This window comes from Pezoporus flaviventris, unplaced genomic scaffold (assembly GCF_033815535.1).
Source record: "Pezoporus flaviventris isolate CSIRO_AGI_PZ_B2104156 unplaced genomic scaffold, CSIRO_AGI_Pfla_v1 ptg000011l, whole genome shotgun sequence".
Taxonomy (NCBI): domain Eukaryota; kingdom Metazoa; phylum Chordata; class Aves; order Psittaciformes; family Psittacidae; genus Pezoporus; species Pezoporus flaviventris.
In genome coordinates this window covers 4082-142617 of record NW_026892559.1, presented here as the reverse complement: position 1 = coordinate 142617, position 138536 = coordinate 4082, and the positions used below count along the sequence as shown (strand labels likewise).

At 45.9% G+C, this 138536-nt stretch overlaps 17 protein-coding genes and 1 pseudogene across 20 annotated transcripts; 7 read left to right on the top strand and 11 right to left on the bottom strand.

Moving 5' to 3' along the window:
* The first annotated feature begins 640 nt into the window (after positions 1 to 640).
* On the top strand, positions 641 to 6473 carry HEBP1 (heme binding protein 1). Its single transcript, XM_061450614.1, has 4 exons — positions 641 to 746; positions 903 to 1041; positions 2575 to 2755; positions 4085 to 6473. The coding sequence occupies exons 1-4, from the start codon at positions 669 to 671 to the stop codon at positions 4254 to 4256; spliced, it is 570 nt and encodes a 189-aa protein (XP_061306598.1). The 5' UTR covers positions 641 to 668; the 3' UTR covers positions 4257 to 6473.
* Positions 6474 to 23332: 16859 nt separating this feature from the next.
* LOC133267914 (retinoic acid-induced protein 3-like) lies at positions 23333 to 48398 on the bottom strand. 3 transcript variants are annotated; one of them, XM_061450611.1, is made up of 6 exons: positions 46233 to 48398; positions 42559 to 42670; positions 40919 to 41730; positions 26953 to 27920; positions 25895 to 25947; positions 23333 to 25200 (listed from the first exon to the last, which is right to left on the bottom strand). In XM_061450611.1, exons 4-6 carry the CDS (start codon positions 27872 to 27874, stop codon positions 25108 to 25110), a joined length of 1068 nt encoding a protein of 355 aa, XP_061306595.1. In that variant the 5' UTR covers positions 27875 to 27920; positions 40919 to 41730; positions 42559 to 42670; positions 46233 to 48398; the 3' UTR covers positions 23333 to 25107. The 3 variants fall into 3 exon arrangements, with proteins under 3 accessions (XP_061306595.1, XP_061306596.1, XP_061306597.1); XM_061450612.1 differs by having other exon boundaries at positions 40919 to 42670; positions 46233 to 46945; positions 47636 to 48398; XM_061450613.1 differs by lacking the exons at positions 40919 to 41730; positions 42559 to 42670; positions 46233 to 48398 and adding an exon at positions 30442 to 31223.
* An 859-nt stretch (positions 48399 to 49257) lies between these two features.
* Positions 49258 to 57458, bottom strand: DDX47 (DEAD-box helicase 47). Of its 2 annotated transcripts, none has more exons than XM_061450609.1 (12): positions 57381 to 57458; positions 56742 to 56835; positions 55057 to 55245; positions 54334 to 54405; positions 53705 to 53823; positions 53123 to 53194; positions 52913 to 53029; positions 52605 to 52751; positions 52111 to 52248; positions 50604 to 50674; positions 49948 to 50077; positions 49258 to 49854 (listed from the first exon to the last, which is right to left on the bottom strand). In XM_061450609.1, exons 1-12 carry the CDS (start codon positions 57456 to 57458, stop codon positions 49732 to 49734), a joined length of 1350 nt encoding a protein of 449 aa, XP_061306593.1. In that variant the 3' UTR covers positions 49258 to 49731. The 2 variants fall into 2 exon arrangements, with proteins under 2 accessions (XP_061306593.1, XP_061306594.1); XM_061450610.1 differs by having other exon boundaries at positions 57326 to 57428.
* A 5488-nt stretch (positions 57459 to 62946) lies between these two features.
* Positions 62947 to 67820, bottom strand: APOLD1 (apolipoprotein L domain containing 1). Its single transcript, XM_061450607.1, has 2 exons — positions 67648 to 67820; positions 62947 to 65577 (listed from the first exon to the last, which is right to left on the bottom strand). The coding sequence occupies exon 2, from the start codon at positions 65570 to 65572 to the stop codon at positions 64784 to 64786; it is 789 nt and encodes a 262-aa protein (XP_061306591.1). The 5' UTR covers positions 65573 to 65577; positions 67648 to 67820; the 3' UTR covers positions 62947 to 64783.
* A 24969-nt stretch (positions 67821 to 92789) lies between these two features.
* Positions 92790 to 93464, top strand: LOC133267921 (histone H1.10-like). The gene has a single exon (XM_061450625.1). The coding sequence runs from the start codon at positions 92793 to 92795 to the stop codon at positions 93462 to 93464; it is 672 nt and encodes a 223-aa protein (XP_061306609.1). The 5' UTR covers positions 92790 to 92792.
* A 494-nt stretch (positions 93465 to 93958) lies between these two features.
* Positions 93959 to 94711, bottom strand: LOC133267919 (histone H2A-IV). Its single transcript, XM_061450622.1, has one exon. It carries the CDS (start codon positions 94419 to 94421, stop codon positions 94032 to 94034), a length of 390 nt encoding a protein of 129 aa, XP_061306606.1. The 5' UTR covers positions 94422 to 94711; the 3' UTR covers positions 93959 to 94031.
* An 18-nt stretch (positions 94712 to 94729) lies between these two features.
* LOC133267920 (histone H2B 1/2/3/4/6) lies at positions 94730 to 95219 on the top strand. The gene has a single exon (XM_061450623.1). It carries the CDS (start codon positions 94760 to 94762, stop codon positions 95138 to 95140), a length of 381 nt encoding a protein of 126 aa, XP_061306607.1. The 5' UTR covers positions 94730 to 94759; the 3' UTR covers positions 95141 to 95219.
* A 1395-nt stretch (positions 95220 to 96614) lies between these two features.
* On the bottom strand, positions 96615 to 97095 carry LOC133267908 (histone H3). Its single transcript, XM_061450604.1, has one exon. It carries the CDS (start codon positions 97087 to 97089, stop codon positions 96679 to 96681), a length of 411 nt encoding a protein of 136 aa, XP_061306588.1. The 5' UTR covers positions 97090 to 97095; the 3' UTR covers positions 96615 to 96678.
* A 1336-nt stretch (positions 97096 to 98431) lies between these two features.
* LOC133267907 (histone H2B 1/2/3/4/6) lies at positions 98432 to 98920 on the bottom strand. Its single transcript, XM_061450603.1, has one exon. The coding sequence runs from the start codon at positions 98888 to 98890 to the stop codon at positions 98510 to 98512; it is 381 nt and encodes a 126-aa protein (XP_061306587.1). The 5' UTR covers positions 98891 to 98920; the 3' UTR covers positions 98432 to 98509.
* A 20-nt stretch (positions 98921 to 98940) lies between these two features.
* On the top strand, positions 98941 to 99711 carry LOC133267904 (histone H2A-IV). The gene has a single exon (XM_061450599.1). The coding sequence runs from the start codon at positions 99229 to 99231 to the stop codon at positions 99616 to 99618; it is 390 nt and encodes a 129-aa protein (XP_061306583.1). The 5' UTR covers positions 98941 to 99228; the 3' UTR covers positions 99619 to 99711.
* A 448-nt stretch (positions 99712 to 100159) lies between these two features.
* Positions 100160 to 100947, bottom strand: LOC133267902 (histone H1.11L-like). Its single transcript, XM_061450597.1, has one exon. The coding sequence runs from the start codon at positions 100945 to 100947 to the stop codon at positions 100267 to 100269; it is 681 nt and encodes a 226-aa protein (XP_061306581.1). The 3' UTR covers positions 100160 to 100266.
* Positions 100948 to 114288: 13341 nt separating this feature from the next.
* On the bottom strand, positions 114289 to 114673 carry LOC133267909 (histone H2B 5-like). Its single transcript, XM_061450605.1, has one exon. The coding sequence runs from the start codon at positions 114668 to 114670 to the stop codon at positions 114290 to 114292; it is 381 nt and encodes a 126-aa protein (XP_061306589.1). The 5' UTR covers positions 114671 to 114673; the 3' UTR covers position 114289.
* A 340-nt stretch (positions 114674 to 115013) lies between these two features.
* LOC133267906 (histone H2A-like) lies at positions 115014 to 115488 on the top strand. Its single transcript, XM_061450602.1, has one exon. The coding sequence runs from the start codon at positions 115028 to 115030 to the stop codon at positions 115415 to 115417; it is 390 nt and encodes a 129-aa protein (XP_061306586.1). The 5' UTR covers positions 115014 to 115027; the 3' UTR covers positions 115418 to 115488.
* An 8473-nt stretch (positions 115489 to 123961) lies between these two features.
* Positions 123962 to 124745, bottom strand: LOC133267903 (histone H2B 1/2/3/4/6-like). The gene has a single exon (XM_061450598.1). It carries the CDS (start codon positions 124556 to 124558, stop codon positions 124040 to 124042), a length of 519 nt encoding a protein of 172 aa, XP_061306582.1. The 5' UTR covers positions 124559 to 124745; the 3' UTR covers positions 123962 to 124039.
* Positions 124746 to 127251, top strand: LOC133267901 (histone H2AX-like). The gene is made up of 2 exons (XM_061450596.1): positions 124746 to 125075; positions 126640 to 127251. Exons 1-2 carry the CDS (start codon positions 124776 to 124778, stop codon positions 127084 to 127086), a joined length of 747 nt encoding a protein of 248 aa, XP_061306580.1. The 5' UTR covers positions 124746 to 124775; the 3' UTR covers positions 127087 to 127251.
* An 8231-nt stretch (positions 127252 to 135482) lies between these two features.
* Positions 135483 to 135896, top strand: LOC133267910 (histone H4). The gene has a single exon (XM_061450606.1). It carries the CDS (start codon positions 135498 to 135500, stop codon positions 135807 to 135809), a length of 312 nt encoding a protein of 103 aa, XP_061306590.1. The 5' UTR covers positions 135483 to 135497; the 3' UTR covers positions 135810 to 135896.
* Positions 135897 to 136789: 893 nt separating this feature from the next.
* On the bottom strand, positions 136790 to 137329 carry LOC133267905 (histone H2A type 2-C). Its single transcript, XM_061450600.1, has one exon. It carries the CDS (start codon positions 137298 to 137300, stop codon positions 136911 to 136913), a length of 390 nt encoding a protein of 129 aa, XP_061306584.1. The 5' UTR covers positions 137301 to 137329; the 3' UTR covers positions 136790 to 136910.
* Positions 137330 to 138146: 817 nt separating this feature from the next.
* The window catches only part of LOC133267911 (histone H3-like), a 3172-nt pseudogene continuing 2782 nt past the window's right edge, over positions 138147 to 138536 (bottom strand).

Sequence of the window (138536 nt, the reverse complement as noted above, 5' to 3'; positions counted from 1 at the left end):
GGATCTAAGACCTCCATGCACATAAATATTGCCAGATCTATAAGCCATCTAAGCCCCCTGTTGGGTTTCTTTCCATATACTTCTGGAAAGGCACCCAGCTAGAGTTGTCAACAGAGCTGACTGGTTGGGCTTGCGAACACATGCAGAGGTCAGCAAGAGGGAGAGCAAGTATCAATAGAGGCTTACAAAATCCACCCCCTTACTAAGGCTTTCAACACCCACAGACACGCACAACACTGCCTTAAATTCACCATCTTGAAAGGCAACGACTGTGATCCCTCAGTTCCCTTTATTAAACAAACAAACGCAATGATGTTGCAGTTTCAGGAGAGCTGTGCCCTTCCACGTGACACGACACAGGTCTGTCTGTACTTCTGCCCCCTTGTGCTTTATTTCCCCCAGACCTCCGCTCTCCCCAGGTGAATACCGCCTGCTCCCGCACGTTATTACTCTTCACATATCCCTCCGACCCCCATTACTTTACCCTCGGGGACGCGACCCACTCTCCCAGTCCCCCCGCCGCTGCGACGCAGGCGGTCCTCGGGCTCCCCCTGGGGGCAGTGCGCCGCGCTGCAGGCAGCGGGGAGTCCTCTAGGGCCCTCCCACCTTACCCGGGGCGAGCCGAGCAAGCCTGAGCCAAGTCGAGCCGAGCCGAGGTGAGCGGCACCATGCTGGGCATGATCAAGAACTCCCTGCTGAGCACGGTGGAGGCATGGCCCTACCAAGTGCTGAGGAAGGGGGAGAAGGTAGGTGGCAGGGCGGAGGCCGGAGTGTGCTCCCGCGGGAGGTTTCTCCACCAGCCGGACCGGATAAGACGCTGCGAAGGGGAGCGGGAATCCTCCCGGCATCACTTTCCTTCCAGCCCATCCTGGCAGCTTCTCCATCTCTGACTCTGTCCGCAGGAGCAGCTCAGCTACGAGGAGAGGGCGTGCGAGGGCGGGCGGTTTGCGGTGGTGGAGGTGGTGGGGAAGCCGTTCGATGAAGCCTCAAAGGAAGGAGTGCTCAAGCTCCTCAAGTACGTCGGAGGAACCAATGACAAGGGTGAGAGCTGCTCGCCACCCTGGGCCCTGGCCGATATTTGTAGTTGACCGCCAGTCGCAGAGGTTTGGTGAAAGCTGGATGGCTGGGTAGAGGTGACGGCACCACAGGCCTGCCTGGCTTGTGGCTCCCAGTCTGTGATAGGGATGGCCCCTTTCTGAGAGAAATAAACTTGCCACTGGTTAAAGCATGCCTAGCCAACTCATGCAGTGATTCCACTCTTAACCCGTCCCTGTTTGAGGGTAAAATCTCAAAAATAACTTATTTCAGCAGGAGTAAGCTACCTTGCAGCTGGATAATGTGAGAACAGGCACACAGTGTTACCTGTCACAGCTCCCTGGGTGAGCAGTAGCAGATGAAATCCAAAATATCTGGGGCACTTCAATTCTATGTCGTACCCTTGTAGGCAGTGAAAGAACTTTATGACCTTGATAATTTTATCATATACTCTGGCTATTTTTTTTCATGAAAGGGTAATGAACAATCGGCTTGCTTTTTAACAGTACTTCATGGTGTTTTATGATGGTGCTTCCAGGTAATTGCGTATAATTCTCAATTTACTAAAGTACATGCAACAGTAACCATCTGTAGCAGGAGGAGAAGACCACAGAGTAGTTCTGAAGCATATACATTTGCTTGCACACCTTTCTTGGGCATCTGGTAGAGGCACTTGTATAGTCTGTATGGGAGTAGGAGCTGGATGCTTCTGTAAATGCCATTTCCTCCTGCATGTTTTGAAAAGATGGTGATCATTGTTGCTGTACTAGAAGGGGTGCCTTCTATAACATGTGCTTGCAGAGACAGGTATGCTATCAAAGTGAAATAAATGAGAAAGATGGCTTGATCTCAACAGGTTCTGTAACCCCTGATCCTGAGGTTTGGGGATTCCCTACTGCTAAAAGAAGAGGGAAGAAAAATGTTCTTCAGTGCCTATATGGTGGGCCTCAGCAGTAATTAGCAGAAAAGCAGCATGCTGTTCCTGGAAGGGTGGATAGCATGGACAATTCTGCTGAAAGCCGTAACAGCTCTGTGTTGTGGGCACTGGAACTTGTAGGATGACTGGAAGCATTTAGAAGGGTTTAGGAGAAAGCTTGTGTAACACATTATTGGCTATGGGCTCCCCTGTACATGCAGATGATAGCTATTTAAATACTGATGTAGATTTACATGTATCACTGACCTACCCTGTAACTATAGACCCTGTTGTGTTAGAAGTGATTTGTCAAAAGAACAGTGTGTCTCGGTGGCATGAGCAATATGTTTGAGCGCCACAAAACCAGGACCATTAATAAAAGCCTTCCAGAGGTCACCTGGAGCTCTTATCTCCTAGGATCTTTGTGTAGTCAGTGAAGAAAGAAGTTTGTCCCAAGCAGAAGCCTAATGTGCCTGTTCTGCATGCCCCACAGGATTCCACTCTTGATTGACTATACCAAGAGTTCAGTGGGAGGAGTTTTCCTAAACTAAAATTAGCTTTTGTGAATCACCTGCTAATTCTGAGAACCTAGACTTCTTCAGTAATGTCTGTCTCTCTTTCAGGGATTGGAATGGGCATGACTGCTCCTGTCTCCATCACTGCTTTTCCTGCTGAAGATGGCTCCTTACAGCAGAAAGTGAAGGTCTCTCTGCGGGTCCCACGCCAGTTTCAAGCCAACCCACCTTGTCCTAGCGATGAGAGCATTAAGATTGAAGAGAAAGAGGAGATGACCATTTATTCCATGTAAGGAGTGCATCTTGGGATTTCCAGTCCCAAGTGCTGAGGTCTCTAGCTTGCTCTGAAGAGCAGTGTTGGTTTTACCAGGTGACTTACTGTACAAGGGGTGCATGTGGTAGAAAGAGGTGGAGGTGTCTTTCTAGACTGAAGACAAGTGTTTTATTTCTTATCATTGGTCATGTTGCTCTGATTTGCAGTGTGTGTGGGTTTTTTTCATGGGGAAAACAAGTGTAGAGGTTAGCCATGAAAGGCTTTTTGTTTTACCTGGGGAGATGAAGAGCAGGGGAGGGTGAATATGAAAGTACTGAGTTATTTCTAATCTCTGAAAACTATTGTTTCCCCCACTTTCTGGGATCCAGATGTTTCTTAGTCATCAAGAATGTCCTTTGGTGTGATTCGCATCAAACTAAGGGTGCCAGCTGAAGCCTCATTTAGATGGACTGATTCCAGAGTCCATCATGGAAACAAGCAGTCATTGCATTGCTTCAAATCACCTTTGAATGTCTTCTTCAGCTGTTGACTGACAACCTGCACTCAAACTAGCATCACAATAGCAATAAGCTCATCACCTTGTATTGAACCCCTTGGATGTTCCCCTGCCTCCTGGCTTGAACTGTCAAGCTGAGTGACACTTTGGCTGAGTGTCAACTGTCTGATTCCTTCCTTGCCTGTGACTGCTGCCTGGCCTTTGCTGCCGGTGTGGGCCACTTCTGCAAGAACAGGGTGTTTTGTCGCAAAACTTCACTCTGAGGCAGGGCACTGAGGTGCAGACTGATGTGGAAATAGTTCCTGTTGGTGGGAGGTCAACATAAACCAGATCAATTCCAGCCCACCCCTTCTAAATAACATCGTAGGCTGTAATTTCTAACATATCTCTTCCTACCTCCTCTTTTCCTTGGACTAGTTAGAGTTTGTCTTCCTTTTGTGATCTGTCTTCCAGCAGATGGTTTTCATACCACAGTGAGCACAGTTGTTGACAGCATTGGTGTATTGACTGGGGGTTGAGCAGACTTGGAGATAACCTTGTGTTCTAGGAAGCTGTTCCTCTGATATGGCATTGGTTCAAAGGGCAGGGCCATTCTGCTGACTGATACACGTGGGTGTGTTTGGAGTCTGCCAGTGGGTGACTACACTCTGGCTGTGTAACCCTTGAGACATAGTCTATTACAGAGTGTTCTGGCTCACAAAAAAAAGCACCTGTGGGAGTGCATGGCAGCAGGACCTGGACCAAAAAGTGTGGCTAAATATATTGTGGCTATATACTGTTCTCTCTCTTTTCCTTTCTGTTCTTTGCCAAGACTGCTCATCACGTCTCTGTGTTTGGTTTCTTTGCAGACAATTTGGTGGCTATGCCAAAGAGACGGATTATGTGAACTATGCTGCCAAGCTGAAGTCTGCTCTGGGGAGTGAAGCTGCATACCACCAGGATTTCTACTTCTGCAATGGCTACGACCCCCCTATGAAGCCTTATGGGCGACGCAATGAGGTCTGGTTTGTGAAAGAGTGAGCATCTGGCTCCCCATGGTGCTGACTTACACCCCTAATCTCCCATACCATGTTCCTGTCCTCTTCAAAATAAACCACTAATTTGGCAGAGGCAGAGAACCATCATTCCTTTCCTCCACACCTATGCCTTAGTCTTTCATGAACCAACCATTTTAGAACATTACAGATCCCCAGATGGTCCTGCTCCTTTGTTCCAGATCAGGTCCTCACCCACACAGACTCTCATGATCTCTCTGTGGCTTGCTTTTCTGTACCTCATGCTTCCAGAGTTTAATGCTGAGACAGACAGAAGTATTTAATTAGCAAGACTGGTACCTTACATGAGTTGTGTCCAAGTGCTATGAGTCTCACCTGAGACAGGCAGGAGAGCATGACAAAAGTGCACACAGGGACTTTTTTTATCTTGTTGAACTTGCTGCAGCTGTAAAATGCTGCTTTTATCTGTGCCATTCCAAAAGCAGTCTAAAGGGACATGGGCATTGCTACCAACACAGCACAGTGAAAATAAGCAGCCTTTATATTGACTCATAGCATTCAGGAGAGTAATGCTTCTGTCGTCTGACTAAGAAATGTCATTTAGTGGAAGATCCAGGTTTCTGTTTACAGCTATCTTTCTGCATAAGGTGAGACATTTTGAGGTGAGTTATGTCCTTATATCAGGTAGCAGCTGGACAATGTGACATGGAGACCCCAAGACCATTTCCTCACCTTCCTGTTACTTGTGTGTAACATTTCTTTAAAACTAGCCTACACAAGGGCCAAAACCGACATGTGTGTGTTAATCAAACTGAATTAGAAAAACACAGGCTGTGAAAAAAGCAGGTACCTATTACTTGTGATTTGAGGGTGCATTTGAAGAATGGTGAGCATCTAGTGGAACTACTGTGACATGCACATCTTTAAAAAATCTCTTATTAAATAGTGTTAGTTTCTGAAGGGCTGCTCAGAGCAACTGTCTTCTATAGAGGAGGAGGAAAACCTGTCCTTTAAAACAAGGATTTACATCAATCAATGAGTAACCTTTTGGAAACTTCAAATACAATAGTAAGGGTGGGCCTTGTTTTAGGAAGATGGCAGTGTTTAACTGTTAGGCATCAAACCAGCATTTTAGCTGTTGGCTCTACCAGGGAGGAAGCAGAATGCCCACAGTGGAAACACGCTCACACGCCATGCTGCTGCGAGTGCCTGTGTAATTTGTTACCTCCATTAGAAGAGATATGCTCCTCTGGTGTTTAAGTGCCCCAAAGTTCAGCCCCAAAGTCATTTCCCCCTGGAAAGAGATTTGCCAGATGGCATGCTGAGTTCTGGCTTGTTGATCTGTTTGACACGCCTGCTTTCTGAGAACAAATCCCAGCAGTAAAGGAGAAAACCTGAAGTTCTCATGTGCTTTCCTTTTATCTCTTGCTGAGCCAGAGCTCTGCCTTGGACCTCATGAGAATTTCAGTCACCTGTGTGCAAGAGCAGCTAATCAGGATGAGTAAAAAGAGCAATATTATTTAATTAGAACAAAAATAACCCCAAGCCAAATTAAACAAACAACAGCAACAAAAGACCCCCACACACAAAGAAGCCATTGGAAAACCTACTGACTGTGGTTAGCAGTGCAGGCAAGGAGGAATCAAAAGGGAAATCAAGGCAGACAAAGAGTTAATCTTTTGAAGGAGTTTTTAAGGAGAAAAGGCCCTTCTAAGGCCATCCCTGAATCCAAAAGGACCTGTTTATTTGTATCTGTGTGGTGTGAGGAATGGAGGGACACAGCGCTGCCCAGTTTATGCATTTCCAGGTCCGTTCTGTGTGTAGACTGTGGATACAGTCCCTTCTGGCTACTGGTGGTGAATGTTCTACAGTGATCAAAATCCTAGAATCTCTCAAAATTTCTTCAGGGACATCTCAAATGTTAGGAGGACCAACAACAAACCTGTTATGAACAGCACTGCACATCTCAGCAGCATGTTTTTTTTTTTTTTGTTTCATAACATGCATACACTCTGACCCTACAATGAGACTGATCGCATCTGTAGGCTCTCCAGTGCAGCCCTGCTGCTGGCTGGTTGTGCGCAGTGGGCAGAGTACAGTTTCATAAACAGTGTTAACCAATACCAAAAGCTTATGCAAACCAAATTGCCTTTTCTGTACACATCTGCACACACAAAGATGCCTGTGTTCTGTCTGCATTTTCCAGAGCTTTTAAATAAATAAGAAAATAATAAGATTGTGATTTACAGTTTCTGTGCTAATCATTGACTTCCTGACAACTCAGTGGGAGTTGTTGATTTGAAAATACTTTAGGTTGCCAGTTTATCTTTTTGTTTGGGGTACTAATCATGTTGCAGCATCTATAAATAGTCATGATGCTTTTTCCAATAAATTGCTATTTTAGGTATCCTGATGTGGCCCTGCATTATATGACTGTATGAGATGGGAGTTAATGAAATAATCTCCTTCTTCATTGGTCCCAGCCACTGACAGGCTTTGACTGATGTTTTTGTGTTAATGTAGAAAGTAGGGGGCCTGCTTACCTGAGGAAGATTGTGTGTTCACTTGTGTGTTCCTGTGGCTGGGGTTCACAGACTGTTTTCAGGCAAATACTGATGACTGATTTTCAACGTGACCTACTATCTATAAATGTTAGACGTACTGTCACATTGAGGTCCCTCCAGCTCAGTGCCCTGCTGCCAGTGATGGCCAGTAGTGGCCATCTGAAACAGATTACAGAATCAGTGCAACTGTGGGCTGAGACCACCTCTAAGTATTTCCCTGTCTGTAGTGCAATGTGCCTCAAGGGTTTTTGTTATTGTGCTTTGTGGACCCAGATAGACTTTATCGCATGCATTTGTCCAGTTTCATTTTAGACTTAAAGTAAACTTACTATCTGTGGCATCCTTTCATTCTATGGCAAGGAGTTCCATGCATAGGGAAGAGCAGAAATGCTCTCTGGCTAAGGGTTTCCAGCTGGTTGTCTCTCTGCTTCATAGGCATCTGGGTCAGCCAGCTTTTTGATCCACCTCCCTTACTGCAGGTGCGTGTTTGTTTGGAGAGCCAGACTCCTTGTTGACAAAAGAGGGTTTCCAGCAACCTCTTTGTGCTGGGGCCAGGAGTCAGAGGTACACACTGGATTTTGCCCTGAAGCCAGCATGGTCACAGCCGTTCTGTTACATGCAATTGGCATGTTTTAATATTTTTTAATGTTTTATTGTTTTAGTATCCTAAGCTGATATTAAAACCAACACCATGTCTTTCTCTGCACTCTCCAGTTTGTTATCTGATAATAGTGCAACTGATCACCTAGAAACCTCCTTGCTTCTCTTCTGTGCCTGTGCAGTGCTATTTTCTGTCTTGAGCAAATGCTGAAATGGATCCATTTTGATGCTTTTCTGATGTTACCAGGGCATCATGACATTAACTGTTGTGTGTGGATTTAAGAAGACAGTGCAGGGGAAACTGAAAGGCAGAGTTTTATTCTTGCTTAGGCACCTTAGTGCTATCAGCAGCTGGGTTATGGGGATGTGATGGGTTGTGTAGCAAAAGCTGCATCACTGCTCATGGCCCCTCTCCCATGGCCGCGCTCGGCAGTGAAGTGGAGCATCTCCATGGCTGCGTGCTGGCCTGGATGGTCTCAGCAGGATAATGACCTTGGAATTATCTCTGCCTTCCAGAGACAGGAGTCGCCTTGCTGCTATTTAGCATCTGGGCAGGTCCTCCCAGTGCTATGCAAAGCAACAACGTGTCAGAGGTGTGATGGCCACAGAAAGGGACACATTTAAACAGAGCCAAATTCAAAAGCATAATCTGGATGGGAATTATACACATGCCATGCAGATTTAGCTGTGCTGAATATACCACCTTCCTAGGCTACTCCATTGGTTAGTAACATAATCTGTGAGAGGTTTCCTGCCGGCCTCACGGGTAGCAAACCACATATATATATTTAAGTGTGTATGTGTATAAATATGTATACATGTATATGTATGTGTATATATGTAGTGTATATGTAGGTGCTTCCAAACCCTCTTCTTTGCTCTATTGGTTGGCTTCTACTGTCAGTGAACAACTTGCTAATGCAAACACAGCCACAGGGCAAACATTTGCAAACTGAGGTTTTAAGTCTGCTGGAATGAGAGCTCGGTTAGCTTTGAAAAGAAATACTTTCTTTTGTAGATACATGCCTAAATATATCTTACACTGCATTAAGAAGATGGCAGGCTTTATGAAAGAGCTAATTGGTTAAGCTGTTCATATAAATCTGGCCAAATTTAAAATACTCCAGTCACTTTGAAGGGATAGGTGATTTATGGTGTACAGGGAAGTAACATCATTATTTCCCTATTTTCATCAATCACCATGGCAAAGGGAGCATGAGCATCTATTTTGCTTGTGGTAGCAAATATTCAGCTTTGCAAGGCTTCCCAAAAATGCAACAGAGGAAGAAGATGGTATCTCCTAGCTCACATTGTCCCTCCTGCTGTAATTACAATAATACCTCTTTTACAATAGCACTCTGAGCAGCAGCTCTCTTTCTTCTGTGACAGCATTTCAGCCACACTGAGCTAAAAAAGAAATGTATCTCTTTTAATGGGACCATAAGTAGCTTTGGATGTATAACGTTTCTATAAAACTGCTTGGCAACATGATTTATTGGAGCAGGATCAGTGGTAAAAGTGACTTCTCTGACAGTAATGGATGAAACACTTCCAGTGTAGCTACTCTGTCTCTGCTTGGTGCCTGTGCCGACAGCAGGCTGGTTTTGTCAGCTCATTCATAATCTCTGCTTTGCTCTCAGCAGAATCTGTTGCACAAGACACGTTTCAGCCATGGAGGAAGCTTTTTCCCCTAGTCCTCTGTTGGAGCTGCTGCAGAAGATAGGTCGGTGCAGAGGCTGCTTGATTCCTAAGGTGCTGTCTGTCTAATTCCACATCCAGATGCTATGCCTAGGTGAGAGTTGGGGGCATGCTGCTCCCCTACCTCTAGCTGCTGCCCATCCCCCATTTTCCATGAGGAGAAGCTTGAGTGAATGGGGTGGAAGGAGCTACTCTGTTCTTAGACTGAGAGTGAGAACTTGCTGATCAGCATCCCAAGGTCCTGGGGCAGCCTCAGAAGTATCTTCTGTGCAGTCCTGGTGGGAAAACCGCCTTGAGGAGCATGAAGTTCAGGTGCAGATTTTTCAAATATACAAGTGGAAGTGAAAAGATCTCAATCTTGGAAGATACCACTGGGATATAGGTGTTTTGGTGTCTTTGAGAATATGGGTTCTCATGTGTACAGATCAACTCACTGCCATATACCAAGCATAGGATCAAGCCAGTGCCTCCTGTTTTGCATCCCCTGCAGCCTGGCCTGCAGTGTGGATTTAAAAGTGCCATGGTCCTGTTTCCCCTCTGGGAGGCCATGAAATGATGCAGCTGGACGCTGTAAACTGTGAGGCTCTTGCTAATCCCACTTGCTGTGTGGGACCAAGAAGTAGCAAAGCAGCTCTGGAGCTATGAGGCCATCAAGAGGCAGCTGATGTGGAAAAGCAGTTCCTCAGCCATGCACTGCAACACCCTGACCTGCACTATGACTTGGATGACACTGTGATATTGGGCGTGCAGTGTCACATTGACCTGACACTGGGACTCCTTGTGGTGGGACAGCAGAGCCCATGCCTGTGATATATGGGCAGCTTCACCACCCACCCTGCCTATGCCTGGCCTTGGAAGCTAGGTGGGTTTGGGTCTAAGTGAGGTGTGTGTTACAAGAGTGTCTTCTTCTGCACATACTTTGGTTATCCCAAGAGAAAACAGAGAAGCATTGCCATGGCAACTGTTCTCCCTTTAGTAATTTTCCAGAGTTTTCCAGTCTCATTCAATCTTTTTTATATCCCTACTGTTTATTTTAAGGTCATTTCTAATAGGAGTCCAAAGAAGCAATTGAAGCATCTTCTACCATTAGACAGTAAGTTCAGTCACCTTCCCACATGACTGATGAAGTACAAGATCAACAGAATTGAATGTTGCTTTGAGTAAGAGAGGAGAGGATCTGAAATTTGAAATGCATTGTACTCAGACAAATGAAACAAATGAAACCTTTTACCCAAAGCAAAGCATTGAAATGAAAGGTAGTGTACTGCGTGACAGTTTTGGGCACACTTTCCTGCTGGCATATCTTTCTAGCTGTTTAATCACTGATTGCAGAGATTCTCAATCCTCTTTATGACTCAGCTTTGCAAGGGAACATCTTTCCAAATCAACATGTGCTGGCTCGTTGAAATCTCTTTCATGAGCTGTAGTTTTATTTAGCCAGGGTACTTTGAAGAGAATAGTTACTGCAATGGTGTTTATTTGGGGTAATGTAGAATCATGCTTCTCATTCTCCAATGCTTTGCTTCCACCTTGTGCTGGTTTTGGCTAGGGCAGAGTTAATTTTCCTCACAGTATCTAGTATGGGGCTACGTTTTGGATTTGTGCTGGAAATATTGTTGATAACACTACTGTGTTACTGCTGAGCAGTGCTCACAGAGTCAAGGCCTTTTCTGCATCTCACACCACCCCACAAGCGAGCAGGCTGGGGGTGCACAAGGAGCTGGGGGGGATACCCAGCCAGGACAGCTGACCCCAACTGACCAAGGGATATCCCATACCATATGGTGTCATGCTCAGCATCTAAAGCTGGGGAAGAAGAAGGAAGAGGTGAATGTCTGGAGTGGTGGTGTTTGTCTTCCCAGGTAACCATTACACATGATGGAGCCCTGCTGTCCTGGAGATGGCTGAACACCCGCCAGTGATGGAAAGTGGTGAATGAATTCCTTGTTTTGCTTTGCTTGTGTGTGTGGCTTTTACTTTACCTATTAAACTGTCATTATCTCAACCCACGAGTTGTCTCATTTTTGCTTTTCTGATTCTCTCCCCCCGTCACACCATCACACTGGGGCTGGGGTCACTGAGCAAGCAGCTGTGTGGTGCTTTGTTGCCAGCTGGGGTTAAACCATGACACACCTGCACACTGATACCCATGCATGGGAAACCCAGTCTGGAGGAGAGGAAAAATCCTGTGGAGTTGTAGGAGGAAGGAGGTTGAAGCCCTGGTGCTGTTTCAGGGGAAGGTGGCGTGAGGGTTGGGCAGTGGGACATGGTGTCTTTGATGCCCCATAACTCACTAACTAGCCCTTTGCCTTGGCAGGTGTTGGAAGATGAGACTGCTAAACCCCTTCCAGTAGGGCTTATGCTGTAATCAGTGCAACACAGTTAAACGTAGAAGAGGAACCAGAGAAGTCTATCAGCTTCTCCAGTTCTGCCTTGAGCCAGATGGTGATTTGTCCCTACAGCAGGGGCCAGGGAACAAAGATCTCCTGGAAATCTCCAGCATGATTCTCCTTCCTCTGTGTTGTCATCTGCTTTGCACAAGACCTTGGTATAAGCCTTCATGGAGAGCAGTGCTCTTCCTCTAAGGACATCCTCAGCGCTGCTGCCCAGGAGGGCTGAAATCCTGAGCCACAGGAGCAGCTGAGACTGCTCTGAGCACCTTTCCCTGCCCCAGGGGGTGAAAAGCAGAAATGCTGATTCTATCAGATACTTTGTCTTGGGAACCTGCCCTAAAACCCCCTCCAGATGGGAACCTGCTGATGGAAGCAGTGATGTAAGTTTTAGAGTGCTTGCTTGAGCTGAATGGGTCTGGAGCAAACACAGCTGGAAAACACAGGTACAGCTTCACACACACAGGGTGACTAGAGGTAGTTTTGTTGCTCTGACCATGGGTTGACCCCTGTGTACCTTCATGCCTTACCTCTCCCATCTCCCTGGGTGCGGTGGTAGGGCCCTGTTCCACACTTGGCTCCTCAGATGCATGCTCCAGGTATTGTTTGCATCAGCTTTTTAATGGTTGTACAGGAAATCTCTCTGGATCCCAGAATGAAGTCCACGTCTTGAATCAGGAGAGTTGTTTGACTGGAGACAGCTCTCCATGGAGCTGTTTCTTAACAGGCAGCAGGAGTTCATTTATTTTACATTGCTATAGTACTATTTCTGAACAAGAGAGAAAAATCAAGGTTTTTTTTTGTTTTTTTTTTTCTGTAGCATATGATTTAGTTTTTGGCTTTAAAAAATTAAATGTTTATCTTGAATGGAAGCCCAGAATGCACAGAATGTAGCAAAAATTTCATAGATATGCACAGGGATTTTTGTTTCATCTTTCAAGCTTCTCCTGCTCCTGATGCTAAGACAGTAGCATTTGAAAGCATTTGAAAAGGCTTTGGATGTTTTCCCTTTCCTTGGAAAGAAAGATGTGAAAATAACAATACTGAAGAAACACGGGAGGCAGCTGCTTCCAGATAACTCTACTGAGAGAAACAAGATGCAACCAGACACATCAGAGACATGAGGAAACTGTCCAGCCAGAGAGTTTCCTGGTGACATTAGCTCCCTGTCCTGGGAGACGCAGCGAGGGGATGAATGGGAGCTCCCCAGACAGTCCTGATGTGAAGAGAAACATAATTGTTTTCCAAAACACTTGATCCCATAATCTATGAATCCCTTTATCATAAATAGCCATTCAACAGCCCACTGTTATGACAAACTCTTTTGGAATGAATCCAGCTCCAGAATGATGATAAGCTAAAAATGGTGTCTATTCCCATGGCTATAGACAGAGAGCTGCTACTCAGCAACAAATGTACCACCAAGTGCCATAAAAATAACCCTTTTGGAATTATTCAGTGTTTGGGACTTGTCATTTCACAGGGGTAAAAATGGATCCGTTTTAGCACAAAATATGCATAATATGTATTCACAGCTTTATAAATAGCATTTATAAAATTACGTGTATAATTTTATCTTAAATTGATGCTGAGCAAACAGACAAAACAATCAACAAGAACTTAGCACATAAGTTTTGTTCTGAGGAGAAATCTTGGTTGCTGATAACACATTAGATAACTCTGAGACTTTTGCCTTAGAAATGCAGATGTCAAAAAAGACATTCCTGCCCACTTTTCCCCTTCCCTTTCCCTTTCTTTCTTTAAGACAGCTTTAGGGAAAAAAAAGTTGAAATTACTGCTATTATGGGAAATGTGATGCCTGTAAGCAAAAGAAGCAGCCAAGGCCAAAGTTGACACCTCACACAAATGGAGAGAGGTTTCCAAACGGAGGGCTTTATATCACTTGGGGTCCCTGCTTTTGCAAGTGGAGTCACAAATGTGATGGAAATTCAGTTGCCGAAATGGTGCTCTGAGCCAGAACTGGGGTCAGTAGCAGGGACATAACTTGAATTGGCTCTTAAAGGAGCATTTGGGGACCGTGCTCTTTGGCCTCCTCTTGTTATTCTGCTTCCTTTCATCTCACTTGCCCTTGCAGCACTGATGCAGGGACAAAGCATTTGTACTTCTGGGAGGGAGCAGATACGAATACAAAGGTTTTTCTGCTGCCTTGCCCCAGGCTTTCCTGTTTACCTCCTCCCACGTGGAGCCTGGCTGCAGGCTGAAGATCCTTCTAAATGTGCTGTCACATCACACAGTGTCCAAAGCCCTAGGGAAGGGTAAGAGCTAGGGGTAGGGAACCTGGTCTAGAGGAAGGTGTCCCCCCGTGGCAGGGGGTTGGAATTGAATGAGCTTTGAGGTCCCTTCCAATCCAAACCAGTCTGTGGTTCTATGATTCTATGATAATACAATAGAACTCAATGTGAGGCCTTTTAGAAGAGGACAGTAATTTTGTTTGAGAACAGAACTGGTTTCATTCACTCACACTCACATGTTTGTACTCATAAGCAGCTGGATGCCAGTACCCAAGTGGTAGTTTACTCTGTGTCAGATTGCCACAGCCATCACTGATAGTCCCAGTTGGGAACTACTCTCCAGAGGAGTAACCTGCAGCCCCTCAGGAAGTGCAGAATGGAAAAGTGGATGAGTATGCTGGTGGATGCCAGCGCCACACAACATCATGCCTCAGAGCTGTGTTTGTGTTTGTGGAGTCTCAAGGTAATAATGCCTGAGCAGACATGGTTGTGCTGACCTGACCAGAGGCAATATGGCAGCTTAAATGCAGGATTTAGTGACTGAGAGAGTAGAATAAAATAGGCTTTCTAGAATGGTGCAACAGCACAAGACAACTGAAATTCTGAGATGATTCAAATTGTAATGCTTTTCCTTAAGAATCAGCACTAAAGAAAATCCTTTTTCATGAACTATTTTTCTTTGAGAAGTCTTAGAATGGTACATTAAAAAAATCATATAATTTCACAAAAGCCAATAAATATTTTCTATAGAAAAGTACATCCCTCTTACCATTTTACTGAAATTATCAAACGATTCCTATTCCAATAGCACTAGGGTTCACATTTCTACTTCTTGAGGGGTCAGGGAGGTCTTGGTCAGAGAAATCAAGGGATAGAAAAAACTGTCAGAAATGTGCTTTGATGTTTTCCCACCTCTTGCTTAAGCGAGAAATATTGCCTGTTAATGTGATAAAAAAGAGTGAGGCTAGCAGGAGATTTATGCCCTCCTGGAGATATCGTGTGCTAGCTCTTCTTCAAGTTCTCTCATGCTATTTCCATGGCAACTCCATATAATGATAAATCCCACTGATTTTTTTTTCTTTTATCTGTTACTTTGGACCCAGACAGTGATGGAGCTGAGGCATACATTTCTTTCACACCGTTTGATGCCCATCGACAACTAAAGTAAATAATGTCCTCATTCTTCAGACCTTCAGGAAGTGCAGTTAGTTCACAGAGCTTTCAGGAATTCACCTGCAGAGCTGGACGGAGCTGAGACAGGAAAATCAGTGCTACAGATTCTCAGAGGAAGCTGCAAAAGATGAATGCTCAGTGTTGGCACAAGGTGATAGGATTAGATCCCATTCCTGCTTTTCTCTTTCCCTTGGCTGGGGTACCCTCTGGAGGCTAAGTAGAAGGCCACGGTGTAATGGGAGGATGGATGGTTTGAATGTAGGGAGCTGCATCTCAGCTGTCCCACCCCCAGAGACAGGAAGTCATTCTGCCTGACTGGGAGATTCTCCCTTCCTCACTGCTGTCTGCTCGTGATTGCAGTTCTGGTCCAGCTCACAAGACAAGGACCACAAACTTCTCTCTGCAGCCAGAGAAATCCTTGACAAAATGCCACTAACCCATGACTTCCTCTCTCTTACAAAATCTCTGCGGCAAGCTTCTGCAGGCTGTTTTTACATAGCAGAAGTGGCAGGGATGCCCCTTGTCCTGGGAAACCTGTGCTGGCTTCATCTAGCTAACAGGACAAGGACAGAGCAAATTGTCAGGACCAGGGTGGAGAGTTCACAGAAAGCCTGCAGTCCAGCTGCCAGTGTGGGCTGCACACATCTTCTGCCCTTGGGCTGCAATTCAGTCAGTGCCGGGAAAGACAGGACAGTCTGCATGTGAAGGCCTATCCCAAGCATCCCCTTAACTTGTTTTGGCGTTCCTCATTTTTTCCTACAGAGATTTCCATTCAAGTGATCAATGCCAGCTGAAAGGGCATCCTCCTTTAGGAAGGGACTTTAAACTCCACTGACTTACACTTGATAGTAGTGGACCTTCTGAGTAAGGCTGCTGCTCAGAAGAGCTGTCCTACTCTGTTTAGTCCTCTCTGTCCTGTAAACCAGCTGTTGGTGAGAGGCTTAGGCTATTTTAACTGGTAGGGAGGCTAATTATGCAAGAAATTATTCCGTTCTCTGCATGCAGAGAGGTTTGCAAGGATGGGAGTGTGTCAAGGATCACTGCTACTCTCTTGTGAGAGTGGTCACAGCAAGTGCATGGAGCTCTGGGGAAGATGGCACTGCTCCCACAGGGACCATGTCCAGTGGATGAAATCACTTGGGATTTGTGTTGCCCACTACCTTGGAGGAGTAAGCCAAGAGGGGAGAGACAATCTCTCTGCCCAGCTCCTCACCAATCTGCCTGGCCCCTCTTCCTTCCACCCTTGCAAAGAGATCAGAACAGTTTCAGGTCTGAGATCTTGTGCTGCTCATCTTCACCTCATCAACACCCAATGGCAAGTGTTGAACCTAAGGAGAATGGAAAAGGAGCCAGAAACAGTACTGTGATTAGCCCTTTCTTCCAGGTTAGACAATATACTTGCCAGCTGGGACTGATGTCCATCACTGCCAGGTAATGATAAGCCTGGGTGTGAAGGTGAGCAATCACCTAGGCATGGTGGGAATATTGTGCCCTGAATGTAGGGAACAGGATAACCTCATGAAAAATCTCCTATAGGCCTCCTGGCAATTCAATAGACACTTCAAAATCAAACCAGAGAATCACTAAATACCTCATCTGAGGCTACCAATACAAATTCAAGTGCAGCATCTTGTCCACATGAACCATGATGATCCCATCGATCATAAACTGGGATTGAGGGAGTGGGGTTAAACACAACAGCAAATCTCTGCTAAGAGGGAAGACATAAAGACACATTTCTGAATGCCTTGTATAAAATGTTTCCAAAGTTTATGGTTTTTTATTTCTTAGGATTTTGCTAAGACACAGACCCATAAAAATGATTCTTTCCAGCCGTAGACATCCAGATGCCTCTAAAATGAGAACTAAAGCCAAAGAAACTTTTACATTGATTTTACCAGCAAAAATTTAACTTTTTTGTCCCAGATTCTCACTTCAAATGTATCAGCTTGCTCCTGTTAATTTCAATGTGAGCATTGTATGCACAGTTGGAGGCAGAGCATACCCCAAAAGCTGATTACATTTGAAGAGTGCACTGTGAAAGAGAAATCAGGCGAGAAAGTATCAAGGGTTTCATCTCTTTGGGATCTTGTAAAGGAAAATACAGCTTCTTTCAGAGTTTCCTCATTCATTCAATATAGACAAAGTTGATTCCACTTTTAGAGGTTACCACCAGACAATAAAGACAAATGATATTAGAAAAAAAATATAAAAAAAGCAAGATGCATAATGAAACCTGAATAGACAGGACCTTTCCCTCCTTCCACCCCCCTTGTCTCCAGGATTTGGAAAGAATCACTCATAGCTAGGGCCAGGGCTGGATGCCCTGGTAAATCAGGCTCCAGGACTCCTCCTATGAGATGGAAATTGTGATAGCCACTAAGACATGAAGTACTGATCGGGATGAACTCACTCGAACATTTTGGCTAAGTTAAAAATGATTCATCTTCATTCATTCTGGACAACCCGGCAGAAATGGGACTGTGTGTCCACAGGTGGATGCAGATCTTGTAGTGCCCTTGCCTGATTACTGAAGATCCTGATGTCACAGTAGAACAGAGGAGATTCCAGATTTGGGGTCCTCAAGTGGGACAGGCCTTAGTTCCTCTTTCAGAGAACACACTGAAGCACAGTGAGAGGCAGATACAGTCTCGTCCTAGGGCAGGAATAAGGCAGGCAGGAGGGTGACACTCCACACAGCTGTGGAGGCAGCTCCCAGGTGATTTAAAGCAGCATTATAACTGCTTCACAGTCTTTCCAGCAGCCTACGCTGTGAAGAAGTGAGCTTACCTTGGTTCATCAGATTCCCGTCTCACAACCCAATAGCTTGCCGCACTGCCAGAAACCCACAGATAGGTCTGTCATGCTGGAAAAGCCTTATGCTTTCAACTTGTCTGTAGATCACCCAGTAGAGCTTGGTAGATAAACCCGTACGTTTTCCATCCTTTCTCCTCCCAGTCACACAAATCCTTGCATCAGTGACTACACCTGCTTGTGAGCTGACTTGCACTTCCATTTAATCCTGGCACTGCCGAAGTCTCATCTCACAGAAATCATTTGCCTTTTAAAACCCAGTAGTCTAGATGTACTAAGGGGAATCACAACACAGCCTTGATATATAGTCATGATGATAGTGTCGAGTAAGAAGGAGAAGGGACACAGACAAATCATGTTATCTTCCTGTAGCTCCTTGCAATGTTAGCTACCTGCTGCTTGTCTGTGTAATGAAACTGTGCTGCCCACATCACAGCCAGACATCACCAGCTCTGCCACTGGGGATCTCCTGTCCTGCTGGCTGCAACAGTCCCACTCACGCAGGCCCAGGAGCTTGGTGGCCTCTGTGTGGGAGGTTGGGCAGGATGGGGACTGGATCTGGTGAGCCATAATATGCCTGCAGTGCCAGGCTGCCAGAACCATGCCAGCGTGCCCATTTGCTGCCCTATCCCAGTGACTGTCCATCTCCTTCAGAACTGTGAAGCACCAGGAGCCTGTGGCCCAGGCTCTGAGGCCTGACTGACCCTCTTTGCCCATGCACAGAGCTGGGCAGGAGGCTCTCCAGGCAGCCATTTCTCTCCAGCTGAAGTGCATCCAGTCAGGAAGACATTGGTTGAAATCAAACCAAACTGTGACTAAAATAAATCGAGTTCAGAGACAAGCTCTTTGTATTGCTGTAGAAAACAAGCTGAACTTCACAGTGGAAGAGCTTCCTTTTTTTAGGCTGGAAAGATTTGGGCTGTTTTGGGTTTTTTGTGTCTGTTTTTTTTATTATTATTATTTTTACTTGAACATTCTGAGTCAAATCATTTCATGGGAGCAAAACTGCAAATTTTGCTGAAGTTCAACAAAAAGCCACAAAATATTTTTTTTAAAATGGTTTTAATATTAAATCCTTAATGAGATGCTGGGTTTTCTGTTTTGCTTTTAATTATTATTACAACAAGGAGTCCCAGGCCCCGGGATGGGGGAGACCCCCCGAGCCTGCGGCGGGAGCAGCTCCCCTCAAATCTTCCTCCGTCGGGCTCCGCGGAGCAAGGGCGCCACTTGGCGCCCACTGTCGGAACTGCAGGAGGAGCCGCCTGGAGGGTTTCAATCTTGAGGCGCCGGCTTTTTCCCTCGCACCGACTTTCTCGGCATTGCCTCCGCTTCCCTGAAGGAACCAGAAACCTAAATCCGGCCTCCTCCCTGTTTGTGATGGGGTTGTTTTCACTCCGTCCAGAATTAGCCCAGTGGGATGTAGCCCACTGTTCTGGAGACTGTGGGTACCAGGTGGATGCTGAGAGCATCCCAGACCCTGGGTGCTTCATTGCTTCCTTGGCACCAGTCTCAGGTGGCTGAGGATCATGGTCATCTCCTTCCAAGAAAATAGGCAGTGGGAGAGGATGGTTGGGCATTGCTAAAACCAGAGTGCCTGCAGGAACATTCTCTACTTAGATTATGGAATGGCTCTGGAACGACTAAGAGACACTGAGCAACACCAAGATGCCTAATTTCTGAGATTCAAGTGTTTCTTCAGTCTGGCAAAACCAGTGAAGAGCTGATTTGCAGGGAAATGTGCTTTCTCACAGCACTTAACAAAGAGCAGCACCAAAGTCAAAGATGGTGCTGCTCACAAAAAGGTACCTACCTAGGTCCCTTTCTCACGTTGACTATAGATCTCACCCAAAATTTTCAGCACTTCTTCACACTCCTGCTCCAGCATTTGAGCCTCACTTCTGTCCGTTTTTAGACATGTTGGAGACACAGCATTCTGTTTCACCTCTCGACTAATTCATTAGAGAACAAGATATCCATTTTGCAAGGCACAGCCTTTCTGCTCAAATGCACCTGTTGCTGGTTGGATGGGAGAATCAGCTAAGCCAGGCAGAGCCCTGGCTGACTGCAGAAAGAGATCCAGATGAGATCAGCCTGGCCAGCTGGGAGGGGAGCTCCTGCTCCATGCCTGGCACTTCAGAAAGCCTTTTGCAGAAAAAGACACTCTTATTTAGCACACTGCTTCACTCATCACCATAGCAAAGGCCAAGCAAATACCAGTTTCCCTAGAAACTGTGGGTGTCAGGGCACATTGACTTGAGAGGAGGGAGGGGATCCCACATGGGACAGACCTGGTTGCAGAATGCTGTATGTTGCAGGCAAGGAGAGGGGACAGAACAAGTGCCAGGCACACAGGGATCCGGGGGGTTGGAGTGGAACAGGGACCCCCCAGGAGAGACTCCCACAGCCATTGTCCGGCATTACTCGGTGCATCATCAAAGACTACCTTGGGACAGAGGCATCCAAGTCCCCGTGGTTGCGTGGCTTAGTAAGGGCACAGACTCATTGAGTGCAGCTGCTCACCAGCAGCTCACCAGCCGCAGCCTGGGTGAGATGATGCAGAGCAGCTGGTACCCAAGGGCTGGGCTTGCCACTGCTGAGGCACACCTCATTTTGCATACAGAGTTCCCCAAAAAGTAGGCAAATGCCAGCAGGGGCCTTTGAACTTCCTCTCCAGGGCTCCTACACGCTGTCAGCTTTTAGATCTCATTTGTCTTTAAGACACTACAAAGCCAGTCCCTCCCTGTGGAGTGTGTGTGTTGAGGACAACAGTGTAAGCTAAGCAGCCCACCTGGCCAGGTGGATATGTGTGTGTGTGGGGATGATGCTTTGATGCTGTCACTTGCTCCTCTGGGTATTAGTCCCCTCTAAGTGCTGCTCACAGGCTGTAGTGCAGCTACTTGAGGTGGCTGAAGGATACTTTGCTCCCTTACCTGTACCAGGGCTACGAAAATGGGGGGCGTTTCTGCTCCTCAGGTACCTCTATTTCTGGTCCAGTGTGATGAGATACACTGAAACCTACAATACAGGTTTTTATGGGAGGTGACTCCTGTCACTTGGACTGGATACACCATCTGTACCTTTCTCATAGAACCACGAACGCTTGGGCCAACAGTTGCCATGTCTGAGATTTAGCCTTGTGATTCTGTTCCCTGGGGAAGAGATCCAATTAAAGGGATGCCCTGGTGACAGGAGCCTGCAGAGAGAGGGTGAACAAGGCTGTGCCAGCCTCCCCACCAGTCCCAGTTACTCAGGCAAAGCCTGAGTTACCACTTGACACTGCTCTTTGTTGGATATTGAAATAGAGAGGGGACAGATGAAGCAAAGGGGACATCTGAGGGAGAGATACGGGGTGTCTGCCAGTGACCCATCACGCATATGGAGCAGTCCAGAGGGAATGCGGCTTTTCCAGCACCTGCTTCAGAAAAGGCTGGGGGGTGCAAATGATGCCCCACGCTTACAAGGCGCTTACAAAGTGTCATGGGTTCTGATCCCATGCAGCTGTCTCCTGCCACCCCAGGACACCAGTGCTTGCTTTCTTGGTCCATGGTCAGCCTGCAAGGACCATGACCAAAAGGCATGGGAACGGGGCATGCTCCCCAACACTTCTGCTTCCAGAGACTGAGCAGCAGCAGCCCCACCAGCTGACAGTGTGCTCCCCACTGCTGACAGCTAGTCCCTGGCATCTGCTGCCCCAGCTGAAGGAGGGGGACTCATTTACCACCCCAGTGCCACACACAGCAAGGGCTACATGGCTTGTGGGGAGAGGGTGAATCTCTCCCAGAGAAACACCTTGAAACACCTTGTTTAGGGAGAGTGTTATCAGCACCAGCTGCCAGAAAGAAAGCTTTTTTGGCAAGCCAGGGAGCATCTGGGAGATGAATCCAGCAAAGTCCTTCCCTGGCCCAGGCTGTGGTAGCACTGTGCCCAAAGGGTTTGCTGCATTTTTTGTGCCCACCCTTGGCCAGGCAAGTGAAGCCCTGCAGCCCTGGCACGCCCATGGGATGGTGACCCTGAAAGCCCTAGGTCCAAGTGGTGCCTCTTCTCTTCTTTGCCCTTTTCCCATGACATCCCTGACCTGAAGTTCAGCTGTGTTTATCCCACCTCCTGATAATCCTGGCTGCTTTCATAACCCAGGTGTGCTCTGTGCCAACCCTTTTCCACTGTGTACATTTCTGGGGCTCTGGTCTCCTCAAACAGGGAGAGGAGGAACTAGAAACCAGAGGGCCCTGAAGGCAGTGGACCTATAGCCCCCCCACCAAGGGAGCCCTTTGCAGGAGAGAGAGCAGGGACAGGCCCTTACTGGGCTTACTGGCCTTCCAGGGGGCAGATTTTAATAAAAAACAGCATAAGGATGAGGCAATCTTCCTGCCTCCTCCACTCACTTGATCTTTTTGGGTCCAGCCTGTCTGGCCCCACCAGTTTAGGGTTTACCTGTGACATGTGTTTGTGTGGCTGAGTGGCTGACTGATTCGGTTTAAACTCAGTCTTAAGAAAAGATGAAACTCCAGCTTTCTCAAAAGACTCTCCTGAGGTGTGAGAAACCTGCAGAGCAGCATCATCCCTTTCCTGCCAGCACCAGCTTCCACAGAAAGTTTAAATCAGTGCTCACCCAAAGCTGCCTTGATATTGAACAAGTGCAAAATAACTCTGGGCAGATTGGTATTTGTATCATTACAGAGGTTTAAAAAGAATACTCTAAAAAGCACTGTAAATCCATGGAAGGAGATTTTTGCTCTCTGCTGAACAGCCTGCACAGTAACAACCAAGTAATCAAGAAAATTGCCACGCCCTGGATTGATGGGAGTGCATATGGTGTCCCTCATCCCCCCTACTTTTGCTGCCTCTAGGGCCAAGAGAGTGCATTTGAGAGGCACTTTCTTGTCTGTGGCCATCAGTGAAGGAGTTGGCAAGTGTCTGGGATGTGGAAAATGCACACAGTAAAAGCATGCTATGCTCTCACTTCTCCTGAGGTCCCCTTGCTCCACTGGACTACACAAAAGAAGGGAAGCTGGCTCTGTTCTAACACATTTTCAGCTCCTCCTGGGACATACTCTAGCTACATTTAAGCCATAAGTGGCACTACATCAGCTTGGAAGACTAATTTCTTGAAAGTCTAGTATGGGCTCAAGCACATCCTTCCTACCTTCAGTTTGCAAGCAAACAACTAGCACATGGCTTCACATAACACCTTGCCAATCTGTTTCCCAATGTTACATTAGTATCCTTGAGTTTTCTCTCCCATCCTCTGGCTTATATGCGAGGGACTCTGTAAGTGTGGAGGGGAAAGAAGGAGGAGAGGGTAAGCATCATTTCCACCTCAAATTTACTAGATAAAGGCAAGATGTCCTGTGATGCGTTTCAAACCAATACCTAGGAGGGCTCTTTACATTGCCAAGAGATTCATAAGACCCAAATGTCTCTACATTGCCCTTCATTGCTGGTAGGCAGAGTGGGTAGGGCCCAGCCTGGCCTATTCTAGGCAGCACTGAGCCTGAGGAAAGGGGTTTGCTTGCCAGGAGCATATGGATATGTGGTAGCACATGATACCATGTAAAAACTCATGGGAGAGGAAGCCTCTAAAATGGGAGATTACAGCCTCATACCATCAGGAGTTTTTAAAAAAATTATTACTATTAACATCATCATAATCATTATGATTTTGCTTTGATGTTGTTTCTACTTTGAAATAAAAATATTACATGTCTTCAGAACATTGGAAAGAGAGATCTTTTCCAGCTGAATTAAATACCTACAAGCTCCTTTCCTATTCTTGATTATGCAAGAACCCAGCATGATGCAAGTAAATAAATACTGGAATATAGATGCAGCAGACACAGATACATACAGGATTAAAAGGTCCTGTCTTTCCTCTTGCATTTGCTGCTTGGCTTCATATTTCTTAAACACTTAAAACATCAAATCAGCTTGCTTCATTCAAGAAAAGTAGCACAGAGAAGCTATAACTGTCTTCTGCACGCTCAAGCAGCTGATCTCTTGCCCAGAGCAACCAGCTTTGAAGAAGCCAGCATCTCTGCCATTCTCCCCTGAGCTACAATCTCCCAGGTGACCCACTCCAACCCATGGAGAGCTGTTGCTGCCACTCCACCGGCCATTAGAGGAACCACATTCATGAGAAGAGCACCAGTCTCTTGTAGTCAGGCTCTCTGGCTTTTTATTAATTAAATATTCCATATACAAAGTACTAAATAAATATACAGCTGTGTCAGACACCTGTGTATCATACACACCCACTTGGAAAGCTCTATGCATTTCTATATGAAATATCATGGAAAGCTATTTACCAAATGCAAAGCAGGCTACAGAATGATTCAACTCTGCAGACTCATTGCTCATCACCAGGGTGCAGTCCACACAGCACGTACAGACACACACACAAATGTTCACTCACTCCTGGAACAAGGGCATCCACCTTCCTTAAGCTGGCTGCTTGGGAAATGTTCAGGTTAATGCCACAGACACACTCCGGAGCAAGCAGAGCTCCAAGGTGCATGTGATTAAATGCCACCAGGGTATTGGAAGCAGCTGCACAGAACAGGTTTTGTTTGCAGGGATCCGCAGTCAGGGGTTGTAGGGGTGGGGAAGGAGGATTTGCAGGTTGGACAGGCACCTTGGGGTGCTTGGTCAGGAGCCTGAGTTAGGAGGGTGGCTGATGCTACAGTGCAAATCAGAAAACATATCAAAGTAAATAGGGGTAGATGTTTTCAAGTCTTTAGATTTTCTCTCCCCTCTTCACCCTAGGTGGTCCCCATGTGATGAGGAAGGGGCTGAAAGTGAACATGAAGAATTAAAAAAGAATACACTTCCCAGCCCTCCCTGTCTCTTCCATGCTGCCTGAAGGAAGGCCAGGAAAGGATGGGAGTAGGCAAGAAAGAAATGGTGTATTGATAAGGGTGCTCTCGGTAGTACTGGAGATGTGTTCATGGAGGAGTGGGGCTGATGCTTCTGTTCCTTCCTCTTCTTCCATCACACACAGGGTGCAGGCATACCCACAAGCTATCAAAGCAAGTCCTGGCTGGGGCAGAGATGGTCACAAACGCAGCTAATCAGCTTCCTGCTGCTCTAGCCCTACAGCATTCCTGCTAAAAATAGTCCAGGACAGGCTCTTCCCAGCATGTTCCTTTGTCAGAAGAAATGAGCTCCATACCACAGACAAAAAGAGTGAGCAGGACCAGGATGTGTCTGAAAGCTGTGTGTGAGGAATGAGAGGGGCTTACAAGGTGTGTGGGGAAAAGAGGACCCCTCTTCTCTTTTGCCAGTGTGTGTTGACTCTGTCTCTTTTGCAGGATGACTCACTTGTCACCATGTAGCCCATTCCCCACACCTCTGCTGATGGGCACTTAGCCTTTTTGCTCACTGTGGAACTGCTACATGGGGCCTTTCCCACCGGTGTAGTCATGGTATGGGCTTGTCCGGGCCTTGGCCCGAGGAATGGAGAAATCATTTTTGGGATCAATGGTCTGAAAAGGAAGCACAAAAGTCTTTACTTTTCAAAATTGGAGAGAATTAATAGAATAAAGCTTACAAAAATCGAAAAAAAAAAAACAAAAAATAAAAAAGGAGAGGGAGAAACAGAGCTGAAGGTTTCCTGAGCATGTGATAACTGGGGCTGTGGAAGAGAATCATGGCAGAACAAATCAGTAATGGAGACACGTCACCGGAGGACATGTGGGGACATGATGTGAACTATGCTGTGATCTTATGGAGGACTGTTGAATGGACATGGGGACACACAGGCTGCCCACTCTCGATCTGCACTGCAACTTCCAGTGATTGTTGGTGGGAATTCAGGACATTCAGGGCATGGGTTATGGAAAGGAACGTGACCTAATGAGGAAAGGGTACAGTCTACTGCAGGAACAGTGCTCAGAGAAAGGACTTCTTATGTGATGTCAAATCCAGAAGTACTGAAAACAACAACCTCAGACTTTGCCTCAGGCCCCTCTTGCCTTCCCATGTCCCTGTACATATCAGAGCTCCCTCCCCCTAGCCACAAATACCTCCATGAACACGTTATGGTATCGCCTGGCTAAATGTAAAGCTCCTGTCTACATCCATAAAGCCTACTCTAGGTCCATCTGTCTTCACCCCTTCTCCTTCAGGACATAAACAGTAGCCTACATGTGAAAAAGCTAAAGTGGGGTGTGAACTTACCTTCATCTGAAACTGAGAAGAGTATGGGGAGTAGCTGTTGTCTCCTGTGTTTCCTGAATCACAAGACAAAAGTAGGGGAAAGTTAGTGAGTTAATGTTATATGGTAGCCTGAAAATACCCTGTGAGGGAGACTCACAGGGCCTGTGGCTATGTTAGCTGCTGGTTGAGTCTAATTGAACTATGCAATATGCAGGCGGGAATGGGTTAAAATCTGCAAGTGGGTGACTTGTAAATATTTCCTTATGAAAGCAGGAATGAATGGTATTGTAAATAACTGGACATAGGTGGCCTTGGAGTTTAGACACCTCCTGTTGCCTCACAATTGCTGTCATCATCACCAGTCAAATCCCTCCCATGTGCATGTACAAGACCCCCTCTGTGGTATTCCCTGGGAGAGCACAGCCTTTTTCAGCTGTTCTCTTACAAACCTGGAGGTCTAACTCCAGGGATAAATGTGATCTCAATAGCAGATCCACAGGGAGTGTAGTCACATCTACACATAGATACGGGAAGCCTCAATTGATAAAACATGTTGCTTTGTCCAAGTAGGTATGAGAAATGCCTACAGAGAAATTTCTGTTTTTCATACAGAAAAGTAAGACCTTCTTGCCTCCTTTTTAGATGAAGGGTTCATTTCTAAGTGGATAATGGGAACCATACCAGAATTGGGAATAAATAATCTCCAAGGAATAACCTGGAGATGTCTGAGGAGCTAGAGCATTGCTAAGAGACAACCAAAACCTCAATTTCTATACAAACTTTCCAGATATAACAGAGTCATAAGTACTTATGTCTCAGCCCTGATATGCAGTAAGTCTCCTAGTCAGTCACTCCTACATATCTTTGGCTTTTATATTGGTCTTTACTCTTTTCCCTCTTGTCTGCAGATTAATTTTCACTTCCATTTCTGAAGTTTCACCAATCAGAAACTGTTTCCTACCTCTAAATTATCCATCATCTTCAAAACCTTTCTTGTAGCCCTCCTACACCTTTCAGCTCATTAGTGGTGCATGTGCACATAGGACTGGGGAACAGTGGAGTCATTCACTTCACCATACCTTGCACAAGTTCATCTTGGGTGTAGGCACGGTTGTCCACTCCAGTTGCCTGCTTTATGAACTTGGGTTGGCAGAAGTCGTTTTCTGGAGGGTAGTCCTCCAGCTTCAGAGGGGCAGTGAGGAAACAAATTTCAGGCACGATATACATTATCAGGAAGACCCATCCATTGGACACCAGAGCAATGGCCACAACAGGATCATCCCAGGTTTTTTTGTTTAAGGCTGTGTTGCCTTTTGTGAGCATAGTGATCCACACTACCCAAATGGCAATGGAGAACAGGACAGTGACAAAGATGTGTGCCCCATGCCTCTTCCAGCTTTTGTATGACCCACAGAATGTGAACATGGAAACCAAGAAGGTCAGAGCCATCAAGAAGAGCACGTAGATCAAAAGCATGACAAAGTCTTTGTTAGTCTTCTCCGCAGACATAGTCAGAAAATCCTCTCTCTGGTTTACTAGCATGGTGACCAAATACTCAATACTGATCACAATTTGTACCAGGGCAAAGGAAACAATGAGGAGCAGCAACACCAGCCAGGAGAATGGCTTTCTTCCTCTCACTAGTTTGTTGAGATTGCATGCATGGGCGAGGAGGCACGAGAAGCAAAGAGCAAAGATGACTCCAAATAGGAAGAAGCGAGCAGGGCGAGTCCTTTCATTGAGTTTAATGATGAAGGCAAAAGTGAGACCAAAAACACCAAGTGTGCCTAAGAGAAAGAAGAAATAGACAGAGAGCATGTGCCGCTTGCTGTTGTCTTGGACTTTGCAGATGAGAAAGAAGAGTGAGCAGATGAGGAAAATGGTGACGAGGATGCCAGCTGCAGCCAGTGACTCCAGGACAATCCCCCAGGCCTCCTCCATGTCACAAAGCAGGTAATAGCTTTCATTGATGCTGCCACAACCTCGGGGAGGTGACGTCATCCTCTCGCCTCCTTGGACAAACTCTTCGCAAAATGTTTCCCCAAAGCTGTAGAAGCAGAAAAGACACAGGCTGTCATATCCTAGAATCCTAGAACAGGTTGGGTGGGAAGGGACCTTAAAGATCACCTAGTTCCAACCCCACTGCAGGGACTCCTTCCACTAGGCTAGCTTGCTCAAAGCTCCAGCCAACCTGGCCTTGAACGCTGCCAGGGATGGGGCATCCACAGCCTGGGTGCTGCCAGCAGTGAGGAAGGAGACGCAGGGCAGACTCCCACCTTCACCCCACTAGGAAAGGACACCACAGTGCTAAGGACATGGGGCGGTGGGAGCAAAGCCATCCCTTTGTTTGGCATCAGCTCTCTATCAAGGTCAAGACAAGCCCCTTAGCAGGTAGCAATTCACCTTTCTTGTCCTCTGCACCATGCCTGGGAGTGCGGGGAGCAGGGAGAAGGTGAGCTTTCACAGCTTTTGCTGCCACACAGCACAAAGCCTGAACTGCCTTGTCACTTTTGTGATACAAGGGCAGCTGTTAGTCATAATACAGTTTACACTCTTTTGACAAGTTCAGACAACATATGCACCTTGTGCCAGTGAGGTTCACAGATGAGCAATGCAGAACAGGAAACTCATTACTCTGTTTCTTTCCACTCTTTTGCTTTCCCTGCTTATCTTTGGTTTATGGGTATTAATGAAGGGGAACTTTAACTGCCTTTTACCCTGCAGATAGCTAACCTAGATTCCTCCAGCATAGCTCTTCTCACTCCAAATTAAATAGCAAATGTAGGCCACCAACCATGATCCCCTAAACTCATATTCCTCCTAGCAAAGTAGTAAGAACCATCCCAAAGACCTCAGTCCCCTCCACAGAATATTGCTTTACACTGGCTGGAAACCTGACATGTCAGAGGTAATGCACGAGAAATAACCATCATATTACTTCTTGAGGGGTCCATAAATTAAGGATGGACAAGGTCTTGAATGCACCCAGCACATTCCTGCTGTCTCGTCATGACTAGCTCAGTGCTTTCTGCATAAGCCCGGCTTAAGTCTGTCTTGCAGGAGATAAGAGTGCTGTTTAGATGAGCTCTGCCTATTGCCGAGGGGAATGAAGTTGCCTACTTCCTTGGGAGCCTGAAGCATGTGCAGAAAACACTGCACAAGGACGTTAGGCACTTTCTAGGCACCAAATTGCTCAGTTAAGATCAGGTATCTAAAATCTATCAAAACTGAAGTTTAGATACAATATTGCCATAAAACTTGGGGGAATATAGCCGTAATGACGACCCACACTGGAAAAACAAGGGCTTTCTTTTCTGATATATATAAAGAAAAATAAACCTTGCAAAATTTATTCTTCAGTGCTTGCCATGCCGTTTGCCTTGATTTCCCCCCCTACAGAACAACATACTGCAGTTATGAGGATGATTCTAAAACCCTTCCAAAAGATTTTAGGGAGTATAGGTTGAATCTTCAATAAATGGCAGTTGACCTAATCAGGCGATGAATGAAGGGGAAAAATATCACTTTTTCACTCTCAGATCCACATATGCCTCCATGTGACCTGCTTATAAATGCTGGAATGTTTTCCCAGCTTTTAACCTTGCTGTGTAAAAGGAGATGTGCAGCTCCTCAAAAAGGTGGCTACAATAAAATGCAAAGTATTTAAAAATGTGGGATCTCTGGACTCGTGTGGAGAAAACGGAATTAGTGAATAACACATGCAGGTGTTTACAAAACTCATTGTTCGCAAAATCTGGGGGATAGCTGAAAGATATCTGGATATTTGTGAGTAATAAGTAATGAACCATTCTGAAATCCAGAGAGCAAATACTACAATTTTATCTACAGACATTTACTGTTGATCAGATTAGCTTTGTCTGTTCACAGCTCCATAGACTGGTGCTCACTGTTGGGGCAGGCGGAGAGTCCAGAGAGCCAGGGTGAGACCCTAGGGTAGCACAGAGCACACCCATAGCCCTGGGTCCTGACTGGTGCTTACTGCAAGTGGTACTCGCCACAGCCAATTGCCACAGCCCTTGGAACAAATAGGATGGAAAGGACCTCACTGCCTTGGAGAACTGGACCACTTGTGCTTATTTCTGCTCCCTTTTCTTTTTTTTCCAGTGTAGATGCTCTATGAGGCATGAAGAGTCTCTGCCCGGTCTTCTAGGTGAGTGTTGCGCCCCCCCCCCCCAGAAGCTGAATCTTCTCATCCACCACCTACAGAAGTGTCTGGGATTCCCAAAGGGCTCTGTAGTCAGTGCAAGGGAGCCTGTGCTGTGGTTACTTCACAGTTCACCCCAAATCCCAGCTCTTGCTTTAGGGCTGAGGTCTTCTCCCTCCAGCCCGAGCCTACTCTCTCATTGATACTTGTGTATACACCCACCCAGTCACAAATTTCAAACTGTTTCCCAGGAAAGTCTGCAATAACTTCCCCACCTCCAGAAAGCTTTCTCTGTTGGCTGTGGCATATCATGCCCCTGCCCTCCCACCCTCTGCATGCCGTCCCTCCCCAGCCACAGGAGGCAGCTGTGCCCTGGATCCTGTAGGTCATTGCCTTGAATTACCTTTCTGGGTCCTCCTGGAGAAGGCACCAGGGAGGCTCTGGCTAGAAGAGGCGAGTTCCCTCCAAACCAGTAACACGGTCACCTTCTCTTTTGCAAGCCTGTCCAAGCAGCAGCCCTGTGCTCGCCCTCCTTGGGAGCTTTAACAGCTGGAGGCTGGGGAGGTGTGGCTGAGCACGCCTGTTCCAGTTCCACCGCCTCTCCTCGCAGCAGCAAGGGCTATGAAAATACGGTCCCAGCGCCAGGAAATGAAGTCAGGCCTCCTGACGTCAGCGGGGCACTCACCCCTGCATTGGGGTGGAGATGTTGCCGCTGCCTGTCCCGGCCCTGCGACAGGACTGAATGTTGCTCAGCCAAGCACCTGATAAGGTGCTCCCCTGCCCAACTCCAGGCACCCACGGGTGGGGACTGTAGCTATGAATAGCAGTGCATCCCCTCCCTGCTCCAAGCCTTTTGTCTCTTTACATGCTTTCTTGCCTGATAACTGCTTGCAAGGTGGAAGATGAGGAGATTGTAGGATGCAACTGGGCCCACAGCACCTAGAAGCAGAGTGGTTTCAAGCCCGGCTCCAGACAGTTTACTCGGGGTTCTTGCTGGGCGCTACATTTTGGCACAGGGATGCATCTGCTCCAGTCATCCCTTCCACCTCTGCCAGTGCGAGCCACGTGCACCTTTCCTGAAAAGGACAGTTTGCCTTTGCTGGCGCAGTTCTGTCTGCTCACAAGCACTGAGTCACTTTGTCCAAACTGCTGGCCTCAAAAGTTAATGAACAAAGGTGATGACGAATTCCCCCTTACCCTACATTGTGCCTCTGGCATGACACACCCATCGGCGCAATCCCATCCACAGCCCTGAGTATCTCCAGTATGTTTATGACTACATCTGTTATTTTAAATATTACTCACTGGGAGTATTTTATTATCCTGCTTAAGGAATTGACACCAGGGTCTATCCACACCGAGCACTCGGTCACTACAGACAGCCGCTGAACCTGGAAATCCCTCCCACTCCCTGGAGGTTGTGCTCATTCCCAAAACCAGGGGAGTTTTGACCATGTTTTTTTGCCCATCGTTGTCACATCTGCACGTTAATTTTATTTGTTTGTTCATTTGTTTTAGGGCCCCTGGTTTATTTTTGGGTTCTGCTCCCTTTCGATTGCCACATGTGGAGGTTGCAACAAAACCCATACAAGAGAGCCTTCTCTTGCACACCCCATAAAAGTACATGAGTGCCTGCAGGGATGAGGGCTTACTGAGTGAAAGGCAACACTCAGTGCAGTCACTGCTGGGTGGGCTGTGCTGAGCCCTGGAACAGTTCCTCATGTCCTTCCTGCTTTCATTTCAGTGTAAAATCCTGAGGCTTCTTAGGAAAAGACATGTCAGGTTTCTTTACATGAAATTAATCTGAACTTTAAAGTAGGTCTCCCAGGCTTAGTGAGCCAGCCAAGAAGGAGGCAGTTGTTAAAAATGAGAGGAGGAAAGGAAGGTGAAGAGTTTAGCACCAGCTCAGTGGGACCCAACCTGTCTAGGAAAACATCCCAAGAGGCTTTTAAAGGTCACTAGTCACTGCCGGCCTATTTGCATCTTGTCAGAGCACATTATGGCTTGCCAACTACTTCCCTACATTTACATAGACAGACAAAACCCCATGGAAGGCAGCATGTAAAATTATATCAGGGGAAAAAAAGAAGATAAGAAAAGTAACACTGACATTTTCCAGAATACCTGAGAAATCCTTGAGAGTCAGTCATCAAACACACCCTGTACCTTAAAAAGGTTAATAAATGGGGATACGTTTAAAAAACCCCAACAAACAATAAACCATCCCAAGTGACCAAGCGCTGCTGACTCATGGTAGGTAGCCTGAGAGATGGTGCCCATGGCTCTCATGCTATGCCAAGGAGTGAGAGGAATCACTGGTCTACGTGGACAAGTACAACGGAACAACAGGTGAGAGCATTGCCACCTCAGTTTAAGGATGGGATGCAACTTGCAGATAGGGGCGCCTGAATTTAGATGTCTGATGGTTATTACCTAAATGTAAGGTGAGTGTCTCAGCTCCCAGACAGCCAAAAGTTCAGAAGGGCTGGCCCAGCACATGTGCCAGGTGCCTACTGCTGTGTACATTGAAATGCTCCCAGGTGTGGTTACCTGGATTACCTGGGGCCTCACCTTAATTGCTTAATATGCACACATCAGCATATAAGTGTTATTTGAGATGCCACAGGGCATCCTGCTCAGCTTCCAGGGACCACTCCAAGAGCACATGGGTTTCCTGTACCAGATCTGGCAGTCCTGCGCAGATGGTTTTTATACATTTAGGCATCTCAAATCACCTTTGTAAGAGCAATTTGCGTACTGAATCTCCACTGTTTATTTAGAACTGAGATGCCCAGTTTATATGTAGGTACCTAGATGCAGACATCCGTGATCTGGACTTTATTCTGGTGCAGCAGCATAGACAAGTAGTTCGTTGAAGGTACTGTAGCTTAGTCGCCTGTAACTCAGTCACCAGCACAGGGATGGCACATAGGACACAAGAGTTGTGGGAAACCACCCTTCTGGAGCATCAGTTCACTCTGAATAACACAGGGGATCTCAAATAGTAGGAGGATGGTGGGGGCAATTAAATTGGCTCTTAGGTGTCTACAGAGCAGACTTCATCTCAGGCAGTCATCCAGATTCCCACTGGTGTAAAGACACACTTCCAAGGAAGTTTCAGTTGAACAACAAACCATATCACACCTGAGAAGTATCTGTTTCTCTCCAACAGAGGTGGGGGGAGACAAGATAATGATTTCAGATACAGATATTTACATTTGTCAGCTGGATTGCACAGCAAGACTCCGAAATAATTTCAGCACAATCCAGTGGCAAAATGATGGCAAGCTCCTTTAGGTGGGAGGCTGTTGGTAGCAAAATAGCTTGCTTTGGCCATACTGCAGCCCTGGACAAGGAAGCTGGCTGCTGGTGAATGGGAAGGATTAACGGCTACACCTGACATGGAGAGGCAAGGATGGCAGCAGGGACTGACACCTCCTCTTCCACTCCTTGGCAGCAGAATAAGACAGAGAAGGAGGGCCAGGCTCTCCCTCTGTGTCAGCTCCTCTTCTTACATCTTCTCACAGCTGGTATTGCCTGGCCCTGCTCCCTCCTGGGGTGCCAATGCCCACGGTGCCGTGGGCCAGCCCTGCTTGGGGCTGAGGTGCCAGCAAAGGGCACAGTACTGCAGCCCCTCTCAGCTCAGCCAGGTCTCGGGGAGAGTGCACATCTGGGAGGTTCAGGGACCTAGTTAGTGTCTTTTATTATGCCCAGTAACAAAGCAAGTAGGTGGCTGGGGAGAGATGGTGCTTGGCGCCCTGGAATGCGTCTAAATAATGTGTTTATTTTTGGTCACTGTTATTGGCTGTGTTGTGAATATGCTTGTGCCATTCCTCCTGCTTAGCTACCTGTGCAGTACATTGGGAACACAAAAATAGCCATGCTTTCTTAAAAAAAAATCCCCTTCTGCCAGCACTTATCATAGTCATACTGAACTAACATTACAGCAGCCTCCACCCTGTCCTGCCCCATACATCTACTTTAAAACAGTTCAGGTATAAACATTATGACACCCTTGGAACAGACTGGTACAGAGGTGATGGGTCTTTGGCCCAGGAAGCCAGCTTGGAGCACCTCTGCCTTAGATAAGGAGCTAAGACGAATTCAGGGGATGTCATTACTGCAAAGGGACATGTGGCAGCTCCACATAACACTGGGCTTTCTCCTGGGGATCCTGTCCCTGAATTCACTCTGCTCTGGCTCTGAAAGAGTAATCTAAGGATTACCAAAAATTCCTGTCTGAGAGTTGAATCCTTTTCCTTTGGAAGTGAAAAGTGTAGCACCAAAACAGAAATGTTACCTAAAAGTACTGCAACAGAAACTCATACTGGTGTCCTTCAGAGATGTTACTTGTCTCTGCAGCCCTCGGCTACATGCTGTGCCCCCTGCTATTTTCAGTCTCAGGAACAAAATAAACATTTCTAGTATGTAGCAGTGATAATGCTTTGCTTTGAGTGCTGATCACTGCCTCTTCTCAAAGTTCTCTTCTTTAAATGGTTTTGGCCAGATCCTCTCTATTCCTGGATCCTAAATGCCCAGATTCCTGGTACAGGATGTTCTTTTGCTGTGATGGGGAGAGATTTGCACAAGGAAATGGCAAGGAGACTTCTTGTAATATTGAAATTGGTGCTACTGAGTGTATCTTACAAACAGACACTTTCAAACCTGTAAATTATCTGCCAGAGCATTCCCAGTTGGTGAGAAGACCCTGCTTCAGGAAATGCAATGGAAACAGACTGCCTGATCCTCCACCAGGATGATAATGCTCTGTGGTGCTGCAAACAGGATCACTTCTGTATGCAAACCCAGGTATGGCCAGCCTAGTACTTGGAAACCCAAGGGTAGGGGGTGGCTCCTGGAGCACCTGCTGAAACAGTCTGAGTTCATGCCTTAGACTCCCCCTATCCCTCTGGGGCAGATGTCACACTGTCTTTCATACTCCACAAGTGTGGAAGCCAGAGCAAGAATGAGCAGAAGTAAGTGGAGAGTAGCTCCAAGCACCTGTGGCTGTGATCACTTTGGCTAGGAAGAACCTTTTCACACAACAAAACTGATGCTCTTGCAGGCTGTGAGCAAGTTAAAAAAGAAATAATTACACTTGTCACCTCCTTTAGGACTTTCATCAGTATGCTAATGAACATTTCACTCAGGACAACTGGTGTAGTGTCCTAGAGGTACCCTGAGCAGCTAAGAAGGCTCCAGCCCTCCTTTATGGCGTTAAACTTACTTGCTTTTGTGCTGATGTCTTCCCAAATTAGCAAGTTGTACTGATATGAATGAGTGGGTATTGTGTGTAGACAAGATATTTGGGGAGAAGTGTGTAACTCTCAGGAAACAAGGGATGTGAAAATATACCAATGGTAGGGATGCTGCCTAATACCCCCAGAAAGGAAGACATGCCAAAGGAGATCCAGGAAAACCTGCTTTCTCTCTCCCCAAAAAGGCTAATCCCAAGGCTAGGGAAATGGTTTAGGAGAAAGAGGATGTCTGGCTGCACTTGGGCTGGTGAAGCCTGACAGAGACTCAGCACAACACTCCAGGAGTCACCCTTTACTTTCCTTGTGTGCCAATCCTCATTTTGGTACCCTTGCCTGGCTCCTAATGCTGCTCCCTTCGGTATTCCTTGCCTGCTGTGCCTGGAGTACTTTTCCCTTTGCCACTCCACACCCTGGCATTGAGATGATTGGCTGATTGGCTGAGATGCTCACTGAGGGAGGCTTAGGCCTTCTTTCACACCGGTGGCTGTTGTCAATAGATGTTCTCAGACAACCACCCCTACCTGGCATCTGAGGATAATTTCTCCTGCCAGCATTGCCTTGGATAAGAGACCTTGCAGAGGACTGCTTCCACACAAGAAGCATTCCTGGGAATCAGGTTGCACACAAAAACTCCCTGCTCAGCGATAGAGAAAATTGTGCTTTACTGCTCCTGGATCAAATACCACCACAGCAACACAAGGCAAACCTTGAGCTTCCAGCATAAATCGATCCTGCCTTTCATACTTCAGCAGGAAGAAAAAGCATTCATAGATTTTATTTGTTATCAACAAGCTTCCTGCTGGTACAGATCTGTGTACCCACACAGCCAGCATAGGAGCCAGCAAAAACTCAATATTGTCCATCCTGGTTAAATTATAAAAAATACAATTGTATTAACATGTTTAATCTTAATCAGACACATCCTATTGAGCAATATGGCTGGGCACAAATGTGCTATTCACTCAAGAACCATGGTCTGGAATCAGCAGCAGTTTTGGTTGGTGCTTGCTATCCAACCAAGACTAATCATTAATCAATGCTGTGATTTTTCTTGAAGGAAATGGGTGGCAGGGGAGAAAAATATAAGGAACAATTGTAAGGCAAGGTCAAGTAATTGAATTCGCAGCCTATTGCTCCTGAATATTTTCTTGCTGTTTAAAGCATGTTCCCAGGGCAGACAGTTCTTGGTCTCTGGATGCTACAAATCCCAGTGTCACCTCTTGGAGCTGGAGAACTGCTGAGGAACCACATAGGTCCCTGGGAATCCCAGTCAGGCTTCAGGTAAATGTAACCAAGGAATACGATAACACACAAGTCTTTAGTACTAGCTTGACAGGAATACCTTACTGCAGCCCTAGGAGAAGTTTCTATTCTGTACAGTTACATCTTCTGGGCTGTCAAGTACTTGGTGGCAAAGCTCACCAAAAATGGAAGTGGGGGCTTCTAGCAGCGGTCTGCTTCACTGATATAGCCATTTCCCAGCAGCCATGGCATGTACAGTGTATGGGGCCCTGTGATTTGAAGGAAAATGGTCTGTGTTCCTCTGGGCTTAAGGTGGAGTGCTGTGAGAGCCATATCAGTGCTGACCTGGCAGAAACACCAGTGAGTAATAGTTGCCAGATTATACATATAAATGGTTCATAAAGCCAACACCTCAGTTCTCCTTCCTAGTTCACCCTGGATAACATTTGTTGCTTGACTGTGATTATATATGACCATAAAAATGCCTTTCAGGGCACCTTGAATACTCATAGATACATAGAATAGTATGGGTTAGAAGAGACCTTTAAAGGTCATCTTGTCCAATCCCCTTGTAATGAGCAGGGACATCTCCAACTATATCAGGTTGCCCAGAACCATATCCGGCCTGGCCTTGTATGTCTCCAGGGATGGGGTATCCACCACCTATCTGGGCAACCTGTGCCCAGAGATTTTTGTGAATGTTTTACCACCCTCCATTGGAAATAATTTTTTTTCCTCACATTCAGCCTGAATTTCCCTTCCTTTAGCTTAAAACCATTATCCCTTGTTCTATTGCAACAGGCACTACTAAAAACTCTCTCCCCATCTTTCTTATAGGCCCCTTAAAAGAACTGAAATGCCACAAATAAGGTCTCCCTCAGGCCTTCTCTTCTCCAGGTTGAACAGCCCCAATTCTCTCAGCCTTTCCTCATAGCAGAGGTGTTCCAGCCCCCTGATAATTTTTGCAGTCTTTCTCTGAACCCTTTCCAACAGGTCCGTTTCTTTCCTGTACTGAGGGTGGGATCTCAACCTGGAAACCCCACCTGGAGTAACCATGAATGGAGCCCTAGCTCAGCCCATGCTCCATTCCTTCCTCAGCTCAGTGTGCATGTTTTCCTGCTTTCAGCATGCACAAAACACCTTTTCACTCAAATCCTAAAGACTCCCCTCCTTTTGGAAACCCAGAAACCAGGGGAATTGCTCTGCAGACAGTAGCAGCTTGGAAGCACTTGGTTTCTGGCACAGGGAGGTGGCATACCCTGGGAGCCTGAAGGCCTGGTGCTCCTCAGGCATGCACAGACAGCAGGGGCTTCCAGCCTTGCAAAAGGAGTGCAGGTGGCAGCCTAGGACCCTCATGCTGGCTGAAGGTTATGAAGCTGGCTGGGCAACAGAGCTTGGTATCCTTCATTTAAAAGGCCAGCACATTGCTGGGCACCTTTCTTGCACTTGGCACAAGACAATGCATGCAGGCCCCCTTCCACTGTTTCTTCCATCATTAAGGTTGTACATTATTGTGAGTATGTTCTTCTAATTTTGAGGACAACACAGGCACATCAGTATCCCCAGATACTGCCTCACTAGAGGCCCAGGACTGCAGTTCAGCTCTTCACTCCTCACACCAAAATCCTTTCTTGAATTATTCACCTAATGCAGTATTTGCCATGAGTGTTTAGTTGTTGCATTAACATGGAGGTGTTCCGAGTTCCCTCCTATCCTACCTGCTAATTACATCTGATGTTTTACGATCACTCCAACTTCCTAGTATTGCCGATGTTGTAAAGCTCCCCAAGGAACATAGCAATGTTCATTCTGTGCACACCTGCTGCATCTGGTAGCTTAGCAGCATAAAAATCTATGACATAATGATACACATTCGTGTAGCTGTACTTTGGCAAAATGAGGGGGAAGCAGTGCTTTATTCTGTCTGGTTAACTAAGGCAGAAATTTAAAGGGGTGTGTTTAGGAGGGTTGATAGCATTCCTGTTCCAGCTGCTTGCTTTTGTGAAATGATGCCTCCCTTTGCAGTTCCTACGCAATCTTGGTGGGCACATAACCACAGACAGACATGCATACCTGTGCGCAAGCACACACGCACCCAGCCCGGCCTCACCCAGCCCCACATTGCCTGCCATGCTTCTGCCTCTGTTGTTTTAGTGTCTATTAGAGCTCAGTGAAAAGCAAGAGTTGGAGCTTGCAAGGGTGCTGTTGGAAGTGGCAGCCAGGTAGGATGAGAAAGAGGGGGTGTTCACAAGCCCAGAGCACCACTGGAAATTGTTTTCTATAGAAAATTCATTGCAGGATGCTTAGCACATGCTGCACTGCAATAGGACCCCTGTGTTTTCTTCGCAAAGCCAGGTCTGAAAGACCTGCACTCTTTAAATGCTGTCTAGCTCAGTGGCTGCACCATGTTAAAATGGAGCACTTGAGGCCATAGATTTGAATCCTAGCCAGAGAGATTAAGTACTTGAGAACTGAAGCTGAGGCCCTAATGTAATCCATTTCACTATTCTCTGTTTAATTCAATCACAATAAAAAGTGGAAATCTCAAAGGAAGAGTTGACTGGAAAATGCAGTCTGTACATAAAATTCCTACTTTTACTGTTTTAAGTCCTCTGACTTAAAATATAAATCTCCAAATATGCAGCCTTAAGCACACAGTTGCACATATACAGATGAAGGCACACACACACACACACACTCTTCCTCACTCCTTTAGCCAAAACCCCATCAATCCATTAAGAGTTCAAACAAATTTTGACTGATGATTCAGACCAGCTGAATCTTGGTTTGCTGCTGGGATAGTTTCTCTGTCTCACCTCATAGTTGCATTTAACTCCTCTCCTGATTTCAGATAAACTTGTGTGGACATCTGCCACCTTACTAGATGGTCACTAAAGATATCATAAACTTGCCACATTTGCACAGATCTAAACAAGCAGCAATGCTGGGTTAGAAAAGAGCATTACACTGTTGAGTATGAAGGAGCTGCCATAGTCCTGGAACTTCCGGCCTAGATGCTGTGCCCAGGCAAGATCTGAACTAGCCAGAAAATACAGCTGATTGCTATGTCTCTGGCTTTGATTATTTTTCTTCCAATGTTCTTGCAACCCAGGAGCTTCCCTAAGCTAGAGGAAAGAATGTCAGTGTGCTGCCATTATTAATAGCCAAATGGCAAGGACTTGGCTGGAAGGGAGAAAGTTTACAAAGCTTCTGGTTTGCAGTATGGAGAGAAAGAGAGCATGTGCTTCAATTTGGACCAGTAAGCTCAACCCAAGAAACCCCCTTCTGGCCCTGCTGTGCTCCTTTCATCTCACTTAGCTGGCTACTGGATGGGAAAGATGAGCAAGCTTTCTCATGGGAGTCCCCATGCTTCCTGCTGCTCTCCAGATACAGCAACCCTGACTGTTTTGCTTAGTAAACAAAAGCGACACCCCTTTGTGACAGCCATACACAAGGGAAGGGTTTAGTGAGGGCTTAGTTGCCAGTTAACCTCTTCAGAAATGCAAACACAGCTTCAGCTAATGGTATGAGCAATCCAGGAAAGTGTCAAGAGATTAGGGATAGCTTTTGGTATATGCATGATATGGCAAAGGGAAGCTTCTGCCCCAGGAAACCAATTCTTCTCTTCCTTGGCTGTTGTATGGCCCAATAATCCCTTTCTTGTTCACTATTAACAAACTCCCATAACAGACATGCATTTGCAGTAACAAAATACTAAGTGGCACATGAGCAGCTCTCCTGAAAAGGCTGTAAAGTGATTTTTCCAGAAATCACTGGCTGCATACAGGACTTCACCCCAGGGTAAAACCTAGCAGCAGCTGTTGGGCACCAGACGCTGCTGTTACATTTCAGCTAGCATGCTATATTCCATCTCTGGGATCTGCAGGGATGTTCACTTCATCATGCAGAAAATCCACTGCCTTTGTGCTTACATTTTAAAAGGCAAAAGGAAGTGCTCAAGGCCAGGTTGAGCAGGGCTTTGAGCAAGCTGGTCTAGTGAAGGTGCCCCTACCCATGGCAGGGGATTGGAACTGGATGATCTTTAAGGTCCCTTCCAACCCAAACCATTCTGTGATTCTATGAAATCTTGTCTATGACGTCCTGCTTGGCACCCTACACATCTTGTCATGGGTGGGGTAATCTAAAATACATTCTTAAAAATACCCCAAGCCCTATGCTGTACATGAATGAAGGGATCCCATGTATGTTACGGATTTGAACAATGTTATTGCTGACTGCAAGGGCTTTATCAGGTTACAACACCATGATGTACAGAGGGGTGAAATTCCCATGAGATCTTATGTTACACTGAACTCACACAGCAAATCTGAAGCTGAGTTGAACAGGAACAAGCAGAACTAAACCAACTTCAGTTCTTACCTGACAACCCAAATAAGAACTAAGTCCAGCCTTTAATGATCCACGTCTGATCAGCAGCATGGTTTTACTAGTGGTAAAGGCAAAAGAAAGTGGCAATCCACGTGCATGATTCTGCCAAACAAAACACATTCTGGATGTATTACATGACAATCTGGTTTCTTTAGCAAACGCAGCATCTGTCACAGTCCTGTTCCAATTAAAAGACATGTCTGTGTTTACATAACAGCTGATAATCCCCTATCTCCGGAGTGGTTAACCTAGATGTCCAACATTGTTAAAAACCTCTGTTGACTAACTGAAATCTGAATTTCCTAACTGCTCATTTATCATCATCAAGCAGAAAAATAACACTGTTGAGGCTGTTACTAGTTAGAACATATCCTAACCTTCCAGGACAACACAAAATTTGGGTAAGTTTGCTCTACCTCTAAACCATCCTTCTCTTTACTCACTGAAATTGTTTAAGATTACTACAATTAGTGAGTTGAAAGAAGTTGCTGAATATAAGTGAACAGTATTTTTCTAACAAGCAGTTAAGCAACATCATTAAGCAGCAAGAGGCTTGCCCAGAGAACCCAGAAGGATCTCCATTGCTTTCTATCATTTACCTCATTGCTTTGTATATTCTGCAGCATCTGTGAACACAGATCCCTGTCAGTCCCTGAATGGCTGAGGTGTGCAATAGAAGGACCTCCACCTGCACAGGGACTGTAGTAGCTTCTTCCAGCAAGAGCACAGAGGTGTCTCCTAGAAAACCATCAGGATGACAGCCACACAGGAACTGCTGAGGCAGCTCCCATCTCCCCTGAACCCTGCAAAACACAAGGAAGACAGAACTGGAAGCAAACTGCTTGGGCAGGCAGCAGCCCATAGGCTGGGAGAAGAGCCTGAAGGACCATACTGCAGTGCAGCATGAACAGCAAAGAAAGAAGCAGCCATGGGGCAGTTTAGGGACCTGGTGGCAGGCTGTTTGGTGGGGCAAAGCTGGGGAGAAAGGAGCAGGGCAGAGTGCAGAGGGTGCTTAGAAAGCAGGATACATGAATGAGACCTTGGTGAAGGCTGGAATTCAGACATGTAGAAATGGCTAAAAGTGTGTGGGGGGGAAAGATGGGAGGTCCCTCCAAAAAGCACCAAATAATAGAATATTAACAATGCCACACATTCTATTGCATACTGAACACAAGGAAATCTCCCTCACGTAGTTTACCGAACTTGGCAGGCCTGAGCTACTTGCAGGAGCAAAGCACAGGTTGCTAGATACTATGTGAAGGGAGGCCTTGGCTGATGCTTTCAAAGGCATAAGTCAGCCCATGAGGCAAGGCCTGAAGGCAGGGAGTGCAGCTCCAACCAGCAACCTGTGGGTGGAGGGGCTCCCCTAACCCAGGCCATGCAAGGAGATTCCTTCTCCCTCAACCATAGGACGGGTAGCTTCCCAGCTGTACGCCTCTATGGGTTCTACCACCCCACGATCTCCATCACTGAATGCTTCCAAAGGTTAGGTGAATCCCTTGGTCAGCTTTATCTGATCAAATGATGGGAGTGGATGGGATAACGATGCAATCCCACAGATAGTGAAGGGGAGCAGGAAGAGGCAAACTGCTGGTCTGGGCAGTGAGATTCTGCTGAGCAAACAGGTGAACCTGTTCTGGTGTACCAGTACAGCCTTTTATGTCAGGCAGTCCTGGCTTCTGCTGTGGGGGTCAGCCTGTCGCTCACTTCAGTCACAGAAAATCCCTCCAGCTGAAGCAGAACCTGGGACAGTGCACAAGCTCAAACCTCTTTCCTTCTATCCAGGATTCATTTTAAGGCTCAGCATAGCTCCTGGTACAGAGTTAGCCTGCTTTAGCAAAGCAGACAGGAATATATGTATTTGTCCTGCCCCTGCAAAGGCCAAGAAGATAAGTGTCCACATCACTGAAGCCATTTCAAAGTAAGGTCACCCAGCCATTGCTGGCTTCAGCTCTACTTGTCAAAGGTCTTTCCCACCAAGAGAGATAACAGCTCCATGCAACTCACCATCCAACTATAAAGAGGGACTTTCCACCCCCATCAGTCCTTCTCTTTATAACTGTATATTCACATGTCAATAACTACTGCACAGTCCTTTTGACAGACTTCAGCATATTTTTGGGTATTAAACCATGAGCTCCTTGAGGCAGAAAAGCATCTACACCCCTGTACCTTTCCTGTGCTACCCATGTAAATTGGTAATACACGGTCCTGTATATCTGAGGTGATCAGAGAAGCAAAGGGCTAGCATGGCTAACAAAGCTGAACACTTCCACCAGAAGGCTGTCCTGGACTAAGTAGAAGAGGCTAAAGAATATGGTAAAGGAGGACAGCTCTCAAAAGTTTTTATCCATGTGTGCTTAGCACACGACGAGCAAACACTGCCACTTCAGGGGCTCTGCCTTCCTTTCCAGGGAAGGACAGAACAATTAGCTTTCCAAAGGGCTTTTTGTGTGGTTGGTTTTCTTTTTTTCTTTTATTTAATTTTGTTTTAAAGGCTTATTTGCTGCATGTGCAAGATACAAACACACTTACCAAAGATTTCATTGATACTATGCCTTCCAGCAAGCTGCCCTTCCATTGCACAACAGGTTTATCAACCACAGAAGGCTAGCAGGACCCTCCACTAGCCACGTCTTTTTGTATATCTGCTGCTTCTACTGAATTTGAGAGCCACAGCTGTCTGCTATGGGATTTTCAGAGGAACACAAACAGTCCATGAAAATACAAGACAAAGGCGAATAGTGACAGCAATTCCAGGAATTCCCCTTCCATGAGCTTAACAAAACCCTGACAGAAAGGGAGGCTTGTCACTAATCACAAAGAGCCCTTCATCTCCCAGACCAGGTGGCAGCATCTGACCTGGGAAAGCAGGACTGGCATTTTCAAAGAGGGGACGTAGTCTGGCATTCAGTGGATGGATCTGCAAAAGATAATCTTCTGAACTACACAGAGGCAGTATAGTTGGAGTAAAGAAGATGTATCTCAGTCAGGGGGAGCCCTGGAAGAAACAAAGGATCACAAAACACTAGCATGCTTTGCAAGGAAGGGTTCTTTAACAAACTCAGATGAGATGAGCAAGCCTGGCTGCAGCCAGCCAGCTGAACATATGCAGAAGCAAAGCTATCTCTAAATTTGGGAACAGGCTAGAAAATTTATTTCTGACATTTGTTCCATAGATCTTTGATAACCGTTCCTCACTCTGCTATCCATTTTAGAGAGCCAATACTTCATTTGCATTTTTATCTAAACTGCTTTTGAAAATTGGAAAGATGATTCCAAGATTTCTAGTTAACAATAAAGCAATTCTCACCAAGTGGCTGGAAAGAGCCTAAACTAAGATACACTCAAGTTATGTATGTGTATCTAATGGAAAATAGTAAATAACTCTACAGAATCTCCAAGAGTCATCTCAAGACCTGCAACTGTAAGGAACGGAAAGCTTATTCTTCTCAGGCTCTGTCAAAGGAGGCTGTTAGACTGTCTGCTTCATACTGTTGAGAGTGTTTGGAGAAGACCAATCTTTAACAACCAAACAGAGCCTCTGGCATGCACCAAGAGTAAAGATTTAACACACCTGTAAGCATGCACATGAGCAGCAGTAATAGGAAATCACTAGTGGCAAATTTCTCTTTCTGAAAACAGATTGAGGGAGAAAAAGTATAACTTCTCCACTTATGATACATCAAGCACAGGAGCTGGCAAGGACAGATCAGGCTGGGTATGTTCTGTTATAAATTCCCTTCACGTGAGCTATATAGTAAAGACAGTAGAAGATGAAGTATACCCAATTACGTGCTTGACTGGGGTACCTTAATTTCCATTGCTTTAAATAAAATTGAATGAGCCTCCATTCCCTACCAGGCTTGCTCCACAGATCTTGTGCCCTAGTGTGTTGCTGCTGCAGGAAAGTAGGTACTTTTGTGACTCCAACTCTCATTATGCAAAAGACTTATTTTTCCACCTCACAGCAAAAGAATTTCATGGTTTAGCCCTGCTCATGGAATGGAGCAGCTGGGCAACAGAAACCACACAAAGGAATTACTTTCTCCTGGAAAGTCAGCATAACAAAAGCAATTCAACCTTATCATGCAACACTCCCTCCACCTCACACAGGTGATTTGCAGAGAAAGTTTTGCTATTTGCCTTTCTGTACAGAGAGACATGTTTATGGGTGAAAATCTTGAGAAGATTAAAGGGGACTTAAATCTGTCCAAATGGGAGGCATGCCTGAAAAACTGCCTTCCTTGACAATATGAAATGCAGAGGAGAAGAAATGGAAAGAAACGGTAGTCCCTGAGAGGCCTGTCAACAGGGCTCCTTTCTGCCTTTGCTAGGATTTGAATGGAAGACATTTACCCCTTTTTTGCATAGAAAGCCCATATTGCATTGCCCTTTTCCCAGTAGCCTTTAGTAAGCACCAAGGCCAAGGCAGAAGCTTTTGACAGACTCCTATCCCTAGAATTTATCTTAGGGGTAGGCAACAGAGCAACATGCACATCTCTGCAACAATGAAGATCCTCCAGCAAGAGAAGTCAAAGATAAAAATAGTCCTCTTCCCTTTGGGCACAAAAAAATACCCCTTGTTAACCTGTAGTAAACACCTTCAGGCTTCTAGTCCCCTGACAAAGCACTCGACAAGCTCCAAGGTCATCCACCCCTCCCCCCCATCCCCACTCCCCAGGACCTACAGTATCAACAGTGGAAGACTGCACAGTGCTACTGTCTCCTACTGCACAACTAGGCATAACCTTGACACCATCGAACATACATCCTACATCCATAAAACACAACATATCACGTTTAGGAAGGCATGTATGTGTGTCCCCTGGGGCTTTGGAAGAAGAGAGAAAGTGCTGTCTTCATAATAAGTTTCTGTATTTAAAGGGTCCTCAGGAAAAGATACAGTACTTGGCTGTATTCATCCCTGAGCCAGAGAGAAAGTGACCATTCCCATTTCTTAGGTGTCAGAGGAACAAAACATCCTTAGCTCTCCCTTTTAAATATTGCTGTTCAGAAGTGCCTTTCATAGTGTGACAAGGAGAAAAAGCTGTGCCTTTTAATTTTTTTTTTCCTTTTCTTTTTTTTTAATCTCAGGAGTTAACCCAAAACTTGGGATTCTGTCAGAAACTCGCCCTCCTGATTCTCTGTGTTTACACAGTCATAGCTTTACCCTCCTGAAAGTCTCCTGATAAGTGGATACAGAACAATAAAAATTCAGAATGACAACATGGACAACCTCTAGCACAGAAGTTGGATTTTTACAGTATTTGTTCTGCAACATTTACAAGAACCAATTACTCACTTGAATGTTTACAGATGCTTTTCACATGCCGCTGCAGGCAAACCACAACTTCACATTTATACAATGTCAATGCTTGGTATGTGTCTGCATCTTTCACAGGTCATGCAATTCATTCCATTCCTTCTTAAGTGCTTCCAAAGGCTTTTAGGTATTTTGGATATTTTCCTTCTTCAGCATTTGGCTAAACTGGGAACGTTTATTAGTTTCAGTCCTGCTTTGTAAACTAAGAACCTGAAGATCCCCGAATCACTTCTTACTCAGAGTTCCCACCTAAACTGAGACTGTTCTCATCACAAATTAATGGTGCTGCTAAAAATCATCACACTTAGTTCTCCCTCTTGGTCATCTCTACTTTTGGAGGGCAGCCAGGTCCTTGAACAGGCTGTGTTCCTCATGGTTATTTTAAGCAGATTTCAGCTCAGGCTGTCACCACAGTAAAAAGCCTTGAATTTCCCACCTTGATTCCCAGCTGTGCTTTCCTGCCCATGTCTTTCCTTGTAGTCCCTGGGCAGAAGGTACATGGCACTGGGGAAATGAGACAGGCAAACCCATTTCCGACAGGCCAATTCAGTGCAGCTTCTGCTCTGGCCCACTGTGTGGCTGCAGGGATCACTACCTTTTGCAGTTATTGTTGCTTATCTTGAAGTCAGTTATCCACACTGATATCAATCTTTAATTTTACTCCTCCCATCCAAAGGACTGTCCTGCTCCTGCTAGTTGTAGAGCATTTTAATGAAAGACACTAAATCCCCATTCTTTACTATCTGAGTTAGTTACCTAAGTAGTGCTAAAACCTATAAATCTCTATTTAATAGATGTATTGTGAGTATAAAACAATCACCTTCTCATTATGGACTTGGGAGATGCAGAATTGTTTCAAACTGCAAACACCCCTACTGAACATCTTCCGAGAACACAGCTTTCATCTAAACTTCATTTCAGTGTCAGCCACAAAAAAAATAACAGGTTGCATTAGTCCAATCCTACCCTACATCACACTAAGGTTAATCCTCCATTTCAGCTCCCTGCTGCGTGAAGACTCAGAGCTGTGCAGAGGTGTGCTTCAGAACTGTCCCTCAGGAGTCCTCCTGACTGAACAAACACAGACATCCATTGTACAAAAGTATGCAGCCATGCACATACCAGTGCTGGTATTTTCTGAACTGTCTTTTATTCAGAGAGAGACAGGTCTCACTCCATTCCTTTCCCCTCATGTTTCATTACAGATTTGGCTGTAGCCTGGCTGCAAATTCTGTTTTGACCAAATACATCTTTAGACACTCCCTATTCCACTTCAGTTATACAAACACTCTCTAATCTAGCACTCATGGTGTAGTCACAGTAAGAAACTATTTCCTGACACCTCAACTGGTCGAGATATTTTTAGTTGAAATTGAATGCACATACCTGTGGCAGGTGAGGCACCAGCAAGACTGTGGGTGTGGTGAAACCTCTGCTTTTCTAGTGCCAAGTGTTTCTACAGCTTGCCATTCCAAACCAAGGGATGTGGCCAGCTATCCAGGAGTCACTCCTCTCAAGGAGGCTCTAGGCCTTTTCACAAGGTGCAACTCCACTTCTCTGCTATTCTTGCAACTGCAGAGGAGAGTTAAAAAAATCTCTGATACCCATCGAGGACACATGCCCTCTGCTGTTACATCCTCCCACACAGGAAAGAATACAGAGAGATGCTAAAGACCCCACCAGTCTATTGCATAGCTGGGAATAAGACCAAGAAGATTTCCAGAGACCTAGGAGCCTCAGATGCATTTTGTCTTCATTTGCTGACAGCAGGACCAACCTTGTCCTGATTGTGAAGGGTAATGAAGGATGGAAGACCAGTCAGGAGTGTTCCCTTGCTCCATAGGGAATGAGCATTTGCATATCAACCCATGTGCTTACTCATTCTATTCATCTGGTGCATTCTAGGGCAGTTTCCTTTTACCTGTGGTGATCCTTACTGAAGAGCCCTGTAGAATTAACATTCTCATTACTTGGCTGCCACCCCTAAAACTCTGCACTAGGGCCCACTGAAAATGCACACTCTCCTCCTGCCTTACAAGTATGTTTTTAACAGTCAACATACCCAGGATCTGTACCCTTACTTATCTGCCACTGATCTCAGACTAGAGCTATCAGACTTGTGGGTTTCTGAGTAAATTGCTACCAAGAAAACCCAACAAAGTAAAACCACTCACTCTTCTCACACCAGGTAGTTTCTCATGAAGAGCTGTTTTAAATTTAAAAAAAAAAAAACGATTCTCCTTAGCTCTGACCACAGTGTTTTTTTGTAGTTTTGCAAAACATGCTGCTCCGAAGTATAAGAGCATTCTGACTAGCACACATATATATATATATATTAATGTTGATGCTGTGAAATAACTTGTGCTCATCTTGACTACTGGAGTAGTTTCTGTTTTCCGTTTGTATCTAAACCAGAAACTTTTCAATACTGTTCTTCAGAGAGCAGAAAATCTAGTTTACGAGTGGTTCTAACAGACATTCAATTTTTATGTTGAGTGATCATGAGGGAGTTTCTCACCCTTCTCTGCCCACCAGCAGAAATATTCAGTGTGAAAACTTATTGCTAATGGAAACTAGCAGTAACCTTAAGATTTGATATGAAGATAGGTAAATTTATCCCATTCTTGCACGAATCTAATTATACGGCACTCGATTCTGCTTAAGACAGCGTTTTATTTCGTCATGCAGCTCCCGAGTTGCTTTCCTACGTTAATAGCACCCCCTTGTGTTAGTTTATAAGTACTACACGAACCAGCCACAAGGAAAACCCAAGCCCTTGATTTTGCCCATCATTACAGGTTCTGCATCCAATTCCAAGCAGTGAATAGCCTAATCCTACTGAAACAGGCTGTCACTGTGCTGGGCCACTCTTCACCTGACACACTGAAGGTATCGATGTCACATCTGAATCGCTAAGATTGCCCCAAGAAGAAAACTCCTGGCAAGAGCTGATATTCAAAGTATCAGAACCAGGTCAGCGACAAGACAAGGAAAGCCAGGTAGCTTTAAAATTCAGCAAAATATATTTGAGAGTTCTATAAGTCACATGTCCTCTCACTAAGGCAAAATCACCACAGCTGTCCTGTGGAAACTCAGATGCTTCATTTAACTTCTTCCTCTCCTGAGCCCAGATACACCCAATGAGTTTGGGTAGGAAGACAGGCTGCAGCAGTAGGAAAACTGCACTCACACTGCACCTTTTTGTGGACAAGCAGGGCCAGACTACAGCTGGTCCTACTTTCAGGTTCAGAAGCAATTGTCTGGTGTTTCTGAAAGGAAGACTGGTTCCATGGTACCACGATGGGCCAAGCTCAGTCTGTAACTGCTGAAGCAGAAGAGAAGTTGTTTTCCAGGTGGGCTGCCGTGTTCTATAAGTAGTTCTGAAAGCAGATATCTTGGAGAGGGCTTGGAAGACTGCTTTTGCCAAACTCATACAGCCATAAGGAGAAAAATACAAGAAGGCTGTCCAAATACTGAACTAGAATGCTTTCCTTTTCTTCTTTTTCCCACCTGCCACCTTATTCCTGACACCAATAGCTTCTTCTGTGTCATCATCATTATCATTCCGAGATCTCTTCTTCTCTCCCTGCTCCCGCAGCTCCTGCAATGTAATCAAGAGATTGACCAAGAGTTCTGGCACCTGAAGAAAATCAGGCTACAACAGTAAGTAAAGGGACAAAGAGCCAGCACCCACCATTCGAGCAATTCTCTGAGCCTCAGCCACACGCTCTGTCAGCATCATAACTTCTTCTTCTTGCATAGGGAATGCTGGCAGCTTCTTGCCAATCAGGTGTTCAATGCGCTGGAACAGCTCTACATCATACCTGAGACAAGACAAGACACCAACTTGAATCAGCCCTCCCAAGAGACTTCAGCTGTCACCATTCACAGACACTAGCCCTTATGAACAGGAATTGTTCTCTTGTGCTTATGGTCTCATAAGTAACTCTTAACTGCATCTGAATGATGCTATAGTTCAGGATGGCTTCATGGATTTATTCAGCTCATCTCTGCTCAGAAGTATTTGACAAATACTTTTTTTAGACAAACACTTCCTCATTTATCAAAAAAATCCCACTTAAGCTGCATTATACAGTATATAAATGTATTATGGTATACAATCAAATTATAAACAGTTAGCTCTGCTCATTACATACCTGTTTCTAAAACTTAACCAGACTTTTCTCCCTCTCTACCCTGGGCTTTGAATTCTCACCTCTTTAGGTAAATAAATGCAACTGGTGCCTCAGAATGAAAGGCATCATTTTCTCCTCACCCAGGATAAGGTCAGATGTTTTCTGCTCTTAAACACAGCTGAGAAGAATAAGTCTGCCATATTTTAACACTTACTGTGTAACAAAGGTAATAGATTTGCCAGATCTCCCAGCTCGAGCTGTTCTCCCAACACGATGAATATAATCCTGAAAACAATTTTCCTGATCAGCAACAAGATATATGCAAATAACACAGAACAGAAGCTATGGGAAATTACCCCATATAATTCTTAGGAAAGAACAGGAAAATAGTGAGAAAATACAGTTTGGATTAAATACTCAGGACCATGAGCAGCATTAGTATATGAGAAGATGCTAGCTTGTAAAGGTCTATCATTGGTTTTAACATTTGAAGAATTCTCTTTCTAAAGAGAACAACAACTTTCAATCATTCAAGGATGCAGAACAAAAGCTGTGATACATATGAGTTTGCTAATGAGCTATCACTTCCTTGGAAAGCTAATATTTCAAGTGCGCCAATGCCTGCATTTTCACTTTCGGGATCTAGTGCTCTACATAGTCTGTCTTCCAGACAAACTCTCACAAGTTGATTTAAATTTGGCAAGCACAGAGGAAGGGATGATGAATGAGAGTAATTTGGAAGCATCCAATTCATTATGCATCTTCTGTTTATATGTTTCTAGGCTGTTTTCCAGGTTATATACTGTATTAAGGAAATTAAAATATTCCCTTCTCCACACAGGATCCGTGGAGAAAGGAAGCATCACAAGAAAGGATGTGTTCTGCAACATGGCTAGAGGAGACAGGACAAGATGGGGTGGGGAACACAAAAACTAACAACCAGTTGAAACTGTAAAAAATTTTACAGTTAAAACAGTTTTTACAGTTACAACTGTAAAACCCCCACCATTATTTTGTCATTTTACAATGTCAAAAGCAGCATCTTCAAAAGTACTCCCATACTTTCTCCTGTTCACAATGTGTTGTATCTTTGATCATTATAAGGAACAACAGCAATTCCTGAACTGCATGTTAGTAGATATGCTTTTATAGGAAACCAGGCCAGAAAACAATGTCATACCCCTAAGATAACACTGTATTTTCCATAGAGAGTTAATAACTCACTTTTTTTCCAGTTTGCTGTACTTTCGTGATATGAAGGTGAAACATATTAAAGACATTTTTCTTGATCACATCCTCAAGTGAACATAATAAGAGAATTTTTACCTTTTTGTTTTTTTAAACATGGTTTAAAAAATGTGAAGCCAGACCTGTATCACAGGAAGGGAGGCGACTACCTGAAACTAGCAATATGTTAAAACTGTTTTCAAAGTCTAGAAGTCCTTTAATGTAATACAACGAAGCACATACTCCAAGCAGAAATACAAAGACATAGAACATCCCTCACTTCCCCTCTTCTCTTCTGGAATCAGTTCTACAATCCAGATGAGGCCGCCCAATCAAAGTGAGATACCAACTCAATTGCAGGGGTTGAACTCCACCTTTTAATCTACAGAACTCTGAACTACACTTCCAGTCAGCAGAACAGAGAAAAGGTATCTTTGTTCCTTTATCTAGCTTCAAGATGCCTCCTGGTGACCAGAAGCTCTCAGCTGGCTTACCTTAGAGTGAGTGGGAATATCAAAGTTTATCACCACATCTACATGTGGGATGTCCAGACCCCTGCTTGCAACATCAGTAGCCAGTAGAATAGAACGTGCCTTTGCCTTGAATTTGTTTAGAGCGCCCAAGCGTTTATTCTGGAAAAGATGAGGACAAAAAGGGAACAAGGGAATAATGCTCATTCTGGTTAATACGCTCGTATTGAAACACTGGTACAGAACAGCTGAGGGAAACTACCAAACAAAAAAAACCCCAAAACCACAACAAACAAACAAAAAACAACAAAAATAACCCCACACTCACTTCTCTGATTTCTTTTTGAACTATTACAGAATCAGTGGCAGCATTCACATTAGTTACACTTAAAAGGATCAGTCCAGTCCACTAGGTGTGAAATATCCCTTCTGTAAGGTAGGTGTGCTGCAGTTTGGTGCAGCCCATTTCCCAAGTAACAGGTCTCCTGTTTATTCCATTCTGTGGGATATGTCCATACCTGACTCATCTGCCCATGGAGAGGAATGGCAGTGAACCCCAAGTTGCGGAGCAGTAGAGCAGTCCTCTGAGTATTGTTACATGTACTACAGAAGATCATGAAAGAGTTTCCAGCCAGTTCATTCAAGATATAAACCAGGTAGCTGTCCTGTAAAGAAACAGAGAGAAGAATTTTATGGGGTGGGGGAAGAAAGGAAGAAAAGAGATAATTACAGATGCCATATTAAAGAATAAGCACAAGCCAGAGAGGATCAGAGAAGATATTGGGCAGAGGTGGGAACAGCAAGGCAAGGCCAGAAGTGGCGTTACCTTGAATTTGGAAGGGATGAAAATGTAGTACTGCTGTAGTTTTTCAACCGTCTGGTATTTGGAAGAAACAGCACATTTAACAGGATTCTTCAGAGCAGCACGCTGGAGTTTTTGAACCTGGGAAGATCAATGAGAGATCTTGTCAGAAACCGGTATCATATGCTCTAGTCATATAGCCTGATGGAAGGAGAATTAAAACTCTGCTCTCACCTTCTTTGTCATAGTAGCAGAAAACAGTAGTGTCTTCCTGTCTCGAGGAATCACTTTTAATATTTTATCCACCTGTAAAAATAGAAAGGAAATAGAAACGCTGAATAAAACAGCAATCAAGACATAAGCCTCCTCAAATATAATGATCATCCAAATAAAGATTAATGCCTGCGTGCAACTCAGACTCACAGCAGGAACAAATTTCTCCTCTGCTAAAGAAAAGGTGTAGACTGATTGCTTGTTGACAGTGTGAACTCCACAAGTCCATTAGCAGTGGAAATCTCATGCAATACTCCTGCAGGAACGTGCAGGTGGCATGTTCAACGGTAACTGCATCAGTGTCAGCTGTTCCAGAAAAAACAGCAGATTTCAGAAACAAAATGCCTCCTATTGTCTTGCTAGTGTTCGGCAGAACTCTGCTAAGTTCTCCTCCCACCCCAGACTTCTGTGCAATTACTAGATCTTAGTTACAATTTGCTATTAATTTCTACTGAACAGCTCAGTGTTTACTATGTGACTGTCTGAAGTGATTTCAAAGGGACTCATCTAGTGTTTCAAGCTCCTCTTTTAGCAGATTCCCACCTCTGTCTCAAAATCCATGTTAAGGATCCGGTCAGCCTCATCCATCACTAGGAACTTCAGAGCTCGTAAGTTGAAGCCCTTTGTGTTCTCCAGATGATCAACCAGACGACCAGGGGTTGCTATCAACAAAATAATGAGGGCAAGTTTAGATGAAGAGATCCAAAGAGATACTGACAAATGGATTCTTTGCCCAAGAGAATAAAGGCAGACTGCTTTGTGGGAAGGACTCTCCCACAGGAAATCTTCAGAATGTTTTGAAGTAAGACTAATGAAGTCAGACTCTCCGACGTATGTCCTCCTGCCCTCTCTCCCCCTCAAGAAAACACAAACCAGAAGAGACTGTAGACAAGTTATACTGAGAAGGAGGAGACCAGCATTTTGAATACTTCAAGACAATGAAGAAACAAGCCAAAGGCAGCTTAGCAGGAATGCTTTGGAATGAACTTGTAGTAGCATGGCTACTGATGTATACTTTGGAAACATGAACAAGGAGTACCCAGAGCTCAGGACAAAACCAAATGAAGGATGAACTCTCACTTCTTCAAATGAAGAAAACCTTTGGCACTCTTTATTTGGAGAACTACAGTTTGATAATATTCATACTTAGTAGCCCCAGCACATAAACTTACCAATTATAACATGTGGTTTCTTGGCTAAAGCCAGAGATTGAGACATGGTGTCAATTCCACCCACAATAACCGCTGCAGGACAAACAGAATACAGTGAAACATTCAGTGTAGCACCTGGCACCAGTTTCCTCCTCCTCCCTGCCACCCACAGTAACTCTGTACAAATGAAAGGCTACTTATCTTTATGAGAACTCACTTCATTTTAGCACACCTGACATTCCCAGGCCTCCAAAGTCCTTACCGGCCCCAAGTATTTTAATTTCACAGTTGAAGAGCTATAGACAGAATCTTTACCTTGCAGCTTTACTCAACTGCAAAAATAGAGGAATTCTAAATATACCCATAAAGCTTTTATGTTTGTTTAAAGTATGTAAGCCACCAGTACACACAGTCTAAAAGAAATATTAAACTACATCACATATAGAGCAGAGTTCTATGCAATTTCACTGGACACAAACTTACTATTGAGAAGATTCTCTTCTACTTCCACCTTTAACTGCTTGGGCATAGCATTCAGAAGAGCTGCAGACTACTCCATGAGGAAAGACCATGCAGTCTTTCTTTCTCAAAACTAGTATCAGATATCTGTCTTCCAGCATCCAAAACTTTTCCCCTTTTTGTTCAACCCTCCATAGAAATCCTTTCTACTTATTCCTTTGCAATCTAGAGCTGACAAACTTCAAGTCTTCAGGAAAACTGCTCCAATATCACAATGCTACTTACCACTGTGGACACCAATGGACGATCCAAGAGCTTCAAACTGCTCAGAGATTTGGAAGGCCAGCTCCCTTGTTGGTGTAAGGACAAGAGCAAATAATCGCTGAGGTGTTTCCAGCAGTGCTTGAAGGATTGGCAAAGCAAAGGCTCCTGTTTTCCCAGAGCCAGTTTCTGCCAGTCCAATGACATCTCTGCCTACAAGGATCAGCAAGGAGGGCAAAAGCTGTTACGAATTTAGACCAGAGAAAGTAGCCTTTAAAGCATAAGAACTCACTAAGGATGGAGTGAAGAGGGTGTAAAAGACACATAAAGGGTAAAGAAGAGCAAAGGGCCAAACCAAAATATTTCAGAATATCTCTGCAGCATTTTTAGAGTGACTTCATTTGTATGACAATTACAGTCCTGATTCTTTCCATTCTCTAGTTAAAATGCTGCAAATATAGAGATTTTCATACAAAATTTAGGTTTAAAACACCCTTTATTTTATTATTTCTCAAATCTGCCTGTCAGTTTACAGCCTATTGCTTCTATCTTGCAAAGTATTCTATACCAACTGTTGGCTGTTTACAGGCTTACAAGGAAACAGACTCCAGTGTCTGAGTCTTGGGTTATACCAGCTGCAAGAAAAAAGCACTACCAAACTCATATTTCACAAGCCATAATCAATTCTGTCCTATTGCTTCATGGTCTACAGCAGGAAGGATTACAGCAGCAAGTCCTTTGCCTCAAAACAGTGCAGACAAAAGCATCAGCAGAATCCATTCTAACCTCCTACAGCTGAGAAGAACATGCTGCCAATAGGCCTTAAACTGGAAACAATCTCTCAGGAATGCAATCTCACCTTTGTTTTTTCAAGAGAATCTCACACGTGGGGTAAGAGTCTGACAACAGTTAACTACTAGGACAGAGCTGACATTGAAAGGTTTATTCCCACTCTGTCATTGCACTGTTCTGTGCCTGCTTCACAGTGTTTTATGTTTACTTTAACCAAATAAACAACAACAAAAAAAACCAGCAAAACCACAACAGACAAACTAACAAGACAAACAAAAAAAAACCCACAAAGCAAACAAAAACAACACACAAAACCAATTTTTCTAGAAGCAGAAATGTTTGCCAAATTCAGTAATTTATTTTCCCATAATTCCAGGATGGTTACAGAAAGTCACTATGGTTTCATTATTACTTACTCCAGAAATTTCAAAGCACTGACTGCTCAGAGCAAAGCAGATTATATAAGCTGTGTAATCAGTCAAGGCACCTTTAATTTCACACACACTGTTGTTCTCTACCAGAAGAGGTACAGTCCTAAATCTATCAGGAGTTTCCTCTATGTCCTACAATTTTGGAAAGAAGATGGTCAATGGAGATCAGCAGCTCAAATGATTGACAATAATTCTATTTAACATGAAGTGCCAGAGCTATGCAACAGCAGTGAACACTTAAGAACCCATGTCTGCACCTATTTGAAAGTTTGCAATTGCAGTCAGTGTTATAGGAGAAACCACTATTCCAAACTGCATCTGGGAGGACACAAGAATGAACACAAGCACTACTTTCAAGGCAGAGATCTTGAGTGATGAAGTGAGAACACTCTCATCCCTGCCAATTACTTCTCACTCAGCAAAATTCATTCACATATTGCTCCTGAGGCCTTCCCAGATTTGGGATCAGAGAAGCATACTACTCACCTTGAAGTGCCACTGGAATAGCCTCAATCTGGATCTTTGTTGGCATCTTCCATCCTAACTGGTCACAAGCTTCACACAGGACATCTGTCACCCCCTGAACATTATTGAAGAGAAAAGGCAAGAAGATACCACCAAGGAGACTTAAACCACATAGTTAAGTTAAATACATGTTACAACATAACCAAGCTTGTCTATAGCGGGCACAAATCCCACTAGACCCTCAACGCAAACTACATGAAAGGTCAGGCTGCTCACAACGATCCCCCCGTCCGTAACGTCATAAATTGATTCAAAATTGTTTGAGGTGACTGCAAGCAGTGCAAAACTTGCCAGTTTTGCTTAGTTTACAACAGGAACTTTCTACACACACCCCTACTGTCTCTCTTCCCCTCCCCTCCAAGGGTATCCCACGAGCATGGAAAAAGGAAAATGCCCGGGCAAGTTCCCACAACTGAAAGAAACCCAGGCAACCAACTGAGGAACACAGACCGGACCAGCCACGCCAACCTCCCGGGAGCAGACACCTGACCTCCCCAGACCTCCCCAAACCTCCCCATGCCCAGCCGCAGCGGCTCCCTGCGCACCGGCACCTCCGCCGGGCCTAGCGCCACCTGCAGCCCAGATCCGTGCCAGCCTCACCAGGTCCTTGAAGCTCCGCGGCTCTTCCACTGCTGCCCCCGGCTCCACCACCGCTCCGTCTCCGTCTCCTGCTGCCATTTTGGGCCGCGGCGCTCTGAGATAGCGCAAAGCATTCTGGGAGTTACACTCCCCTCGGGCGTGTTATGGGATTTGTAGTTCCGGGGAAAGAGCCAATCGGCGCGGGCGGGGCGGGACAAAGAGGAGAGGAGTAGGGCTCGGCTCGGCAGCCGCTGCTCGTTAGGGTGGATGTTTTCGTTGTTGCCGGTGGAGGTCGGAGCTCTTGCAGGATGGGAAGGGCCGCACCGTGACATTAAAGCGCTACCATGGTGGTAGTGTCTTTGCGAGGTACGGGTGGCTTCGTTTCCTTGAGGTCAGAAGGTGTTTTCTGCATATTGAGTTTTTCAGAGTGCAGCTCTCTGAGAAGTGGTACCAAGCGCTGTCATTTTCTCCTTTCCTGATGTGAAGGAGTCAGCATGGGCCTGGTTGCTGTGTCTGTGGGAACATCCCATGTCTGCACAAGGTTGTTAAGCAGCATACTTGAGGAGGCCTTTCTTCTGAAAGTGTCCAAGGCTTGTTTTCTTTAAACTTAATTAAGTTCACCCTTCTGCAAGGGCGGTTGTGTTGCGATAAACACATAAATGTGTTGGCTTTTGCAAATCATAGGTGTGGTTATGTGGATATAACTGTACGAGTTTACAGTAACAGAAACAAAATACGCTAACACAAGGGTAGACAACAAGTTAAAAAGGTTCAGATCTCTTGATCAAAACAGAATCACATATCAAAAGAATTTGTAAAGGTAAAAGAAGGGGGGGGGGGGGGGTGTTTGTCCTGGGTTCAGCAGTAGCAGTCATTTTTCCCCTTCTTGGTAGCTGGTGTAGTGCAGTGTTTTGACTTTCAGCTCGGGAACAGAGCTGATAACAAGGATGTTTTGGTTTGGCCAAGGACTTTGTGAGCCTCATGCTCTGCCAGGGAGGAGGGGAAGCTGGGAGGAAGCAGAGACAGGACACCTGACCCAAACTGACCAAAGAGCTATTCCATACCACAGCACGTCATGCCCAGGATGTAACTGGGAGTTGGCCGGAAGGGCTGGGAGACTGCAGGGTTGGAGGAGGTATCGGTCGGTGCTTGGTCGGGCTGGGGGGCCGAGTTATTGGTCGGCTGGTGCTGAGGTGATGTATTCTCTTCCCTTGTTATTTCCTTTATCATTGTTATTATTGGTAGTAGCAGTAGTGATTTGTGTTATACCTTAGTTACTAAACTGTTTTTATCTCAACCCGTGAGAGTTGCATTCTTTTTGATTCTCCTCTCCGTCCCTCTGGGAGTAGGGGGAGGGAAAGAAGGGGGGGAGTGAGTGAACGAGTTACCTGTCTGGGTTTAAACCACGACAGGTTTGAAGCTTGATATAAGGAAAGCTAGTGCCTGGAAAACATAGAATTAAAGTACTTTTTAGTTTAACTTAGGTTGTAGAAAGAGAACAATGTTTATGTTGTAAGTCTGTGGAATGTAGTGGCCCCACTAAACATGAGTCAATTGTTTCACACTAGTCTTCTAAAGTAGTTTCAAAGAGCAATGTTTGTGTTTTAAGTCTGTGGTGAGATGACAGGATTTAGTGACCCCACTAAACATGAATGAGTTATTTCACACCATCCTTCTACTTATCAGTTAGTTCAGAGACAGTGCCTCCCAAGCATCTGCTAGCTTGGGATACTCCTTGTCTGCCCATCCTGCAATAAATTTTGCAGGAAGGTCACACTGTTTTAAATCTTTGCTAGTTATCAGAATAATTACAGATGTAGCTGGTTGTGTGATTACTGGAGCGTCCAACTGTGCCAAAGGTGAAAAGTACACTGTGAGGAAGACTGCTTACTTCATCTTGAAGACCCCTACTCCCAAGAGGAAGACTGTTTACTTCATCCTCAAGACCCCATCCCACAATCAACGCAGAGCAGTGCACAGACGCCAAGAGGAGGAGACTTATGAAAATAAATTCTTGAAGCTAGTTATAATATCCCCCGCCTATATGTGGGAATTATGAATATGTATGTAACTAATAGTGAAAGTATATAAACCTGTAACAAATGCTAATCATTTGTGCCTCTGGCTACGGTCATGCGCCCAGCGCTGTTGCTTTTGCTTTATTGACTTTGTCCCTCAATAAAACCTTGTTATCTCGTTTAGAGGAGTGAGTTTGTATCTCACAGTGTGATGAGTGCTATGTTCTGCTAAGTTGGAAACTGGGGAGGGAATTTTCCCTGAACTCCAGGGCAGAGGGAGTTACGGAGTTATAGCCACCTGTACTGGGATTCAAGCACACTGAATTGGCTGTCTGAAACCTGTCTGCTTGGCACTAACTGCAAGTGGGTGAGCCTTTGGCCTGCAGCTCAGCCTTAGCATTGCTTAGGCAGTGTGTGTTATGAGGGTTCTGTAGTCATAAGTCCTACAGTTGTGAAAACACAAACCCAAATGAGCTCGCCAGGCACAAAAATACAATGTATAAACCTACATATATAATAGACATAAAGAGTAAGTAAACTTCAGAAGTGCTGGTATGAAACATTTTGAAGTAGTAGTGAAGGAAAAAAAAAATGAAAAAGAATTGTCATTGCTCTGCCTTATTTTCTTGCTTATAGTAATAGCCAGTGTGCAACTTTGCCAGAAATACATAAAATAAACCGAACTATGGTGACTCACAGCATGAAATGACACTCTCCTAGCTCTCTTCATTGCTGCTGTTGTAATTCAGAGACCCTGCAAGTGCCTAGTAAAATATTGAAAATGGTGATGGATTTAGTGTCCGCTGGTATGCGTGGTAAGTACAACTTACCACGTCATGATGCTGGCTCCTGAGCTCATTGTTTTCTATCTGGTCTGAGTGTGGCCTTTTTGATCTGTAGTCCCAGTGCTGGAAGCAGCAGGGCAACCCTGCAGGTAGGTGAGCCTCCTTTGATTTAGGGAAAAGGATGCTAACACACCCAAGAGCTTGGGCTTCAAAAGGACAGCAGAGTCAGCTGCAAAATGAAGCTTATGACTGCATTTCTGAGCAGGCCCCCATCTCTCCTGCTGGTTGGGGAGCCCAGCCGTGTGTGCTGTCAGTGGAAATGCTGACATACCTGAGCATCTGTCATTGGATTTCAAGTGTGCCATTTCCTTTGCTCCCAGAACAATGAGGAAAGTGAGGGGAAGTCTGAACAAATGCTCTGCGTGACAGGGAAAGGAGAGGAAGCCTGAAACAATTAACTGGGCAGCAGTGGAAATGAAACTGCTGCATCCCACTGTGCTCAGGAAAAATTATTTTAAAATAATAAATAAAAAAGAAACACACAGTGCAGATGACCATAAGTTTCAAAAAATTACAGCCATCTGAGTTATGAGCTTGCTATATTTCGTTAATGCTAAAGGTTAAGCCCGGCCAGCATTGACACATGAACCCTTGTAAGGGTCACTGGGATGTCTCAGGAAGTGGAGTCAGGGATGTGACGGGAAGTCACTGCTTGTGATTCTTTGTTGAACTCATTGCCCATATAAAATGGTAGGTGCTGTTTTGGTGGGGAGCAGGGTGCAACAATTCTATTCTGGTGAAATTCCAGTTTGAGTAATTTCCTTTTGTCAGTAGATGCATTTGAATAAAAGTTCCCTTCTGTCCTAAACTGCTTGGCTTTTGACCAAATGTGTTCCTAGCCCTACTGCATATTATAAGCTCAGTTTTCCCTTGGGAGCATCCACAGCAGGTGAATTTTAGTGCAGGTATAATGCAAACTATTTCATAAGGGATGCATAATAAGATGGACAGTGCGTACAGTAGATCACAGTAAACAGTAAATGGTGCTGTCTACCCACTGGGATGCTCAGAGGGAGGTTATTGCTGTATCCTGACTCTTTGACTGTACTTGAGTTCATTTGTCATAGACACCTTTTATTGTGCTTTCAAAACATACTATATGACTTTGTGTTAAATTCATGTTTGCACTTCTGCTTCACCATTGAATCAGGCTTCATAACTGCTAGCCTTGCCTAAACATAAATCACACATGAACCCTTCTCCCTCCGCTGCCTAGGTACCAAAGGAAGTGTTCCACCAGCACATCTAGTACTCTAAAGGGTAAATGACATAACTACTAGCAAAAAAAGCTGCTTATCAAAGACACTTCTCCCAGATGTTGCTTGTGACTCTAAAGGAGTCACAATATTGGAACTAATCTGATACAAATACTGCGGTAGATGCACCGTGTCCCAGCCCAGGTCACTTGTTTTTGATGCTTTTTCAGTACCAGCTGTGGTACTCATCTGACCCAGCAGTATGCTGTTTCAGGGAGCAAAGTATTAAGAAATTGATCTTATCCCTCAAAATGGTAGATTTCTGGCAGCACAGCTCCCAGGGCTACCTCCCCAGGGTATCACATGAGATCGTGCTGACTGCACGGGAGGAGGCAGGATGGCATGCCTGGAGCTGGGTGAGGAGGATCCAAACACCTCCTGCTCTGCCTGCTAGCTGCTAGATCAACTGTAGCTGGGGTGTGAGGGCATAGACACACATTCACAGGACTGTCTGACTTAGAAGGCGTCCAAGAGCACTGTATGGGTTTTGATGCAAAGTCACACATCTCCCCTGTCCTGTGTAGATCTTCCAGCCTGGGGATCCTACTCTCTGCCTAAGCCTCCCTTTGCATTCCTAGCAAACAAATCCAGAGAGGGGAGTGGCTGAGACTTGGCCAAGGGAGTGTTGCATCTTAGGCTCAATTACACTCACACAACAGCACTGCACAACCCAAATCCAGAATTTGAGTGAAGGGTAAGCCTAGGGAAAAACAGAACAGAAGCAGGATTTTTTTTTTTTTTGGTTCTTTGTGGATGAGACTCAAAGCAAAGTATCTGATTTGTCCCAGCCTGCTGAAACAATGGTTGTGATTGCAGTGCAGGACTGTGTTGAGCAGGACAAACCAGCCATAATGGAGCTCAAAGCTATCAAATTCAAATCTTTCTGACAGCCAGATTTTTCTTTTCAGAGATGTTGCTGTTCTATGTCGTTTCCTGTGTGTGGATGTGTGGACAAAGATGCATTTCCAGAAAACTGGAGAGGAGGTAGGAAAGTAATATATTACATAATTTTCTCTGTGATGATGAAACCAGCCATCTCATAAGCATTGTAAAGCTGTTGTACTTTGTACATTGTAAAGTCAACTGATCTGGTGGAGTTAGCTGGTGATATGCTGGAGCACTAAGAAAAATGTTACATCATGTCTGCTTTTGTGTAGGGTGCAGTTCACACTTATGTGCTCACATATATGCACCACGGTGTTTGCATGTCAGACACCAACATCCACAGTGTACATGAATTAATGTGCACACAAAGATATACATTCAGACAAAACCATGTACACTCATACACCAATGCCAGCTGTGTGGCCTGGAGCTGGGGACCTCACTTTTCATTCTTGCCTTCTGAACACGTCCAGCTGCTCGTACCGATTCCTGGCTCCAGTGCTGGAACATGAAACTGAGCAGGGTGAGCCAGAGGGCAGGAATGTGATCATGTGCAGGTGGGCAGAGAGACACTGACGCAAAAGTGCTTCATATTAATTTAATTGAACCAACAGTGTAGTTGTTCATTTTTGGCAGATACGGGCATTACAAGCATCTGAGTCACGCTCTGAGGAGCCAAGGCTTTTGTTCTTATGTGAAAAAACAAATGTTGATGTCACAAAAGGAAGAGACGAAAAGGACAAGGATTCAAACTCTGTGAGACGGATTGTTGCCCTTCTCCAGAGTTTGCTCAGTGTTACAGAATTACAGAGTGAGTTTTTCTAATCATTTTGATACATGCATCTGCAGGGAAGTTTCACTTATCCACTGAGGCTACCTGTGGAGGTGGAATTATCCCTGGGAATTATCCCTGCATTAACTCCTCTACTTGTCTCAAGCTAGTTTCTGGGGTCTCTTCCTTGTACTTCTTCCAGGTGCTGATGTGATCCCCACCATCACACTACTTGAGCACTTTTCAATATTTGTCCCAGAAACATTCTTTTGAGGTAGGGAAGTACTACTATCCCAATTTTTAGACAGAGAACTGAGGCACTGAAGGGGTCAAAAATCATGAAGGACATCTTTAACAGAACAGTCACTTGAAGGAGAGACCCAGCCCTTCCTCCTGCTTCATAAGTGTTCTGCTGCTGAATCATGCTATTCCTCTGCACCCCTCTTGAGTATTAGTACCAATATATATTTTGCTAACATGAAGCCTTCCCTGGGACAAGGGAAGTCTTTCCCTGCTACGAGTATATGTAGCTCTCCATGAGTGCTGCCTCCTCCCTCAGGCAAACCAGTGTGGGTTTCACAGGCTGCTTGACTGCATGGAGAGGGGCACCTCCACCTCTCAGATGTGCTTCCATCACAGCTGTGCTCCAGCTCAGACCAGTAGCACCAACCTACATTTTCCTCCCTGATGCAAGAGATATAACTGCTTTCTTCCACCAGTGCCCTGAGGCAGGCTGTGGTCCCAGGATCACTGACCTGTCCTTCTCCTGTTTTGATTTATAAGATCTGTCATCAGTGTTTGACCGTGTTTCACCTATTTTATAGTTACCAGCCTTCCAGCCATGCTTTTCTTTTCTATAGGGACTTGCTTTCCCTCACAGCCAAAGAACAGGTAACTTGCTCTCACATGCCACAGACTTACTTTGCCTCTAAGAACAGCGGCTTTCCTTTGGAGCAGAGGCCTCCTTTATAAAAGAAAAAAAAATACATCTTTAAATACACTATCAGAACCTTAAAATAATCCTGTGTAAATAAATAGAACACAAACATCACAGTTCTCAGCCTGCAGAGGTTTCTTCAAAATGGATAACAATTTCTGGCCCTGCTATTTCACCTGGGGGTGATGAGCTATCCATACAGTCTGTCATATCTGGAGATGCTTCCTTCAACAGCATTTCCAAATGTACCTTGGTAACTGGACAATACTCTATGAGGAACTGGCAACTGCTGGTTTTTTGAGGGTGCCCTAACCCTTTTACCATTCATAGATTCATAAGTTATTTACAAACCAGGTTCAATCAGCACCATGACTGCAGGGATTTCATCAGCCTCCTGACATGCTACTTTTTGCTGCCTTGGGGAAGCAGAGCTGGGCAGATGGCTGGGGAAGCATGGGTCTGAGGAATGGCCATCTACCGCTGCCTTCAAGCTCTGGGATCTGCTGCTGTGGACACAACAGTCCATCATAACCTCCAACCTGAATCAGGTGGCTACTGTCAGTTGGTGGTGTGTGTGTGGAAGCTTTAGCTTCCTATCAGGAAGGAGTTTGTGTTCAGATATAGATAAGGCACATGAGAGATGTGTGCACCTGTGCAGATTAACACCACCAATATTACAATAGCAACAGGTAGCAGTGCTAATGGTGACAATTAATAATTGTCTCCAAGCCTGGTTTTAATTATAGGGCAAACACTGTTTAAGCTGGATGATCTTGGGATCTCAGCAGTCTTTTTAGCATTCAAGTTGGGTCTCCTCATGCATGGGGAAAGCTCTGTCCTGGACTCAAGAAGTTCACAGACTTCATCCATTGCTCTGGTGCAGGTCTCGAGGTTGGCAGCCAGCTTCTGGATTTTGGCCTTAAGCACCGCCTGGCTCACTTTAGTGACCTCCTTTGTGTACTCTGGCACGAGGAAGCTGTGGGAGCCACAGAAGACCATGAAGCAGACGGAGTTGTACAGCGAGATGGAGGCTCTCTTCTCTGACTGGCGCAGTGTGGGGTCCCCTGGGCCCTGCCCTCGGCGGAGGAACTCCAGGCAGCCAAGGATTTCCCTCATCTGTTTCCGACAAGTCATAGCGATTTCCTGCACCTTCCTCACCTCCCTGGAATTGCAAAGCACTAAGGAGAGATCGGAGGTGATGCTGACAGCCCCCCCAGCTGTGGCCAGACCCAGACCCACAGCTGACACCAGGAGAGAGGCTCCCAGTGTTGCCGGGCTGAGGGACAGCCCCACGATGGCTGTGACAGCTCCTGCAGCGGTCAGGGTGCTCCCACTGACATTGGCAATCAGGGACCTTTGTCGGAGCTTGCTGAGTTTACGAGCCGCCTTGTGAAGGTGAGCAATTTGGCCACGCAGCCTCCGTCTCTGATCCAGCAGTGCGATGTGGAAGTCATGCGTGGGGTCTAGTGTTTGAGGGAAGGCAGCACCATTTCTCTGCATGGCGCCTGTTCAGAAAAATAAAAAGGCTGGATTGAGGTTGAGACATGCTCAGTGTGGACCACCATTTCAGGGATGGCATTCAGCCAGTTTTAACTTCGCTTCAACCAGCTACATGAAAGGTTTGCTGTCTACACACACGTACGCACCCACATACATGTGCACATACACACATGTTCATTTAATTATCATATTCCACTGTTTTTCGTGTTCCCTGAGAAGACTAAAGTGTCTTAAAAGCTTGAGTCAGGGATGCTGTTGTTATTACCTCTGAGAAGACACTTCCAACCCTGGGGACATAAATTCCTTTGAGATTAAGTGAGTCAGTGCCCAGAATAGTAATGCTGCCAGAACTAATGTGTTGTTCCCATGATAGTATTCACAGGATCTACAGTGTTCAAGGGCATCTTTCACAAGAAAGGCCAGGCTCTGAGGAGGTGAAAGCCACCCATCCCAGGTTGCTATTTAGGGGTCATTTCCCATTAAAGGAGGATAGAGGGAAGCTGCTAAGGGGAGTCAAGGTCTGGCTTTTCCATCTAGGAGGTGAGAAGCTCATTGATGTCTCACATGGGTATTGTGAACATCCTTCCTTTCTTTTTAAGCCTAAGCAACTCTAGGTCTTGCAGCATTTTTTTTTCCTATTGTAACTTGGTATCAGGGTCTGGAAAAAGATGGGAACCATTGTTCTGTGGTGCTTGGTACGACCAGTGGTGGTGGATCCCTAGTGACAGTGGCAGGGAGACTAATGGACCTTGTTTAAAAGATTCATGAAGGTCACATCAGAAAAGTGAGCCCACTTTCCATAATCATTCCCTTGGGAATGGGGGAAAGGGTAAATACAGGGGCCTGCAAACAGAAATGACTTGAAAAATATTGCAACGTTCCCTGGCAAGATAGCAGGAGAGTGTCTTCCCTTTTAGAGGATGAATCTTCATGGTTTCAGTATTAGGCTATCTCTGCCCTTTGTCACAAGGGTAGAAAAAAATGTTCCAATAAGCATTTGCAGGTTGGAAATGTGCTTTTCAAAGGAAGCCAGCATCCCTAACCCTACTTATGTATAGGGCAACTGAGGCAAGGGAGGCAACAGGAGTGTAGCACCACTAGTTGTCTGGTGGGAGCAGAGATTTGCGCTTCACAGCATTACACTGTGCATAAGGTTGTGCTGCCTCTGCACCTAGCCAGGTCTAGCTAAAAGGTTGTTTGCAGTTTGTAATGCCCTCATAGCTAAAAGACGTCTCTGTAGCAGAAAGATCCTGTCCCAGAGCTAACTAAGCAAAACTATTCAGTGCTGCAGTCACTTTTTCACTTCTAAATCTTCTGTACTATGTGAACTGGAGGTGCCTGGCCCCTCACAAGTGCATACTATATAGTTAACATCCTGGGGGCTTCATTCTGCTGAATCCCTGTTTCAGAAGGAGAAAACCTCCTAAAGTCTTTCCATCCTGAAGTGTGTAATTCTCACTGCAGTTTTATTTCCCTTTTACTTGAATGGATGTCCTAATCCATCTCACACAGAATCCTTTAGGACCTCCCCCTATGTCCTTCTGAACAATGACCACAGGCTCTCTTGTTATCATTGGACCATTAGAGCCACTTGGTCCAGTGTGCTTTTCTTAGCTTGAGGCAGTGTCCTCTTATTTTTTACACTATAGTCAGAGATGAAGCTAAAAGAACAGAGATTAACACTTAAATTAAATAGATATTGGCACTGAAATGAAAAATGAGCATATTATCAATAACTTAAAACCAGATCAACATGATGATCATTAAATATATTGATTCCTGTGGCCTCTTAACAATTTGCTCTTCATATTTTCTCGCTGAGAACAGTCTCAGGTAATAACAGCAGAAATCTCACTGCAGTTAATTGGAGAGTTATTCAATATATAATATAAACCACACAGTGATGCATGTCTTTTGAATACACTGATTATATACCAGCATAAAGGAAAATAAAGACAAATCCTGCTCCTAGAGAAAAATCTCCCCAACAAAAAAGGTATTAATTAGTCCAAAAACTGAAAACGCTTTTCTAATACAGTGCTCAGAGTCTCCAAAAAATACTAGTTCAAACTTACCTTTAGTTTCCAGCTGACCTCCCCACAGACAAATTTTGATCTGTTTCTGGAGGAGACCAATTTATAGCTCCTGTGGACCAATTGCAGCGATGGGAATGCTTTGCCTCATACTGGGAGTTTGCCATTTCCTGCACTCCCTTGTGCAGAAGGATGTGACACACTGGAAAGTGACCTGTGGGACAGCTAGCACACATCACGTTCAGGAAACGATCCGGGCGAATGAACATTGTGTGTTCGCTTTTCCTGAAGTATAGAGGGAAAAAAAAATGTCAAAAATCTCAGCCTGTTCCTGGTGCTGAGCTAGTGCAGTCATTCCCCCCTGGGGAACAGTTGCGTTTCCTTTCCCTGAAATAGCAACTGACTTTCCTCAGTGCTGGAGCTGCTAATTGCATGATGACTGAAGTCCCCCCCACTCCCCTTCCACACGTCTAGACCCAGTGGACCATCAGCCAGCCAGCTTATTTCATTCAAGGCCAGTGTACTTTCAAAATCCCAGCTCTCTGGGACAATCGTGTGTGTGACTGGCTGGAGTAGAGCAGAGCTGTGTGAAAGCTGGAGCTGTTCTCCACTCCATAAAAGGGAAGCAGCTCCACAGCAAGACAATTGCTCTGAATTCCTATTCCTTGTCCTGAGTAGTTAAAACCATGCAGTATCCTGCAAAAGGAGGGATTTCCCTATGGATTTGCTCTGTTTCTTAACCATAGACACCATAATGGTTGAGAAAAAAAGGCATTTGGAAAAAAAATAGGTTGTTTTCCTGAGGTGCCTGCCCAGCAAAGATCACAATGAAAAGGTCATTGGGGTCCCCTCTTTTGCTGCCTTCTTTTGCCTAGAAGTTGTGCCCACATACAGATGCGGCCAGAGGGAGGAAGTGATAAAGGTGCTAGGGAGGAACAGCCTAAGTGTCATTCCCGGCACTGCCTTTCATACTGAGACAGAACCAGCTTTAATCAAAGACAGGTTCTTTGGATGAGTTCAGGAAAAAAGGAATTTTTGGTGGCACTAAATGGTACAGGCTAAAGTGGCATGTGTCCTTATTGACACAGGGCCTGTGGTGGCAGGGACATCTGTTTTCAGCAGTTGTGTTGAAGTTGTGGCATCTACTTTCTTGCTTGGTGGGCTTTTACTCTTCAGGGCTGTTTGGTGACATGGAATCTCTGATTGTGCCCCTTGTGTCCCCCTGGCCTAGCTGAAGCTACCTGGCTATCACTGAGTGGTAAGGCTTCACTGTTGAATGTGTGTAATATGTAGCCACGCAATTGCTGGGGCTGACCTTAGGAAAGCTCAAAGATCAAGAGGCAGCATTCAGGGGGAGGAGGCTGTGATTATTCATTTGAATGGGAGTTTGGTTTTAGATCATCTTAAAATGACTGTGGAACAGTATGTGAAGTGTTTTGTCAGGGTGGACCTGCATGAGCTGGGACATGAATGAATATATAAATAATGTTGAAGAGCTACTTCAACGTGTCACAGACCTGAAAAAAAGAAAACATTGTTTTGAAGATGCTTAAATAAGCTGTCTAGTCTGTCACACTTTGTACACATTGCATTTTAACAGGAAGGTGAGTTTTGACATTGAAGGAAACTGTGCTTTAGCCCTTCCCTTTGTTTTAGCAAACACACTTGAATTGGAGCCCATGTGCCTTGGCAGAGGTTTACATTTGATAGACACAAGAGTTCTTTTGCACGTTCCCAAACATAATAGGCTTCTTCCTTATGCAACTGCAATCATGAGGACATGATTTGTGTGCAGAAGAGAAAATCTGCTTTTTTATTCCCTCACAGAGTTTCCTTCACACTGAAAGACCTGCACGTCACATAAGACGAGATGCTGGTCTCAGCCTAGGATGGTTTCTTATGGAATCATCCCTGGGCTCCTTCACCATCTAAAGAGAATGCTTCTCCATAATCCACCCCAATAATGGGGTGCAGACCCAGAAAGTAAGGACTCTCCCTAAGAACTACAGATGTCAACTTGACTTTAAAAATGAAATGTGATTAGAATAAGGAACAGTATTTCCTAGCGAGTTTCCTTACAGCAGTATGGTGTTACCTGTTTTATCCCTACTAACACTCTCACAAGCACCTCTTTGGGGAGAATGCTGGTCTTCTCTCCCAGCAATAATTACAGAGACCCTCTCCAGCAAAAGTGAACAAGTAGGAATGGGAGCAGGATGGGAGAGGAGCTTATTTTCTGAGTGCCTGCCAAGGACTGAAAGGCTTTCAGTGCCATCAGTGCACCCTCCCAGATGTGAGCACATCTGCCAAGTCACCAAGCAGGACCCAGGAGCCTGCCTGGAGTGAATCTTGGCTACTGGGGATCTCAAGACCTGTGGGGTAGGTCTGACCTTCACTAGGTAATCCTGCAACCTAGTGGAGGCCTCACCATCTTGCCTGATGCAGGTTTTCACCCAGCCCCTCTGCTGCTGCAGCCTCTTAATTCTTGGCCTGTCCAGCACTTGTGCTTGGGGGTGGAAGGGGCACAGCAGGTGTTTCACAACTACCTTGACCAAAAATGGTCCCTCTGCTCCACCCTTTCCCATCTAGCCACACCCTCTTGAGAGGGGCAGAAGCCAGACTCATGCAAATTCTGCCCTGGAGGCATTTTATAGGAGCAGATGACCAGCAAGGGGAAGGAAGGATGTTTTATTGCCTCAGCTCTCTTCCTTCCAGTGAATTTTAGCAGAAAGGACTGGTCTTTCTGCTGTTGTTCTCTCCAGCAGAAAGGATATTGTCCTGGGCTCAGCAGTAGCAGTCATTTTTCCCCTTCTTGGTAGCTGGTGCAGTGCAGTGTTTTGATTTTCGGCCTGGGAACAGAGCTGATAGTGATGTTTTGGTTTGGCCAAGGACTTTGTGGGCCTCATGCTCTGCCAGGGAGGAGGGGAAGCCGGGAGGAAGCAGAGACAGGACACCTGACCCAAACTGACCAAAGAGGTATTCCATACCACAGCACGTCATGCCCAGGATGTAACTGGGAGTTAGCCAGAAGGGCTGGGAGACTGCAGGGTTGGAGGAGGTATCGGTCGGTGCTTGGTCGGGCTGAGGGAGGCAAGTTATCTGTCGGCTGGTGCTGAGGTGTTGTATTCTCTTCCCTTGTTATTTCCTTTATCATTGTTATTATTGGTGGTAGCAATAGTGATTTGTGTTATACCTTAGTTACTAAACTGTTCTTATCTCAACCCGTGGGAGTTGCATTCTTTTCGATTCTCCCCTCTGTCCCTCCGGGAGCAGGGGGAGGGCAAGAAAGGGGGGGAAGTGAGCGAACGAATTACCTGACTGGGTTTAAACCACGACAGTTCTTTTTGGCGCCCAACGTGGGGCACAAAGGGTTGAGATAACGACAGATCTGACTGGATTAATAGTCACTCGTCACAATGCTGATTTATTGGCTCTCAGAGTTGTTCTTGTTGATCTCACAGCTTCAGAATGTTGTAACTTACTTAGAGCCGGTATTTGCTGTGTTAGTGTTTATCAAGTGTGGGGCCTGGGCTAAGGTTCTTGTCTCACTGTGCTTTATGGCAATGGCTTGTAATACGGGCGGGCTCCAGCAGCAGGGCGGGACGGACGTGGCCGTGGACTTGTACCTGGCCGTCCGGCTGCTCTTCACCGTCCTGGCCCTCACCCTACTCTCCATCTTCGTGAGGCTGCGGGGAGCCGAGGGGGAGCGGCCCCGGGAGCCGGCGGCTGCCGAAGCGGCCCGGGAGAGCGGCCCCGGGGACCAAGCGGCGGCGGGAGCGGGGCCGGAGGCCGCGAGGGGACGGCTGCCGGTGGAGGAGGTCGGGGCGGTCGAGGAGAGGAAGGAGGCGGCTGCCGAGCAGCGGGAGAAGGCGGCGGAGGAGCCGAGCCCCGCGGCCGAGCCGAGCCCCGCGACGGCCGAGAGCATTCCCCGGAAGCCGCCTGCCGAGCCCCAGGAGGATGCAGGAGACCACGCAGCATTTCCCAGCAAGGCAGAGGGGGAAGAGCTGGACTCAGGAAAAGAGAAGCTGGTGGTGGGAGAGCCGGCAAGCACAGCAGCTACACCAGCCCCAGTGACAAGTACAGCAGCATCGTTTGAGAGTTCTGAAGGTTTTGAATGGCCTTTGGGTATCCTTGGGACCTGCCTGCTGATTGTGATGGGGATCAGCATGTTGGCACACACACAGACTGTGTTCTACCCACAACCATTTTGTCTGATCTCAAAAGTTAAGCAGAGTCAGGTTTGGGTCTTGTCTGGGGTTAGACGACAATGCTGGGGGACCAAGAGGTTCTCCCCAAGGCTGAACAGTCATGAGTGGCAGGGTGTGTGTGACAGTATGGGCAAGTATCTAGTCCACTGGGCCCCTCCAGTGCTTTGGAAGCATCGGAGATGGAAGGCAGCTGTATGGAGTCCCCGGCAACAAGCTGCAGAAACTGCTGAAGGGGACAGTGAATTATTTTAAGCCTGGTGGGCCCACGGCACTTCAGGCCATCAGAGCAGAGATGCAACACAGAGATGGACTCATGATCGAGGGGTGGACTTAGCAATGGACACTATTGCCCAGGTTATTCACAAGTGTGAACACTGCACACAGTCTCTCCTGCTCTGGAAGACTGTTACAAGAGATGGAGCCTGACATCATGGACCAGATGGACACAGCAGCTTTATAGGGACTGGTCCGTGCACCGAGATAAGAGTGATGGTATATTGAAAATGTGGGATCTGAGCATGACGTGAATGGTATGGAATAAGGGGTGGATAATGTCCTGGGTTCAGCAGTAGCAGTCATTTTTCCCCTTCTTGGTAGCTGGTGCAGTGCAGTGTTTTGATTTTCGGCCTGGGAACAGAGCTGATAGTGATGTTTTGGTTTGGCCAAGGACTTTGTGGGCCTCATGCTCTGCCAGGGAGGAGGGGAAGCCGGGAGGAAGCAGAGACAGGACACCTGACCCAAACTGACCAAAGAGGTATTCCATACCACAGCACGTCATGCCCAGGAGGTAACTGGGAGTTAGCCGGAAGGGCTGTGAGACTGCAGGGTTGGAGGAGGTATCGGTCGGTGCTTGGTCGGGCTGAGGGGGGCAAGTTATCTGTCGGCTGGTGCTGAGGTGTTGTATTCTCTTCCCTTGTTATTTCCTTTATCATTGTTATTATTGGTGGTAGCAGTAGTGATTTGTGTTATACCTTAGTTACTAAACTGTTCTTATCTCAACCCGTGGGAGTTGCATTCTTTTTGATTCTCCCCTCTGTCCCTCCGGGAGCAGGGGGAGGGCAAGAAAGGGGGGGAAGTGAGCGAACGAATTACCTGACTGGGTTTAAACCACGACAGATATATAGCAGAAATGTTTATTGTGAAGCTGTTTGGAGCTAGTGCAATGTAACATTTGAATGTAAATGTGTAACATTTGGAGCTGAGTGTAAAAGGTACACTATGACCAAATAAATTAGTACATTTGAGTAAATTTCCATTCAAATATCATCTTTTTAATGGACTTTCCATCACTCTTGGTACTTTCAAGCTTAACTGCTGGATTCTGGGGTCACTTGAACCAATGACAAGTTTTAACTCTTCACAGCCAGATATTCATTCAGATTCAGTGAGAACTTTAGTGGGCCAAAACTAAAACAAATAAAGCAAGTTAGATCAAAAAGGGCTGCATCGGCTTTTAGTAAACTTACCAGTAGATCCAAACTAAAGTTTTGAAAGCATTTCAGAATGAGATAGGACTCAGGTCAGTGGTGTGTGTGTGATTTTATCTAGGTTTGGAGAAAGCTACAAAGAGTAGGGCAAGGTGTAAGAAACTGGACAGCCTGTGGGATAGAAACACCTCTTGTTAGTTCCAGTTTGGTAGGATATAAGCCAAGTACATTGACTGTGCCTGTTCCTGCTTTGTAAGCAAGCTTTCATATAACAAAGCTACCATCCTAAATTGCCTTGTCAAAACCCTGCCGGCATTGTCTACAGAGATCAAATATTTATTTGGACATGGAGATTGAATTTCTGCAATGGACTTAAACAGACCAGCTTATACTGTCATTGTCACCTTTAATTTATGTGTTTCAGTGCAGGCTGTATGCCATAAGGCACTCTTTCTGACACACAAAATCCCAAATCTCCACTTAGCCTGAATGCCTCCAGCCTTGCCTATGGAACAGATGATGTGACTGAGTGTAGCCATATGCAGGTTCTGCTGATACCAGTGCTGCTGGAGGATTTTTGTCTGTTCAGTATCTCAACAATGGCAGCAGTGCCAAAACAAGCAAGTCTGCTCCCTATACCCTCAAGCACTGTAGAGAACAGAGAATTATTGCCCTATTTCCAGAACTGCAAAGAAACCTAATAGCTTGGTGAAAAGTAGAAATTAGATAGCCTGGTTTCTTGTGGCTTTTTTTTCCTGTGGACTTCTTGATGACTGAGCTCACCTTGCAATATTTCTCTCAAAGAAAACAAGAGTCTGGATTCTTCTCACCTACATAACTACTTATTTTCATGAAACTAGCAAGAAGTCAGTGTCTTTGAAACCTAGACTGCTTTATAAAATTCTGTCTGAGATTGTCTAGGAAGCTAAAAAAGCTACTGGTTGACAAACCTGCCAACAGTCCTGCTCCCGTAACCTTCATTTCTGTAGGGAGCTAGGCTAGAACAGTCCCTGTGTCTTGCAACCAAAACACAAGGCACAGATGTCCATGGTTTCTTATTGCCCTTTGCCAGTGTGAGTCTTGCAGTGTTTAGCTAATCTTTAGTTTTATATACTGCTCTATGGCCTGCCAGGATGATGTCCATGTCATCCAGTGCAGGAGGAGGAGCTGCTGGTGCAGGAGCTTTTGATGGCCTTTCTGTTCTGCACACTGGTGAGTCTGGGCAGTGCCCCCAGAACTGCAGTCTGAATGGGAAGGAAAAGCAGCTTAGCTGGGAAGCATGGCACTAATAATATGTCTTTACCAAAAAAAAAACCCAACTGATGGGCTGGAAAAACTCAGGTGTAAATCCCTAAAGCTAGTTTTGGAAACCTTGCAAGAACAGATTACTGAATAGATGTAACATTCATTAGCTAGGAAATTAGAATGTCTGCGTTTCTATCAGGCAGCACAGGACAGAGCTTTTACCTGGCTCCCCTATTTGTCCCCTTGCCAGGGGGACAGGTTGATTTCTGGGTTAATGATATCTAAGAGAGACACTCTCGACATCTCTTACACCTCAATTTTTGTTTTCAATTGCTCTGATATGGCTGCTGGTGAGGTAAAAATTCTTGGCTCTGACGGTACCTAGAAAAGCTCTAAACTTGGAGGCTTGAGAGCACCAAGCAACAATTCACTAATCAATCACACTGGAGAGAAGGGCTAAGAAAAAATACTTTCGTCAGGAAAATGGGATTTAGTATCATCCCGTATTTACATAATGAAGACTTCCTCATTCCATCTCTGTATTTGTCACTGGCCAAGGCCAGAAAACTGTGGTGACTGGGCTCACCCCACATATCTATGTGCTTCCTTACCAGCTACCAGGGCAGTGGCTGGGCCACGTGATTTCAAACAGGCTAAAAGAGCATCACATTGAACCAAGAATTTAAAAGAATAAAACAAAAAATAACTCGTGTGATGATATGAGGTCTCAGTGCATTGATATTGTCTGACATAAATTTTGTAAAGAAAACTTTTTTTTACTATTTTTATGAACACTAGTATTTATTTTTATATATGAAAGAAAAAGAGTATGGTTTTAGAATCTGTGATTTTATTTAATCTTAATTCTTCTTTTGCTTCTTCAGATTAACCAACTGTTCTATTGAACATCATTTGCAGCTAGCCAAGAGAGATATTTAGTATTCATAACAATACACAGGCATTTAATTAAAAATTAACTTAACTTAGATAAGAGAACTTGTAATCAAGTTTAGGTATTGGAGATATTTGGTTAGATTGAGTCTTTATTGCAGGTCTTCATGTTGATTCCATGCCAGTTTTACCAATGATGCTGACTTTGTGTTGGGAATATTCAGCTCAAACCCCTCATACTTCATAAAGGTGGATTTGACTTGTCCTGGGATAATCACAGTCATGTGTCACTGCTGCATTCCTTCATCATCAAAGAAAAGAGTTTTTCCTCAGTCCTTATAGAAACTGGTACTGCATTTGAAGAAGATGAACCAAAAGTTGAGAGGTTTGGACTGTGATCGAAGACCACATCCTCGACTCCTCTAAATTTCTCATGTGTTCTTGTGTTCTCTCAGTTTTTTAAAACACTTGCAAGACCTATTTTTTGAGGGTTTTGGTTTTTTGGGGGTTTTGAATTATTATTCATTTCATATTGTTAAGCTTTTACTAGCAGGTTTAAGATTCAGCAGAAAACACTCCCTGTAAGAAATGCACTGTTATAAAAACAAAATGATGAAACTAATTACGTTTGAGTAACCCTTCCATCTGGCATGTTTCATGTAGAAACATGTCAGACACACGAATGGCTGAAGAAGTCCAGAAGAAGTTAAAAACTGTTGCTTTGAACTTCAGACAAGGATGCATCTCACTTCATTTCAGCACTCTTCTGAAGAGTTCACATGCAGCGTTTCTCCACTTTCTGAAACTCCCTCTAGAGCCCGAGAAGAAACAGCCATCCCAAAAGGCTGGTTCAGTCCATCTCTTTCAGGCACCTGCTCTGCAATGTGTGACTTACTATAGATAGCAATTCTTTATTTTCCTCCTGCCGCATTCAATGTCGCCCAGGGTTGTTAGGTTTATGCTCCAATTCTGAATTTCCTGTCTCATCAAGACTGCTCTGGGCCAGAGATGGTCCCTGTAATCCAGTACTTGGTGTCCTGCAGTACTAGCAGGAGATGCTATTGTGGAAGCGTGCAGGTCTCAATGGTACATACCTGATTGCCCCCCTACAAAAACAGGCCCCTGTTGCCCGTGGATTTATCAGATACCTTTTGATTCTGCTGACACCAGCTGTCTCCATTGCCTCCTGGAACAGTAAAGTCCAGAATTTCCCAGTTACTCATGGTATAAAAAAGTATATTCTTTTGTCTGTTTTCAGCCACTTCTTTCGTAGAGTGACCCATATGCTAGCCCTGTCAGATCAGGAAAAGAGAAGCCAATAGGTTTGGTGATCTTGCACTGTTCAGTACCTGGCATGTGGTCCCCCCTCATGCTTGTGACAAGTTGTCAATCACATTTCAGGGTTAGCAGAGGACATGTACAGAAGAACACAGGATTTTGTAGAGCTGCACTTCAGAAGGCAGAGAGGGAACGTGATGAATAATATCACTGCATCACAGTCCTAATGGTTTCTCCTAGGTCCAGGCAGACTAAGATTCAGTTTTAAATAGCTGAATCTGAGCTGAAAAAACCCAAACCCAACAACAAAACCAACCAACCAACCAACCCAACCCCCTCCCTCCAAAAAAAACAGCCCAACCCACAAATTAACCCACCCCAAACAACCCAACCACAAATGACACAATTCAAATCATCATTATTTTTGTCAAGCCAGGACTTTATTTTCTATTCAGGTCTTCCATTCACAAAATTTGATAGCTGCAAGGTGATTCCTCTTGGTAACTGTCCTGGGTTCAGCAGTAGCAGTCATTTTTTTTTCCTTGTGTTAGCTGGTGCAGTGCTGTGTTTTGACTTCCAGCCTGAGAACAGTGTTGGTGAAGTCGATGTTTCTTCAGTTGTTGCTAAGTGATGTTTACCCTGACCAAGGACTTTGTGAGGCTCACGCTCTGCCAGGGAGGAGGGGAGGCCGGGAGGAAGCAGAGATGGGGTGCCTGACCCGGGCTAGCCAGGGAGGTATTCCATACCACAGCACGTCATGGCCGGGGTGGGGGGTGACTGGGAGTTACCGGGAAGGACACGGGCTTCCGGGGGGAACTCATTTTCTTGGCCGGTGGTATCGTATTCTCTTCCCTTGTTATTTTCCCTTATCATTGTTGTAGTTGATAGTAGCGGTGGTGATTTGTGTACATTGGTTGCTGGACTGTTCTTGTCTCAACCTGTGGGAGTTGCACTTTTTCGATCCTCCTCCCCATTCCTCCGGGAGTGGGGAAGGGGAGAACCCCGGTGGGGCGGGGACACAGACCTCGATTGTTGTCAGCTCGGCACCACTCACTGGGAGTGAGTGAACAAGTTACCTGACTGGGTTTAAACCACGACAGTTCTTTTTGGCGCCCAACGTGGGGCACGAGGGATTGAGATAAGAACAGATCTGACTGGATTGATAGTCACTCGTCACAATGCTGATTTATTGGCTCTCAAGGTTGTTCCTCTTGATCTCACAGTTTCAGTATATCATATCTTACGTCCATCCGGTATTTGCTGTATTAGTGTTTTTCAAGTGTGGGGCTTGGGCTAAGGTTTTTGTCCCATTGTACTTTATGGTAATGACTTGTAATACAATAGAATCATTGATCATGAAACTGATCTGGTTTATGTTCCCAGTGTGGTCACCACCTTCATACTTTGGGAGGTATATGATGGAGGTGCTTAGCAATTACACATCTTTTTTCTCCTTCTCAGGTGCTCAACCTGTGAAGGAGACATCCTTTTACCCTCCCAGTCGTCCCCCCAGACCATTTACATTTGAGAGTTTTGAATTTTTTGAATGGCATTTTAATGCTGTTGAGACTTGTTTGCTGATGGTGATGGGAATCACCATGCTAACACGCATACAGAGTGTGTTTTGCCCACTACTGATTTCAAGAGTTAAGCAGAGTCAGGTTTGGGTCTTGTCTGGGGTCAAACAACGATGTAGGAGGACCGAGAGATTTTCCCTGAGGCTGGACAGCCATGAGTGGCAGGGTGTGTGGGATAGTATGGGCAAGTATCTAGGTCAGTGGGCCCCTCCAGTATTTTGGAATTTCACTACCGAACAACTGCAAAATCCAGAAGAATTAGTAAAACACTTAAATGAGGTGTGTGGTCATTCTGGCCATACCAGAGATGGACAAATCATGGCAACGTGCTGGGGCTTGGCCTATGCTTACAGGGCCTTGTTCAACACTATCCAGCACCTTCAAAAGGAAAAGAATGTCGGCGGATCTGAGGGCAAAGCAACAGTCGCTACTCAAACTTTGGCTGCAATGAACTGCGCAGCTACCCCAGCGGCAAGTACAGCAGCTACTCAAACTTCAACTGCAACAGACAGCGCGGTTACCCCAGCTCCAAGCACAGCAGCTACACCACCCCCAGCAACAAGTACAGTTGCTACTCAAACCACAGTGATAATCACTGCAGCCAAACCAGAGGACCAATTCGTACCAATATCGGTTGCCCCTGTACGCAAGAGAACAAGCAAAAAGAAGGCAAAAAGGGTGAAGCGAGATGAAGAACCAATGAATTCACCACCCAGTCCAGAATCTGATCAGGAGTCATCATCACATGACGAAGAAGAAGAAGAAGAGGTAACTTCTCGACCTCAGACCTCAACCGAGCTGCGGAATATGCGAAAAGATTTTACCCGTCAACCAGGGGAGCACATCATCACCTGGTTACTTCGATGCTGGGACAATGGGGCCGATGGTCACGAACTAGAAGGTACAGAAGCCAAGCAGCTGGGATCACTTGCTAGAGAAGGGGGAACTGACAAAGCAATTGCAAGAGAGAAAAAGTCCCTCAGCCTTTGGAGGCGGCTCTTGGCAGCTGTGAAAGAAAGGTTTCCGTACAAGGACGATGTTACGAGTCGTTCGGCCAAGTGGACTACTATAGACAAAGGCATCCAGTCTCTGAGGGAATCGGCCATCGTAGAGATGCTCTATCACATCAAGCCGAATAACGGGGATACACCTATAGATCCAGATGAAGTTGAATGTACACGACCCATGTGGCGAAAACTTACACGGAATGCACCGTCATCATATGCCCATTCATTGGCAACAGTAACCTGGAATGACATAGTACCACAAACAGTGGATGAAATGGTTCATAAACTCTGAGAGTTCAAAGACAACCTCACCCCTTCCATCATCTCAGCTGTGAAAAAACTGTCCCAGGACCTCGAACAATTGAGGGACGATCTATCTGATTTATCCAGCTCCTCACGTGTACCAACACACGTCTCAGCTATTAACAAAAGGCGTCCTATTGTTCAAGAGAGGAGATACAGGAGGTATACGCCACGGGGTACCCTATGGTTTTACCTGCTGGATCACAGAGAAGACATGACAAAGTGGGATGGAAAACCTACTTCAGCTTTGGAGGAACGGGTGAGTGAACTGAAGAGGGGAGCAAGGGCCAAGACTGATCATCCCATGAGAGCTACGGCTTCAGCCTCTGGTGAGCAGTTTCCCAGATGGAATGGAAGAGCTGATTTTACTCCAGCTCCTGTGATAACGAAGAATAATCCCTTTCACCACGACTTAAGTGTCCAACGCTGTGACGACCATTAGAGGGGCCCTGCCTCCAGCCAGGTGGAGGTAGGGGACAATCGGATTTACTGGACTGTGTGGATCAGATGGCCTGGCACATCAGTCCCACAGAAGTATAAGGCTCTAGTAGATACCGGTGCACAGTGTACCCTGATGCCATCAAGCTGTCAAGGGGTGGAATCCATCTATATTTCTGGAGTAACAGGAGGATCCCAAGAGTTGACTGTGCTAGAGGCTGAAATCAGCCTGACTGGGAGGGCGTGGCAAAAGCACCCTATTGTGACTGGTCCAGAGGCTCCATGCATCCTCGGCATAGACTACCTCAAGAGAGGGTACTTCAAAGACCCAAAAGGGTACCGGTGGGCTTTTGGTATTGCTGCTTTGGAGACTGAGGAAATTGAGCAGCTGTCCACCTTGCCTGGTCTCTCAGAAGATCCCTCTGCTGTGGGGTTGCTGAAAGTTGAAGAACAACAAGTGCCAATTGCGACCACAACAGTGCACCGGCGGCAATATCGCACCAACCGAGACTCCCTGATTCCCATCCATCAGCTGATCCGTAGACTGGAGAGTCAGGGGGTGATCAGCAGGACCCGCTCACCCTTTAATAGCCCCATATGGCCGGTGCGAAAGTCTAATGGAGAATGGAGACTAACAGTAGACTATCGTGGCCTGAATGAAGTCACACCACCATTGAGTGCTGCCATACCAGACATGCTAGAACTTCAGTATGAACTAGAGTCAAAGGCAGCCAAGTGGTATGTCACGATTGATATTGCCAATGCATTTTTCTCAATTCCTTTGGCAGCAGAGTGCAGGCCACAGTTTGCTTTTACTTGGAGGGGTGTCCAGTTCACTTGGAACCGACTGCCCCAGGGGTGGAAACACAGCCCTACCATTTGCCACGGACTGATCCAGACTGCACTGGAACAGGGGCAAGCTCCAGAACACCTGCAATACATTGATGACATTATTGTGTGGGGCGATACAGCAGAAGAAGTCTTTGAGAAAGGGAGGAAAATAATCCAAATCCTGCTGAAAGCCGGTTTTGCCATAAAACGGAGTAAGGTCAAGGGACCTGCACAGGAGATTCAATTTTTGGGAATAAAATGGCAAGATGGACGTAGACAGATCCCCACAGATGTGATCAACAAGATAACAGCAATGTCTCCACCAACTAATAAGAAAGAAACGCAAGCTTTCTTGGGTGCAGTGGGGTTCTGGAGAATGCACATCCCAAATTACAGTTCGATTGTAAGCCCTCTCTATCGTGTGACCCGGAAGAAGAATGATTTTAAATGGGGCCCTGAGCAGCAGCAAGCCTTTGAGCAAATTAAACGCGAGATAGTTCATGCAGTAGCCCTTGGACCAGTCCGGACCGGGCCAGATGTAAAAAATGTACTGTACACTGCAGCTGGGGAGAACGGTCCTACCTGGAGCCTCTGGCAGAAAGCTCCAGGGGAGACTCGAGGTCGACCCCTCGGCTTTTGGAGTCGGGGATATAAAGGATCTGAGGCCAGCTATACCCCAACTGAGAAAGAGATACTGGCAGCCTATGAAGGGGTTCGAGCTGCTTCGGAAGTGATTGGCACTGAAGCACAGCTCCTTCTGGCACCCCGGTTGCCCGTGCTGGGCTGGATGTTCAAAGGCAGGGTCTCCTCTACACATCATGCAACTGATGCTACATGGAGTAAATGGGCTGCACTAATTACACAACGAACTCGAATAGGAAATCTCAGTCGTCCAGGCATTCTAGAAGTCATCATGGACTGGCCAGAGGGCAAAGATTTTGGAATGTCACCAAAGGAGGAGGTGGTGCGCGCTGAAGAGGCCCCACCATATAATAAACTGTCAGAAAGTGAAAAGCAGTATGCCTTGTTTACTGATGGGTCTTGCCGTATTGTGGGAAAGCATCGGAGATGGAAGGCAGCTGTATGGAGTCCTGGACGACAAGTTGCAGAAACTGCTGAAGGAGAGGGTGAATCGAGTCAATTTGCCGAGGTGAAAGCCATCCAGCTGGCCTTGGACATTGCTGAACGAGAAAAGTGGCCAGTACTTTATCTCTATACTGACTCATGGATGGTGGCAAATGCCCTGTGGGGGTGGTTGAAGCAATGGAAGCAGAGCAACTGGCAACGCAGAGGTAAACCCATCTGGGCTGCTGCACTGTGGAAAGATATTGCTGCCAGGGTGCAGAACCTGGTGGTGAAGGTACGTCATGTAGATGCCCATGTACCCAAGAGTCGGGCCACTGAGGAACACCAGAACAACCAACAAGTGGATAAAGCGGCTAAGATTGAAGTGGCTCAGATGGACTTAGATTGGCAAAAATAATTTGGAATTATTTTTGGCACGGTGGGCCCATGACACTTCAGGCCATCAGTGCAGAGATGCAACATATAGATGGGCCCGTGATCGAGGGGTGGACTTAACAATGGACACTATTGCTCAGGTTATTCATGAGTGTGAAACATGTGCTGCAATTAAACAAGCCAAGCGGTTAAAGCCTCTTTGGTATGGAGGACAATGGTTGAAGTATAAATATGGGGAGGCCTGGCAGATTGACTATATCACACTGCCACCAACCCGCCAAGGCAAGCGCCATGTGCTTACCATGGTGGAAGCAACCACCGGGTGGCTGGAAACATACGCTGTGCCCCATGCCACTGCCCGGAACACTATCCTGGGCCTTGAGAAACAGATTTTGTGGCGACATGGCACCCCAGAGAGAATTGAGTCAGACAATGGGACTCATTTCCAGAATAACCTTATAGATATTTGGGCCAAAGAGCATGGCATTGAGTGGGTATATCACATCCCCTACCATGCACCAGCCTCTGGGAAAATCGAATGGTACAATGGGCTGTTAAAAACTACACTGAGAGCAATGGGTGGGGGAACTTTCAAGCATTGGGATACACACTTACCAAAGGCCACCTGGTTGGTCAACACCAGAGGATCTGCCAACAGGGCTGGCCCAGCCCAGTCAGAACTTTTACATATTGTAGAGGGGGACAAAGTTCCCATGGTGCATATGAAGAATTTGCTGGGGAAGACAGTCTGGGTAATTCCTGCTTCAGGTAAAGGCAAACCCACTCGTGGGATTGCTTTTGCTCAGGGACCTGGATATACTTGGTGGGTAATGCGGGAATATGGAGAAGTCCGATGTATACCTCAAGGGGATTTGATTTTAGGGGAAAACAGCCAGTGAACTCAATTGTATGCCGTTGCCTGCTGTGTAATGCTTTTATAGCCCATCAACTAGATGTCTCCAGGTCACCAGCGACTGGCCCTGACTTCCCTCCAGCCATCATCCCAACAGAGAATGAACTTTGAACATCATGGACCGAATGGACTCAGTAGCATTATAGGGATTGGTCCATGCACTAAGAAAATGATCTTTTCCTCTTGGTCTGTATGTATATGGATGTATATATATGGGAGAGCGATGGTGTATTGAAAATGTGGGATCTGAGCACGACGTGAATGGTATGGAATAAGGGGTGGATAATGTCCTGGGTTCAGCAGTAGCAGTCATTTTTTTTTTCCTTGTGTTAGCTGGTGCAGTTCTGTGTTTTGACTTCCAGCCTGAGAACAGTGTTGGTGAAGCCGATGTTTTCAGTTGTTGCTAAGTGATGTTTACCCTGACCAAGGACTTTGTGAGGCTCATGCTCTGCCAGGGAGGAGGGGAGGCTGGGAGGAAGCAGAGACGGGGTGCCTGACCCGGGCTAGCCAGGGAGGTATTCCATACCACAGCACGTCATGGCCGGGGTGGGGGGTGACTGGGAGTTACCCGGAAGGACACGGGCTTCCAGGGGGAACTCGTTTTCTTGGCCGGTGGTATCGTATTCTCTTCCCTTGTTATTTTCCCTTATCATTGTTGTAGTTGATAGTAGCGGTGGTGATTTGTGTACATTGGTTGCTGGACTGTTCTTGTCTCAACCTGTGGGAGTTGCATTTTTTCGATCCTCCTCCCCATTCCTCCGGGAGTGGGGAAGGGGAGAACCCCGGTGGGGCGGGGACACGGACCTCAATTGTTGTCAGCTCGGCACCACTCACTGGGAGTGAGTGAACAAGTTACCTGACTGGGTTTAAACCACGACAGTAACCCACCAAGGCTAGTAAAAATAATCAGAAACATTCTGTACTATTGCCAGTGTGCTTAGAGAGAGGGAGAAAGGGAAATGGTCTAAAGCAGATAGATCTTTTTTGTATTTTTTTAGCATTTACATGAAGGCATGACCTGGTGTGAGGATCTCAGAAATTACTTATTACCGAGACCTGATTGGAAAGAATATCTGTCAGTAATACAAACCTTTTTGAAGGGAAATCTATTAAGAGGAGGTGGTAATCTCGAGAAGGAGCTGAGCACATCTTTCAAGTACAGTACCAAACCTGTCGGGAGATCCGGCAAGAGCAAGTCACCACTCCTGTGAGGACTGAGAGCTCGTGCTTCCGGATGAAGGGAAGTTGGCCAGCTCAGAGCCAGGACATGAGCTTGGCATTTCTCCCATGCTCTTAGTTCACCTGTGTGCTGTGCCTGAGTGCTCTGCTGCCTGGTGTCCCTGAAGCAATTTCACAAGACTATAGCGATGGTCAGCAGATGCTTTTGGCCCAGCTGGATTCATCCCACTTCCTGAACCCTCGTGAACAAATGATCAGGACATGGGAGGGAGGAAAGGAAACCTGGTAGAGAAAGCGTTTCCCTGCATCTGCAGATACGCCCTGCATAACTAGCAGAAGCCACAAGGGTAGGGCATGACTGAGTGACCCTTTGGTTTGCAAACGTGCAGTTTTAAAAAATGCTATCTAAAAATGTCATCATTCTGGGAGGTACAAAGGCTTGGAGGGGTAGTGAACCTCGCTGGTAGTGTCTGAAAGATCAGGTAGTGCCTCTTTGTTACCACTCCAAAATCAAACAAAGTAAACAAACAAAAATAACAATAATAAAAAAAGATATTTCTTAGTTATTCTTTGATTTTTTTTTTTCTAACTCACTGCAGACACAAACAGTAAAGAGAAACCTGGCTTTTGAGACAAGGTGAGCTTGGCCTAGGATAAGGGTTATAGAGAACAATAAAGGCTCCTCAGGTTGGATGGAGCCAAGATAAACCCTGTTGTCACTGAGGACAGCCCACAGCAGGTTCTACCTTACAGTTTGCTTCTCACTGACAGAAGATGCTCTTCTGATGGCAGCTGGAAATTGGTGGGATAAGATGAGGAGATTCTCCTCTGAAATACTCCCCAAAGCCCCCTATTTTCAAGAAAGATTCTGTTGAAAAAAAACCAAACCAACATCCTAAAACCAGCATTTCCTTTGAGCTCCTTGACATTTGGAGCTCTGGGGAAAGGGAAACCCTAAACTCCACCAGGGCAGAATTAGATTACCAAGGACCACTCTTATGACTCATGCCCACATCAACATCACTGTCCACACAAGTACTGTGTAGAAGAGATGCTTGTGCGGAAGGTAGTTTCCTCTTTATTTCCTCACAGGCTACACATGGCTACATGTTTAATTTAGTTTTTAAGATAGCTTTTCACAGATTATTTTGTAGCCCATCACCTCACCATATGAGCTCTCCCATTCACTTTCCCCATCCCATTTCTGATTAGAGGACACATCCACGTTTCTTGGGAGGACTGCTCCAGAGAACAACAACCCTGAAGTAGGATGCCAGACTGAAGTACACCATTTCTATGTGCATAAAGGGTCATGGTGCATTGTGCATACAAGCTCCATACTATATAACAGAACCCTCTTCTACAATACATGGTACTTACAGTATCCCAAACAGGGCCCTTTTAGAACCCATCCCACGCCCACTTTGTGCACACATACTAGATCCAACATCCAGCTTTCCAGCCTAAATCCCTGCTTTGAGACACAGGTGGATAGAACTGGGGTTGGAGGAGTTTCCCGATACTCTGGGGAAGGACGTGAAAATGACAGACTTCACAGTGTACATGAGTGGCTTCTAGGATAAGCCAGAGAGGACTGTAATTGTCATGGTCTACTTCAATGCCTGTGGCAAAGAAAGGAAAGAGAAAAGCTTTGGTTGCAATTGCAAGCTCCAGGGGAAGAAGATGAAACCAGAGTGTTTACACTCTCCTGCTGCTGAAGAGTTCCCAGTATGCTGCTTAGGACGAGGGAGGGACACAGATGGTAGATTCATAACCTGACTGAGAATGAGGTTTCAGCAGAAGCTGGGAACACTTCTGTACTACAGAGCACTTGCATAGAAGGGATGGACTTCATCTGGACCAAAAGAGAAATGTGCTTCAGGCTACGAACATGCAGACGGTTGTAAGTGAGCTTTTCAAGTGAGGTGTGGGGGAAAGCCAACCAGTAGTGACATTTTCCAGGACAGTGTTATCAAGGACAAGACATTGGCATTGAAAGAGAAGGTCAAGGAACCACATCAGTGCTGTGATTGTCCCAACATCAGGGCTCAAAGCCTGGTGAACAAAACAGAACACTGGCACATTTTGCTGGTACACTTTGGCACTTTGGAAACCTTGAGCTTACTAAAAACAAGCTCAAAGAAACAGCTGGGAGCATTAGCCCTTGCTTAAACACAGCGAAGTCAGGGAGCTGGATCAGGTTTCAGAAAGCAAATATGTTGCTCTATTTTGTGCCTTTTTAGAGAGGTGTCTGAACATGAGCATCCTTCTTTCAGCTTTAGTACAGATCAAATATTGTACCTGAAACACTAAGGGCAGGACTTTCCATGGTGGGTTGACACAAAGGATCCTGGCAGAAAGCAGTCTCTTTCTCCAAAATCTCCTCCTCGGTAAGAGTCTTTTCCTCCTTAGCTTAGTAGATTGGAAGTAGGCACTGGTGATCAGGCTGCCTACTTCTCACCACCTTTCATATTTCAGGAAGCATACGGTGACTGACTCATTTCCTGATGTATACTCAAAAATCACACCAGTTTGGATACAGAACCTCTGGTTACCAATATGAAGCTACAGACAATCCACACCTTCTTGCTTTTCTGCAGCAATCTCAACAAACTTGAGAGGTGCTGATGTGGAGGCAGACAAGAGGTGGAATCTGGTGGTTTGCTCCTTGCCTCCTCTGCAGAACCAAGTGGTGAATGTAGGTGGCCTCAGTTTCAAATCAGTGTTTGCTCCCTGGGGCTACCCTGTGACCTAGCACAGCTTTTGCAATACTGATCTGGCCATGACTTTAAAATCCCTTGTTCTGGGCCTCTTCAAGACTGGAGGGTAAGGCTTTCCCATTTTTAAGTGTATTTCATACTTCTGATTCTAGAGAACTTGATGTGAGGAATATTAATTCAGCTTTCAAGACCACAACATCCTTGTATCTATATTTCTTGCAAAAGAAAAGGCATCATTAGGCCAACAGAATTTTTTCCCTCAAAAGGCCCATGGGATGAAATTTAGTTGTTTTTTTTTCTGAATATGGAAGGGATGGGGTAGCTGTAATACATGCCAGCAATAAGGAAAGAGATTGCTTCATGCAGCTAAGTTTTAAAAACCTCTTAGAAGCTGTTCATCAGCTCAAAACTGCCAGAGGAGCTTAATGGAAAAGGAACAAGAGATATGTGTATTGAGGGTCCCAAAAAGAAGCACTTTACATAACATACCCTACATATGTTTACAAAGAAGGTGGCAAAGCAACCCATCAGAAGAATCCCTCTTCCTCCAGGTCTTCTCTGAAGATGTCTGCTTGCCCAGCTCCATGCAGCTCCCCTGTTTTCACAGGTCACTGCTGCCAGCAGCTATTTTTGCACTTACCTCAGGGCGCTGGACATCTGTGCCAAACTGCTCCTTTCCTTTGCAGACTCTGCAACCCAGCGTCCTCTAGGAAAAGTGCAGGGGACATCATCTTTCACACCCTGCCCTCCTGCAACACAGGGAGAAGGGCCAATCTATTCTCCCTCAGGGATGTTTGTCCACCGATGCTGAGCCACTGTGAGGTCACTGACAGTGGAAGAAGGGAAGTGAGAAGAATCAATTTTGTAAAGTAAAGGAGGAGCAAAGCTACTAATGCAGGATCTTTCCATGGAGGCTGCAGAGCTGACTAAATCTAGTGAGTCCTCTTCTGCAAGCAGGTCTTTTCCCAGACCACAGGTCACAGCACTCAGGAGGTTAACTACATCCAAAAGGCAGCTCATATGTGTCTAGATTAATCAGAGCACAGCTAATATGCTTAGCTGCTGATAGCAAGTAAAGGCAATTATCCTCTCCTTGCCCAGGGTGGACACCTATGGGGAGCAGGTGAACCTCAAGGGCTGTACGCCGCCAGAACTTTGAGACCAGCTTCTTTAGAGGAAACAAAACTGGCTGAGGCACCACTGTGATGTGAGTATCATGGTTCAGACTGCGAAGGGAAAGGATGGGAACTCCCACCAGTACTTAGTAGAGAGACATATACACGGTCACCCAAATCAAAACTGTGGGTCAGCATTTTCTCCAGGTAACAGCTAAAACGTGGAACAAAGGGCTTTTTCTTCTGCCCTCTTTGAGGCTTTGTGACTGTGCTGGAGCAGGCGGAAATGCTGTTATTTAAATGGACAGTCTCGCAACTGAAGCTGACTGCTGCTAGTCCAAAACCTCTTTAGATGTTTCCCTGTGAGGGTCAATGAAGTGAAGGTAGAAGGGTGGCTCAGATACAGCTGACCACTGTGGGTCCTATTCCAAGCCAAGCCATTCCCACATTTTGATATGTTTGATGACAAAAGAGTTGGGAATCACAAAACTGAGGTGCAGGAACTGTTGTTCTCAGCTGTCTCGAACCTAAAGCTGGTGACTACATCCAATATCGATGATTATTTGTAGAAGTGGCAGTAGAGTTTTTTAATAAGTGAAATGCACAGGTCTGTAATCAAACATTTGCATGTAACTTGGCCAAAATCACTCTTTATTGTCTGGATCTAGACAGATGCTGGATCTAGACAGATGCTGAAGCAGGAGCTTTGAGAACATATTATAATCCCTGTTACACCTAGGAGGGGTCATGTCAGCGCAGAACCTTCCCAGCATTTCCTGGGCCTGTCCTTTCCTAACATGTCCTGGTCACTCCTCCCACCCTACCCAGGTCCCAGGATCCCATTTCAGCCTCCATGGGGTTTTCAGTCCCTACCAGCAACAGGGCTGGCGTCCAGTTCCCCACAGCCCTGCCTGCACTAGGAAGGTGCCTGATGTCCAGGACTGTGTCTGACCCCAGAGTCCCTCACCAGGCCTGATCCTGTCCTCGTCTGCAGACTGATATCCTGGTCTGGCATGTGTGGGTACACAGGTGAGCTGAGGTTTGTGACAAATCAAAAAGAGGAGAAAAATTCATTGCATTTTGAACAGGTTTTATGTTTTGTGATTTGGTTGTTTGTTTTGTTTTGTTTTTTTCCTGTGAGATTAGATGCATCATCTCTGAACTGGTTTTCTGCTGACAGGAAATGGTGAGAGTTAACATGTATTGCTAGGCCTCAGCATGAGGTGGAAACCCAAACCAGCCAAAACCTGGAGGATCTAAGTAATTGTATCTTTAAGAAATGTGAATAAGCAACTCTCAGTTCTCTCACCTCCAAAATGGGGATGGGCTTTGCATATTTGAGAAAGGCATGGCAATGTGAGATGAATAAATGTAGTACAGTTAGATACTCATGTGGAAAAGTCCTAAGGAAGGGGAGGAAATGGAGCAAACAATTCAGGAAGAATTATCCTCAGTATGTTTAGAAAAGCTGAATACTGAACCCCTGTAAGGTGCTCTTCCTGGGACTTGTAATGTCATCTACAGTGGCCTCTACACTTCGTCACCTAGCACCAGGTTAAGTACCACAAAAGGGCATGCAATAAATTGAAAATTACCCTGATCTTGCAAAAATTGCTTTTTGTCTTGCATGTTTTAAGTTTGGTTTAAATTACTATATATTTTTTCAAGTTAGCAGGCACATGTTAGTGGTTATAATAATCTATACTTTTCATGCTGGCTGGAAGTGCTCTAAAGAGGCTTTTGATCTGAGCTGGCTCATATTGGTAACACTGCCAAAAAATGTTCTTTGCTACTCTACCAGATATTTCTGTCCATACTGACAGAGCATGTAGAGATGAACAACATGGAACACTACTAAGGTCCTGTTGTTCTTGATGGTCACCTCTTCTAAGGTGAGGCAGCAAAGCTTGCTCTAATTTTGATGGCAAATGTATGAGGGAGGGAGAATCTCTCCCAGCAAGTGTCCTCCTTGTCCACTCCTTTTTTGTGTCTGCATTGCAGGGAAATGGGTTCTCCTTCCATGTATCCTAAGTGAGCTTGATCATAACTAGAGCAAGGACCTCTGGTGCATAACTTCAGGCTTTTTGTGCTGCTAATCACATAAGAAATAGCAGTATTTGGGGGAGGAGGGTGAACCATGGTCCTTGTGTATTCACTACTGAATGAGGTAACACTGTATTCAGCTTTCCTTGTGTTCGTTGATTTTCCTCTGGTATTTCTGCATCCTCCCCCTGACATACACGGTGAGACTGTTTATGAGATGGTAATGAGAGTATATCGTCTTCTTAACAACAAGGGAAGGGAATAATGAAGTGAACATGGAAGTGGAAAATCATTAAGTAGAACTTAAAATAATTACAAAACCCATCTTTGAATTGCAAAATGGCCATTTAACATTTGATAGAGATCGGTAGCCTCAAAAGTGGAGCAAGACAAGGACTACTACAATGTGCCGCAGTGTTGCTCTGGCACATACTGAGAGGCTTTTTCTCTGGAGATTGTTAGTGTTACAGTTGTCACAGCTATACAGGGTTTAATCATAGATCTTATTCCCTCTGACTACGTAAGGGAAACAGTCTTGAGAATATCCAGTTACGAATTGGAGGAAAATGTGCTATTGTGCTGCATGCTTACTCTTGCAAAATAAGAGGTGCAGAGATTGGGGGAAATTGTTTTATTGTGAGTTAGAAAGGCTTCAGTATTGGCATTAGTAATATGAAAAGAGTTGGTGAGTATAAAAAGATTCAGTTTACAGACAGGGCCATAAGTTTAGTTTTTGAAGGACATCAGAGCTGGATGAGACAGAGCAGACATACAGTCATCCATCTAATTTGAGGAAATTTTAGGAGACAGTAATTTCAATACTCAGTTCTTTATGCCCCCTATTACTACTTGAAGTAAATGTGTTACAGTCAAGTTCTCTTGCCTTTATAAAATTCTCAGTTAGCACTGGTCTATAAGCCATCCTGCTTCCAGCGAAGCCTTGAACGCCCGGATCCAGATTTGCTGAATTTGATACCTTATTTGCCCTCACTATCTCAAGAATAACTCCTCAGCTAGGAGACCTCAGCAATGAAGAAGAGTTAGAGAGAAATTGCAAGTGAGAGAAAAATATATGTTTATTTTTCTGAAGTCCTTTTACCATAAATATGCGAGAAAGCGTCAAACTGCCCATATGAAGTTTTAAAGAGTGGGACTTTGTGAATTAATTGAAGATGAAGGGTCACTCAAAATCTTCAAGAAGTTCATTTGCCTTCCCTGTAGTGCAATGAGAGAGAGGAATGAGATGATATTTTCCAGTCACAGATCTTTCACTTCATTGAAATAGCGAAGCTGATTATCTGGTCAACATCATACATAAACTCTGCAAGTGCAGTTTGTAGATATCAAGTAAAAATGCAGTAGCAATATGATGGTGCTAAACTGGCTTATGGCCATTAAACTTCAAGGTAAATGAATTAGGAACTCCTGCCAGAGACAAAAAAATACATACAGAGTTTTAGCTGACAAGATGTGAATGCTGATATAGTCACCACATTGCAGATAAACAGCTTTGCATCACTTCGTGCTGCAGCCAAAGATTTTATGTACAGAACCTGCTGTGAGTTGACCTGTAACCTGGCAAAAGAGCAGTGAGCAAAAATTGCAATTTTTCTTCCTGGCTTGGCATCAAAATAGAAAAATGGTACTTTCACATCTCTTGAAGACTCAATCTCTGCCATTTTTTTCTCCATCTTACTGAATCATACTAACAGATTTTACACAAATAGCACTATGTGCCTTATTTAGAGTGTGGTCTGTTTCTATATGTTAGAGACTTACATGAAGGTCAGTGATTCGGCAGAAACCTTTCATCTTTCTTCTTCATGTCCCAATTTATCCCATTAACATCAAAGAGCCTTTTGCTATGTGAAGGACAGCAAAGGGTTGAAGAGAAAGTAGCCCATTCTGAGGTAAATAAAGTATATGCTGTCTATTATTTCACCCATAGCCTCTGGAAACTTTAGCTTTGGAAGTACCGGGGGAGGAAACATCCCTAATCGAGTGTTTTGCAGCAGCCAGAGGTATTAACTACGGTGAGAGAAGCGGAGGCACGGCTCGGGGCAGTTTGTGCTACCTCACTCTCTCTGAAAGCATTTTGTTTTAAAGAATGGAATTCTAACTGCTCGCTTTCTTCTCTGACTCAGAAAAGACCCGCTAAAGATTAACAGCGAGTGTTCTGCCTCACGTCAACTGTAAAGGGTTTTTTTTTATTTAGAAAGAAAAACAAAACTTTCCCTCTCTGGATGTCAGTTCGGTTCCAGGACTCGGGATTTATCGCCTCCTCTCTACCCAAAGTCCACTCTTTTCGCGACTAAACACCGACAGTCGAAAATAGACCCTTCAACTGTCCCCGCGTGCGCAAAGGGGGCGAGCTCATGGCAGATAAAGTAGATAAAAAACATTTTATCTTGCTCAAAGAAACACAACCCGGATCGCGGAGCGCTGGGAGGTGGTGGGGCGGGGCGCCCAGGAGGCACCAATCAGTGCGCGCCGCGCTGCTATAAATAGGGGAGCTGCCGGTCGGGCCGCCGCCGAGTGTTTCGTAGCTATCATGGCGGAGACTGCTCCTGTTGCCGTGCCTGCTGCTGTCCCGGTCCCTGCCGCCAAAGCTGCGGCCAAGAAACCGAAGAAGGCGACCGGTGGCTCTAGAGTCCGGAAGGCCGCGGGCCCTAGCGTTACCGAGCTGATCACCAACGCTGTGTCCGCCTCCAAGGAGCGCAAGGGACTCTCTCTCGCCGCGCTCAAGAAGACGCTGGCTGCTGGTGGCTACGATGTGGAGAAGAACAACAGCCGCATCAAGCTGGGGCTCAAGAGCCTCGTCAACAAAGGTACCCTGGTGCAGACTAAAGGCATTGGTGCGTCTGGTTCTTTCCGTCTCAGTAAGAAGCCGGGAGAAGTGAAAGAAAAAGCTCTGAAAAAGCGAGCAGCTGTGGCCAAGCCCAAGAAGCCGGCAGCTAAGAAACCTGCCAGCGCCGCTAAGAAGCCCAAGAAAGCGGTGACAGCGAAGAAGAGCCCCAAGAAAGTGAAGAAGCCTGCGGCTGCTTCCGCCAAAAAGGCGGCCAAGAGTCCCAAAAAGGCGACTAAGGTTGCTAAGCCCAAGAAGGCGGCGGCAGCAGCTAAGAGTCCAGCCAAGGCGAAAGCGGTGAAGCCCAAAGCAGCTAAGCCCAAGGCGACTAAGCCTAAAGCAGCCAAGGCGAAAAGGGCGGCGCTCAAGAAGAAGTAAGCCCCTGTGGAAGGAAAGTCTTCCCCCCACACTTAAGCCTAACGGCTCTTTTAAGAGCCACCCATCTTTTCTCAAAAAGGGCTGAAATGCGGTAGCTTTTTCCCCATGTTGGAGGAGGGTTGGAGGAGAAGGGCAGTGTTGGTGTTTCCACTCCTGAGGTGAGGAGGACTTGATCACAGGTCTCCCTTAAAGTTCCTTCCGCTTATCTGGGAAGGGAGTATGCGCGCTGGTGGCTTCGGAAAGCCCACACGGTGCGCGGATTGGCTGAAACGGGAGCTGACCGGCACCCCAGAGCCCCACCCCATCTTCCGATTTAGTTGCGGTAAGGAGGTGGGGTAGAGGTAGTGCCTGCAAAACTCTACGGTGTTTCAGGGTTACGTCGCCGCCACGGAAGCGAGTGTTTCACTGTCAGTTTCAGACAAGACCCTGGAAAAAGTGCCGTAGCTAACTTATTACTTATATTTAACAAAGTTCACGCTCTTTTTATGAGTAAGTTGGTGGCTCTTAAAAGAGCCTTTGGGTTTCTCTGGGGAAAAAAATACTCTGCCGGGCGTTGTTCTTGGGTAATCACTTGGCTTTAGCCTTGTGGCTGTCAGTCTTCTTGGGCAGCAGCACGGCCTGGATGTTGGGCAGCACACCACCCTGCGCGATCGTCACCTTGCCCAGCAATTTGTTCAGCTCCTCATCGTTGCGGATGGCGAGCTGCAGGTGCCGCGGGATGATGCGAGTCTTCTTGTTGTCGCGGGCCGCGTTGCCCGCCAGCTCCAGGATCTCGGCCGTCAGGTACTCCAGCACGGCTGCCAAGTACACCGGGGCGCCGGCGCCCACCCGCTCCGCATAGTTGCCCTTGCGCAGCAAGCGGTGGACGCGGCCCACGGGGAACTGCAGTCCGGCCCGCGAAGAGCGCGACTTGGCCTTGGCACGCGCCTTCCCGCCCTGCTTCCCGCGCCCGGACATCTTCGCAACACCCCGAAATCGAAAACGAAGACCCGTTTAAGAAATGAAATCAGCTCCGCACCGCGCCCTTATATCCCTTCTCGGCGAGAGGAGGCAATTTCGATAGGCTGAGAAGGTAACACTGCAAAAACAGCCAATGGAAACGGGGATCGAACTCTAACCAATAGCCATGGAGTACTAAGAGCGAGAATTGCAAATACCTGCTCTCAGCCAATAGAAACGAAGCCTTGAGGAAACCCTAATTTGCATACGGTCCCTATAAAGGACGGGCGCTCATGCTTGCTTTGTGTGTTCGCTTTTCCGTTCCGTCGGAGAGCTAAGGTCTGATCTTGGGGAAAATGCCTGAGCCGGCGAAATCAGCTCCCGCGCCCAAGAAAGGTTCTAAGAAGGCGGTGACCAAGACCCAGAAGAAAGGGGATAAGAAGCGCAAGAAGAGCCGTAAGGAGAGTTACTCTATCTACGTGTACAAGGTGCTGAAGCAAGTGCACCCTGACACGGGCATCTCTTCCAAGGCTATGGGCATCATGAACTCCTTCGTCAACGACATTTTCGAGCGCATTGCTGGTGAGGCCTCGCGTTTGGCGCACTACAACAAGCGCTCCACCATCACCTCTCGGGAGATCCAGACAGCCGTGCGCCTCTTGCTGCCGGGTGAGCTGGCTAAGCATGCAGTCTCTGAGGGTACTAAGGCCGTTACCAAGTACACCAGTTCTAAGTAGAGCGTTTCAGTCCGCTTATTTTAACCCAAAGGCTCTTTTAAGAGCCACCTACTTTCTCAGTAAAGGAGCTGACTGGTTTTTATGCTGGCCCAGGCTGCTTTGCTGATAAGAGCTCAGTAATGGTGTGAAGACCAGCGTGGCTGTAGGGGACTGGGGTGTACTTAATTCGCGGAGTGGTCTATGTCTGCCTCGGTGGAAGACAGAACTTGTAGCTCCCTAAAGACGCACCCTGGAGCTCTCTTCACTTCTGCATATAACTTGGGGGTTGCAGGTTAAGGGGAGAATATTGTAATGTTTTCTAAAAGCCCGAAATAAAGGTGTTCTTTTGCTCTTTCCCCGTGAGGCATTGTATAGGGAAGCTTGTGAGCCGGGGGCTTCCAAAGCACAAACTTCTCCGGGTGAACGCGTAATTTTAGCATAAAGCTCCAATCCGGACCCCTTTGCGGTCTCGGGGTGACAAGAGGAAGCAGGCCAAGGTGTTTTCACGGCGTTCTCGATCCCTGCAGTCCCGCCTGCGATCCCGAGCACGGTTTCCCTGCTTCCCCCCGCGCTCTGCCCAAGGCTCTGGTCGACCTCTTCCTCCACTAGCCCCGTACTCCCCCCCGTATATCCTGCCGCCGAGCAGACCGAGGGAGACGGGGACTGGCGGCGGTACCCAGAGCTGCTCAGCTACCGGGCTTGCTCCGACCTGAGTGAGAACTGCACGGATCTCCCCAGCAGGCGCTCGCGGCCCGGCCCTGAGCACTTGCAGGAGGACGTGGATTGGTCGCGATAGCGCTCGCTTTTCGGCGCCCGTGTTCGCTCCTCCGACCAGAGCCGCGATTTACAACGGGCCGTGGCAGCAGCCGGGGAGCGTTCGCCGTGAGCGCGTGCCGCGGCCCTGTACCGAGCGCTGTTACCGAGAGGGAAGAAACAGAGAACTGACGCGAAGAAGAAAGACGCTGTCGTGTGAAAGAGCCTCTGTCAGCAGTCCCCGTGCTGGAAAGCGGGGAGGACAGGGACGGTGAGGGGAATGGGATTTGGAAGAAGCCGAGTCCAAGGCCTGGGCGGCAGGACCCTCATATATCGGTCGCGTAGAGGTCCTTGTCGCCCCACCGCCTCTCGGACCGCAGCTCGTGCGGACGGTGAACAGCGAGGAAGCCGGCGCTAAAGCGCTCTGGAGGGCCGGAAAAGAGCGAGCGCCGAGCCGTGGAGGGAGGGGGATCGGCGGGCTGGGGCGATGGCTGTGGAGATAGAAGTGGAGGGGTTTTACCGCCACGGCGGAGCGACCTGTAGTATTCCGGAGTTGACATGAATATGTTGCCATGGAAAGCTAAAACCATTTAAGGTGCAGCAACATTCATGATCAAGACGGAAACGCCAATCCACTCAGCGTCCTTTAACTCATTTGTGACTTGTTACTGTAGTACACTTGCATCTCTAAAAACTTATGAAACCAGCTCTTTTAATTGTGCATGGAGTGGCTCTTAAAAGAGCCTTTGGGTCTGTTTATCGGTCTCGGTGTTTCTGCTAGAGGCCGGGAGACTTCGGCAGGTGCCTCAGGCACGCTCACCTCGGATACGCCGCGCCAACTGGATGTCTTTGGGCATGATAGTGACGCGCTTGGCGTGGATGGCACACAGGTTGGTGTCCTCGAAGAGCCCCACCAGGTAGGCCTCGCTCGCCTCCTGCAATGCCATCACGGCCGAGCTCTGGAAGCGCAGGTCGGTCTTGAAGTCCTGCGCTATCTCACGCACTAGGCGCTGGAAGGGCAGCTTGCGGATCAGCAGCTCCGTCGACTTCTGGTAGCGCCGGATTTCACGCAGGGCCACTGTGCCGGGACGGTACCGGTGCGGCTTCTTCACGCCACCCGTGGCCGGCGCACTCTTACGGGCCGCCTTAGTAGCCAGTTGCTTGCGGGGCGCTTTGCCGCCAGTCGACTTACGCGCAGTCTGCTTCGTACGTGCCATCGCTCTACACACAACACGAACAGCCTTTTTTAACAAGAGACTGAGTAGTGACAGAGCCTCCCCTGCGCCAGCATTTATAGCCGACTCTCCCTGCCGATTGGCCATCTGGCGAGAGACCGGCTGCCATTGGGTGATTTGACCGCTCGAAAAGCTCGCTCCGCCGTGGCGCTAAAATCCCTCCCCTTCTATCTCCACAGCCATCGCCCCAGCCCGCCGATCCCCCTCCCTCCGCGGCTCGGCGCTCGCTCTTTTCCGGCCCTCCAGAGCGCTTTAGCGCCGGCTTCCTCGCTGTTCACCGTCCGCACGAGCTGCGGTCCGAGAGGCGGTGGGGCGACAAGGACATCTACGCGACCGATATATGAGGGTCCTGCCGCCCAGGCCTTGGACTCGGCTTCTTCCAAATCCCATTCCCCTCACCGTCCCTGTCCTCCCCGCTTTCCAGCACGGGGACTGCTGACAGAGGCTCTTTCACACGACAGCGTCTTTCTTCTTCGAGTCAGTTCTCTGTTTCTTCCCTCTCGGTAACAGCGCTCGGTACAGGGCCGCGGCACGCGCTCACGGCGAACGCTCCCCGGCTGCTGCCACGGCCCGTTGTAAATCGCGGCTCTGGTCGGAGGAGCGAACACGGGCGCCGAAAAGCGAGCGCTATCGCGACCAATCCACGTCCTCCTGCAGGTGCTCAGGGCCGGGCCGCGAGCGCCTGCTGGGGAGATCCGTGCAGTTCTCACTCAGGTCGGAGCAAGCCCGGTAGCTGAGCAGCTCTGGGTACCGCCGCCAGTCCCCGTCTCCCTCGGTCTGCTCGGCGGCAGGATATACGGGGGGGAGTACGGGGCTAGTGGAGGAAGAGGTCGACCAGAGCCTTGGGCAGAGCGCGGGGGGAAGCAGGGAAACCGTGCTCGGGATCGCAGGCGGGACTGCAGGGATCGAGAACGCCGTGAAAACACCTTGGCCTGCTTCCTCTTGTCACCCCGAGACCGCAAAGGGGTCCGGATTGGAGCTTTATGCTAAAATTACGCGTTCACCCGGAGAAGTTTGTGCTTTGGAAGCCCCCGGCTCACAAGCTTCCCTATACAATGCCTCACGGGGAAAGAGCAAAAGAACACCTTTATTTCGGGCTTTTAGAAAACATTACAATATTCTCCCCTTAACCTGCAACCCCCAAGTTATATGCAGAAGTGAAGAGAGCTCCAGGGTGCGTCTTTAGGGAGCTACAAGTTCTGTCTTCCACCGAGGCAGACATAGACCACTCCGCGAATTAAGTACACCCCAGTCCCCTACAGCCACGCTGGTCTTCACACCATTACTGAGCTCTTATCAGCAAAGCAGCCTGGGCCAGCATAAAAACCAGTCAGCTCCTTTACTGAGAAAGTAGGTGGCTCTTAAAAGAGCCTTTGGGTTAAAATAAGCGGACTGAAACGCTCTACTTAGAACTGGTGTACTTGGTAACGGCCTTAGTACCCTCAGAGACTGCATGCTTAGCCAGCTCACCCGGCAGCAAGAGGCGCACGGCTGTCTGGATCTCCCGAGAGGTGATGGTGGAGCGCTTGTTGTAGTGCGCCAAACGCGAGGCCTCACCAGCAATGCGCTCGAAAATGTCGTTGACGAAGGAGTTCATGATGCCCATAGCCTTGGAAGAGATGCCCGTGTCAGGGTGCACTTGCTTCAGCACCTTGTACACGTAGATAGAGTAACTCTCCTTACGGCTCTTCTTGCGCTTCTTATCCCCTTTCTTCTGGGTCTTGGTCACCGCCTTCTTAGAACCTTTCTTGGGCGCGGGAGCTGATTTCGCCGGCTCAGGCATTTTCCCCAAGATCAGACCTTAGCTCTCCGACGGAACGGAAAAGCGAACACACAAAGCAAGCATGAGCGCCCGTCCTTTATAGGGACCGTATGCAAATTAGGGTTTCCTCAAGGCTTCGTTTCTATTGGCTGAGAGCAGGTATTTGCAATTCTCGCTCTTAGTACTCCATGGCTATTGGTTAGAGTTCGATCCCCGTTTCCATTGGCTGTTTTTGCAGTGTTACCTTCTCAGCCTATCGAAATTGCCTCCTCTCGCCGAGAAGGGATATAAGGGCGCGGTGCGGAGCTGATTTCATTTCTTAAACGGGTCTTCGTTTTCGATTTCGGGGTGTTGCGAAGATGTCCGGGCGCGGGAAGCAGGGCGGGAAGGCGCGTGCCAAGGCCAAGTCGCGCTCTTCGCGGGCCGGACTGCAGTTCCCCGTGGGCCGCGTCCACCGCTTGCTGCGCAAGGGCAACTATGCGGAGCGGGTGGGCGCCGGCGCCCCGGTGTACTTGGCAGCCGTGCTGGAGTACCTGACGGCCGAGATCCTGGAGCTGGCGGGCAACGCGGCCCGCGACAACAAGAAGACTCGCATCATCCCGCGGCACCTGCAGCTCGCCATCCGCAACGATGAGGAGCTGAACAAATTGCTGGGCAAGGTGACGATCGCGCAGGGTGGTGTGCTGCCCAACATCCAGGCCGTGCTGCTGCCCAAGAAGACTGACAGCCACAAGGCTAAAGCCAAGTGATTACCCAAGAACAACGCCCGGCAGAGTATTTTTTCCCCAGAGAAACCCAAAGGCTCTTTTAAGAGCCACCCACTGTATCACTAAAGGGCTAAATTGCTAATGCTTTGCTCAGTTTTAGAAATTAGCTAACGGTCTTTTGGTGGGCTTTTTGTTGTGTTTTGTTTTTTTTTTTTTTTTCAGTCGTGCAGTTGATATAAGCGTGTAAATTAAATCTTTTCCGGCCCCGTTTTTGCATTATTGCAGAGATGGACAATCCGGTAGAAACCATCTCTCCCCATGCTTCCCCTCTCACGCTGCCGCACACACGGAGTCAGCAAAGAAAGCGTTAATCTGGGTGTAAGATAGCCTTTAAAAACAAAGGGATAAATTTCCGTCCTTAAAGGGAACGATGTCCCTTGTGTTGCACTGAAGTAACCATTAGAGCAGCAGCAAATGCCGTCCGTGGAAGTTCCTGTCACAGCACATTTGACGACGTTTGATGCATTGGGTGTGACTTTAAAGCTACGAAAGCGTTTTGCTATTTAGGAAATATAGGGGGAAAAAAACACCCTCTCCTTGCATTTCCAGCCCTTTTTGAGAAAAGGTGGGTGGCTCTTAAAAGAGCCGTTGGGTTTTAAGTGCGGGGCAGAAACTTTCCTCCACGGGAACTTACTTCTTCTTAGGTGCCGCCCTCTTTGCCTTTGCTGCTTTAGGCTTAGTCGCCTTAGGCTTAGCTGCTTTGGGCTTCACCGCTTTCGCCTTGGCTGGACTCTTAGCTGCTGCCGCCACCTTCTTGGGCTTGGCAACCTTAATCGCCTTCTTGGGGCTCTTGGCCGCCTTCTTGGCGGAAGCAGCCGCAGGCTTCCTCACTTTCTTGGGGCTCTTCTTAGCCGTCACTGCTTTCTTGGGCTTCTTAGCGGCGCTGGCAGGTTTCTTAGCTGCCGGCTTCTTGGGTTTGGCCACAGCTGCTCGCTTTTTCGGAGCTTTTTCTTTCACCTCTCCCGGCTTCTTACTAAGCCGAAAAGAGCCGGAGGCACCGGTGCCCTTGGTCTGCACCAAGGTACCTTTGCTGACAAGGCTCTTGAGCCCCAGCTTGATGCGGCTGTTGTTCTTCTCCACATCGTAGCCGCCAGCGGCCAATGCCTTTTTGAGCGCGGCGAGGGAGAGCCCCTTGCGTTCCTTGGAAGCGGACACGGCCTTGGTGATCAGCTCAGTGACGCTAGGGCCCGCGGGCTTCCGGCCTTTGGAACTACCCGCCGCCTTCTTCACCTTTTTGGCGGTCGCTTTGGCAGCAGTTGCAGGGGCTGCCGGTGCTGCTTCCGCAGCTGGGGCTGGAGCAGTCTCCGACATGGCAACGCTCAGCAAACGACACCACCAAAGCTGCAGGACCAGCGGCGGCGCCCCCATTTATAGCAGCGCGGCGAGCCCTGATTGGTGCGTTGCCGCCAGAGGCCGGCCCCTCCGCCCTGCGATCTGCTTCTCGGTTTGTGTTTCTTCCTCCTCAAAAAAGTGTGTTTTTCGTTAAAAAACCGTGACTGCGGCGCCCCGTTTCTTAGCATTCGTGCTGCGGAGGGAGGGTATTTTGCCTCTCGTTGTTTCTGTTAGCTGGGAGTTCAAATGAGTTTCAGGGAAGCCAATAATCTCCGAGTTTTGCGATTGCACGCAAAGCCAGACAGTGAGATTTTGATTTTCACTTCCAAATTAAAACTCTGATTGTGACTGCACTGTCACGGTGGCAGCGGATTCATGTTCCAGAGAGGGTTTTTCATCAAGATAATGCAAAATGGAGGTAATTGAGAGACATTTTCTTACCGTAAATTAGCTTTGAAAACAAGCAAGTAACACAAAGTAGCCACTCAGCGGTGTTTCTGGGTTAGGAGTTATTTCCCGTAAGACGGCTTCATCTCTAAAAAATAATGAAACCTTTGGACACGGTGTCCTATTTAGCTCTAATCAGAGCTAATAAGAAGTAAAAGAAAGATAGTTTTCACCAGAAACTTTAATGTGAAAAACTGTTCTCTTGAATCAGTCAGTACCTTGAACATCTCATAGGAACATACAAAAGGTGTTTCACTGTTTCCCTCAGTCTTCTGTGTCCTTGTATAAATATTTTGATGAAGCAATTTCCGATTTTTTATCCAAAAGGCTTCTTTTGATTAAAGACAATATGTAAACACATGAAATTCGATGTTGTTATTTTAAGATAGAGTTTATTTTTATGCTTACTTTTACACTATACTGCAGGCATTTTGTCAGACAGAATCTGCTGTTGTGGATAAAAAAAACAATAATCAATATATGGTGTGCATGTTTTCTTTCTGAAAAACAGAGGTAAGGCTCAAGTCATTTCTTTAATAACAAAATAATGTAAATTCACAATTATGTCCTCAGAAATGCTGAGAAAAAAAAAAAAGGCATGTTTTTTTTCCAACCCATGAGTTTTGTAACGTATGACAAACTGAATACACATAAAATGATTTTTTTTTTTTTTTCCTTGAGATGAGTTGAAAGTGGAGTGTCATGTTCAGACATATATAGTACAATGCGGAAAAGAGTTTTAAGACCCTGTCAGTGGTGCTGGTTTACCATGACTAGGGTGTACCTGAAGTGTGAAAAACTGCTGAGAGATGCGATAGTGCTTCATAGGGGCTTTTGTCTAGAGAAGACAAGCAGCAGAATAACATCATATGCTAGAGTACAAAACCAAAAAATCATGTGAATTTGGAGCTGTCTATACTGATGCTATATTTCACAATGGTTTCACCAGCTAACTCCACTGTGAATTGTGGATTCTGAACCACATTGTCACAAAAGTGAGTCTATTGGGAAGGACACATACCACTGAGAAGAAATTCCTGAGTATTAGTTCTGTAGCATACATATTTCCTTCACCTTTTGTATCACACTTTGTCCTATTCACTTGTATCATACTCAGTCCACCTCTAAAGAGCTTTACCTCTAAAGTTTTTGATCCTTTGAAAATGCATTTGCTGGGTTTAGGTTAGGCCTCTGTCCTTCCTCTAAACACCTGATATAGCAGCTCCCTCCTGGAGCAGTCTATATGCTTTCCTAAAAGTTCATTTGTTGGTTCTCCAACATTTTGATGGCATATCTTTACTCCTTCATTTTTTTTTTTTCAATTATAGACTGTTAGTTTTAGGCTCAGCAAAGGAAGAAATGCAAAGAGATCTTGCAAACATTATCAGGTAGAGGAGACGAAGGGGGAAATAATTTTGTAAGTGCCCTTTAATTTCTTTAATTCCTTTAAATTAATGAGCAACCTTATTTAAAAAAAAAATCATTACTTATTTCAAATTTTATCTTAAAGAAAAAAGATCTTGAATTTTTCTTTTGATATGAAGTAAAAGACAGAATGACTTCTGTCTCCTATTTTCCCCTGAAAAATAAAATAGTCAAACAAACAGAACATCTGTTAAAATACAAAGGGTAGAAGGTACTACTCACAGTGGACTGAGATATCAGGATGTGACAGAAATTTTTCAGAATGTCAGTCAATGCAAGGACTCATTTTTCTCCTACTTTGCTATTGGACAAACGCTTTCATGAAGGTCCCTCTTTTGAGCCCATGTGACTTGGTGCTCTAAGAATCATAGAATGGTTTGGGTTGGAAGAGACCTTCAAAGATTATCTAGACTAACCCCCTTCTCATAAACAGGGACGTCTTTCACTTAGACCAGGTTGCTCAAAGCCCCATACAAGGTGGCCTTGAAAACTTCCACTGATGTCGTCAACAACTTCTCTGGGCAGCCCATTCCAGTGTGTCCCACTACCTTTTTAACAAAAAATTTCTTCCTAAGAACCAATCTAAATCTACCCTCTTTTGATTTATAACATTGTTCCTTATCCTGTCAGTACATGTCCTGTTGTAAAGTCTTTTCTTTCTTATGAACACCCTCCATATATAGAAACACTGCAATAAGGTCTCACTGCACCCTTTTCTTCTCCAGGCTGAAAACTCCCAATTTTCTCAGCTTTTCTTCATGGGAGAGGTGCTACAGCCCTTTCATCATTTTTCTGGCCCTCCTCTGGACCTTCTCCAACAGGTTCATATCTTTCTTGTACCAGGAATCCCAGAGCTCGATGCAGGTGGGGTCTCATGAGAGCAGAGTAGGAGAGAGTCACCTCCCTTGACCTGCTGGCTAAGCTTCTTTTGATGCAGCCCAAGACAGGATTTGCTTTTTTTTGGGCTGTGAGCACACATTGGCTTATGTCCAATTTTTCATCCACCAGTATCCTCAGATCTTTCTCTGAAGAGCTGCTCTCAACCAGTTCATCCTCCATTATCTCCTGATATTGGGGATGGCACTGACCAAGGTGAAGGACTTTACATTTGGCCTTGTTGAACTTTATGAGGTTCATTTGGGCACACTCCACAAGCTTGTCAAGGTCCTTCTGGCTGGTATCCCTTCCCTCTGTCAAATCAGACATACCACTCAGCTTGGTGTCATCCATAGACTTGCTATGAATACACTCAATCCCACTATCTATGTCATTGATGAAGGTATTAAATAGTATTGGTCCCTGCACAGACCCATAGGGGACACCACTCATTATCCATTTCCCTTTGGACATTGAGCAATTGTCTATAACTCTTCGGATGTAACTGTCCTGCCAGTTCCTTATACAACAGTCCAGCCATCAAATCCATACCTCTCATTTCTCACCTCCCTGCCTTCCGTATGTTTTGGCATAGCTTCCAGGAGGATCATACCAAGCACTGAGGTGAGACTGACTGGTCAGTAGTTCCCAATGTCCTCCTTTTTACCTTTTTTTTTAATTATAAAGCAGTATCATACGATTTTTAAAAATTGGTGTCATATTCCCTTTTGTCTAGTCACTAGAGATTTCATCTGGCTACCATGACTTTAAATATTATGGAGAGTGGCTTTGCAACTATGGCAGTTCCCTCAAGACCCTGGGATGAACCTCATCACACCCCATGGACTGGAGTATGTTCAGGTTCCTCAGATGGTCTTGAACTTGACCTTTCCTATGATAGGAGGAACTTTGCTCTCTCAGTCCCTGCCTTGAGTTTTAGGGGCTTGAGAGCTGTGGGAAAAAGAAATTACCAGTGAAAACTGAGGCAGAAAAAATGTTGAGTACCGCAGCCTTCCCCATGTCAGTTGTCATTAGATCTCCAGTCTTATTTATTAGGGTGGTACATTTTCTTTAGTCTCCCTTTTCTGATCAACGAACCTGCAGAAGCTCTTCTTACTGTTCTTCACATCCCTTGCCAAATTCATCACCAGATGTGCCTTAGCTTTCTCCATACATATGGACAGAATCCCTGTATTCTTCCCATGATACATGTCCTTGCTTCCACTCCCTGTCCATTTCCTTCTTGCACTTCAGCCTTATTGGTCTCCTGCATTCCCAGCCTGCTTTTTTATATGTGAGAGTCAAGAGCACTTATTCACTAAGAAAAATATATTAAATAGCTGCCAGCTCTGTTCAGATTCTTTATCCTGGAGGGTAGTTTCCCAGGGGGTCCCATCTTCTAGTTCCTTAAACAACTCAAAGTTCACTCTAGTAAAATTCAAGGTCTTGACTTTACAATTTGCCTGGCTCATATTCCTCAAGTTAATGATGGTCCTGGGCCCAGGCTGCAGCTCAGACTGACACTAATCTTGAACTCTCCAATTAGCTCATTTCTGTTGGTGAGCAACAGGACCAGTAGTGCTTTCCCTCTGGCTGGATTGTCTTTCACCTGGACTAAAAAATTAACCTCAACATGCTCTAGGAGTCTCCTGGGCGGCGTACAGCTCACTGTGCTGCTTTTCCAGCAGATATCAGGCTGATTGAAATCCCCCAGCAGGAACAAAGCCTCTGAGCATGATGCTTTCTGTAGTTGAGGTGAGAAAGATTCATCAATATCCTCTCCTTGATTGGGCGACCTGTAGTAAATACCAACCATGAGGTTTCCTCTAATTTTGAGAGTTTATAGCTTTCAACTCTTCATCATTGTTTTTCAAAGAGAACTTTGCACAAACAGTCAATTTCTTTTTTATGTAGAGGACATCCTCCCTCTTCCCCATCCTTCCATGCTTGTCCCTTCTCAACAGTTTATAGCCATCAATTGCAGAACTCCAGCCTGTCATTCATCCCACCAAGTAAACTATGACAGTGCTGGACTTACTAAAAGTTTATTTACTCAAGAGGATATGTGGAAGCATCCATCTCACAAATGTAGCTGAAGAGGCAGCACGGCAGCATATGTATGCATATTTCAAACAGGGTGATCAAGATCATGCAGTAAGCCTATAGCTGTAAGTCCCGTTAACATGTTTTTTACCTTAGGCTGCCTAAGGCTGTGCAGCATCAATATTTTCTAAAGCAAGTAGCCCCTGTGCTGCTGAGCATTCATAATTTATATTGGCAATCTGGTGAAATTCATTCTGACTTATAGGTGCTCCAGGTACCTAATAAACATACATGAAGTCACATGAAGTCAAAGCAATTAAAATCTGCCCTTGATGTAATTGCAGACTTTGGGTGATTTGGGAAATATCTTTTGACCATAGATAAAGGATTTGATTTAAAACACAATTTATTTTGTCCATGGATGATGGATTTTATTTAAAACCTGATTTATCATGATGTTCTAAGCCACTACACATTGTTACATCAGTAAGAAGACTTCATGTCTCAACAGGGAAAAGGTTATGACTGCATACTGTTCATTCTCCAGAAAAGGATTCTCCACTGTCATAAAAGGTTTTTGTCTTCGTATAGATTTAAAATCCTCAAACAGATCAGTGCCTCTTAAAATAAGAAATCCATTACCAGAGATATGGATGGCATTAGGCAGAAAATGTAGTTATTACAAGAGGATCCATAGATACAGCTTTCTTCTTTCTTAAAAGTAGATATTTCTTAAAAAGTATTTCCTTGCAATATTCAGATTGTCTTTCTTACTTTTTTTTTATTATTTTTTAAATTTTACTTTGGTTAAAAGCAAGAGAGAAATCATCTCAGACCACATAGTTTTTGATATCTTCCAACCTTAGTTAAGTGATAGGTCTAAGAATCAATTCAGATCAAGCAAGCAATCAACCAGTCAAATATAAGGTTCTTTATTAGTATTTAATGTTTTAATATGATATAAGCATAATATGTACAAAATGTTACTGTACTGGATAAATTTATATGTGTATATCAATGGTTTAATAAAAAGGGCAATGTTGCTAATAGGGAATGTAAATTCAGGTAGAAAGAAAGTAGCCAGTCATGACATCCTTTCTGTTTAACCCATTCCTTTAATAAGTTGGAAGGGCCACAGGGTACCTAAAATCTGACATGCCTGGAAAATGTGTACACGAGCTTGAGAGCAGAAGGATGCGTAGAACGGAAACTCTAGGTATCACTAGGCTATTACTAATTGTTCAGGCAAATGTCTGAGATTTTTGGAGGGGAACATGAACATATGAAATAATATATTTCAATGCCACCTGAATGTGACGTGTCCTTTGCTGCTGCACACTCCATGCATGTCATCTGGGATCTCTCAGTACAGCATGTTCGGACTGCTGTTGCTTGCCCTGCACATTGGAGAGCAGCAGCTCCTTCCCACTGTGGATTACTCTGGCAAAGGAGGCAGCAGTCTTTTCCCTAGGTTGCCCACTCGACAAACCGCCTCAGCAAAGGTGCTGCACCACGTGACCAAGTTTTCATTTGTGTTTCAGGACAATGAGAACAAAATGACTCTGCCTGGCCGCTGAAGCAGTGCGGGTCTGGTTTTTGTCAGGGTGAATTAAGAAGTGACAAACCTGTAACAGCACACCTTGTTGCAGAACTGAGCTGTCCTGTACGGTCTCCTACAAGCCCCAGACAGCTCAGGCAGAGGTTGTGTGGCTGAGCCACTTCTGAGCTGCCTGGTGCCTTGGCTCAGAAGACCTGTGATAGGTGATGGATAGGAAGAGTGCAATCAGCTGCAGTACTTCAGATATGGAAGACAACAAAGCTACCTTTCCTCCTTGTGGGATTTGATAAATGAGCAGCAGACAGTTACAGGTAGGACTGGGAAGAAAACTGAGACACTGGAAAGATGATATCCATGGCTCCTTCACAAACATTTTGAGGTTGAGAATACCCGTGCATTTCAAAAGGAGCTGTGATTGTCTCCTAGGAGATACACAGGAAGTCATAGTGGGCTTTTTGCTTCCAAGAGCCACTTTGCTTGTTTGCTACATGCAGTCCCTAATCCCTCTTTTGTCCTTCATTTTCCTCAGAAAACAGCTGTTCCAGGCCTTGCAGATTACTCCAGAAGCTTCCCTGGCAAGGCTGGTCTGCATGCAACCCAGTATTCAGAGAATAAGTGAATCTCACTGTCCTGGTTTCAGCCGGGACAGTTATTTTTCTTCCTAGTAGCTGGTGCAGTGATCTGTTTTGGCTTTAGAGCGAGAACAGTGCTGATAACACACCAATGTTTTAGTTGTTGCTAAGTGATGTTTACTCTGATCAAGGACTTTCTCAATCTCATGCTCTGCCAGTGAAGAGGGGTATGGGAAGCCGAGAGGAAGCAGAGACAGGACACCTGACCCAAACTAGACAAAGGGGTATTCCATACCACAGCACATCATGCCCAGTATATAAACTCGGGGGAGTTACCTGGAATGCTATATTGCTGCTTGGGTTGGGCTGGGAATTGGTCAGCGGGTGGTGAGCAATTGTATTGTGCAGCACTTATGTTTTCTGAGCTTTCATGTCTCTTTTTTTTTTTTTCCTTTTTCTAGTTCTTCTCCCCATCCCACCCAGGGGTGGACGGGGAAAGTGAGCGAGCAGCTGTGTGGGACTTAGTTGCCAGCTGGGTTTAAACCATGATCCTCTTTCACAGAATGAGATCAACAAAAGGAGTTTACATACCTATGACGCCCCTAATTTTTAATTATTCCTGCTCTTAAACTGGCTCAAGAGTACCCCAGCTGCCCTGCCTGTCAGTAGGACTACTGCAGAGAAAAGTGTGAGGACACCACCAGCATATACTTTCCTGCAGGGTACTGTCAACTATCACTCAGGCATACAAACATTTCAGGCAGGTGGTCAATGCCCCACAGCTTTGATTCACAGCTTCCTTGGGATGTCTTTCTCTCCTCAGGATGTCATGCATTTGCATCACTATGTCACCTCTGCCACTAGCTCTCTCCTTTGTCCATCTCTTTATTATTGCCTGACTGCACACAGACAACTGAAGCAAGGTAGTGAGGATGGTAACTGTCATCTGTTCAGTTGGATGAAGAAATAATTTGTCTTCTCTAGTGCTTAAGAATACCCACAGCAAGTTTCTTCTGTCTCTGTAGGTCGACCATAGCAATGTTCCGCACATTCTTTGGCTGAGTTGCTACAACTCAAACTCATGATTCAATGCCACAAATCAGGAATGAGGACATTTGACGAGGCAGGGAAGAGGTGGATGCTACATCTTCAGTAATGACAGGCATTGCTTCCATGCTGCAAGAAAGAAATGGAAGAGTGGGGATGGAAGAGTGCTGCTATGTAGCAACTTCCTGGGGGCAAGTGGAATAACAAACAGGAGGCACTTTCAGATGGCTGAGGTAAGCAGGCAAAAGGACAGGAGACGGAAAGAGGAAGGAAGGACAGAACAGACCAAAGGCCGCTCTTATCAACACCTATGATACTTTGCAGCCAGTATTCATGGAAGTAGATACAATATCCAGCTGTGTCACTCTAAGTCAGCAATAGGTCATTTTTGTGGAAATCATGGGGAGCCTGCCCTGATATTATTCCACCATCAGGTATATGAGGTGATGGCATGTTAAGGTAGAAAAAGTGGTCTGTGAAGTCTGATATCTCATGAACTGCTTGGAACTGGGTGAGTTTTTACATCAATCCTCTTACCTACACTAGATGGGGACAGATGAGTAAGTGTTTGTAAAGGGAGAGAATCTATATGACGTCTAACTTAACTCCAGGAAATACATTCCTAGGTGGACAAACAAGTTCAACAAAGTTTGTGGGGGAGCAGGAGGAGGGGCCTGCCTTGCAAGGGCAGGTGAACTGGGAGGCAAGAGGGACAGCTGGGGAGGCAGGGCCATGCTGCCACCAACAGGGACACTGCCCCTCAGCCCCACACACGGTGAGTGGGGCAGGGATGTAGCAGTGACTGGGCCACCTCTTCCCTGCCTCGTCAAATGTCTTCATTCCTGATTTGTGGCATTGAATCACGATTTTGAGCTGTAGCAACTGACAGCCACAGCCCTGGATCATTGGACAAGTCCACAGGGATGAGGCTGGGATGAGGTCGTGCAGGTACAGCATGTAAAGTAACACCTGAGCCTAAATTCAACCCCTAAGCAAAGAGGTTAAAACCAGTGGGTGGAAGGTAAGATCTTGAGAAATTCTCGAGCAAGCCACCTTCGAGTCTGGCAAAGGAAAAGGGAGAAAAAGGGCTCTAGCAACAAGGAGCATGTTGTCCTTATGGAAAAGGAGTTTGAATACAGAATTACAAGCAGACTGCAATAAAATCTGCCTGTGCACAGTTCATGTGATGAATAAAGCATTTTTGCTCTATGTTACAGGCCCAGGGTTGGATTTTCTGTTGCACAAAACTGGTACCCAGAACTTCCCTTCCAAATGTCAGTCTTCCTTCAGGGAATCAGCTCTTCCATAGGAACTGAAATCACAACAAAAAGTTAAGAGAAGGATAGGCTGGATGGATATCTCTGTGGGCTGTTCCTGTGGGAAAGAAGGGGCTTTTCAAGAGCAAAAGGGTGCTAAAATCCCTCTTTTCACACTTACAAATCCCTTTATTTGTCTTAGATACTTTCCCATTTCTTTTGTCAGGGGGTTGGTAGATCATCCCCACCCCTACCCCTCCCCCGCAGCAATGAGTTCAGGTTACCATTTTCAGTTTCCTATACAATTTAGTTCACATCTAGAAAGACATCAAACTAACCTTTGTGGCTTGTATATTTTTATTTCCTTACACTTGTGACTGCCAAGGGAAAGTTGCTTAGCAACTTCCCCAGGAAAATTCACTCATAGTACCTGAGATTTTTTTTTTTTTTCCCCCACATCTTCTAATGCTGATCCCAGCTGTTTCTCATCATCTCTTTCCATGGCACTTGTCTTTCTCTCCCAGACAATATGCAATACACACCAGTGTCTATTAGGGAGAAGACACTGGCAGACTATAAATGGCAGAGAGTTGCCACACGTCTGAAAAAAAAATCCAATGAGAAGAGTGGTTTAATTTAGATCCTCTTCAACTCAATAAAAAGAAAATCCTGAAATAATACAGCTTTCGAAAAGCGTAGACAGTATGCAAGTGCTGTGTTGTTTGGAAAAATATTTGTTTGTATTGGTGATGGTTGCCATAGGATTGAAGAGAGAAGGCACTGCATCCCACCACTGAGAAAAGGAACTTGTATCCCCACCTCATGCCAAGATATTCTCACCATTGTTGTTAACTATTCCACTCTGAAGGGACCATATGAAGCTCTTCTTGGACAGATGAGAATAACACAGAAAATCAATTTGTGCTAACTAATGGGGAACTAAGAGAAGAGTGGTGTATTGGATTTGTGTGGCAAGGTTTTGGTAGCAGGGGGCTGTGGGGGTGGCTTCTGTGAGAAGAGCAGCAGCAGGTGAGAATACACAGAGCCCGTGTCAGCCAGCTCCAAGGTGAATGCACTGCTGGCCATGCCCAACCCCAAGTCTGCCAACAATGGTGGTAGCACCTCTGGGATAAAGTATTTAAGAAGGGGAAAAAGTTACTGGACAGAAGCAATTTCATCAGGAGAGGAGTGAGAGTATGTGAGAGAAACAGCTCTGTAGACACCAAGGCAGAGGGGGAGGAGGTGCCCAAGGCACCAGAGCAAAGATTCCCCTATAGACCGTGGTGCAGACCATGGAGAGACAGGCTGTCCCCGTGTGCCACTGAAATCCAGTAAAATAAACTCTCCAACCAGAATAACAGGTTAGAAAACTGATGTGACTTTATTGTGGTATTGGGTGCATGGGGGAATCACTCCACCTATCATGCACACCAAGAAGAGACAGTTTACAGCTTACATACATTTATTATATACATATTCATCATAATTTGTGAAGTTCCCACCCAGTTCTCATTGCATATAGTAATTTGGGTAGATACGGCCAGGCACTGTGAATTCAAAGAATGGTCTTTGCTGGTTATGGTGGTCACTTGGGGAGAAATACCTCATTTTACCCTTTTATGGACATCTGTTATATAAGGACATGGGAGTGCTTGTTTAGTCTCGCCAATTAACTACATGCTCTTGTTTGGGAAATTTATGACCTAAGAGGCTCTTCTAGTAGTTTTCTCTTGCAGCCATTTACTTATTTCTCTTCCTCCTTATTGAAGAGAGGAAGGCCCACATCTATTTGAAGGAAGACATTTGGTTCTTCTGTTGCATGCCTTCCTTATCTCGAGAATCCTTTCAGCCTTGACTGTGTCTCCATCCACAATGGAATACTAGTTTAATCTGGTATCATGTGCAGCCCATGGAGGTCTATAGTGGAACAGATCCCACCTGCAGCCTGTGGAGGACCCCACACGAAAGGAGGGGGATGTCCAAAGGAGACTGTGGCCCCGTGGGAAGCCCACACTGGAGGATGCTCTTGGCAGTGCCTGTGGCTCTGTGGAAAGAGGAACCCACACTGGAACAGGTTTGCTGGCAGGACTTGTGACCCTGTGGGGGACCCACGCTGGAGTAGCCTGTTCCTGGAGGACTGGAACACTTCATGAAGAACTGAAGTCAAAAGGACTGACTTTGGAATAATTCATGAAGGACAGTCTCCCACGGGAGCAGGGGAAGAGTGTGAGGAGTCCTCCCCCTGAGGAGAGGAATTCCCATTCCCTTGTGCTCTTGGAGGGGAGGAGGTAGGGAAGTCAGGAGTGAAGTTAAGCCCAGGAAGAAGGGAGGGGTGTTCTTAAGATTTGGTTTTATTTCTCATTATCCTACTCTGATTTGTTTAGTAATAAACTAATGTCTCCAAGCAAAGTCTGTTTTGCATGTGACATTAACTCGTGAGTGATCTCTTCCTATCTTTATCTCAACCCAGGAGCCTTTTGTGGTATTTTCTCTCTCCCATCCAGCTGAGCAGGGGCATGAGAGTGGCTTTGGTGGGTACCTGGCATCCAGACAGGGTCAGACTTCCACAGGTGGGTTCCCTGCCAAATCTGTGTGCATGAGTACGACGGAAGGGACGGTGTGTGTGCGCTCCTCCCAGATAATCTCCCCCTTGTGTAGCCTGAGGGGAGAGACTGATCCGTTTAAAGGCACAGTGCCGGGCTGCCTATGCAGACTCTCCAGTGCCACACGGAGCGAAGGTGCTTTGAGGTCTCCGGGCAATCCGTTGGCTGCGGGCTCTGCCGGAGTCTCCCATCCTGCCCCGGCCGGAGCTTCCTTCACTGCCCTACGTGTGCACAAGGCTCAGGACTGCAGTTGCAGCAATATAAATCCTGGAGCTCAAGGAAATCGTGGAGGGAGGCCGGGAATCCAGTGTTGTAGTAAGCAGGCTGCCGGTCGGTGCCCTGAGCCTGACCACCCAAGACTCTACTCTTACCACCCCAACACAAAAGTTGCTCTGCGCTTCCCCGAAACGAACCACACAGAGCCCAACGACTCATAGCCCCGCCCTTCGTGCCTCAGACTCGCCTTCTACTGAATCCCATCCCCCTCACCGCCCCTTTTCCCCCTCTCCGCCTCCTCTCAGCATGGCGACTGCTGGGAAAGACTCCTTCACACAACAAACTTTTCTTCCCTGATCCAGTTCTCTGTTTCTTCCCTCTCGGTAATCGTGCAGGTAGCAGTCGTCGCTTGGTGCAAAACGAATGCTCCCCAGCTGCTCCGCCGCCTGGAATACGGGTCGGCTCCCGTCAGAGAAGCATGTATTGGAGAAGCGACGACAGGCGCCGAGCCGGCAGCGCCACCGAGACCAATCCCCGTCCTCCGGCAGCTGCTCAGGGCCCGGTCGGGGGCGCTTGCTGCGGAGCTACATAAAGTTCTCACTCAGGTCCAACCCAGCCCGGCAGTTGAGAGGTTCTGGGTCGTGGCGCCCGCCCCCTGCCCTGCTGGGGGATTTACTGAGCCCGGAAAACCGGGGTAATGGAGGAAGAGCCGGAGCAGAGATCAGTACAGCAAGCAGGGCTGGGCGGATCTAGGAAGAGAACGCCTTGAAAACGCCTCGGTTTGCTTTCTGTCCCCCACGAGAACGCTACGGGAAAACTGGTCCAGCCTGAAGCTTTTTGCTGAAACAAAATCACAAGGTCACCCTGAGACATACGTGATTTCTATGTTCCCAGCTCACAAATTTCCTGTTAAGAGTGTTTCACGGGGGAAGAGAAAACACCGGCTACCGAGAACACGCTTATATAGGACATTAATGGGAACATCTCCACAGATCACTATTCAAATCCCTTCCCCCACCCCAAAGTGAAGTGGGTTCTAGGGCTGTTTTGGGAATCGTGAAGTATCTGCCCCTGTAGCAAATACACAATGCATCGTTTAACGGGAATTGGTTACCTATATCTAGGTTTACTGAAACAGACAGTATTTTAACATTACTATTATTCCCTTCCTGAAAAACCCACAGAATGCAGTAAGTCAAAGAACCAGCTTTTACTGAAAAAGTGAGTGGCTCCTAAAAGAGCCTTTGGGTTGCCTACTCCCCGTGGAGAGCAGACACTTTATTTGGAACTAGTGTACTTAGTAACGGCCTTGGTACCTTCGGAGACTGCGTGTTTGGCCAGCTCACCTGGCAGCAGGAGCCGCACGGCCGTCTGGATCTCCCGGGAAGTAATGGTGGAGCGTTTGTTGTAGTGTGCCAGGCGCGAGGCCTCGCCGGCAATGCGCTCAAAAATGTCGTTGACAAAGGAGTTCATGATGCCCATGGCCTTGGAAGAGATGCCCGTGTCAGGGTGCACCTGCTTCAGCACCTTGTACACGTAGATAGAATAACTCTCTTTGCGGCTTTTGCGATGTTTCCTGTCACCTTTCTTCTGGGTCTTGGTCACCACCTTCTTGGAACCTTTCTTAGGCGCAGGAGCAGACTTAGCCGCCTCAGGCATTCTTGAAAAACAATCACGTCTAAAACACCACACTAAAGACAAAACACGAGAAAATAAACCCACAACTCGCTGTTGCCTCTTTTATGGCGGTGCCGGCACAGCAGCGGCTCAATAGCGCCGCATCACCATTGGCTGCAAGCGCCTATTAGGTCGTCACACCGACCTGAAATCTGCTATTGGACACTTCTCGATCCTCATTGCCATTGGCTGTCAAAAAATAATCCTTCTTCACAGCCTATCAGAGAAGATGCTGCTGCTCCGACCACACCATATATAAATGGGCTGGCGGAGACAACTAGGAATGAGTTCGTATTTCGTCGGAAGTATTGGAAGTGTCTTTGCTGAGCTGCTTTAGAGATGTCCGGGCGCGGGAAGCAGGGCGGGAAGGCGCGTGCCAAGGCCAAGTCACGCTCGTCGCGGGCCGGGCTGCAGTTCCCCGTGGGCCGCGTCCACCGCTTGTTGCGCAAGGGCAACTACGCGGAGCGGGTGGGAGCCGGCGCCCCGGTGTACTTGGCAGCCGTGCTGGAGTACCTGACGGCTGAGATCCTGGAGCTGGCGGGCAACGCGGCCCGCGACAACAAGAAGACTCGCATCATCCCGCGGCACCTGCAGCTCGCCATCCGCAACGACGAGGAGCTCAACAAGCTGCTGGGCAAGGTGACGATTGCGCAGGGTGGTGTGCTGCCCAATATCCAGGCTGTGCTGCTGCCCAAGAAGACTGACAGCCACAAAGTTAAAACTAAGTGAGCTTATCTAAGAAGCAAAATGGATAAAAAGGCTCTTTTTAGAGCCACCCACAATGGTCGTGAAAGGTTGAATCACTGCAGTTTCTTTTTTTTTTTTTTTCTAATGAATGTAGTCCCAGGCATGTAAGCTTTTTTTTCTTCAGGCCTAATCTATGCGGCTCTCTACTACCTGAATTTCTGTGGTGGAGGATATTATTTTTATTAATATTCTTGTAAATTTGCTTCCTGTTTGGGGGGAGGGGTACTTTTTTGTTTGTTTTGAGAAATCTTAACATCAGTACTGTAGCTACATTTGTGTATGGTAGTGAAGTGAACATTGCTTCTTCTAAGGAGTAAGCGAGCTCTAGCTTTTTTTTTCATATGTTCTCTGTAATATTTAATTGTGAACAATATAAATCAGATGTTTTGCATCAATCTACTTTGTTTTCTTGTCCTGTTGCAGGCTATCAAACAGTAGTTGATTACTATTCAACTCTGGGCAACTTGTGATTTTCAAATTCTGATGGTGCAAAGTACAGGCAAACCCCCCAACCCTGAGGAAGTTGGTTGGTCCTGACTGGCCCAGAACCAATTCTTTAACAAAAAGATATATGTTCCCTGCCTTAGTTTACTTGTTATTTTCCGTTTTCCATTGTGTATTAACGCTATCGTGTAAGAGATTTGGTACTGGTTTTCTCTAACAGTTAATTGTAGCATACTAGTGAAGGATTTCAGGCAGGGCAGGGTTACCAATGTTTTTATCAAGCTGCATAATGTGATATGCTACCATGATGATAGCTGCTGCATTTCACTGCAAAGTGGACTATTGTTTTTAATTTTCTTCCATTTCTGGCACTAGTGCCTGAATCCAGTATCTTCTATATGAGGGCTGGGGAGTTTCAAGTTCCCTTCTCATTTTAGAAGAAGGTGCATGGCTCTTTAAAGAGCTGCTGCTGTTCCTGCACTGCTGCCTCGAAGTTGTTTCTCTGCTGTGGGGCTGCATTGCTTGTTTCCGTTGGGCTTTTTTTGTGGCTGTTTTGTTTTTGTTTTTTTTTTTTTGTCGCGTGTGTTTTTGTCTTTTTTTTTTTGCCTTTTCTCTCTTTTTTTTTATTTTTATTTATTTATTTTATTATTATTTTTCTTCTGGTTTTAGTGGAGTTCCTGGCTGCTTTTTGGTGTTAAAATCTTATGCAAGCTGCTGGCTTCTTGACTTTCCTGGGCCTATTTTGTGCACTCCATAGGGGTGGATATGGCCTTAACGATGAGCCCTATGTGACCGGAGCAAGAGAAGTGGCTTCCAACGTGCCCACAGATTTCCCTATCCTTGTCCTTCAGAATAAGGAAGAGAGAGATGTGGGCTAACATATATGTGCACTTGGTATTCATCGAGTTTAGCTTCTCTAAATATGAGTCAATAATAAGCTCACTCTTTTTTCTCCCCTAACGAAACTGTCCTCTGCATACCAGAATCCTGGGGATTGTAACAAAACCCGTGAAATCCCTGGCTACGCATGTCACCTCAAAGTTGTCTGAAAGAATTTAAATTCTAGCTTCCAGACTGTAGGAACTTTCAAGCGGATAGTATTTCAGATTGCTTTGTTACAAATGAATGCTCTGGTATCAGCAGTACAAATGCAGTAATACCAGATGCAGAGTATTCATTATTATTTTTGTAGTTATTACTTTAATTTCCTTATTATAGAGTGCATTTAGGCACTATATAATCCATCTAGTTTCTTTATCTGGGATCTGGCTATGTGAGGTCTAAACTGAAGTGCCACAAGACCAAGCAACTGTTGCACAGGTAGACTCTTTCATGAAGATAATACTTAAATGTGCTTTACGAAAATTTAGGGTAAGCGGGTAGATAGTTTTGAAAATACGTGTGCATATACAGTGTGAGAATGTGAAGATCTGCAGCCTTCTGTAAACTGCACAGACGTATTCGTGGTTAGTTCTTTAACATTACCTAGGTTTTACTACAGTAGAATGGGAGAGGAAAGTGGAAATGCCTGCCGTCAAGAGACAAAGAGAAATCTGCTTCTTCCGGCCAATGAATGGGACCACTTAACGACACTGAGGAGTCGGCGCTTCGGGCGCTCCAGCAAAATACAGCTGGTACCCGTCCCCAACACCTACCCCAACCCCGGAGGGTCAGGCTCCACATTCTTCCTCCTCAGTCGCCCTTGGGGAAAGCGGGACGTGCTCTGTTTCGTCCGGATTGAACAGTTGTCTACACTTTGAAATGAATTATGTAGGAATTTTCTTTCTTCATTGTGCGTTTTATTCCTCGAGCGAGGGAAGCAGAAGAAAGAATCAAAACACTCGAAGGGTTTTTAATATCTTTTAAGCAGTATGGGATTTACTGTGTGATTTAAACCCAAGCATTTAATTTGGGTATGCTAACAGAAGGAGAGCTCAGGCTCCTCGTTGAGTCAATGCAGCGGGTGGTGGATGACGGAGCGGAGAGTCGCCACTAGGAAACCTCGTTTCTTCAGAGATGACGAAACCCTCCAGGTTTATAGGTAGGGCCTGGGCAAGCTGAGATTTTCCTGAGTCCCGTGTCGGTGCCAGAGACAGGGATTTAAGGACTGATCCGCCTCCAAAGGCTACTCTGCTCTGCGGCATCCTCTGACCCTCGTTCACTGCCATAGACGCCTGGGAACCACGGGAAGAGGCAAAGAAAAGGGTCGGATGTCTCCGAGAAGGGCAGAGTATTTTTCATGATTTAAAAATCCTTTATATTTTTCCACTGATTGAGGTGGTTTTAACTCTTTTGTTGTTAAGAAATAAACCTCTAGGATAAGTGGAGTCCATATTATTCAGCTCAGAGAAATTCTGTAATTCAGTCACAGGCCTTCCGCAGCTTCCCGATGTCCCTTTTATGTCATTTTATACCCTGTGCTATTTCCTGCTGAGAAATACGTTCTCTCATGCAAATGTTATCAGCTGGGAAATGCTGTAAAAAAAAAAAAGATAAATTAAAATATGTAGTTTACACCCCACCCCACCCCCCTTTTATCTGCCTTCATGGTATTGTGAAAAGTGTTAATCGCTCTGATCGACTGTATCAGCATTTCAGAAAGGCTTATTGTAGGATTTTTGTCCCGTCGATAAATGCACCATTAGAAACTGCTATTATAAGCCTGAACTACAGCACATACATATCTCAGGGGAAGGGTTGCATGGCATTTAAGTATTTGTCAAGGCTAAAACTCCAGGAGCTAAATATGCCTCACACCCATGTAACCATTTCACTTCTGCAAACGGATCTGTACTAGCAATTTCTAAAGGCAGAGTTTAAAAGCCCCTGTATGTAGGGAGCAGAACCGATTCATAGAAATTGTTTGTGCTTCCTGAGCCAGCTGAGCTGAGCCCAGCACCCAGGGCTGCCTGCGGCGTCGTCGGTCCTGTTTTGTTGGTTCTTGGAGCACACGAGGAGATAGCTGTTTTAAAAGCCGTATTTCGATGTGTAGATACATCGGGGCTTTGTGATTCCTATGGAAATACTCTTCCTCTTTCCTGAGCGAGATGATTAAAGATGCTAACCTTGCTGGGCCCCGAGTGTACAAGGCAAAATACCCCCAAACCTACCATGTGGAGTGTTCAGACCGTTTCACGTTTCAGTTGCTGCTACTTGCTACAAAAGAGTGCATACAGGTGACATAAGAAGTTTCACCACAGCTTCGGTGCTGCAGAAAGGTAGTGTAAATTTCTCCACTCCACTCTGATGTCCAAATTTCAGCAGTAACTCTCCAAGTGTGCCCTCTTCTTTTTCTTTTCTTTAAAAAAAAAAAAATCTTTTTTTTTTCCATTTTCTTATGTCCTTTTCAAGCACAAAATCTAGATGCAATGCAAGTAGGACTAAAGTACAAAAAAATTGTGAATTTTACTGGTGATTAAAATTCCAGGGTGTCCTGATACTCCTTTCACACACAAAATGCTTATTTTCTAGTTTTAAAATACAAGTATGTCTAGACTTCTGTGTTAAAAATTAATTGAAGGACCTTTGTCACTAATACTTAGTACCACTTTTTTTTACAAGGAATATTTTTGGAACAACCTCTCCATCTGGACAGGCTATTAAATAGTTCTTTGCAGTCACCAAAGAAACCCAAACCAAACCCTAAAAAAAACCCTTCCACTTACATAGGCCTCTGATTCTGTGATCCCAGTCCTGGAGGAAGGAGGCAGACCTGCTCACTGTAGTGTTTCTTCCTCGTAGGTGTGTGAGCTGGGAAGGTAGAAAGGTTGTTCCCAGCTGCATTCCCCTTCACTTCCAACTCTTTTCTCCAGTGAGATGTCACATCTTGACCTGAACTGTGCTCTGATGCAGCACAATCCTGAGACCAGGTTTTCAGAGCCCAAAGACTCTTTTTCCTTTAAAATCTGAAACAGGCACATTTTCATTCCTGGCCCAAAGCATTATATCCAGTTGTATATAGGACTAAATCTTTTTCCCTTGCTGCAACTAATACCATCTTCCTCGATGCTAATTATTTTTTAAATATATTCTTTTATACTAAAACTGAAAAAGAAAGTCTCTGGGAAACCAACATTGCAATAATTTATAATCTCTGCATAGTAGAAAAAAATGATTTCATAAATAGGTGGGAAGATACTGATATAGCCAATTTAAAAAAAAAAAAAAAAGCAGGAAGGAGTATAAAATTGTTAAATCCAGTCTGTTTTTTTTTCAGGTTGTGGATAAGATACAGCATCTACTTCATGTTTCTGATTTTCTGCCCAGTCAGTTGTTTACCCAGCTGATGTATTTCACTTTTGCAGAAACAAACTCACACTTTTAATGATTAAAATGATGATCAAGTAATATAACTCTTTCTGTAGGGTATGCTGATCTAGAAGAAATAGAAATCTGTGCAAGAATGCTACTAACATCATAATTCTGTTACAAATAAGACAAGGGAACTTTTGTAGCTGTTTGGATTGTTTCTCAGGATTCTTTATGGCTGGTTCTTTGATACAGGTCAAAACTAAAGTAACTCTGATAATCTGATATACAAGAAAAGTTGCTGATATTAAACCAAGTATTTTGACAAATATACTTTGACAAAACCAAATATACCCTATATTTCAGTTGCTGTGAATGAAGAGGTATTTTGAAGATAAATATGGAGGGCAGGTAAAAACACAACACAAAGAGCCTGTTCATAGATTATGTATTTTAGCACTTTCCAGTGCTGAGAACTATTAGGATTATTAGCCTTGATTAACACTAGTAGATAAAGTAATTGAAGCCTTAGGTCACTGAGAGTAAACTTTTTGATAAAACTAATGCTGCTAACACATAATTAGATGAATCTGTCACATATGACTGGAATAAAGAAGATAAGGAGCAAGGAAACAAATCCAGGAGAATGAGATAACTTCAGAAGAACAGCCCAGCAATCAAGGAAACCAATAAGAAATCAAGAGACCACTGACCAGAATTAAGTGCTTGGACTTGGGGATTGAGTGCTGGGTGGCACAGGTATAACTGGGGGGTGTGATCTGCAGTCGTGGTCCCACTTGGAGCATCCACTTCAAGATGCTCTGCATGTTTGGTAAATAAACCACTTACTTATGCTGTGGATTGGGGACTCATGTTCTTCAAGGAGGAACCTGGGGATGAGCCCTGTTGAGGTGGCATCTGCATAATTCCTACCATGAAATTAGGTGGCTGCAACATAATTTCTACTACACTAGGATGATATATTTGAAAACTGTGCCATCTTACTGTTGCTGGGTGATGTTACTTGGGCAGAGTGATTTCAGAATAAAAAGAACACTGCTTTGAACTGAGTAGGAAAGAACATTAAAGAATATGAATGATTGAAAAATATGCAGTTATATAATTTTATATTCACAATATTTTTATTCACTTTGAACACATCCTCCTGTGTAATGAAATTGTTGTTTGTTACTCTTGCTGAGACTAAATTCTACTACTTTTGCCTCTGATGAAAAGAAAAAGTACACCAAACTTTCCACAGTAGTTTATTTTTTTATTTTTTACATTTGAGAGACTTTGGTCTCAGCATGGATAGAAAAATAACAAAGGTGTTAGAATAAGATCTGATGATGTGTGTGCACAGATTGAAATGCTATGCCTACAGTACAGACCCCTAATATTTTATCATTCATGCTGACATTGAAAGAAGTAACATTTTCTTTTCTGTGAAGAGTTTCATAAACATAGAAATGATCTCACATACCAAAACAGACTTTTTTTTTTTTTTTTAATAAGGATACTTGGAAGTTACTGTGTGTTGTGGCTTAAGCACAGCTGGTAACTCAGAACCACACAGATGCACACCTGCTCGTTCACTCTCCTCCTTCCTTCCTCCCCTGCTCTCATTGGTTTGGGGGGAATCGAAAGAATGTAAACTCATGGCTTGAGATAAGAGCAGTCCAATAACTGAAGTATAACATAAAACTATTACTACTACCACCAATAATAATGATATGGGAAATTACAAAGGGAGAGAATATAAAACTAAAAAAGGAAGGGGAAAAAAAACAAACAACAAACCCACCAGAGATGCTCACCATCTGCTGACCAATACCCAGGCCAACCCAAGCAGCAATCTGGGCCTTCCAGGTAATTCCACCAAGTTTATATACTGGGCATGATGTACTGTGGTATGGAATACCCCTTTGGCTAGTGTGGGTCAGGTGTCCTCTCTCTATTCCTTGTGGCCCTCCTCATCGGCAGAGCATGACACTCTAAAAAGTTCTTGATCAGAGTAAGCATTACTTAGCAACAACTAAAACACCAGTGTGTTATCAGTATTGTTCTCAGACTAATGCTGAAAACAGCATTGTACCAGCTACAAAGAAGAAAAATAATGGTTACAGTTGAACTCAGGACACTGTGAAAGCTATGTTTTGAGAGCAATGAACTGTGTACCACAGAGCATACAAAAACTGGAATGGCAAAAGGAATGCAGATGGATTCCTGAGCTGGGAAGCCAAAAGGCACCAGAGATCTTACTTTAATTCAGGTAACAGTAATGCCCTCTGATAGTTGTAGTTAAAATTACAGTATTTTTTTATACATGCACTTTATTTTTTAGGACAACATAACTGAATTTGACTTTTACATGACTACAGAGAATAAAAGCCACTGACAAATTATTCTCATGATCATTATCCCTATCAGAAGATAAGCACTTTTGGTATATATTTTCTAGAATTCCTTTCTAGTGACCCAGCATTCCCCTAAATAAAAAAATCTAGCGATGGTTTATTCATCTCTGTAGGTGTTGGACATAGAGGCTTGGAATGTACAAGCTCCAATTCTGAGTTTGCACTAAGACACTTGGAGAACAGATCTCTCAACTCCATTTGAAGCTGCTGAAGAGCAGAATGTGGAGGATACTTCTTCCCACTGGACATAAAAATCTATTCTGAGAGGTCCCCATCAGCCTTCAAACTGAAATTAACTCTGATAAATTGGTGACAGATTTAAGAGAGAGAGATCTGGTGTTTGTCTGTGTACCTGTACAATGAAACAACATGTAGTCAGTACTAGAAAGGTCTACTTTAGTGATTCTGTGGCCCCTTTATGAACACAGAATATGCTTGAATTTCAGGATTATTCAATCCAGTTTGAGGGAAGGTGATAATGGCTTTAATCTCCATCTAGAGCAGTATCTAATGCTGCTGTAGACGCAGATTTTCAGGGAGTCAGAGAGTGATTCAGAAAGTCTTCAGTTTGAGCCTGAAAGACTTTAAGGCTGATTGGTACCTTTAGGATAAACTCCAATAGCTTACAAAGTTAGCCCACATTGGTTAGTTTTAGTCTTTGACAGTTTTAATGCTATGAATAACCTATAAATATAGGAGGGGTCAGAGATGAAATGTTTTCTTCACTTTGGTTTTTTTTTTTTTTAGATAGAAGGGGAACATTCTCTACCTGAAACAATCACAGGGAGAAGCTATGCAAAAAAATTTATTATTTTTTTTTTTAAAATCACATGCACAGTAGAATTATTAAGAAAATTGATGAAGATAAGTAACTTCCAGAAAGAACTTCTGTGCTGTATTGATCACTGTGCTCCTGGTAACAATTTATTAAGATGAATGTCACTTGTTACTACATAAATTATTTTAGAGTAGAGTACACTGGGGACACATCTCATCCTGATTAAAAAAATAATAAAAAAAGAATAAAATAATAAAAAAAAGAAGACCGAGCACCATCAAGTGGCAAATGCCGTTAAAAACTGCACATGTGTAAATTCCCATTAGTAACAATTTTACTTCCTGACTTTTAACATCCAATTCACAATGCACACAGCATGAACATGCTTAAAATAACAATGTATTGCACAAAAAATACAACACTCTAAACAGTGAACTGTAATAACTTCATAAATCAATTATGGCCTAGAAATACAATTTAAACAAAAAACTTCAAGTCTTTCATTACAGCAAGTAATTTGATGCCCAGAAAGTATGTTCCCCAACACAGAAAATTGGGAGAATATTTTGTCACAATCTGAAGTGGGACTTGAAAAATTACTTTGAACTAAAGTTCCATGAAAAACTATTAAAGGCTAACTTGACTGAACAGCCCTTTTATTGAAAATGTGGGTGGCTCTTAAAAGAACCTTTGGATTAAGACTGTCGGTCTGAGATTTTACTTGGAGCTGGTGTACTTGGTGACAGCCTTGGTGCCCTCAGAAACTGCATGCTTAGCCAGCTCACCTGGCAGCAGGAGCCGTACAGCTGTCTGGATCTCCCGAGAGGTGATGGTAGAGCGCTTGTTGTAGTGTGCCAGGCGCGAGGCCTCGCCGGCAATGCGCTCGAAAATGTCGTTGACGAAGGAGTTCATGATGCCCATGGCCTTGGAGGAGATGCCCGTGTCAGGGTGCACCTGCTTCAGCACCTTGTACACGTAGATAGAGTAGCTCTCCTTGCGGCTCTTCTTGCGCTTCTTGTCGCCCTTCTTCTGGGTCTTAGTCACCGCCTTCTTGGAGCCCTTTTTGGGCGCAGGAGCGGACTTAGCTGGCTCAGGCATCCCAGCAAGCGCCTGTCTCACAGACGTCAAATACAACGAAGACAAAACCAGAGAGAGCAGCACAGTGTATTGACTCGGGGGCCACATCTTTATAGTACCGTCTTGCAAATGAGCAGCATCCCCGTTGCCTACTTTCATTGGTCAGAACACAGCAAAACGTCATAACTCGCCTGTGCCCGACTTTTATTGGTTAGAATTCGATTCAGCTCCTGATTGGCTGCGCAGAGAAGACCTACTTCTCAGCCTATCAGTGAAGGGGCGAGGTGGGAGAGCGAAACTATAGCTGAGGAGCGCCGGCAGTTTTCTTTGTTGCGGAGCTGAGGGCTTTTAGCGCTGACAGATTTAGTGAGTGAAGATGTCCGGGCGTGGGAAGCAGGGCGGGAAGGCGCGTGCCAAGGCCAAGTCACGCTCGTCGCGGGCCGGGCTGCAGTTCCCCGTGGGCCGCGTCCATCGCCTGCTGCGAAAAGGCAACTACGCGGAGCGGGTGGGCGCCGGCGCCCCGGTGTACCTGGCAGCCGTGCTGGAGTACCTGACGGCCGAGATCCTGGAGCTGGCGGGCAACGCGGCCCGCGACAACAAGAAGACTCGCATCATCCCGCGGCACCTGCAGCTCGCCATCCGCAACGACGAGGAGCTCAACAAGCTGCTGGGCAAGGTGACGATTGCACAGGGTGGTGTTTTGCCCAATATCCAGGCTGTGCTGCTCCCCAAGAAGACCGACAGCCACAAAGCCAAAACAAAGTAAACATAAGGCTTTCCCTTGTGCTGCACGTTTCCAGAGAAAATAATTCAAAGGCTCTTTTCAGAGCCACCCACAAAATCATGAAAGGGCTCAATTATCCATAGTATAATTACGCTGCCTTATATGAACTACTCAACCCGTGTTTTGTCTTACATTCTCCATGTTTATTAACAGTATTTTTGGCTTGGTGGTAGAAGCAACGATTTCCACGTTCTCATTAACACAAAGTGCCAAAACGTCCTCCCAAAGCAAGTTCTTCCTGGTGTGGGATATCTCTCGTGTAGTTCTTATGCTAGAGAATATGGGAGCATCATTTTGGCCAGGGCTCCTGTCCCTTCCCCAACTCTTCCGCGTTTTTCTTCTCCGAGAGGGGCTGGAACAGCACCAGATATACGAGGCATAATAATCTTTGGGGAGGGAGGGGGAAGGGGCGGAGGAAGGGGCAGTAGGCAGGGCTCTCCGTTGGCCAATCCTTGGTCTGGGCGGGCTTTTTCAATACTTTAAACCCTTTCTCAAGGGGAACAAAAGGAAAAGGAGCTCTCAGGGCTATTTTCGGGTCTCCGGATTAAAACTCTCCCCTCCTCCACCAAACAGCAAAACCATTTAAGAGAAATACAATAGATTAGACATGGCTCAGTAGTAGCTTGCCTGGCATTCCCATTGCTTTTGTTACAAAATATAACCTTAAAAAAAAAAACCACCAAAACAACAAATCCCATACATCAGTTTTTTATCAAATAATTATAAAATATTGCTTCCTGGTAGTCAAACCAATTACTCGACAAAAAAAGACGTAAACCTACACTTCCCTAAAGCGCCGCGTCATACAGTACTTCGTTACCATGTCTTTCAGCAAACGTAACTGGTGGAAAAAATAAGAATTGACCTCTGAGAACTTACAAATTACTGGATCCTTGCTGCAAGTTACCCTCGGCCTCGGTGCCTCAGCTCCTTTAGAGAAAGTGTGGGTGGCTCTTAAAAGAGCCGTTGGATAACAAAGTATGTAGAGTAGGACTCTTCTGGTATGATTTACTTTTTCTTGGGCGCCGCCTTCTTCGCCTTGGCTGCTTTTGGCTTGGCTGCCTTGGGCTTAGCTGCTTTGGGCTTCACTGCTTTAGCCTTGGCGGAGCTCTTCGCTGCCTTCTTGGGGCGACCTGCCTTGGCTGCTTTCTTGGGGCTCTTGGCTGCTTTCTTGGCCGCAGTGGCCGCCTGCTTCTTAGCCTTCTTAGGGCTCTTCTTCACCGCCGCAGCTTTTTTAGGCTTTTTAGCGGCGCTTGCAGGCTTCTTGGCTGCTGGTTTTCTGGGTTTGGCTGCCGTCGCTCGCTTCTTGGGAGCTTTTTCTTTCACCTCTCCCGGTTTCTTGTTGAGGCGGAAAGAGCCGGAGGCACCGGTACCCTTGGTCTGCACCAGAGTACCTTTGTTGACGAGGCTCTTCAGCCCCAGCTTGATGCGGCTGTTGTTCTTCTCTACATCGTAGCCGCCGGCGGCCAGCGCCTTCTTGAGCGCGGCGAGGGAAAGCCCCTTGCGTTCCTTGGAGGCGGACACGGCCTTGGTGATCAGCTCTGTGACGCTAGGGCCCGCGGGCTTCCGGGCTTTGGAGCCGCCCGCCGCTTTCTTCGGTTTCTTGGCGGCGGCCTTGGCACCGGGAGCCGGCGCGTCGGGGGCAGCGGCAGGAGCGGTCTCGGACATGGTAGCGGCAGCAGCAGCGTCCTCTGCGGAGCAGGCAACGCAATTGGGTTGGCGCGGGTCAGCTGCTCGTATTTTTAGCGAGGAGCCGCGCGGTGATTGGTGCGTTGCAGAGCCCGCCTCTCTGTACGGCCGGGGAGCCTTTCGGTGTGCTCGATTTGTGTTTCTTTGGACTCACAAAAGTGTATTTTCCTCGGAATTTCTGCCACCAAATCACCCCGTTTCCCTGGTGAGGTAGGAGAAGACAAGGTACTTGCGTTCGGGAGAGTTTCCAGCCGGAAACATGCAGGCTGAAGTGAAGGAGAGGCAATAAATCCCGTGTGCTGCTGCTGGAGAGACCTCTGAAGAGAGAAACTTTTGTTTTTCCTTGCAAATTAAAAATTTTCTTTTGACATAAGTGTTACAGCAACTACACAGTCTGATTCTTTAGAGGGTTTTCTTGGTGTCAAAGTTGAAATTTGCCGGTTTAAAGCTAATTTGACAGTTTAAAGTGATTTTGAAGAGGAGGAAGTAACACAAACTCCTCTTTCAGCTTTGAATATGGATTAAGAACCGGTTCCTTTGACCATGTGTTTTACCTCCTAAAACGCTAAAGTCTACTGATATAGTGTCTTGTAGTATCTCTTATTGCCTTTTTTATAGATTCATAAGCAATTTGTTAATATCTGGAGATTTATGAACATAGTGTTGTTTTATTATCTCTTCCTGGAATTTCAGTATAAGGGAGGCAAACTTACTCTGTTACTCTGTGTTGGGTATTTTTTCTTTTGTTTGTTTTCAATATGAATTTCTGTACCAATTCTCAACTAGATGAAGGTATTTGCTTTTAATGTTCCATTTCAGTTTCAAGTAAACAGTTATTTGATATCTGATGTTGCAAAACTGCAGCTTTGTAAAAGAAAACAACCTCCTAAACTTCTGGTGATATTTACTGAAATTATCTTTGTCTCTCTGGCAATTTAAGATGTTCAAGGGCTGGCATAGCAGTTTAATAATGTTTTTTACTGCCTAGAGAGTGTTATCATGTTATGTGTTTTCTCTAATAGTAAGTTTAATAGAATTTAAAACCATATTATCGTCTGGAATATTTTTTTTATGCATCTCTTAGAATTTGTCTACACAAAGGTTTATCTAAAGCCAATTCTGAATCCTCTTCCTACTCTAAATAAAACTCATTAATTCTTCCATATGCATTTTATAGTGATCACTGAAACAAGAAAATGCTTTCAGGACAAAAACTAAAGCACTTTGTGATAACCTTTTGACAAGGGGAGTGGTAGGGCCATAGGTTATTCCTAAAGAACCAGGAAGAATTCAGTCAGTATCGCTATCTGGTGGAAGGTGATTTAATATGCTGAACAGAGAAAAGCTCTTGAACAATATTTCATTATCCTGTGCCCGATTATGAGCAAATGTGGTATCCATTGCTTTTTCCAGTTATTTGAGAATCACAAAGACTACGCTTCAGCCCTGGTGTCTGATTTCCTTTGATATTACCAGCTATAACGTACAATATGAACTTAAAGCAGATTAGTAACTAAAACTAACTAGTACTAACTAGGTTTAAGCACTAACTAGTACTTAAATCATATTAGTAGCTAAAATTTCAGACTGTATGAATAAGAAGTTTTGAGCAAAAGTAACCCTGTTTCCACCTCATTGTTTTATTTACAATGGCTGTTCTCTAAATACTAAATGTGTATATAACTTGAAAAAAAATAGTTTGCTATAAAATTAGGTTTCAGTAAGTATGAAACTGAATAAATGCAATGAAGGGAAAAATTTCAACCAGCATCCTAGATGGAAAAAAAATCGTTAAGAAAAAAAAAAAGTCTGTAAGAAAAGTGCTCCTGAGTGTTATAATGCTTCAATGGGAAGACAGCTGGGAGAAGGGTAATCTTACTACTTTAAAGATCTTCCTTGTAACAGTTACGCAACATAAGATAGGGATACAGGAATTAAATTATTTTGGAGTGGACGGGGGTATGAAGATATACCTTCACAGATTAGTAAAACGGAAGTAAAATAAATATATATATCTTTTAAGTCTATGTCCTAGGTGTGTTTATAAATCAGTGAATGAGATTTTCTATTGACTTCTATTGACATACACAATGAAATAAAGTAGCAATGCTGGGAGGAGATGACATTTAGCAGATACCAAGGCACTTAATAGCAGAGAGGCAGAGGAGAAAAGCTTAGACCTTGAAGTGACATGTCAGCAAAATAAAAATTCATATTGCCTATTCTTGTTATTTTGAACTTGTACACATTTCCTTCAATAACCTTCACTGTAGGAGGTTTAAATACTCTTGCCCTCAGTTGTGGCTTCACAGATTGTTTATTCACATTTATTGGTTGAATTGGCTGAAACTGGGGTGGCTGAAATGGTTGCCATCCCAGTTGTCTGCCTGGCTTTTCTCCCAGCAGTTGATACCATCTCCCAGTTTCCAACAGGGACATCTAATATGTATAGCAGCTTCTGATCTCCAACGGTTACAGTCTACTATCTTAAAAAAAGTATAAAATGAAATGACTTAGGAAATTTCCTGACACAGAGAGAAGCTCTGATCTTTCTTTTTTCTAGTGGCTTTTCAGGAAAGACATGAAATAACTTTAGCCATGTAGAATTGCTGCTTGGAACATGTGTTCTTTTGTACATGAAAGAAATACACGCAGGAAAAACATTTTGGAAAGTTGAGGTGCATTTGGCAATTTTAAAGAGAGTTTGCTCCACAGTCAGGGCAGATTAGTTTAGGAGGCACGGACAGATATACTCAGGCAAATAAAAAAAATGTAGTGAAGGATTACATAAAAAGCCGGAATAGCAGTTTCACCTACAGCTGAGCAAATGTGAAAAGGAAATAATCCTGTTTAGGTATAGGATGTTGTAGAAAGACTTTGTGAAGAAGGCGCCATGTAGACGCTGATGGGCAGTTTGGCTTTCCTAATGAGAGTGGAGGGAGGTAGATTTCAGCATTCATTAAAAGAGGAGAGGCGTGACATCAGGATCTCCAGAGCTACTTTTTGGAAAGAGCATCACTGTAATGTCTACTACATCTTGAATTGCTTCAATTCTTTCTACCTTGTGGGCACCCCAGCCGGCCACACTACATCAGAAACCTGCAAAGATTGCAATCTGAAGACTGCAAGTCACTTCCCTTCAGATACGCAGGTCTGTCCAACTTTTACAGTTATATTTTAAGACTTCTTGGCATAAACAAGAAGACACAGGAACCACAGCCCAGGGTTGGCCCTACACCTGAGAGCTATCAACCTTTCCCATCTCCAGTTTAGGACCTGCTAGTACTTGTTCCTAAGAAAATGAACTATATGTTTGCAGTAATGAGATGTAGCACAGTAGTTGTTCTTAAGCAATTTTGTAATGCGGCATTAGCCTGAGAGCTAGCCGCACCGTGTGGCTAATGGGCTGCTCTACCTCCTGAAGATGAGAGCCACGGTCAGTCATTCTTAGACAGCTGGAGGAAGTACAGCTCTGCACCACAGTCACTCTCTTTCCTTCAAGTGACAATTTCCAGAGAGATTTAGGTGAGGAACTTTATATTATGTACTACACTCCTGCAGACATGTTCCACAGGAAAGAAGCGTAAATACTCTCTGCAACCATGATTACACTCCTATTACAGTGTTACACCCATGCCTTACTTGCCTTCAGTGACTTCATCCTTCATCTGAGTTACAAATGTAATAACTTGCATGATCAACCCAGCCAGCACAGCTTAACAACTTTCAACCCTTAGCTAAGGAATTTTAAAGTGGTACGTACCAAACTACAAACTTCTTGCAGCTCAGCAAACAAGTCTCTGCCTACATAATCCTAATGTTGCTACTGTTGCTGTTGTTAAGGCTCAAAGCTTACTGAGGCCTTTTAAATCCAGTGTATGGCTGAGCATCTGGAGTGGGCAGCACAAACAGGGTAGGGCAGCGAATGACTGTCCCTGTAGACTCAGCTTCCTGGAATGTTGCACACCCCTCCCTGTACTCTTCGTTAAGGGTTGGGGCATCTGTTGTGGCCTCCCTTCATCCTTGCCATGGCATGTCATTTGGATGTTGAAAATCTATAGTCCAAAACCTGCACATGTCCATAGTTAGGAGGTATTGGGAAGGATGCTTTTCCTGGGAAAGCAGAAAAAAAAAACCACCCAGCAAAAATGCAGGGAAACCCTTCCCAGAATGGCTGATGTGGAAAAAATATGTTCTTTGTTGTCTAATGTACGGTAGTTTACCAGATTAACACATTTTTGTTTTTCTCAAACGCAGGCAAATAAAAGGTGCTCACTGTCAGTCAGGTATCAAGGAACAAAATTATTTATGCCTTAAAGTACTTTGGTTTTCTAAAACTAATCTAAGACACTTGGCAAACTCTCTTCTGAACCACCCTGGCATGCTTTGAACACAAGTCATCAACCAGCGATTTAGGACAAACTGTCCATGAAAGGCAAGCAACATTAACAGAAGCTCCATTAGCCATGGCTTCCCAAAGAAAAAAACTGTTTCCTCCTGAATTGCCAGTGTCTCTCTTTCACCTGCATTTAATAGTGAATTCCACCCAGAAAAGGTGCCACCACGCTGTCCTTTCAGAGCATCCTCTGTCAGCACTGAAGCCTGGCTCCTCAGACCTGTGAGCAACTCACACAGAGTGATGCTGAGCAGTTCATTCTTCCTCCCCACAGCACCCAGCACTTCTGTGTTTTCTGCCCTCCACTCTTTCCGATTGGTGTGGCAGTGCTCCCTGTGACTGCCAGTAAAAGTGAGGAAGCAACATGGCCTATGTATAAGTCCCCTCCCACTCCAGCCAGAACTATTTTTGGTATTTATGGAGGGATAAGTGCTTTTTGGCGCGTAGTGCATACACAGCTGGTCTCCAGTCCACCATCTCCATGGCTGGTGACACCCAGCTGCTGATGTGACAGACTTCCAGGTACATTTGGGTTGGCAGGCACCCCTTTTTGGCACACAGACAGGGATAGTGGCACCCAGACAGAGTAGCCTGGACTTCTGCCATCACTGAAAGCCAAAGCACTGTGTCACACACCAGGTTAAGATGCTCTCCTTAAGTGATGCTGCCTTACTGGTTTTGCTGAGAGGTGTGGGGCTCAAGCAGCTGCTGGCTCCAGATAGGGCTGTTTGTGCCATCTTTCTAGAGCAGGAGTATAACAAGGTAATACTTGTATGCCAGCAATATAGGCTGGCTGTCTTCACACAGAAGGGAGCAAAAAGGTTTTGGAAAGTTGTTCAGTGTGTAAGAGTGCTATGCCATAGCTTACGTTTTTTTACAGCGCATGATTTGTGGCTGGCAGTCCATGAAATGGTGGCAGAGCACTGCTGTCCTGTGCTAGGATGTCATCCAGACTGCCAGGGGCACTGGAAGGGCCAGCTGGTGCCCAGACATGCCCACAATATACAAATGAGGCCAGACACTCGGCACTCCTGCTGTCAGACAGTTAGGAAGTCAGAAATCTGGCTTTACAGGCTCATGTGAGTACGTGTGCACAGTGTGGGCACATTCAAGAAGGATATATTTCACCTAGTTTGCCTGCAACTTGCCATGTATAATCTGGTCCCAGAAAGAAGGCTTCCCTTCCATAAGTGTATTAATTCTAAATCTTGGTCTTCCTGACACTTTTTGTTTGTTTGTTTGTTTTGGACACTGAAAATACACTTAAGTTTTAGTTGACGCATGCATGAAATGAGTAGAATAACAAGTTTATCTTTGTGTGCTATTTGAGGTTAGTAGTTTATAACATCTAGCATTTAATTGTGTGGTTAACAAGACTAGCACGCAAGGCCAGCAACTAGCATACAAGGCCAGCAGTGAGCAGCTAGCAGCAAGGATCAGCCTATGTCCAGAGGTACAGATATAGAGGTAGTAAGTAAAGAGAAACCAGCTGTGGGTTAAGGTTTATCCAAACTGCAATAGGAGATACCTATAAGAAAGGAAACTTAAGAGCCCAAATTACCCAAAGCTGTTGAGAAAAGGGCCTTCTGATCAATAAGGTAAATATTTGAGCAATTATGATACTAACTGTCCAGATCTAATGCATATTCATTTACACAAACATCTTCCTGGAGTGGTGGTGGGAAGAAAATAAAGAAAAAATCAATCAAAACCTTAGTATATGTAAAGGTGTAATCAGTGCTTGGTTTACTAATTCTTTAGAAGAAAATAGTCCTTTCGATGCTAGAATATATGGGAAGGCTTCTGTGGGTGACTCTTGTCACCAATCACTAGATGGGGGCAGGAATTTTTGTCTCCGTTTGACACAAATGAAAAGGTTCTTACACTTGAAAACTGGTTATAGGTTAGTTTTGTTGTTTGTTTTTTTTGTTGTTGTTGGCTTTTTTTGTTTGTTTGGTTTTGTTTTTGTTTTTGTATTCATTTTACAGGATGTGCTTATTCTCCTAACATGGTGAATTGTCTTAGCTCTGTGGTTCTTGGAGTTTTGTGGGTCTTTTTTTGTAACCTTCTTCTCTGTAAGGTAGACGGGTCACTTCATTATGGTCTCTTCAATGTTGAAGGAGACACAAACTGTATTGGGCTAGTACTGGGGGGATGCAAGCTGTAAGTCTGGGAGAGAACAAAGTACAGAGTGTAGAAGAAGAACTTGTTTCTGCAGTTCAGAATATCAGCATGGCTCCAGAATGGGGGAAAATGAATGAGTGAAAGGAATGGAACAGACTTGAGGCTGTGCTGCATTTTGAATTGCATTCTGGAAAGAGCCTTACGCTCATAACACTGGAAGAACTGAATAATTCACAGGAAACTTCCACCTGAGCCAATACCCCATCTGTGACAGAGGCCAGTAAAAAAAAAAATGAAAAATGTTAAGAGCGATAAGTGATACCAAAATGACCCCTTAGTTCCTAGTGATTTGTAGGCCAAGGACTCACTAAGTCAGAGGGCATGTCTTTGAATTAAGGAGCTTTAAATTTTTTTTTTTTTTTTTTTTTCTGGACAAAATGCATCTAATTTTTCATGCTTTAGGGTATGGCTTTAGCACAACAAATTATGAAAGGTTGAGGAATAGGAACAGTGGGAATGGTAGATGGACAAATGGCTGATGGACATGTATACTACACGGAGTGTATCTCTTTCATAGAGGAGAATGACATTTATATACAGTTAATTTCCTCTGTGCGTGTGTGTGTGTACGTGTACAAAATGGTGCTGGAAAACATGCTTTCTATGGTGTAGATGAAGTAGGACAAAGTGGAAGCCAGCAAAGAGAGTGAACTTTCCTGCAGCTGAAGAGAGGTGAAGAAATTATAGCAGGGAATGACAAGTCATTAAAAAAAAAAAAAAATAACCAAAAAGAAATCAGGTGCCCTCAGGGCCAGGCAGGGGCATTTCTATATAAAAAAATCTGAGCTGAATAATGCTGGGGAAGAATTACCTCACCATTTTATTTTCAGATCACATCAGTCACACAGACCTTCCCTCCTGGAGTCGCTGTAACTGAGGCAGAAGCAAATGCCAATGTCAGAGAGACAAAGGATTGTCAAAGTTCACAAAAATCTCCCAGAGTCCTTCATCTTGAAGGTCTCTCCTCTGTATCTGTGTGGATAATGACATGTGTTCAGCCATGATGAGCACAGGCAAATGCTCTATATTTGAATTATGCTAATCTCATAGCCCCAGTAGGACCTGAGCTATGAAAGGCTAGACTGCAAGAATAGCCAGCAGATGAGCCATTTTGGGAGTCATAAAGTCGTACCAAAATAGCAAAGAGAAATGTTGTCACTGGCAAAAGAAAAAAAACACATTACATGAATGAAAAAGTATCTGTCCACTCAGAATTCCATCAGGCCTTTGAAAACACGAACATAGCTGATGTAGGCATTTTTGCTGTGCGTTTGGCATACATGACAAATTTAGACCCGGTTAGTAGGACTGATCTAAATAGATACATGCTGCTTTCTAAATGTGACCAGGATGTCTGGGACTTACTATGAAGCAACTCCACAGGCACAGGGGAGAAAATGGAGTGCTTTCTCGGCTTCTATAATGAAAAAGATCTTTGTGGACCTATTACTCTGAGTCAGGCATAGCCAGCTTTATTTCTGGTCTGAAGTAAAGACATAGACACGTTTTTCCTTATGCTTCAATGCATATAACACAACCATAAGGCCACGGGGGTGACCTGTCAGTTCTTAAATTTAGCAGCCGGTTCTCAATATTACCATCGAGCACTTCTGATGTGACCTTAGAACTAACGAGAGATGGTCAACATGACCTTCAGAACGGTCCGCGGAGGAATCAAGGCCGTCCGGTACAAGATCACTGACGCTCTCGGCCCCTCAGAGAGGGAAGGTCTGTGCGCCCTCGCTCCGCCTTGGGAGGGAAGATGCCGGGAAACGGCGCTTCAGGGCCTCCGGGGGTTGAGGGATGGCGAATGGGGCGGAGGCAGAGGCGGGGACCGGCGCGGCAAAGCCGGCCGGGGCCCGGGGGAGGTTCCCGAAAGGGGCGAAGGGCGAAAGCCCCGCCCCTCGGCGCGCACGCAGGGGGAGCAGGCCCTGCCCCCGTCAGCCGTGCCCGCCCCTGTTTCCAATCAGGTCGGATCTCAGCGTATAAAGCGCCCGGCGCGCCCAGCTTGTATCGTTGAGTTAGTAGGCACCTAAAGCAGCGCGATGTCCGGTCGAGGCAAGGGCGGGAAGGGGCTCGGCAAAGGTGGCGCTAAGCGGCATCGCAAGGTGTTGCGCGACAACATCCAGGGCATCACTAAGCCGGCCATCCGGCGCCTGGCTCGGCGTGGCGGCGTGAAGCGCATCTCGGGGCTCATCTACGAAGAGACTCGCGGTGTGTTGAAGGTCTTTCTGGAGAACGTGATCCGCGATGCTGTCACCTACACGGAGCACGCCAAGAGAAAGACGGTGACCGCCATGGACGTGGTCTATGCTCTGAAACGCCAGGGGCGCACTCTTTACGGCTTCGGCGGTTAAAACTTTCCGCTCCCGTGTACATTTTGAGAACCCAAAGGCTCTTTTAAGAGCCACCCAGTTTGTCTTTTGAAAGAGCTGTGTCGCCGTATGTCGGTTTTCGTTTGTACCCTTTTTTGCTCGTTCCCGATGTTTTGTTTTTTTTTTGGCGGTGCTGTAACCCGTTTGGTTTAACCGTTCTCTCGACTTTGTGTACAGCGCTCTGCGGCAGCGCTGCTCTCTGCTTCTGTTTGCTTTCGACTTCGCTTCCGCCGCATTTGTAGGAGCGTGCTCGGGGCGCTCTGCCGTGCAAGGCAAGCGCTGTGGTGGTTTGTGGCTTCTCGAAGCACTTTGCCGGTGCCAGAGCGTCCTGGAGGCTGCTGGGGCCTGAAGGATAAGCCGGCTGCCTTTCAGCAGCACCTTCGCTTTGAGCAAAAGCAGGCCGAGGCGATCGTCCGCATTCTCTGATGAAATAAAAAAGGGGTGAAAGCCGTCTCTTAACTCGCTAAGGTCTTCAGTACTCGCCAGCGGTAGCCCCTTTGCTTCCTCCTGCCCGCTCGCGCCTGAATGGGGTGTGACGGCGCCGAATTCGCTTCAGCCGGCGGGTGCGGAAGGGGGCTCCGCGCGCCTGTGCTGGGGGAGGTGTATGTCTGTGCGGTGGAGGCCTGGTGGTACCTGTAGCCGGGCCGCATCTCTGGCGGGGAGCAGGTTATACACGCTCAATCTCGTGATAAGCCCGCATGGGCCACAGTTGGCTCCGGGCAACTCCACGCTCGGTTGAACTCGTGTTCCGCGGGCGCTCGCCCCACCAGCACCATCGCACAAGCGGAAGGGTTGCAAAGCGCTCACCCGCCAGACGGGGTGATGGGCGGGGCACACAAAGGAAAATACATTTCCTTCCCCAGCCGTGCCTCAGCACTCGGGGATAACTGTGCCGGGCGCCTGCAGAAGGGAGAGGTTGGTCTCCCCCGCTATCGCCCCGACCCTCCCACAAAAAACGTGGGGATTCCACTCCCTGCCGCCTACTTAACAGCCTTTCAAGCTCTTTCTCGAGGCTGTGGGTGGCTCTGAAAAGAGCCTTTGGGGTTCGCTTCGGTGGGCAGGAAATATATCTGCACACGACTTTTACTTGCTCTTGGCCTTATGGCTCTCAGTCTTCTTGGGCAGCAGCACGGCCTGGATGTTGGGCAGCACGCCACCCTGCGCGATCGTCACCTTGCCCAGCAGCTTGTTGAGCTCCTCGTCGTTGCGGATGGCGAGCTGCAGGTGCCGCGGGATGATGCGAGTCTTCTTGTTGTCGCGCGCCGCGTTGCCCGCCAGCTCCAGGATCTCGGCCGTCAGGTACTCCAGCACGGCTGCCAAGTACACCGGGGCGCCGGCGCCCACCCGCTCCGCGTAATTGCCCTTGCGCAACAAGCGGTGGACGCGGCCCACGGGGAACTGCAGTCCGGCCCGCGACGAGCGTGACTTGGCCTTGGCACGCGCCTTCCCGCCCTGCTTCCCACGCCCGGACATCTTCGCTTCTACGTCTGCCGGTCGATACCAAGCACCCACTACGAGCGCAAAATTAAGGCAGGCAAAGTACCTGCGCCCTGACGCCAGCCCTTATATCGCTTCCCTTTGCGCGGCCGGAGGCTCCCGATAGGCCGATCCGCCTCCTCGCACAATACGCACCCAATAGCGCAGCGAATCTCATCCCGACCAATCGCGAGGGGCGCAGGCGCCCAAGGATGGGGCGGGAAGGGGCGGGCTTCCGCAGGCGGCTCCGCTCGGGCGCAACGGTCGCTCCCGCCGCCTCCGCTTGCATCCGCGGGGACTGCGCAGCCCGTATTTCCTGCGGTTCTCTCCTCCTTTGTTTAAATGCTTTGAATCAGGACGGCAAAGCGTGGGTTGGAGGGGACAGAGGAGGAGGGAAGAGACAATGTGGCTGTGTCGGTGAGCGGGAGTGAAGAGGGCAGAATGCTTTCCTTCCCGCCCCCGGTTCATGCTGGGCTTTTACCAGCAGTATGGTTGTGCTCCTTATCAACACTGGTTCAGCTCCGAATTTTCCGTTAGTGCCTGGTGATAAAACGTCAGCTACAGCCTGATTTATATACTTGTCTAAGAGCGAACTTTACCACGTTCAAGAACTGTGCACGCTTCTTCGGTTTAGAAAAGCAGGGCAACTCATCCCCTTGCGTTTCCTTACCAAAATTAGCTCTTCACGGTGGACAATTACGTGAACGCGATTTCTAAATTACGATGGAAATTAACTACAAGTTCAGTTCCCTCGTCTACATTTCGATGTTAAAATTATTTTAGTAATATTTAGCTAATGTTTAAATACAAAAAGTTTAAGTGTTACGGCTCTCCCATTGGTTATGGAGTGGCTCTTAAAAGAGCCTTTGTGTTGTTTAAAATATTTTCTCAGATGGCAAAGTTGTAAACACGTCTAGGCGCGCTCGCCGCGGATGCGCCGCGCCAGCTGGATGTCCTTGGGCATGATGGTGACGCGCTTGGCGTGGATGGCACACAGGTTGGTGTCCTCGAAGAGCCCCACCAGATAAGCCTCGCTCGCCTCCTGCAGCGCCATCACGGCCGAGCTCTGGAAGCGCAGGTCGGTCTTGAAGTCCTGCGCGATCTCGCGCACCAGGCGCTGGAAGGGCAGCTTGCGGATCAGCAGCTCCGTTGACTTCTGGTAGCGCCGGATCTCGCGCAGCGCCACCGTGCCGGGACGGTACCGGTGCGGCTTCTTCACGCCGCCCGTGGCTG

Coding starts and splice junctions, on each gene's coding strand:
- LOC133267909 (XM_061450605.1), bottom strand. CDS start 114,670: ATGCCTGAGGCGGCTAAGTCTGCTCCTGCGCCTAAGAAAGGTTCCAAG.
- LOC133267902 (XM_061450597.1), bottom strand. CDS start 100,947: ATGTCGGAGACTGCTCCAGCCCCAGCTGCGGAAGCAGCACCGGCAGCC.
- LOC133267920 (XM_061450623.1), top strand. CDS start 94,760: ATGCCTGAGCCGGCGAAATCAGCTCCCGCGCCCAAGAAAGGTTCTAAG.
- LOC133267919 (XM_061450622.1), bottom strand. CDS start 94,421: ATGTCCGGGCGCGGGAAGCAGGGCGGGAAGGCGCGTGCCAAGGCCAAG.
- LOC133267904 (XM_061450599.1), top strand. CDS start 99,229: ATGTCCGGGCGCGGGAAGCAGGGCGGGAAGGCGCGTGCCAAGGCCAAG.
- DDX47 (XM_061450609.1), bottom strand. CDS start 57,458: ATGGCAGCAGGAGACGGAGACGGAGCGGTGGTGGAGCCGGGGGCAGCA. Junction 52,752..52,912: donor TCATCCCTTCCAAATTCAAG/GTAACGCCACTT, acceptor GTTTCTTTACAG/GACAGCTACCTGGTTTATAT. Junction 49,855..49,947: donor CTCAGAGAATTGCTCGAATG/GTGGGTGCTGGC, acceptor ATTACATTGCAG/GAGCTGCGGGAGCAGGGAGA.
- LOC133267914 (XM_061450611.1), bottom strand. CDS start 27,874: ATGACGTCACCTCCCCGAGGTTGTGGCAGCATCAATGAAAGCTATTAC. Junction 25,948..26,952: donor CCAAGATGAACTTGTGCAAG/GTATGGTGAAGT, acceptor CTTGTGATTCAG/GAAACACAGGAGACAACAGC. Junction 25,201..25,894: donor CTTCTCAGTTTCAGATGAAG/GTAAGTTCACAC, acceptor CTTCCTTTTCAG/ACCATTGATCCCAAAAATGA.
- HEBP1 (XM_061450614.1), top strand. CDS start 669: ATGCTGGGCATGATCAAGAACTCCCTGCTGAGCACGGTGGAGGCATGG. Junction 1,042..2,574: donor CGGAGGAACCAATGACAAGG/GTGAGAGCTGCT, acceptor TCTCTCTTTCAG/GGATTGGAATGGGCATGACT. Junction 2,756..4,084: donor GAGATGACCATTTATTCCAT/GTAAGGAGTGCA, acceptor GTTTCTTTGCAG/ACAATTTGGTGGCTATGCCA.
- LOC133267921 (XM_061450625.1), top strand. CDS start 92,793: ATGGCGGAGACTGCTCCTGTTGCCGTGCCTGCTGCTGTCCCGGTCCCT.
- LOC133267908 (XM_061450604.1), bottom strand. CDS start 97,089: ATGGCACGTACGAAGCAGACTGCGCGTAAGTCGACTGGCGGCAAAGCG.
- LOC133267901 (XM_061450596.1), top strand. CDS start 124,776: ATGTCCGGGCGTGGGAAGCAGGGCGGGAAGGCGCGTGCCAAGGCCAAG. Junction 125,076..126,639: donor TCAACAAGCTGCTGGGCAAG/GTGACGATTGCA, acceptor TCTACATCGTAG/CCGCCGGCGGCCAGCGCCTT.
- LOC133267905 (XM_061450600.1), bottom strand. CDS start 137,300: ATGTCCGGGCGTGGGAAGCAGGGCGGGAAGGCGCGTGCCAAGGCCAAG.
- LOC133267910 (XM_061450606.1), top strand. CDS start 135,498: ATGTCCGGTCGAGGCAAGGGCGGGAAGGGGCTCGGCAAAGGTGGCGCT.
- APOLD1 (XM_061450607.1), bottom strand. CDS start 65,572: ATGCAGAGAAATGGTGCTGCCTTCCCTCAAACACTAGACCCCACGCAT.
- LOC133267903 (XM_061450598.1), bottom strand. CDS start 124,558: ATGAAAGTAGGCAACGGGGATGCTGCTCATTTGCAAGACGGTACTATA.
- LOC133267907 (XM_061450603.1), bottom strand. CDS start 98,890: ATGCCTGAGCCGGCGAAATCAGCTCCCGCGCCCAAGAAAGGTTCTAAG.
- LOC133267906 (XM_061450602.1), top strand. CDS start 115,028: ATGTCCGGGCGCGGGAAGCAGGGCGGGAAGGCGCGTGCCAAGGCCAAG.